Source organism: Tamandua tetradactyla, chromosome 14 (genome assembly GCF_023851605.1).
Source record: "Tamandua tetradactyla isolate mTamTet1 chromosome 14, mTamTet1.pri, whole genome shotgun sequence".
Taxonomy (NCBI): domain Eukaryota; kingdom Metazoa; phylum Chordata; class Mammalia; order Pilosa; family Myrmecophagidae; genus Tamandua; species Tamandua tetradactyla.
This window is the reverse complement of record NC_135340.1, coordinates 13,717,554-13,861,732: the sequence shown is the minus strand read 5'-3', so window position 1 is coordinate 13,861,732 and position 144,179 is coordinate 13,717,554. Positions and strand designations below refer to the sequence as shown.

The 144,179-nt window shown below is 37.8% G+C and overlaps 1 long non-coding RNA gene, 1 other non-coding gene and 1 pseudogene across 2 annotated transcripts; 1 reads left to right on the top strand and 2 right to left on the bottom strand.

The window, feature by feature from the left end:
* Window positions 1-66,159: 66,159 nt before the first annotated feature.
* On the top strand, window positions 66,160-140,613 carry LOC143655606 (uncharacterized). Its single transcript, XR_013162179.1, has 3 exons — window positions 66,160-66,262; window positions 97,676-97,828; window positions 140,527-140,613. It is a non-coding gene; the product is annotated as an uncharacterized LOC143655606 (long non-coding RNA).
* LOC143656712 (U6 spliceosomal RNA) lies at window positions 124,453-124,559 on the bottom strand. Its single transcript, XR_013162614.1, has one exon. It is a non-coding gene; the product is annotated as a U6 spliceosomal RNA (small nuclear RNA).
* LOC143656457 (nascent polypeptide-associated complex subunit alpha pseudogene) lies at window positions 135,819-138,993 on the bottom strand (annotated as a pseudogene).
* Window positions 140,614-144,179: the final 3,566 nt, after the last annotated feature.

Below are 144,179 nucleotides of genomic sequence, written 5' to 3'. Positions count from 1 at the left end.
GATAGGTCAAGTCTACTTAAAATTTAGGCCTAAGAGTCACCCCCAAGAGAGCCTCTTTTGTGGCTCAGATATGGCCTCTCTCTCCAGCCAACACAACGAGCAATCTCACCACCCTACCCCTCTCTGCGTGGGACATGACTCCCAGGGGTGTGAACCTTCCTGGCAACGTGGGACAGAGATCCTGGAATGAGCTGAGACTCAGCATCAAAGGACTGAGAAAAACCCCAGAATGAGCTGAGAATTAACATCAAGGGATTGAGAGAACCTTCTCGACCAAAGGGGGAAGAGTGAAATGAGACTAAGTGTCAATGGCTGAGAGATTCCAAACAGAGTCGAGAGGTTATCCTGGAGGTTACTCTTATGCATTAAATAGATATCACCTTGTTGTTCGAGATGTAGCGGAGAGGCTGGAGGGAACTGCCTGAAAATGTAGAGCTGTGTTCCAGTAGTCATGTTTCTTGATGATGATTGAACAATGATATAACTTTCACAATGAGACTCTGTGAATGTGAAAACCTTATGTCTGATGCTCCTTTTAGCTACTATATCAATAGAAGAGTAGAACATATGGAATAAAAATAAATAATAGGGGAACTAATGTTAAAATAAATTCAGTTTGAAGTAGTGGTAAATAAGGGTGAGGGGTAAGGGGTATGGTACGTATAGTTTTTTTTCTCTATTATCATTTTATTTCTTTTTCTGTTGTCTTTTTATTTCTTTTTCTAAAGCGATGCAAATGTACTAAGAAATGATGTATATGCAACTACGTGATGATATTAAGAATTACTGATTGTATATGTAGAATGGAATGTTATCTAAATGTTTTGTTTGTTAATTTTTTTAATTAATAAAAAAAAGTTAAAAAAATACATGATAGGGAGATCTTGGGTTCAAATTTATTCTTTCCCAAAATCATGCTGGTGATTGATAGTAAAAATGTGAAATCTCCGTGGAAATATTATAATTTTTATTTTCTATCAATGTTTTCCTTTTTTTAAAAACAGAGACCATAACATTTTAGATGTTATAATTTCCTTTTCTTAAGAGACAGGAGAAAATATACACAGGGATACAAATAAATAGGTCAAGGTCTTTGTCCTTTGGAAATTCACAGCCACGTAGTAATGATGGGAGATATTCATGGATATTTATAATATAGGATAAAATGTTCTAATGCCTTGAGGCAGGCTTCAAGCAGAGTTGTAAAGTTTAGAGAAGAGATCATTTTAATTTGCAAGGGTCAGGGAAGCATTTGTGAAGTAGAGGACATTTGACCTGAAACTGAGATAGATGAGTACATTTTGACAGATAGATTTCAGGGTAAGGAACTCCAGACAGAGAAAACAGATTGAGGATAGTCACGGAGGCAGAAATGTCAAAGAAATGATAATTAGCTCAATCTGGAGTATAGGATATGTTAAAGGTAGTAAACAAAAGGTAAGATAGGAAAGGGTTGTTGGGATAGAGTTTGTGGGACTTGGCACAATATAATATTTAAATTGCTTTTTGATAATTTTATGATCCCGTAATTCTCCTGAATGCCATTGCTAGGCACTGGGATTTTAAGTAAACAATTGTGACTCTCAAAAATATCTTGAATTGTGACATTTTATCTTCATTTGTTTTTCTTACAGGTGCCATGGAGTGATACAATCAGAACTGTGCTTGGTAAGCACAGATTTAAGATTATTTTGACAGCTGCATATAGAATTGAATGATGTAGAAAGCTACTGCAAGTTAGAAGTTAGGAGGCTGTTGCAATAGGATAGATTAGGGAATAAAACGAAGACCTAAACTCTTATGGCATAAATGTGAATGACAAGCTAGAGATACATTTAAGATGAATTTTGGAATTATATTTGATAGGGCTGGGCAATCAATGGAATGCATGAGTATGTATTGGGAATAGTGTTAGAAAGGGAGAGTTCAAAGAGTTTCAGAGTGTGGAGGCTGGGGGATTGTTAAAAGCATGATAGAACTTGTTAGTAAAACCTATTTAAGGAAGAGGAGAAAATCCATTTTGGTTGGGTTAAATTGATAGTAAGGAATTCAAGGCAATATTTTAGGTTGGAAATTGGGGATGAATTAAATCAAAAGATTAATATTATTACTATAAATGCAAAGCTTTGGTGAGGAAAGTTTAGGACAAAGTGCTGATGGGAATATTACCTAGTATTCAACATATTTATTAGTCATAGAATCTGAAAGACATTGTGATTAATAGACCCTCTAATAACGAACAGACATATAGACACAGAAACATACACTCACACACACAGACATTCTTGTACAGGTAACTAAGTTGCTATAATGAATTTTGGGTGGCCAGCTCTGGTAAAAATAAAAAATGAGGCAGCTTTAACCTCAGAATTGATTTGGGTAAAATGACCCTAAGAGGTTCCATTGTAGTGCTTCTTTTAGTTAAAACCAAGACCCTTCCTCAGGCCTTTTGGTTGCTTAAATTCCTTTTCCTAATTGATCTGTATAATACATGACTGGACCAGGATTTGTGCTATTTTATTAACTACCATTTGATGGGGAGGGGGTGGTTTGGTTTTTGTGAGGCAAAGTTTCATTTTATTAGTTGATGTCCAGCAACTCCAGAATTTGTTTAATTTGGATGGGGTAAAGTTGTTAGGCTAATAACTCTTCAGCTACATTTGTCTTCCCGTAACCAAACTGAAATTCAGTTTCTAAGATAGGTCTTGCAAACCTATGTACCCTCCATTCCTTTCTTTCTTTTCTTTTTTTTTTTTTTTTATATATTTATTAAATGCCCGACTCATGCCAAACCTGCTGCCTGTTCTCGAGATAGATTGATGAATGAGTTCCTGTCTTTAGAGATCTCACAAATCTAGTAGAGCGTGGAATCAAACATGATTTGATAGAGGAGCATGGAGAAGGGAATTAAATCAGATTAGGATGGAGAGGGCTAAATTAGAAATGGTTTTCTGGAGGAGGTGACAGCTGAGCAGAGTTTTTAGAATGAGTAGAAAGTAACCAGATACAAGAAAGGAGTTGTGGGATAGGTGAGTGCATTCTAGGTAGAAAGTGAAAGAACATTCAAAGATTACAAATAGTCTGTATAGCTGGAGAGGGGGCCTATTTGAGGAATTCCAGGAGATAGGTTTAGAATGGAAGATAATTATGAGTCTTGGTTTAAATAAGGCCTTTCAACCATTTCTTGAAAGCCATATAGTACTATTTTAGGATTTTATGCAGGGACTTACCTGATAAAATTTGTGTTTTATGAAGATTACTCTGCTGAAAGGTTGGAAACTGGATTTGAGGAAGGCAATATTGAAGGCAGGGAAACCTGCTAGAGTCTACTGCTGACATCTGTGAAGAAGTAAGAGAATGAAAGTCTAAACAAGGTCGCTGAGAAATGAAGAAGAAGGGACAGATTCAGGAATCATAGTGGTAGGTAGTTTGGGAGTTCAAGCCTGATTTGATGGGGCAAGTAACAGCCAAGGACAAACTCTCAAATATTTTATTTAAATGACTGAATTTTTAGTGGAATCATTCACTGAAATTATAGAAGTAAGAACTGGTTTTGGGTAAAAGAAATTTCAGATTTTGGCATGTGGCTGTTGTGGTATTCATTGGTTATACAAGTAGAAATGTCCATTTGGTAACTCTGCTGAATGCATTGAGCAAGAGTTGTAGATTTGGGAGTTACTCTGCAAGCTGATATCATAGGCATGGATGCACACCCACAAGGGTATATGATGGGAGAGAGCAGGGGACTTCAGTTAGCGCTCCTGAGAAGATGTTTGATTGGTAATCAGAGGAACACGTGTGGAAGTCAGGTGAGCAGGAGGAATAAGAGGTAGAAGAAAAGCCAGAGGAGAGGAACGCAATGGAAAATGAAAGAGAGATGAAAGAAGGAAGACGTGTCATTAGTGTCAAACCTGCAAACAGATATACTAACAAGTACAGAAGTTTTTTTTTTTACTGTATTTCAATGCAGATATAATCAGTGTCCTTTAACCTGTTGTGTTAGTTTTTCTGGCTGCTCAAGCAAATTGAATGCAATGGGTTGGCTTAAACAATGGGAATTTATTGGTTTACAGTATTGAGGTTCTACGAAAAATAGAAATCAAGGAATCATCACAGTGATGCTTTGTCTTTAAAGACTTTGGCATTTCATGGATGACTGCTGACGATGCTGTTCCGTTAGTATCTCTGTTACATGGCATTGCGCATAAAACATAATAGCTGCTCCTAGCTTTTCCCTTCTCTTACAGGTTCTAATGATCTCAGCTTCTGGTGCTCCTTCTGTGGCTTTTTCTCTGTGTTTGAACTTCATTCTCCTTATAAAGAACTCCTGTAACAAAATTAAGACTTGTTGTGATTGAGTTGTACCAGACCTTAACAGAAATAACCTCATCAAACGTTCCTACTTAGAATGGGTTCATGCGCACAGGGATGCATTAAGTTTAAGAACATGTTTTTCTGGGGTACGTAACTCCAAATTACCAAAACTGAATAGTTTCAGTATAGGGGTATGAGCGGGGTTGAGCATGGGATGGAATCAGTCCCAGATTCTAAGAAAAACAGCTGTGTTAGGAACCAACAATGAAATAGTAGAGTGAGAACAGATAAAGTGCCTGGGTTTGGGGCCAGAAAGAGAGCAAATTGATCATAGACAGGAGCATGGAGGGAACACACATGAGGCTCAGGGAGATTCTATTGAATTATGATGTGGTTTTGGCTGCTATAGCTCTAGCCAGGATACTTTAAAGGCAATATACAGTTTCTGATCCCAAATTCTAAGACATGTTTCTACTAAGCACCCATTTCACATCAGGAGACAAATCATAGCTTCTGCCCACGCACGTGCAGCTGCTCATCTGGAATCAAGCTGCTGAGAATGGTTCTAATGGAATAAGACGGTGTCAGTGGGACAAAACAGTGGTTTGAGTTCTTCATCACACACTACAGATTCAGAAATCAATATGTACTTGACAATCTGGTAAGCATCCTTTTGATGATGGATCCAGTGCCACAGGAAGTACTTAAGTGGCTCAGCAGCATTTTTCTGTTGTGAAAGAAAAACATAGTTATAAGCTGGATGCTCTGAGAATGCTTGAAGCTCTGGCTTTGTTTTTGGAATGGGCATGCTGAAGATAACATGTATTTATTTTGAGCGGTATTGAATCTGCAGCATTGATGAGGTGGCTAAAGAAGGTGTCCCTAGAAATTCTAATTTGTCGAGGGAAGGGAAGGAGACAAGATCCCTGCAAGTGGATGTCCTGCTAGGCAGGTTGTTCTCTGATCAAGCTGGTAAATGGAGCTCTGGAGCAAAGGCAGGCAGGCTGACTCCATACATGGTTTTCACTTGAGTCTGCTTCCCACTTCACCTGCTCTCTTAGTCATCCATTTTCTCTGCTTTCTGATCAACTCCTGCTCAGGGCTATAACCCTGAATCCTCTGCTACCCGAGTTTATTTCTTTTTCCCAATGAATTACTGATAGCTGGCTCTTGCTCCTCTTCTTGGATTATATCATATCGTATAAAATATAGCCACCTGGACAGAAATATATCTTGGTAAGACAGACCTGAGTAAAGGATTTCCCTCACTCTGATCATAGAATAATTGACTGTAAGAGCCTTATAGAATCTGTTCAACTCAGTTTTTTTTCTAACTCAGGGCTTTATTAAGCAACAAAAGAATTCGTAGACAATGTTTGAATCCCCAGTCTGGAAAGAGAACTCCTTCAGTTCATATAGTTCAATACCACAAAGTATAAAACTGGATTGCAGCTTTTGATAAATTTTCAGTTTCTTGGTAAAAACCCTTAGCCAGAAGAATAGTGTTCTGGTCTAGTTTGAATTTTCTTATGCTGGCCAAGTTTAGCCGAATCTCTCTAATATTCTCTGTGTGTTGCATGCTATTTTTGCCCTCTGTCATCTGCCCAAGGATATAACTTCCTTGCTTAAGTATAATTTTTAGAATGACTTTTTTTTTACACTCATACAGTAAAGAATATTGACTTCATATTTTTTTTTCCTGTAAAATGCCAGTACCTGCTTTTCTCTTACTCTGGAAGTGGCTGGTTGTGGCGGCTGTGGCTGCCTTTCTCTCGCCCCATCGATCTGTCCTTGTCACCTGTGCTCGCCTTCCACATGCAGCACCTGGTCCTGATCTGCGTTCTCCTTACTGTAGTGATGGGTCAGAGCCAGAACTTGAGAATGAAACAGGCTGGAGTTTAATTCCAGTACCAGCTGTTACGTGCTGTGTGGCCTTGGAGAAATCGCTTGATTTTGATAGGCTTCAGTTTCCCCATTTCTGAAATCGGGTCATAATGGGGCCTATCTTATAGGTGGCTTTGAGGATTAAATGAGACAATGTATATAGAGTGTTTAGCATCATTAATGTTTACTGGTTGGGCTCTGAACTAACCAAAATGTATTTACTCCCCTACTGAGCAGTGTTCTAGTTTGCTAGCTGCTGAATGCCATATACCAGAAACAGAATGGCTTTTAAAAAGGAGAATTTAGTATGCTAGATTACAGTTCTAAGGCTGAGAAAATGTCCCAATTAAAACAAGTCTATAGAAATGTTCAATCTAAGGCATGCAGGGAAAGATACCTTGGTTCAAGAAGGCCGATAAATTCAGGGTTTCTCTTTTAATTGGAAGGGCACATGGCGAACACGGTCAGAGTTTCTTTCTCAGCTGGAAGGGCACATGGTTTCATGAAGCTCCCCAGTAGATGTTTTCCTTCTTCTTCTCCAAAGGCACGACTTCTTTTGCTCAGTGTCTCACAAGGCTACAGTCAAGGTATCGACCAGGTTACATTCTCATCTGGAGAATCAAGTGGGGCAAATTTTGCTTCCAAGTTCATTCAGGTCATTGGCAGAATTCATTTCTTTGAGGCTGTATGATGGAGGGGCCCTGGCTTCATACCAGCTCTCGGCTGAAGGCTGTCATACAGTCCCTTACCATGTGGGCTTCCCTAACACGGCTGCTTACTTCACCAAGGCAGCGAAGAAAATCTCTCTTTCTAGTCTGCTAAGATGGTGTCTTATATGATATAACACGAACTTGTGATACCATCATCTTTGCTATATTCTATTTCAGTAGAAGCAAGACACAGTTCTCTCCTGTACTCCAGGGGAAGGCTTACAGGGAGGGATGAGTATGAGAAGTGGGCAGTCTTTTGAGGTCACGTTAGGATATATCTGCCATGTCCACATGCTTGATGTGTTGTAATATCATAAGACATTTGGAACATTTCCATGACCTTAATTTCGTTAGTTCTACATACAAGATATCAAAATATGGTACCACATCTGGAATTCTTAGAAAAATCTTACTGCAATAGAAAGTATGAACTGAAAATACTACCTTCAAAACTCCCCTTGAAACTAAGACACTTGGAAAGGTCAACACATTTTGCAAAGGTCCTCCAGGGAATGAGATAAGGGTGTAGGGCTCTGAGAAAAGTAGAAAGGGCTTAAGATACACAAGTGGTTAACGTGATTAATAGTTGCTAAAAGTGGAAGGGAAGAGTGAATTTCCAGGAAACAGACTTTATTTGAGACAGGTTGGGAAAACTTTGTAATGGAAGCAACTAGTATTTTCATGGCTTTGGGCAGCAATGCTAGGAAGTCTGGAAGCAGTACTAGAAAAAAAGAAAAGTTTAAACAGGGATGAGGATTGGCAAAGCAAGAAAAGTGGAAATTTAGAGGGTGGAAAATTCTAAATCTTATTACTATTGTATTTTGGCTTGATTATGTGAATACAGCTATTTTTTTTTTCAATTTTAAGTCATGAGCTATTTCAAGCATTCAGAAAAGAACAGAAAATAGTGTAATAGACAATCTTCTATTCCCAATCACATTTAATAGATGTTAGAATTCCTTATTTTTCCTTCAAATAACCTTGTCCCTTTCTAAACAGCTAAAAGCACATCTCCTATCCTGTCCCTCTCCCCTTTTCCCCTTCATGAGGCTTTGGGGTTTGCATTTATTATCATATCTGTTTAATTGGGTCATTATACGTAATCTTAGAGGGCCATTGTAAAAGAAGGAAATTCTTTCACATGCTCATTAGCAAGTAATAGGTATAAAGAAAGGAGAGAAGAATTGGAACAACCTTTGAAGATAAGGACTAAAATGCTCAGATGTTTTCTTGCGACATTAATGTGCTTCATCTCAGAGCAAGCATGAAAAGGCTTTAATATCCATTTGGCTTGAATGGTTAGGGGCAGAAAAACGAATGTGCTTTTCTGTGGAGGAGTTAAACTGGAGGGCAAAGGGAGCTCGTGTCTGCTATAGACTCTGAGGTGTAATCGTTCATTAGGGACTGGGAAATCTGTAGTAAGTAGACATAGCTACATTCGTTAGCCAGTCCCCTATTTCCTGTCTGTAATGGGCATTAGGTGTCTCTGTGTTCAATTAGAATGAATTTTGACTTTTGTGCTGTAGATGCTTTACTGGATCTTTTCTTATGTTCTGGTTTTTGGCCTTTTTTTCACTTTGCAATTTCATTGAATAGGTATAACCTCAATGCAGAGTACAAATTGTTTCTTAAGTAATATACTTTAAATGTGTGACAAGTTTTTAGAGAATCTAGAATACATAAAAATCAAACAGAAACACCCAAACATAAAATATGAATATAAAAACATACCTAAAATGTGATTGACACATATTTGCTAGTAAGCAGTGAGTAAGATAAAAGTCAGAATTTCAGGATGTCAACACAATTTGCATTTTGGAGACATGTCTCTCTACTTACCTTACCTAAAGGTCACAGCAATTTGACAGGTAAAGTCTCTGTGTCTCTAGATATCAGGGTCACCTCCAAATTTAACTGTAGGCTCTGCCCAGCCCAAACCGCATGGTTTGGATTTGTTTTCTGGGGTAAGAAATAGTGTAATCCTTCCCTCTCTTTTATAGCTGACAGGTATCTGAATGTCGCTAACATAAGCAACTTAACCATATAAAAGGGCACACGTAGGAAAGAATGTGAGTGTATGGATTTGGGGGGTAGTTGGGAGTTAGGAAGTGAAAAAGGATTGCAGTGTCCTTACAGCATTACATAATGGAGCTTCAAAAGTCATTCAAGTTAAACTACATATATACTGAGTGGCTACTTTGTGTCAGAGATCGTGTACTCAAAAAAGAGAAATGCAGATATATGAAAATTGCTAGTTTTATGGTATTACTGCAGATTGATTAAATCATTCTTGATGATAAGGGGATTCATTCTTGTGGTAGAGTGGTGAGTTTGATTCACTGATTGATAGGCTGTATATGTTGGTGAAAAATTATGCCATTGAGAGACCCATGTCACCTCTTGGTAATTAGTTAGGTACAAAGGGCACAGGAAACTTAAATAACGTATTTAAATACTTTGTCCTCACTCATTAGAGATTTCTCTGGAGGTTGACCCTGTGTCAGCTACATAACATTGAATAGCAAATACTACAACCTCAGAGAATTTTCATGACCCTGGAAATGTGACAGGAAAATTCTATGTAAAGATTTTTGGATGACTGCAGAATCTGATATACTCACATTGTACTATTGTATGTTTAACAGGTGGGGAAGGCAAAGGTCCTTGACCTTAGTTTTTCCCTAGTATATATAAGATTCAACTTTGGGAGTCTCTAGCATGTGATTCTTGAAAACTGAATGAGGGTGACACTGGACTTGCTAGAAGTTCTCATACTTCTGAAATGTGCCTGAAGAATCAGGCAATGAATGTAAGGAAAATCACTAAAGACAAGACCTGTAGGATTTAGCGCCATCTAAGACTAAAATGAGGATTCCAGACTGAAACCACACATAAAATATATAGACAAGCAGGGACAAGGAAGAGAATTATATAGGAACTTTACATCATTCTATTCTCAAAACATTCATTAAGCTCTTATTATGGTTCTGGGCATTGGAAATGCAAAGATTACTAAACCATAATTCCCTCCACACTGAGAACAGTTACAACAAAGTGATTAGGGCTTCAATAGAGGAATAAACAAGATGCAGAGGAAGCGCTTAACTTTTCCTGGAGTGGCTAGAAAAGGTTTCTTAAAAAGTGTAACAGTTGAGTAGGTTGTTAAAGAATTATTAATTTTCCGGGACAAGAAGAAGAAACATAACAGTTTGAGAAGACAGCATAAGAGAAAAGACAGAAAGGTGTGAGGTATCTGGGAAACCAGGGCAATGTGCAGATACTTTTAAAGGCAGGGAGGATGAGAAATCCAGAAAAGCTTGTATGCCCTATTCTGGATTTTGAACTTCAACCTGTGGACATTAGAGGCCTTTGAAGGATCTGACTTCAAAAGGATGGCGAATGGAATGTGGAGGGGTTGCACAATGCCAGAGTTAAAATTACCATAGCCATTTTATGATAAATGATGGGCTTGAGACTGAGACACAGAGACAGTATGGGCTTAGTCTCAGCTTTCTGACTTTGTTGATCACTGTTTCATTAATCAAAAGAGCAGAGCCAGCGTTGGGGAAAAGAACAATGGGTTTAGTTTTGGACACCTTCCCTTTGAAGTTTTAGGGAACATCTGGGCAGAGTTGAACTTGAAATAGTTGGTACAGTAGGCTTGAGGTTCAGAAGAGATCTGAGTTGGGGATTACAGATTTTGGAGTCATTAGTGTATAGACATTTTTGGAGTCATGAATGTGAATTATACTTTTTTAAAAGAATGGTAGAAACTTGATATTTAGGAGAGTCCAATAGGTTCAAATTGGATGCAAGCTGATTAAACTTTATATGGTACATTAACTAAAGTCTTAGTGAGATAGGTGAAAATGGAAAAGTTTCCAAGAACCTGGTCTGGTGACTACTGAGCTTAAACAAAAGCATTTCCTTACTTATGGATGTAGGTATAAAAGTGTTTTAAAACTGGGTTGACATTGAAGTGTCTAAACCTGCCTAGAAGTGCCTTGAGAAACATTTGAGACGAAGGACAATTTAGGAAGGACACCGATGTCTGCAGCATACCGGGGGTGGCTTGATACCTAGGATGATCAGGTTTAAATAATAGAAAAGAAAGTAAAAAAGTCTTTCTGCATATTTACTAATCTCCAAAAGTAAAACAATCTGCCCCCTGGCAAACACATTTCCCCTTCTGAAATTCTGTCGAATAAATTCAGAGGGTCATGAAAAAAATGGAAATATATCTTGTAACATGTGCGGATATGGCCGCACAGCCCCTATTTCACAGATTGTGCATGATGAATTTCAACACTATATCTGATTTCTCTGGCATGTATATTGTATAAAAGAGCTTGTAGAGGTATAACTTGAAAATCATTCTAGGGAACTTGAGAAGGCATTGCACAAAAATGAGACTGCAGATACTATATAAGCAAGAAGAAATCTTTCCTTCACAAAATGAAGGCACTCTATAATAACATCCAAGGAAAATTGCACCCTTCGAGGCACTCTATGCATTCGTTGTACAGATGACAAGAAATGCAGCCTCGGTGTAGTATTTCATTTGGAGCATCTCAGCCCTAGCCAGCTTTGAATGGGCTTATTTTTCAAGAACTGAAGTGGCAGCTCATCACACATCTCCCGGCTTCTGAGATGATCGGTATTCCTTTGCTGTGGAGCAGCTGTTGGAGGGTTTTTTATTTAACCAGCAAAGCATTCCGAAATGGAAGTGTTGTCCTGGATGTATTTTAAAAACACACATTTCAGGCCTTTCCACTTTAACTTGAAGTAGTGGATGAAAAAACCTCAAGTGAAAATGACAAAATACCATTGTGCCATTCGCTCACAAAGGCATATGGAATCTATTGATGCCCCCACATGTTGGATCCCAAGGCAAACACTGCAATTGTCATACCTAGCACCTAACTGGTATCCAATACTAAGTGGATTTATTAAAAACCTTGATTTGCTGCAATGCTTATATAGAATTTGTTGTTCTGGGTAACTACATTTCCTAATTTTCAGACAACTAAATAGAATAGCTCTTTTATTTGAAATGTTGCTGCTATAGAGCTTTGGAAATGTATTGGCATATTTTGTTAATTTAGGAGTTTCCTGTTGGTGTGAAGGATGAGCTTGTTTGTGGACTCTGTTCCTGCCGAAGGAGGGGAAAGAGTTGCGCTCTTTAAACTCTCCTTGGGGTCTGTGCCAAGACCTGGTGGAGGCTGGCTATGTCCTGTTCTAGTCTGTTTATTTTGTTTTCAGGCATCCCCCTCCCCATTGAGTTTATATAATTTTTTTGATCCATTATTTAATCCTCAAGTATTTTATACATGTTGGGTGTTGCAGTTGCAAAACAATACAGAATTTGATTGCAAATAACCTGCAACCTAATAGGAGAAAAGAAACATGTACTGTGGAAAGGTTAAACTGGTTGGGGATTGAATCTCTGCTACTTGCAAGCTGTATAACCTTGAGTTAGAACTAAATCTGTTTGTGTCTCAATTTCCTCCCCTGTGAAACAGGGATAATGTTAATACTTTCCTCACAGGCTTACTCAGTCTTCCTAAAGTGCTTAGATAAGGGCCTGGTACAGAGTAAATGCCACACAAGTGTCAGGGTGATTATCACCCTATATCCCTCCTCTCGGTTAGACCAGAGTGTACCTGCGGGCATGGCTGTCTCACCAGGTGCCATGGGAGGTCATGGAGATTTCCCTCGGAGAGCAGATCCTCAATCCCTGGGGGCCAGAAGGAGCCACTTCCCTGAGTGTATCATCAAATGTTTGGCATTTTATGGTATGCATATTCTTAAATTGGCTTTATACATTCTATTGTAGGAGATAATGTGCTAAATAGAAAAGAAAGGGAGGGAGGAAGGAATGGAGGGACAGAGGGGAGGGATGGGGCCGGGGTGGTGGGGGGAGGAAGAACCCCCAGGACAAACTCCGAAGTAGCTTACGCTGGTATTCGCCTCTCTGTAGCCTAAACATTTAGAAAACAATCGCTGGTTACTAAATTATGGTAAACCAATGGTTTCAGTGGATTAATCCAAGGAGTTGAATAATGTGCTGTGAGAGAAGACAGTGAGTAATTACATAAATTGCAAACATAAAAGTAAACCAAAATATAATGAAAAAAGGCAATTTATTAGTGCCTTTTCCATGCCGTAGTGACTAGCTTCGTATATGCTGAGAATAATAATCAAATTGGCTTCCCCTCCTCCAGGGGTAGGAAGTAACTAGAGGATTCTTTTGATCATTTTATTCATTTTGTGTTAAAACTATAGCACTTCTAATTTATAGACATCTTGTGAATGTCAAGGAAATGTCACCCAAATCATTGAAATACAGTAAAATTCATCCATTATATTTAAGTAACAGGCTGCCCTGGGCTCCCAGGGAAACAAGTTTAAATGAAACTGGGATTTTGACTGTTCAATTTCAGTACTTTAAAGGCACAGGATAATCAAGGTGAATTTCTTAAAGGAAGAGACTCTGAGGACAGAAAGGTTACAGTGAAGTATATCTGAATAAGCCATTAAGTGGGAGATCGGCATGTGGCTGCATTTCAGACCCCAATTTGTTTGGTTTAATGTGGATCACCCTTTCCTCCCTTAAAATTGAAGCCCAAATCCTATAATAGAGATAACTTAAATGAATCCTCTGGGTCACTTAGGCATCTCTTTCAGCATCCTTCTGAGAAATTCAACAATCTGTTAGAAAAATGGACTTTTATATGTTTCTGTTAATGCTTAAGGAGAAATTTGATTATCCTCCATATTTTTCCCAATCCTTTAACTAAATTGGATTATTTGCTGATTTACCCTTTACCTTCCAGTGCTTTGAAAGTGCTTCAGTTGCAAACTTTATAGTATAAGCTGGCAGGATTATAAAATGTTTATCTTCTCAGAGAGGCAATATAGTAAGCTTTGCTTTTGGACTTGTGTGATCCACATTCCAACCCTTCTTTAGTTGCTTATTAACCTGGTGACCTTAACCAGGTTACATGATTTCTATGGGTTTCAGTTCCTTCTTATGTGTAGGGGGGAATACTAGTGGTGAGCTTTTCATGGTTTTTGGGTAAGACAATGCATGTGGATATACTGGTCACTGGGTAGGCCCTCAACAAATGTTGCTCACCTCTCCTTCCTTGCATCCTTTCATAGAAGGCATTTTTCATTTAACAGGGAAATGCATATCCAAGGGTATGTTTAAAACCGGGATCTTTATGATGGGCCTCCAAGATAATACACCTTAAATCCATCTATGTCAGTCAGAGTTCAATCAAAGAAGCAGAACCAGAAGGAGGTATGTATTAAGAGATTCATTATAAGGAATTGTTTAAATGATTGTGGGTCAAGTCCAAAATCCATAGGGCCATTGTAGCTCTCAGCAGAGGCTGAAGCTGCTGTACGTACAAATTTCTTCTTCAGCTCTGCTTCTAAAGCCACTCAACTGAGGGAACCAGGTCCACACTGATCATCTAGGATAATCTCTCTGATTTAGTCACCTAATATAGATTTTAATCTCACCTACAAAATACGTTCCTGGCAACACCCAGATAAGAATTTGAATGACTGAGGACTGTGGTGTAGCCATAGTGGCACATCAAAAGACCATCATAGCATCCATTTGGCCCCTCTGCATTCTTCGGTTCATAGGAACTAGAAGTTTTAAAGAAAAGTTTCTTTTATTATGGCAAAGTTGACACTCAGGAATTAAGAAAGTATCAATTATTTGATACATAAAAGACTACATGTAAATTATGAAGTATAAGAACAATATGAATACTCATGGAGACACCAACCAAGAAGAAATAGAGCTTCGCCAATACTGTTAAAATTTTTGCTTTGTTCAACCCTCTGCCATCACCCTGTCACCCTCCAGAAATCCCTAGTTTTCTGAATTTTGTATTTATCATTTCTTTGCATTCTTTGTGGTTTTACCAGCTGTGTATGCATCCCTAAACAACTTTATATACATAACTTTATATAAAGGGTGTCACAATATGTATTTTGTTCACTGATTTGCTTTTCTCATTTGATAATATACTTCTAAGATCCATTCATGTGGACATGCATAATAAATAAAATAAAGTTCATTTACTTTATTGCCATAGAATATTTCACTGGGTAATTCATACAGCAATTTATGTATCCATTTTCCTGTCAGTGGTCATTCTTTCTGTGTCTGCTTTTTGTATTCTAAACAGTTTTACTATGTATACGCTTATACACATAACCTGATGCATTTGTGTGGGAAATGGATTTTAGAGTTACCTGATTGAAATCCTTCATTTTGTGGGTAAATAAACTGAGGCCCATATCAGGAGGCTGATAGTAAGACTAGAAATGAGGTCACTGAATCTTATCCATTTATTTTAGAATGCTTCCATCATTCTGTGATGTCTGCCACTTATGAATATTTTGAAGCTTATTTTCACGACAAAAGCTAGTTTAGTTTTATAATAGTTAGTAAAAATTTGGCTTGGTAAGCATAGTCTCTTTTTTTGTTTGTTTTGTTTTGTTTATTTGTTTTGATAACTTTAAGAGGAAAGGAAAGCAGGTTCAAAAATTTCCTGTGCTTGTGAGAAAAAGTAAAGGTGGGCTCAGGGAGCTGGCCTGGGCAAGGGGCAAACCTGGGGCTCTTGGTCAGTCTACCTCCCTCCACTCCCCCATTGTCTTACTGCTTATTTTACTATGACATAAATACAGAGAAGTGCGCATACCATATATATACAGCTTGATGAAGTTTTACGAACTAACATACCCAGGTAACTAGCACACAGGCCAAGGCAGAGAATACCGTCTGCATCCAAGAAACCCCCTCCCTGCATGCCCCTTTCCAATCAGTACAGGCACTCCCTACTCTTCTCCCCAATCCACCCTCCCCTCACCCCGAGACCAGGACCTATTGAATTTCCTGACATTTTGGAGTGACACTACATGGTACTCTGGGTATAATATTGCTTGGAGAGGTGGAAGGCCACGGTTAAATCTCAGTTGTAATATTTCTTCACCATCTGACTTTGGGCCCCTTTAGCTCCCTGAGCCTCGGTTACTTTATCTGTAGCATGGAGGTGAGGGTATTATTGATTCATAGGAAGGTTAAATGAGCTAGGACAAGTGGAACCTTCTGACAAAGATTCTGGCACTGATTCGGTACTCAGTAAATGCTGGGCCCTGGAAGCTAGGGGGCCTATTTATTGATGGTTGTGGGTCATGAATCATGGGACATCACATCTAGACCGTACCATCTTTTTTGGGGGTGTATGTGTGCATGGTCCAAGAATCGAACCAGGTCTCCTGCATGGAAGGCGGGCATTCTACCACTGAACCAACTGTACCCCTAGGCCATACCATCTTTTGACCTGAACCTTTACACATGCATTTTCTTCTGCCTCTGTCACATGGTCCCTTTTTCTCAGTCATTTTGTATTCTAGTGACAAGTTTTCCCAGCCTTCCTTTACCCCGAATGAAGTGAAACTAGAATTCCAATATGCAGTCTCATCTTACCTTGCCAGCCCTGGTTTGCTGACCCCATTGTTAGTTGGAAATGAACTTTGATGAAACTTTTATTGTGGAGAAGAAAGCAGCAGTGTAGCTCAATGACTTATCTCATATTTATGCTCTGGGCTTGAAGCGGGTTTCAAATGACAGCAATTGACGCCATCCAAATGCAGTGTCACTCCGAGTGACTCCTGTTCTGGGCCTGTTCGTCAGGACTAAACCAAGGCCGATATTTCTATCTTTATTAAGTGCTAATGGCAGGTTCTCAATGGGGAATAAATATACTCACTTCTGAATGTAGATACAGGTGGTAAAATCGTCATGTTTTCTACCTCATTCCCTTCTTTAGAAAAACGGACTATCTATTTAATATATTCTTATCATAGAATTTTTTCCTCTCTATTTGCTGAAGTGATTAGATGGCTAGGTGTGCATCAAATGTACATTTTATGTTTTATTATTTTTTCTGAGAAGAGGAAGAAGCATGTTTTGTCCTGCTATGTTTTATTTTCTAGGCAATATAGGCACGTTTTAAAGTTGTGTCAGTGTCCCATGTTTGTGACTTTCTTGAGGGTATGAAAACTTCATCAGTTGTTTAAATTTGCCTTTAAATAAAGTTCAGAAATTTAGAGGGAAAGATAAAACTTACTTTGTCTGCTGTGTGTTTGTGTGTTTCTGTGCTTTTATCTTTATTTTCTCATTTACTATCTCCATGCCAAGGTAAAGGCCTCATGAAAATTAGACACCTGCATGGTGTTGTCAAGATAATGATATCTTTTTATCGGGTATCTTTGAAGTATCCAGGCACCAAATTTAGGACCCTTTAAGGGAACAGGTTGATTGATCATATTTCTTTTAAATATTTTAATTGAGATATTATCATGCACCATACAGTTCACTCAAAGTATACAATTATTGGCTCACAAGATCATCACATAGTTGTGTATTCATCATCCTGATCATTTTTAGAACATTTGTTTCACTCCAGAAAAATAAATAAAAAGACAAAAGAAAAAACCCATACATCCCATACCCCTTGTCGCCTTCTTTTCATTAACAACTAGTATTGCAATCTACTCATTTTTTTTAACCCAGTCATATCTCTTGATGTTACCCTACACGTGTGTGAGGTCCATATTGCAGGAGAGGAACTACACAATTATGAATCTGGGAGTTTATATGGGCTATATGTTGTCCAATCTCTTCTTGAGAGAGGGAGAGAAACCTTTACTCTATAGTATTTTCTAAAATGTAATTTTATTGAGATATAGTCACACACTATACAGTCCATCCAAAATATACAGTCAGTGGTTCACAGTAGCATCATATAATTGTTCATTCATCACCATGATCAAGTTTAGAATATTTGCATTATTCCAGAAAAAAATGAGAAAAAAGAAAATTCTGAACATCCTATACCCACTATCCCCTACTCTTATTGACCAGCAGTATCATACTCTGCTCTATATTAAGATTTAGAATAAAGGTAGGTTAATTTAGACAATATTGTCAGAGATGGATATATAGATCAGTGAAATGGAATAAAATATCCAGAAGTAGATCCATATAAACAAGGGCAACTGACTTTTTTATTTTTGCCATACATAATTATTATCAAATATCAGGGCTACTGGACTACAATTCAACAATTTCTGGTATTTCCTTCTTGCTATTCTAATATACTAGAAACTAAAAAGAAATATCTTTATAATGAATCAGTAATCATAAGCATTTGTTAAGTCCTAATTTCTTAGTTATACCTCTTCACTCTCATTTCATCATTCTCTCTTATCTGGCATAGGAACGATCTTGAGACCTTATGTTTCTGAAAAACTAAATCTACTCAGAAAAACTTTTATAGAGTCTTAGATAGAGCCCAGGGTATACTTTAGGGTTTTCAGGAATAGTGTTGGTTGGGGCTTGGTGTCCTGTGGCAATTTGCAATATCTGACTGAAGTTTGTATGAGAGTAACCTCCAGAATGACCTCTTAACTCTATTTGAAATCTCTTAGCCACTGAAACTGTATTTTGTTCCATTTCTTTCCCTGCTTTTGGTCAAGAAGGCATTGTCAATTCCACAATGCCAGGGCCAGGTTCATCCCTGGGGGTCATGTCCTATGTTGCCAGGGAGAGTTACAGTCCTGGGAGTCATGTTGGTGATTTTATTTGCACAGTTGGATTAGACAGAGAACTACATCTGAGCAACAAAAGAGGGTCTCTGAGGTGACTTTTAGGCATAATTATAAATAGGCTTAGCTTTGCCATCATAGGAATAAGTTTCATAAGGGTAAACGTCAAGATCAAGGCCTTGGCTTATTAAATTGGGAATCCCTAATGCTTGAGAAAATGTCAGGAATTCCTCAGGTGGGGAAGTTTAATAGTTCCACATTATCCTCCAGTACCTCAAGGGGACTTGACAAATACTTTTTTAAATTTTCTGTCCCAAATACTCTGGAATGTATTGGGGGTATTATATTAACTTGTACAGACTAACAAGATCTCATTCCCTATTCTAGGTTCTGTATAATTATGTTGTTTAAATAAATTTACCAGATAGGTTAAATTGGATAAAGTATGCTACAGAAAATTTAAATTTTGGACCAAAGAAACATCTCTTCCTTTGGTCTCACGCAAAAGTTGAAGTTTTAAAATATAGAAAATATCATCCTGTACTCTGTATTCTGATTTACCTTAGTTATAACAAGGTCCATTTTAATCACATCTCTAGTTGAAGTCTGATCTCTTTCTCAGCTTCTTTAATAGTTGCTGTATGGAGTAATGCTAACTTTCAGAGCCTCAGGTTTGAAATTCCCCAAATTCCAGGAAATTACCAAGTATACACAAAGAGCAAGAATTTATCACCATTGATTAGTTGTGCCTGTTCTGTACTTCATGCTTCATATAAATTGAAACATAAAGTATGTACTCTTTTGTGTATGGCTTCTTTAGTGTAACATAATGTTTTAAAAATTTATCTATCTCACTGAGTGAATCAGTGGTTTATTCTTTCTATCGTGTAGTTTCCATTGTATGATTATGCGTTGTAAGTCTGTCTCATTCTTCTGTGATGGACATTGGGTTATTCTCAGCTTTTGACTGTTAGGAATAAAGCCACTATAAATATTCTTAGACAAGTCTTTTGGTGAGCCTATCTTTTCATTTAACTCGGGTAAATATGTAGGAATAGAATTGGCTGGGTAAGATGAAGTGTATGTTTGACATATAAAAAACTGCCAAACAGCTTTCCAAAGTGGTCATGCCAACAGGCTTTGTGATTTTTGATCATACTGTTTTCTCTGCCTGGAATGTCCTTCTGACCCCATCTGTTTGGTGAACTCCTGTTCTTCTAATCTTTCAGGTCATATTCTAAGCATCATCTCCTCTCAGAAAGCTACAGGTGAGTTGATTACACTCCTTTAGGCCACCATTTGATCTCATTTATTCCTCAACATTTCTGCTTCTCCCTCTAATCTTTGGAAATCAGGAGAATCCAAGAAAAGCTGGTGGAAATTACAATGGTGTTGAACTAAAGTTTTGTTGTTGTCCCTATAAAGCAAGAATATTTAAATAAGAAGAATGTATATGGATTATTTAATACTTAAGGTTAAAACACATCATTATCCCTGAATTCAAATGTAAGAAGAAGGTACAGCTTTTACTATAGTCTTGTATTTCTTTTATCCACTTTTTGGCTTGTAAAATATTTTATCATTATTTCATCAAAGGATCATGACTTTTCTATCTCCTGTGGATCTGATCTAACCACAGACCTTCTCTGATCATCCAGTGGACACTGCAGGTTATGGAGCAAAGTGAGAAGCATCTCCCATGGCATATGCTGAGCAGCAGAAAATGGAAAATGAATTTATTCCAGTCTCTCTTTCTGCTCTTTTCTATAAAGGACTCACAACAAGAAAATATTTTAATAATTTTGTTGTTCAAACTGTATAGAAGAGGTTTCTTCCCTTCTTACACAATTCCCAGGTAGAGGAAAAGAATTATCATCACTTAGTAGTCAGCAGGGTTGATATTTAATGAGAAATCAGTTCTGAAAAATGGATGGGTTTTAAAGATCTCAGCATGAAGAAGTTGCAATATTAAAGGTAACAGCTGTCTGTTAGGGATTGCTGTTAGCTGCAATTTACATATTAAAGAGCAGAAAACTTCTAAGATGTCTTCATTCTTAGCATTTTAATGATCAAACTTTAAGACAATGCAATACTTTAAGTTGGTGACTTTTAAGTTTTATTTTCCAAGAATGCACTAAAGGCAGATGAATAAGCTCATGTGTCTACCAAAATCACCACAGGAAAATATTTATGCAGCACCGTTCTTAGCTAATGTACCAGTTTTCTCAGAATACATAATCAGATGCTATTTTGATGAATTCCACTGTCTCTAACAGAGGTTGTTTAAAGGGCCCATGTAACACAGTGAATATGAGGACTAGGTATTCTTTCAAGGTACTAGAGGAAAATAATCACTTGAGCTGAACTTACCAATACAGTATAGGTGGTATGCATTCATGGAGTGTTTGCTATTTTTAAAATGCTGCAGAGGATAAAAATTGGTAAGATGTGCAGTCTACCCACTGGCTTCAAGCAATTTTAGATCTAGATTATGCTTTGGAACAATTGAGTGGTACATTTCTGTATCACCATAAATAAATGCAAATTTCCATAAAGCATACTGAATGAATCCAGAAATAACTTGAAAGTCTTAAAATATTATTTTTTAATTATGATATTAATCTACTTTGAAACTAAAACCCAGTAGAAAGTGAAACCTTTTTCAGATCTCAGAATTTTATTTTAGGTTACTCTTAAGTTTATATACATACACACACATACACACACACATTTGTGTGCTAATGTATATGGATATGCACTCATTCAAACACACACAATTTATTAATTTATAAAATGGGATTACACACTTTTGTGACCTGTTTTTTTTCCCACATTACAATTGTCAATTTTATTTGTTCAAGGGCTCCTATTGTAAGCATTAAACCAAACATTTGCTTTGATTCTATGGGCCCAAATTCACATATGTAGGAAGATAAAAGCAAACTGGTCCAGTACATGGATGATAACTAATGGCTCAAGGTTAATCACATTGAAGTTTTTAAATTTCTACAGCATAGAACTCAGAATTCAAAGGTCTTTAGGTCCTTCTGGATGTCCCCGAGGGTATCTGCACTCTTCTTGAGTTGAGTAACTTCACCATCTTTCAGCTTCTGATTGATAACACTGGTTAATCCCTGAGCACTCAGGGTAAGTGGAAGGCATAAGAAGACGTCGCATTCAATGCCATACCTCTCCTTCAACATTGTTGACACTGGATGAATCCTGGATAGATGTTTTTTTTCACATGAACAGGCACAGGGAATCGAACCCAGGTCTCCAGTATGGCGGGTGAGAAGTTTGCCTGCTGAGCCAGTGTGGCCCGCCCCTGGGTAGATTTTTGAACATGGATTCAATCAGATTGGCTACACTTAATCCAGTGGCCCAGTTGCTATATCCTTTTGTACTTTCAGCAATCATCTTATGCACTTCCTTCCAATTTTCACTGCCATTATCTGTTCCCATTTCTGGATTCAGTTCCTGTAGAGAAACTCCTGCTACATTCACTTCACTCCACACAGCCATGCTAGAGTCTCCATGTTCTCCCAAAATCTATCATGACAGCTGCTCAGATGAATGCCAATATTTCAGCCATAAGATAAAGAAATCTAGCAGAATCCAGATGGCACCCACTTCAATCATGTGGTGCTTGGGTAATCCACTTAGTTTCCAAGTAACACATGTTAGAATATCCACTGAGTTGGCAACCACAATTATGATGCAATTGGGACTATACTTGACAATCTGAGGAATAATGAATTTGAAGACATTAATGCTCCTCAGAACCAGGTTGAGGCAACTCTCCCCCTCTTGCTGATGGCTCCTGCAGTTACCACCACAATCTTAGAGTTAGCAATCACAGAGTAATTATCTTTATCAGTTTCGGGTGTTTGAAGGAACAAACTTGTATGTGGCATCATTTCTCCTTTGAGGTTATCTTCCAAAGCATTCACAAGGGCAGGTTCATCAGCCAGAGACTACTTTCCAAGAATGTTGAAGGCACATGCATACCAGCTTGTCCAATACCCACTACAGTGATCTTATTGTTTGGGACTATTGCCTCTATTTCTGCACTGGTACAATCAGTTTTTCCTTAACAGTGGCCACTGCACACAGGAGAGGGTTCTCAGGACAGCTATACAAGTCTGGTGGTGAAGACAAAGTCAGCTGCATGCATCTCGGTGGATACAGGATCAGCAAGGCTGTAATCTAGTTTTTTTTAAAAAAAATTTGCAGTATATCATAAGTATATTTCTATGTCACAAAATAAAATTCACACCATTTAAAATGGCCAAATGAAAACATAGACTCATTGTGTGGTTCTTCTCTAATGTATATAGCTAATTCCTTTTTGTTGGAATTTAGATTGTTTTCAGTGCTCTGTTGGACATTCTTGCGCCTGTGGTGCTCCCTTAAGACAGACTATAGACATAGCCTTCTTAGGTCAAATGATATCTCCTTTATGATTTTTTGCATGTGCTGCCAAAATACCATTTCTAAAGCTTGTACAATTTATACCCACCAGTTCTCATCCCCTATAAAATAAAGGAATAACTATTTCCATGAAACCTTGATGTTGTCAAAAATCATTGGTTTGCTGTCTGATGTGTGCTGAAATAAATATACTGATGCTGGTGCTTTAGAGAGAGAAAGGGCTTTATTTCATGGCTGTCAAGAAAGGAGACAGAACTAAGAAAAGTCTCAAATCTGTCTTTCAGAGACTAGAGTTTAGGGTTTTTATGGATTCAAACTAGGAGAGATGGAGTGGTTTATCATTATAATACTGGTAACTAAGCTAAAATAGTTATTATAATACCAAGTACATACAACCATAGTATTATGTAAAGAAGTGGAACTAAGCTAAAATAACCATTACAATAACAAGTATAAACAGTGTAGTCAGCAAATAGAATCTCCCTTGTTTTGATTTGCTAAAGATGCTGACATGCAATATACTGGAAATGGATTGGGTTTTCTAAAGGGAATTTACAGTTCTATGGCCAAGTATTAGTTTGCAAGCTGCTGGAATGTGATATACAAGAACTGGAGTGGCTTTTAAAAAGAGGAATTAAATAAGTTATAAGTTCACCATTCTAAGCTTATCTGTCCAGGGAAAGATACCTTAATTCAAGGAAGGTTGATGGGTCAGGAACACATCTATCAGCTGTGTAGTTATGTGACTGGCATCTGCTGGTCCCTTGTTCCTGGGCTCCACTGCTTTCAGCCTCTGTTCTTGTGAGGGCCCTTTACATTGTTTCTTTGGGGCTGGGTTTCATCTCTTGGCTTGCGTTGGCTTTCTCCAGGTTCTGATTTGCTTAACATCTCATGGTGACATCTGCTGGGCTCCAAGCATCGCCAAATATCCATGTCTCTCTTCTTCAAGTGTGAGCATCTGTGTCAGCTCTGCTCTGAAGTTTCTGTTGGCGTGATCATTTCTGAGGTTTCTCCAAATTATTTTGTCTTTCGAAGACAGCAGTAAACTAATCAAGACCGACCTGGAATGGGTGGAGTCACTTCTCCATCTAATCAAAAGGTCACACCCACAACTGGGCATGCCACATCTCCCTGGAGATCATCTAATCAAAAGTTTCCACATTCAATATTGAATCAGGATCAAAAGAAATGGCTGCCTCCACAAAATTGAATCAAGATTAAAACATGGCTTTTCTGGGATACATAATACTTTCAAACTAGCACATTCCACCATCTGGACCAAAAAAAAAGACATGCTTTTGCCATACACAAAATACCTTCATTCCATCACAATATCATAAAGCCTTAAAACATTTCAGTAACAATACAAATATAATATAAAGTTAGAACAGTACAAAATCTCGTCAAAGTCTGCTATAGGCATGGTCTGTTCTAAGGCAAAAATTCTCCTCTGGCTCTGGACGTGTAAAACTTAGATGAAGTTACTTGCTGCCGATGTACAAAGGAGGGAAGGCCATAGGATACCTGTTTCAATTTCCACTTGTCTGGTCAGGCAAACACCGGCCTGAACATTGATGCAAGGATTATTTTGTGGCTGGTTGATAGACTGGAAGGCTGGTGTAGTAAACCATCAGTCAATTGATTGCATCTGTGGCTGATCACATCTGCAATCAACTAAAGTGTGTCTCCCACAAATGAGATGATCCAATCTGTTAAAGATGTTTAAGGAAGAAGAGAGACTCTTTCAGTGCTTCTTTAGTCAGTAAGACTCTCCTTTGGAGTTCACTGAGACCCTTCATTGGAGCTGCCAGCTTCACAGCCTGCCCTGTGGATTTTGAACTCTTCCATTCCTACCGTTGTATGAGACACCTATATAAATCTCATATTTCAGATATCTCCAGTGGGTTCTGTTTCTCTAGAGAACCCTAGCCAATACAGGACATGAAAATGTCTGAATTTAAGGCATTAACTCAGAAGAAGAGGCTTCTGGCATCTGGAATACCTCTGTTAGTTGGGAAGGCACATGGCTGGAATTTTCTGGTCTTTTGTATCCAGTTTGCACTGCTTTCAGCTTCTGATTCTAGTGGCTTTCTCTCTGAGCTTCTGTGGATCCTTGCTTGGCATCTCCTGGGGCTTTTCTGTCTGAGCCCTCCCCTAAATTCCCTCTTTTAGAGGCAGAATAAGGCCCTTGAATAGCCGGGGTCACATCTCCATGGAAAGAATTTAATGAAGATTCCGCCCAACAATAAGTATGCTCCCAGAAGATTAGATTAGAAGAACATGGCTTTTCTGGTGGTATATAACAGTTTCAAACTAGCACAGCCCTTATTTTCATTCATTTTTCAATCTTTAGGGATTTTTTTTAGGTGATGAAACTCTGGCTTCTTCCAGCTGAAAAGGGATGGTGTTATTAGGGGGTAGAAGAATGAAGCTTTTTGCCTGCAGTTGAAGATATTCGTGAGTTTCTGGTCGTTGCTCTTGGAGTAAATAGTACCCCTGGGTTTCAGAGCTTAACTGGCATAGGGACAGTCCTGACACTTCACATCTCTGAGAAACAAACTTAAGTATATTGAAAGTTATAGATTTCAAAAGGAGTGGAAGGATGATGATTAGGGGACTTGCAAATAAATATAACCACATCACATTGGGGAAATAGCTTTTCATAAATTCCCAGATAGAGCCTGGGGTGTTAATTTTGCGTAGCCATCTGGCTTGTTTGTGGTGCCCAGATGTCCCTAGGGTTTTCAGGAACGCTGTTGCTTGGGGCTTTGCGTACTGGGGCTATTTGCAATATCTAGTTGAGACCTGTGTGAGAGTAACCTCCAGGATGACCTCCTGACTCTGAAATCTCTTAGCCATGGAAACTTGATTGTTTTATTTATTTTCTCCCTTTCAATAGAGATCTTTCTTTGAAAGCATTGCTGATCAACGTTTGGTATTAGTCCCTCAGCACCAGAGTATCTTCTCTGGGAGTCATATCCCATCTAGGGAGGAAGAAAGTGATTTTATTTGTAGAGTTTGCTTAGAGAGGCCACACCTGAGCAACAAGGAGATTTTTCAGGAGATGAATTTTAGGCATAAATTATAATTATGCTGTTTTGTTATTACAGAAATTTTCCTAAGTGCAAGCCTCAAGATCAAGGGCTTGGTGTATTAGCATATTTCTTTCTATTAGGCACTGCTCATCAATTCCAGAGTTTATTTTCATAGATCTCCCTGATATAAGTTCTAATAGGGATAATTTATGTTTTCCAAAAGGAATGGATCTTCGATTTATTCCTTGCAAAGTTCTTTGATTAAAATTTCAGTAAATTGGGAATGCCTATTGCTTGAAAGACAAGCAAAGAATTTCCCAGGTGGGGAAGTATACAATTCCATGCTTTCCTTCCCCAGCCCCTTAAGGAACCTTATAATTTTTTTTTTTTTATTTCATGCTCAAAACACTCTGAAAAGCCTCAGGGTATTGCATTAACCTGTATAGAATAACAGGATCTTATTCCTTTTTCTCATTTCATGTCAAGTAAAGCTGAGTTAGCTTGTCTATGACCAGACAGGTTAAATCAGATATTATACCACAGAAAGTTTAACATTTTGGACAAAATAAATCTTTCCTCTTTTGGTCTGACACAGAAAGTAAAGTCCCCCAAATACAAACCCTTTACCCTTTATTCTGATTTGCCTTAGTCCCAGCCAGGTCAGCCCCATTCATATCCCTGTTTGAACTCTGATTCCTTCTTCGGCTTCTTCAAGATTTGCTGCATGAAGTCATCTTTTAGAATTAATCTTGCTTCTACAGTCCTTATGAGCTGAGGAATTCCAACTCTGAGTCTCACTCTGACACTCAGAATTCCAGGGAGCTAACAGGCTACACACAAAGAGCAAAGATCTCAGAATTTAGATATAACAACTAAAGCCCAGAAACAAACGCATCTGCTGCCAGAGTTTACAATCTGGTCCCTAATTCTCTTGTGCACATTCTCCAACTGAAGCCATTTCCAGAAATAAGAACATTTGCCAATTATTGGGCTCATTGACCACAGACCATAGCAGGCTTTTCCTATCTCACCTTTATACTGTTACCCACTATTATGTTAATTAACAGATAGAACATAATTTATATACTTGCTTTGCTTCTCTTTTGAAATCCCTTTTAGTTGAAGATGAAATTCTGACCTGTAGCTGATCACATGCATTTTCCAAGAAGCATCAGAGTAAAATGGTATAACTGATAAGGAAATTTAGTTGTTTTTGTGACATGTATTTTAAAATAATTAAAACCATGAATAACAACAGTTATGTAGTTATCTAATATCATGCAAATCAGTATCAGGGATATAACATGGATGGTGAGAACATTTTCAAGTCTTTAGGAATTTTATACAATCTAAATATTTATATGAACATTTCATCTATACGAATCTAACTAACGGAAGGATAGAAAATCCTTTTTAATTTTTATAAAACCTTCTAAATATTTTCCATGCAACTCGTGACATACTAGATGAACCTAACTATTTTTAGCACCTCACTTTTTACAAGGTGAAAGAACAAATTCTCGGTAACAGTTTGAAATAAAAAGAGATGCTTTAGGGTTTGATTTTGGGAAGGCAAAATGTCAAAAGTTGTCAGGTTTGAACATTATGTTAAATGGAAAAATAAATCACCATGAAACAGTATTTCTTTCCCTATTTAACTAAAGTGACAATTAAAAAGCAAAATAGGATAGTAAGAAAAAGAGTTAGATCCTTTATAAGTGAGAAGACCTATCTTTGAAAAAAATGAAGGATGATAAGGTCAATCTAAACTTCAGTGAGGATATTATTCTGATATGACATAGAATATTTGTCTTTTTGGCAGAATACTTGGATAGTTAAACTTTTTATAACCTCCTATTAACAGCACACCAATAATCTGAGAAAGTTTAATTATTTTAGCAGAGAGAAAACCAAACTCCAGTTTTGAGTAAATTTTCAGTTTGACACAAAAGCTCTTAAAAAATATAAAGAAGCTTATCAAATCCTGAGATCATGGCAAATAAAATTCATTTCCACAAACCCTACAGAACTTTCCATATTCCCCCAGTCTTTGTCCTACATGTTCTTGCTTTTCATTCTATGAAAAAAACTAGTCATTTTACTTTAGGACAAAACTACACTCTTTTCCTTAACAAAGTACATCCTGTATGTTTTACATACCTGCATACCTTAAGTAAACAAAAATATCTTTGAAACTGTGTTTGTACATCCTACAAAACTTAATTATTCTTAAAATAATTTGTCAAGATAATACTTAATTTTATTAAACACAAGCTTACATTCTTCATCATTTTAAAGCTCTAATAGATATAATACTAGCTTATTTTATCAGTATCTGTATAAATTAGGGAGAACATACCAAAGTAGGATAAAATTGTATGCATGTATTGCACTAAATAATGATAGTTCAGATGATATAGGTATTTTTAGGGCATGGGTTCCCAAAGCTATTGCTTTCTTCAGTTGCCATTTTATAAGTATTCCAGTGAGATATATGATGAATAATTTCTGAATAGCTTTCTGGAGGCAAGTAGAGGGCTGATTTAAAGCCATGATTTAATTGCAGGCTTATAAAAGCAGCCATCATTTTCCCATTCTTTTCTTTTCTTTTTTATCCCTACAGAGTTGTGTTCTAGTTTGCTAGCTGCCGGAATGCAACACACCAGAGACGGATTGGCTTTTAATAAGAGGGGATTTATTTTGTTGGTTCTTCAGAGGAAAGGCAGCTAACTTTCCACTGAGGTTCTTTCTTACGTGGAAGGCACAGGATGGTCTCTGCTGGTCTTCTCTCCAGGCCCCTGGGTTCCAACAACTTTCCCCGGGGTGACTTCTTTCTGCATCTCCAAGGGCCTGGGCTGAGCTGCGAGTGCTGAGATGAGGAATGCCGAGCTGCTTAGGCTGTGCTACTTGGCGATCTCTCATTTAAGCACCAGCCAATTAAGTCAAATGTCACTCATTGCAGCAGACAGGCCTCCTAGCCGACTGCAGATGTAATTAGCAACAGATGAGAATCACATACCGTTGGCTTATGTCTGTCTGCAGCAACAAGACTAGGTATGCTCACCTGGCCAAGTTGACAACTGAATCTAACACAAGTTGTTTGGTTCATAAGTCATCGTGGGAATAGGAATGGGGCTAGAATGTGTCACCACTTTTTGCAGCTGTGTTTGCCTCATGGTTTTCAGTGCTTTCCTTCATGTTTGCCTAAGAATGACTAGGAATTTTATTTATAGCCAAAACCTTTGGTCATCCAGCAATTTCTTAATGCAAGAAATGATTTTTTTTTATTCCATTGGAATTTAAAACTCATTTTAGTTTTATAATATCCTAATATTATGAACAATCTCAAGAGCATACAGACTATCAAGCTCTAGGAAATATACTACAATTGTTTAATTTGTCCCAAGCGTAGTCCAGAAAACTTTTTCCATAGTTCTCAAGGACATTTTTCTTTACCTACTGAACGTTTGAAATTTGGTAATTAGATTTTATTCAGTTACACCTAGTCCAAGGCTATAAATATTTTAAGAATGATTTGTCTACTGCAGGTATTACTGCAAAGATATTATTTGGAAAAAAATAATTTTTAAATTGGGGAGTTCCCTCTTTTAGTTTGTTAAATGCGATATACCAGAAATGGAACAGCTTTTAAAAAAGAACTTTATTTAAAGCTACAGGTTTACAGGTGTAAGGCCATAAAAATGTCCTAACTAAGGTATCCAGAGAAAGATACCTTAAGAAAGTCGGCTATCTGCCACATGGGGGAGGTATGTGGCTGGTATCTGCTGGCTGTATGGGTTACAGGTCCACAATTGCAGATTTTTCCTTCTAGCTGCTCTAAGACACTGGAGGCTAGAAGAAATATCAATATAATGATTCAGCAATCATATGCATTTGTTAAATCCTATCTTCTCTGTTGTAACTCCCCCTTCTTCTTTGATCCTTCTCCCAATCTTTAGGGGTATTTGGGCTATGCCCATTCCAACTTTTTCATGTTGGAAAGGTGTGCCAAAATTATTCAAGAGGAGGATGGACTTAGTTCTTGGAGAGGTTAACCCCTCTGGGTTCAGGACTTATCTGGCCTAGAAACCAGTTGGAGTTTGTAGCTTCTGCAAAGTCACCTTAGTGCATGGAACCTTTGTAGAATCTCGGTAGAGCCCTGGGTATACCTTAGGGTTGACAGGAATGGTGTTGGTTGGTGTATTAGTTAGGGTTCTCTAGAGAAAAGGAAACAACAGGGAACACTTGCAAATATAAAATTTATGAAAGTGTCTCATGTGACCGTAGGAATGCAGAGTCCAAAATCCACAGGGCAGGCTCCGAAGCTGATGACTCCAATGGATGGTCTGGATGAACTCCACAGGAGAGGCTCAGCAGCCAAAGCAGGAATGCAACCTGTCTCCTCTGAGTCCTCCTTAAAAGGCTTCCCATGATTGCATTTAGCATCACTAATTGCAGAAGACACTCCCCTTTGGCTGATTACAAATGGAATCAGCTGTGGATGTAGCTGACGTGATCATGACCTAATCCTATGAAATGTTCTCATTGCAACAGACAGGCCAGCGCTTGCCCAATCAGATGAACAGGTACCACAACTTGGCCAAGTTGACAACTGTCCCTAACCATGACAGTCCACCCCTTGTCAACTTGGCACCTATATATATATATCACCTTAGACCATACTTAATTTCCAAATGAAAACAAATAAGCACACATTTTTTCTTTTACCTGACAATACTCAACTGTCCTGCATATAACTGGAAACACAGTAAATCTCTCCAGAATAGGGTGCAAATCCTTGGGCAACATTCATTCTTAATCTTGATAACTTACAACTTAAATAGTATAACACAAACAAAACAGCATTACAGTCCTCGTTTCTGTAACTGATCACATGGTCGAAGTTCATATTTATCACTACCTTCTTCCACTACCCATTCCATGTTCCCTTTCCCCTCAGCAAGCACTTCAGCTGGCCGTGGTTCTTTGCCTGGTGGGGTGACCCAAACCTTCATTCCTGAAGTCTCAGAGCCATTAGTGGTCCTGCCTGGATTGTGTTGTTGCAGTTTTCCATTGATTTTAATCACAGGGCATGGTAGTACTAATAGACGCCCCAGGGGATCTCCTATATTCTAAGAAAACTCCTGCCTGGATTGTGTTGTTGCAGTTTTCCATTGATTTTAATCACAGGGCATGGTAGTACTAATAGACGCCCCAGGGGATCTCCTATATTCCAAGAAAACTCTTCTTTACCTCCATTATGTAGTTGCAGTCCTACTTCCTTCTGATAGTCAGGGTCAATTACCCCAGACAATAATGTAATCCCCTTCTTGGTGTGTTGATCCAGAGGCATAAGTAGCCCAAAGTGGCCAGGTGGCAATCTTAACTTCCAGTTAGGTGGTATCACTGTTGTTTCTCCTGGAGAAAGCACACCCCGTTTTGGAACTAAAACCTGTAGACCAGCAGAACTCAGGGTAGCAGGGACAGGAAGCAAAAATTTTCCCAGTGGCTCACTAGGAGTAATAGTGAGTGGCACCACACCCATTTCCACCCCTTGGTTCCTGGACCCATGGATCCTGGCTATGGGAGAAACAGCACCATACAGTGGACGCTGATTCAGAGCATACACAGCTTCCTGGAGAACATTACCCCAGCCTTTCAAGTTTTTGCCACCTAGTTGGCACCGTAATTGAGTTTTCAAAAGGCCATTCCACCGTTCTATCAATCCAGCTGCTTCTGGATGATGGGGAACATGGTAAGACCAGAGAATTCCATGAGCATGTGCCCATTCCCGCATTTCATTTGCTGTGAAGTGTGTTCCTTGATCCGAAGCAATGCTATGTGGAATACCATGATGATGGATAAGGCATTCTGTAAGCCCACGGATAGTAGTTTTGGCAGAAGCATTGCGTGCAGGGAAAGCAAACCCATATCCAGAGTATGTGTCTATTCCAGTTAGAACAAATCACTGCCCCTTCCATGAAGGGAGTGGTCCAATGTAATCAACCTGCCACCATGTAGCTGGCTGGTCACCTCGGGGAATGGTGCCATATCGGGGGCTGAGTGTGGGTTTCTGCTGCTGGCAGATTGGGCACTCAGCAGTGGCTGTAGCCAGGTCAGCCTTGGTGAGTGGAAGTCCATGTTGCTGAGCCCATGCATAACCTCCATCCCTACCACCATGACCACTTTGTTCATGAGCCCATTGGGCAATAACAGGAGTTGCTGGGGAAACAGGCTGACTGGTATCCATAGAACGGGTCATCTTATCCACTTGATTATTAAAATCTTCCTCTGCTGAAGTCACCCTCTGGTGTGCATTCACATGGGACACAAATATCTTCATGTTTTTAGCCCACTCAGAAAGGTCTATCCACATACTTCTTCCCCAGACCTCTTTGTCACCAATTTTCCAATTATGGTCTTTCCAAGTCCCTGACCATCCAGCCAAACCATTAGCAACAGCCCATGAGTCAGTATACAAATGCACCTCTGGCCAGTTTTCCTTCCAAGCAAAATGAACAACCAGGTGCACTGCTCGAAGTTCTGCCCACTGGGAGGATTTCCCCTCACCACTGTCCTTCAAGGACACCCCAGAAAGGGGTTGTAATGCTGCAGCTGTCCACTTTCGGGTGGTACCTGCATATCATGCTGAACCATCTGTAAACCAGGCCCGAGTTTTCTCTTCCTCAGTCAATTCACTGTAAGGAACTCCCCAAGAGGCCATAGCTCTGGTCTGGGAAAGAGAAGGTAATGTGGCAGCAGGAGTGGAAACCATGGGCATCTGTGCCACTTCTTCATGTAACTTACTTGTGCTTTCAGGACCTGCTCTAACTCTATCTCGTATATACCATTTCCACTTTACAATAGAGTGCTGCTGTGCACGCCCAACTTTATGGCTTGGTGGGTCAGACAACACCCAACTCATGATAGGCAACTCAGGTCTCATGGTAACTTGGTGGCCCATGGTTAAGCGTTCAGTCTCTACTAAGGCCCAGTAGCAGGCCAAAAGCTGTTTCTCAAAAGGAGAGTAGTTATCTGCAGCAGATGGTAAGGCTTTGCTCCAAAATCCTAAGGGTCTGTGTTGTGATTCTCCTATTGGGGCCTGCCAAAGGCTCCAGACAGCATCTCTATTTGCCACTGACACTTCCAGCACCATTGGATCTGCTGGATCATACGGCCCAAGTGGCAGAGCAGCTTGCACAGCAGCCTGGACCTGTCGCAGAGCCTCCTCTTGTTCAGGTCCCCACTCAAAATTAGCAGCTTTTCTGGTCACTCGATAAATGAGCCGGAGTAGCACACCCAAATGAGGAATATGTTGTCGCCAAAATCCAAAAAGAACAACTAGGCGTTGTGCCTCTTTTTTGGTTGTGGGAGGGGCCAGATGCAGCAATTTATCCTTCACCTTAGAAGGGATATCTCAACATGCCCCACACCACTGGACACCTAGAAATTTTACTGAGGTGGAAGGCCCCTGTATTTTTGTTGGATTTATCTCCCATCCTCTGACACGCAAATGCCTTACCAGTAAATCTAGGGTAGTTGCTACTTCTTGCTCACTAGGTCCAATCAACATGATATCATCAATATAATGGACCAGTGTGATGTCTTGTGGGAGGCAGAAACGATCAAGGTCTCTGTGAACAAGATTATGACATAGGGCTGGAGAGTTGATATACCCCTGAGGTAGGACAGTGAAAGTATATTGCTGACCTTGCCAGCTGAAAGCAAACTGTTTCTGGTGGTCCTTACTAATAGCTATTGAGAAAAAAGCATTTGCCAGATCAATAGCTGCATACCAGGTACCAGGGGATGTATTGATTTGCTCAAGCAATGATACTACATCTGGAACAGCAGCTGCAATTGGAGTTACCACCTGGTTGAGTTTACGATAATCCACTGTCATTCTCCAAGACCCATCTGTTTTCTGCACAGGCCAAATAGGAGAGTTGAATGGGGATGTGGTGGGAATCACCACCCCTGCATCTTTCAAGTCCTTAAGAGTGGCAGTAATCTCTGCAATCCCTCCAGGAATACGGTATTGCTTTTGATTTACTATTTTGCTTGGTAGGGGCAGTTCTAGTGGCTTCCACTTGGCCTTTCCCACCATAATAGCCCTCACTACACGAGTTAGAGAACCAACGTGGGGATTCTGCCAGTTGCTCAGTATGTCTATGCCAATTATACATTCCGGAACTGGGGAAATAACTACAGGATGGGTCCGGGGGCCCACTGGACCCACTGTGAGACAGACCTGAGCTAAAACTCCATTGATCACCTGGCCTCCATAAGCCCCCACTCTGACTGGTGGTCCAGAGTGACGTTTTGGGTCCCCTGGAATTAATGTCACTTCTGAACCAGTGTCTAATAATCCCCGAAATATCTGATCATTTCCTTTTCCCCAATGCACAGTTACCCTGGTAAAAGGCCGTCGGTCTCCTTGGGGAAGACTTAGAGGAAGGTCAACAGTATAAATTTGTGGCAGTGTAACAGGTTTCTTCCCCATAGGGACCTGGCCTCCCCTTCATTCAAGGGGCTCAGGGTCTGTAAACTGTTTCAAGTCTGGAAATTGATTAAGGGGCCATGACTCTGTGTTTTTGTAATTTAGGTTAGACTTCTGTTCCCTTGATCTAGAACTCTTTTGTTTATACAGCTCCAACAAGAATTTAGTAGGCTGCCCTTCTATTGTATTTCTAGGCACCCCATGATTTACTAGCCAATGCCACAAATCTCTGCGTGTCATATAATTTTGATGCCTCCTTTGAGTTTGTTGTCTATTATAATACCCGCGTCTACCCTGTCTTTGGTGATTAAGTGCTGCCACCTGGCTTCTGCCAACTCGGGATCCTGTCATCCCCATTGTGTTTAAGGATTCCAGCTCAGTGACAGCAGTTCCTACAGTAATATCTGACCTACAGAGAAGTGTAACCACAGAGCTCTTGAGGGATGATGGTGCTAGTCTCACAAACTTATTTCTCACTGTTCTGGTAAAAGGTGCATCTTCTGGACATTCCTGGGGTGTAAGAGCAGGCTTTGCATGATAAATCCACTCTAACATCCCAATCTCTCTAAGCCTCTGGATCCCCTCATCTACATTATACCAGGGCAGTTCTGTTCTGGCATTTCAACCTCAGGTAATGTTGGCCACCTTTTGATCCATGTTTCAACCAACAACCCAAACAAGCTGTTAACACCTTTTCTAACTGCTCTAGCTATAACATTGAATGCAGAATCTCTGCTTAGTGGGCCCATATCAATAAATTCAGCCTGATCCAGCCTTATATTCCTCCCACCATTATCCCACACTCTTAAAATCCATTGCCACACATATTCCCCTGATTTCTGTCTATATAAATTGGAAAACTCACACAGTTCTTTTGGAGTATAACGTACCTCCTCATGTGTGATACTTTGTACCTCACCTTTAGGGTCCTATTGGGACTTTAGTCTAGTTATAGGTCTAGAAGAAATGAGGGGTGGTGGGGGTGGGTCATGAAAAGAATTAGAAATATCTTCCAAGCCATTTGCTTCAGGGCTTTCATTTGCAGTTTCATCTGGTGAAACAGGATTAATAACTCTAGGGCTAATCCCTTCAGGAGGAGGTTGGGTGGCCAATTCCTCAAGGCAGGCTGGAGGTGGGGCGGCTATGACCTCAGGGCAGACTATTACAGGGTTATCTAAAGAAGGCTCAGCATGGTCTAGGGTTTCAAACTCACCCCCAACATCATTATCAATCCATATGTCACCATCCCATTTTTCAGGGTCCCACTCCTTTCCAATCAATGCCCTCACTTTAACGGCAGACACCATGCAAGACTGAGATTTCAGTTTACGTTGTAAAGTTGCTACTCTAACAATAAGATTCTGAGTCTGATTTTCAAAGATCTCAAGTCTACGGCTACAGGAAATAAAATTTTCCTTCAGGATACTCATAGAAACCTCTACATCTTTCAGACGGCACTTAAGCTTCTTGTTTGAAGCCTTAAGCCCATCCCTTTCACCCTTTAATATAGACAGTGTATCTAACAACAACCAACCAACATCTCTATAACTCTTATTTCTACAAAACTCTGTAAAGGTGTCAAAAACATTATCCCCCAGAGTCTGGCTTCATACAAGCGAAGCATTAGGAGAATCGAATGATGATATTTTGACTATCTCCTTTGCCAACTCAGTCCATGGATTGGGAGTGTCATTCTGATTACGGGAATCAGAGTCCTTAGTGTCTCTGAGCCCAGTCAGAGTAGAAAACCATTCATAAAAACCCATTTTTAAGATTCTTTTCCTTAAGAACCACTCCTGGTACCAAGATGTATTAGTTAGGGTTCTCTAGAGAAACAGAATCAACAGGGAACACTTGCAAATATAAAATTTATGAAAGTGTCTCATGTGACCATAGGAATGCAGATTCCAAAATCCACAGGGCAGGCTCCAAAGCCGATGACTCCAATGGATGGTCTGGATGAACTCCACAGGAGAGGCTCACCAGCCAAAGCAGGAATGCAACCTGTCTCCTCTGAGTCCTCCTTAAAAGGCTTCCCATGACTGCATTTAGCATCACTAATTGCAGAAGACACTCCCCTTTGGCTGATTACAAATGGAATCAGCTGTGGATGTAGCTGACATGATCATGACCTAATCCTATGAAATGTCCTCATTGCAACAGACAGGCCAGCGCTTGCCCAATCAGATGAACAGGTACCACAACTTGGCCAAGTTGACACCTGTCCCTAACCATGACAGTTGGGTTTGGCAAACCATGGCAGTTAAAAATAGCTAGCTGAAGCTTGCTAGGAGTAGTCTTCAGAATAGCTTCTCCATTCTATTTGAACTATCTTAGCCACTGATATCTTATTTTGATATATTTCTTTTCCCCCTTTTGGTCAGGAAGGCATTGTTGATCCCACAGTGCCAGTAGCCCCAGATTTGATCAGGGTTTATATGCCCATGTTTTAATTTCTTCCAATTATCAAATCTACTTTCCCTAAAGATATGACCTGGACAATTGGAAAAGTCTCTGGTCCTTCCCACAGTAGCCCTAGCAGTTACATTGAAAGGCACTTCTCTTTCTTAGAGGGCAGAGAGCATCAGAGGGGAGTGCTGCTGCCTTCTGTAAGTCCAGATCGTTCCTTTCCAATGCCCAGGTTGTTTACAGTAATTCCAAGTACTGATATCCTGAATCTTGGTGTCTATATGTATTTTTTCTTATTATTATTCAGATGCTTGTTTTAGCTGGGGAGAATTTCACTTTTCTCAATTTATTTCCCAAATAATTTCATCTATTCAAGTTTCTGTGTGACCTTCACCATCAGTCCTATAAATTAATTGGTAAAGATCTAAGTATCCAGGCTCATAATTATGAATTGATAAGACTGATTTTTTGTAAAACCCACTGAGTCTTCAGTGGGATTTGGGAAATCTTATAATTATAGAAGGGGAGCTAAGCTAAGTCAGGATACAGAGGGAGAAGACAGGAGGAGTTCAAAGCTTGGCTTCCCCAGTTTCTGACACTCCAGGAGTATGTATGTATATAGATACATATAAATGTTTATTTATTTTAAGCAGTTTTAAGCAGAGCTCGCCTAGGAATTTTTATTTGTTAATTTGGCATTACCATCTGGAGGTAGAAAGATATACATCAAACAGAGAGACACAAATAGAAAGACACAAAAACACAGAAACATAAATATATAAAATTCACTACTTTGAACTATAATTTTGCACCTTTCTGCAAATTCTTATTCTGATACAAAGACATGAAAGATTTTACATATGGGATTTCATCCACTCTTCCTTTTACAATACAAGTTTAATTGTAATTAAGAGGCATGTTCTCTGGCCACTGTCCCCCAGACTCTAATTTATATTGGGTTCAGGCTGGTTTACAAAAGAATATCATCTTTCTCTTTTTATGGGTTCATAGCTGAACATTGACCAATGATTTAAAATACATCCTAAAGGACTACAACCAGGTATACTATTTACATTTCCTATGATTATCTAATTCAACAGTTAATTTGGTAATATTTACAAGTATTACTGCAAACACAGTACTAGTACTTTACAGAGATCCATATAATTCATAAACCAGAAATGGAGAGGTTAGAGCAAGGATAATGATTCTGGTTGGGGGACCTCAGGCCATGACCTTGGTCTAGAGAACTTGAACCCCTCCACAACCAACTTCTGCCTCAGCGACCTGCTCACCCTGTCCAGGAGCCAGGTCCAGATGTCCCTTCTCCCTCCTGGAGTCTTGCTGTGCTCCAATGGCTCTTCAGCACTGGGAGGGTTAAGAGAACCAACTGTTGAGTCTCCAAATAAAAGAGGTCTGGGTGGCCACACAGACTGGGTTCAGATACTCACCACCTTGTCAGAATCCCAGTGTCCTCAGCAGTGGCTCCCTAAGGATGACATGGTCCAACTAGAGTCACCAAAATTTGTTTCCAAAAACCATTGGTTTGCTGCCTGATGCACACTGTACTCAATGTCGTGATACCAATGCTTCAAAGAGAGAAAGGGCTTTATTTCATGGCTGCCAAGAAAGGAGACAGGAGTAAGAAAAATCTCATATCTGTCGTCCTGGCTCTAAGGAGTCTGTTACTATTACAATAACAGATAACTAAGCTAAAATAGCCATTGCAATAACAAGTATAAACAACGATAGTGTCCTGAAAGGAGTGGAACTAAGCTAAAATAATCATTACAATAACAAGTATAAACACTGCAGTCAGCCATTATGACATCATAGAAAAAATTGCCATTGTAAAGTGCACAAAAATTTCTAGAGTATTTGATGTAAAATGATTATCTTATTATTTTAATTTTTACTTCCTTGATTAGTTAGGAGTTTCAAGTGTATTGTATATTTTTGGCCAGTTGTATTTCATTTTGGGTAATGTCCATTCACATCATTTGCCCATTTTCCTATGTTGTATTCATTTTTTCTTATTGAATTGTAAGAACATTTACTATACTAATTATAATAGCCCTATTATGTATGCACTCAGACAAAGAAGTAATGAGGTCTCCACCATATTTTGCATTGTGTTATTTTTACTTAACATTGTTTCACATATGCGTTTCCATAAACTTGTATAAATCATAAATTTGTACTCTAAAAAGTTGAACAACTTTCCATCTGTGCTGGTGTGAAACAGTTATGTACTTCAGAAAAGCCATGTTCCTTTAATCCAATCTTGTGGTTGCAGACTTAATGTGGGTGGGTTTTTTGAACAGATTGTTTCCATGTTGCTGTGACCTACCCAGCTGTGATCAGGACCTTTGATTAGATTAGTTCCATGGAGATGTGACCCTGCCCATTCAATGTGGGTCTTAATTTGTTTACTGGAGTCCTTAAAAGAGCTTTCATAGATACAGACATTTGGAGATGCAGAAGGAAACACCCCAGGAGATGCCAGAAGCTGAGAGCTGTTTGAAACCTGAAGCAGGGAGAGAAGGACAGCAGATATCGCCATGTGCCTTTCCATGTGACAGCGAAACCCTAGATGTGATCGGTGTTTCTTGAGTGAAGGTATCCTCTTGTTGATGCCTTAATCTGGGCATTTTAATGGCCTTAGAAATGTAAATTTGTAACCAATAAATTCCCTTTGTAAAAACCAATCCATTTCTGGTATATTGAATTCTGGCAGCTTTAGCAAACTGAGACACCATCTCACATATGTATTTTGTGATTTGCCAAGTCAAGCAATGTACACACACTTTTCAAAATTTCATGAACACTGTTAGTGTTGAAATAATATTTTTATTCAGAATGTAGTCACATATATATACTAGATTTGTACTTTATTTATTAGGCTTAGGCAACTATAAAACCAGCATAAATTAACAAGTTAAAAAACAAAAAAATAACAAGACTTAATTTGTACTTTGTTTATAGGGCTTAGGCAAGTATAAAACCAGAATAAAGTAATAACCTAAAAAACAAAAGAACTACAAAACTGATGATCATTCATGTTAATGATCAATGGTGATTCTTTGATATAGCTAAATCATTTAAACACTTTCAAGTGTACGATTCGCTGGTATTAATTGCATTCAAAATGTTGTGCTATCTTCACCCCCAATCTGTTACCAAAACTTTTCCATCACCCTAAACAGAAACTCTGTAAAAATGAAGGATTACTTTCCTATTCCCTACCCACACACTGCACCAGTTTACATTCCCAACAAAAATATATGAGGGTTTCTATTTCTCCACGTCATTTCCAACACACGTATATTTTTGGTGCAACCACTGTAGAAAACAGTTTGGGGGTTCCTCAGAGTGACCTGGCAATTCCTCTACTAAGTATATACTCCAAAGAATTAAAGGCCAGACTAGAACAGATATTTGCACAGCAATGTTCATAGTGATGTTATTCAATGTTTCCAAAAAAGTAGAAGCAACTGAAGTGTGTATCAAGGGAAGCATGAATAAGTAAATGTGGTATATACCTACAATGGAGTATTATTCAGTCATCTAAAGAAATGAAGTATTAATATGTGCTGCAACATGGATGGGCTTTGAAGACATCATATTGAGTGACATAAGCCAGACCCAAAATAATTAGATATATAAATGCTTAGAAAAAAATTCGAATATAGTTTTAGGGGCATGGGTGTGAGTAGGGAATATTATATTAATCTCAATCAATGGGAATCCATGGATCCTATGTAAGGGATACTTTCTCCTGGAGAGGTTTTGTATTTTCTTCTTTTCAGAGCTAGGTTGGATCCCTGGTAGCCACCCTCTTAGGTTGCTTCTCAATGTAGACATTTCAGGTTCAGTTCTTGATGTCCAGGGTTTATTTGTGTGCTGTAGTGCTAATATTGTCATCTTTCCTTAGGGGTTTCTGGTCTGGCTCATTTTATAGTTTCTACCTCATTTTTTTTTTTTTTAATAATTAAAGGAGTGGCCTTCGGAGAGCTTCTTTATTTACTGGGGGTCTTGAAATGCATTAAAATGCTGTTTTCCTGAGATTTAGCTATTTTTATTGGAAGTCCCTTTGGAATATCTTGTCCACTTTAATGCTAAAAGTAGAAGTCTTAAATTACTTGTTTTTGTAGTCACTGAGTTTTGAATAGAGGCTGATGAAAATTCGTAATTCTTTTAAAACTTTAAATAAAACTTTACATTTGAAAAAGCTATATTTTGGATGTTTTGCAATTTTTCAAGTTTGTACATGAGCTAATATTTTTTACATTTAGATTAGCATATTAAGAAAAAAATATTGTCTGTTTAGTATAGTTACTTCATGGCAATTGATTAGTTTGATAACCACTGTGTGCTTTAGATGTAGTGATCAATCTTAAAAGGTTGCGATGCAGATTTCTGAACTTTTTCCTTATGTGTGTGTGTTTGTATCTGAAAGTGTGTGTTTGTGAGATGTTTGCATGACTACCAGTTGCATAGGGTGTTGGGTGAAAGGTGATGTGTTCTCACCTCTGGGGTGTTTGTGGACTTCAGATTTGGGCAGTGGTGGGCATTAGTGGAGTTGAGAACACAATAGTTGCTGATATTTCTAAGCAGTAAAGTAACAACTTATAGCAGTCAATGTTTTTGAGTTGAAAAAGAATCGTGCAATACATGTTTATTACACCTATATAAGTGCCTTCATATCAGGCACTGAGCTAAGGGCATTGCTTTCCTGATTTCAACTTATCTTTTTAAGAACCTAGTTAAACTGGTACTGGTATTATCTCATTTTAAAGATGAAGAAACTGAGACACAGGTTGGCTGGCCATCCTTGTCCCAGTTCATATGATTGTTAAGTGGCAGAGCCAAGACTGAAGCCCAGACTTGCCAACCCCAAAGGCTGCGCTCTTTTTCTAATTCCGGACTGCTAAAGAAATGCATTATCAGCCCGTGTGTAATCTTTAGCACCATCGATGGAGTTTTCTCATTCTTTTTCAGATTGACTAGTATAGAAATAAAATCTTTCATCCAGTGGTATTTTAAAATAAATTTCTTTTAAGTTTTATTCTGTGTTTAGGAAAGTGCTTTGGCCAAAAGGATTTATTTATATTTTTCCTATCTAATATTGAACAGAAATATTGATGTGTTGGTATAACTCAGGAGCAAGAAGAAAAAAAGTTCATGAATTTTGAAGATCACATGCTACTTTTACAAAAATTTCTGGGAAAATCTTTTGATATACTTGAATATCTTTCATTTAAAAATGATAACATATGGTCTCTTATTTTTACTCAGAAAAATTTATTTATAAAAAGTATTAATAAATTAATTTATCAAGTCAGTGTTAGCTTTTTGTGGGTAATGTTTTAATAGCTAAATTATTGCTTAAATATTGATATTTTGACCTTATTTTTAAGTTGGTAAAATGCTTGCTAATTTTTTTTACAAAAATAATATAATAATACTTTCAAAGGCTGGTTATTTCTAAAAAGTTTTCTATAATACTTTATATTAAAAATAACTCAATTTCCATTTAATTGCTGATGAAGCATTTGAGGAAATTGACATTTTGTTAGATAGAATTTATGTTTTTTTTGAATTTTTGTTTTTCCTTTTATTTGGAGAGAGTTGTTACAAAAAAGTTCTGACAAAGGAGATCTGAAAATAATAGGTTGATTTTGAGGCATTGTTCTAGTTTGCTGCCTGCCGGAATGCAATATACCAGAAACACAATGGCTTTTCAAAAGGGGAATTTAATAAGTTGCTATTTTACAGTTCTAAGGCTGAGAAAATGTCCCAATTAAAACAAGTCTATAAAAATGTTCAATTTAAGGTATCCAGGGAAAGATACCTTGGTTCAAGAAGGCTGATGACATTCAATGTTTCTCTCCCAACTGAAAGGGCACATGGCGAACGTGGCGGTGTCTGCTGGCTTTCTCCTCCCTGTCCCAAAAATGACTCTCTCCAAAATGTTGCCTCTTTTAAAGGATTCCAGTAAACAACTCCACCTTCACTGGGTGGAGACACACCTCCATGGAAATCATCTAATCAAAAGTTACCACCCACAATTGGGTGGGTCACATCTCCATGGAAACAAAATGCTCCCACCCAGCTATCTGGCATAGTAAAACAGTGAACTCCATGCCAAGAGACACTAATACATGTTTGCTTTCTTTTAAGCTATTTTAAAGAATGTGCTTAGTGTTTACTTGAGTTTTTGAAAATAGAATTGATGGAGTAAGGAGTCCTTGAGGGATGCTCTATGAAGATCGTCACTGATACTTTATGAAGGGTTAGAAAGTTTGGAATTTGATTCTGGCTCTTTGTAAGCCTAAAGTTTAAAAATAATATAAGAATTAAAGAAAAGTCTCTACAGGGACCTTTTAGCTTGTATGTTTATCAATAACATTTTGAAAAATCCCTTATTAAGTACTGCAGTTTTCATCAGATTTTGATAACACTTTCCTCTCTTTGTCTCTCTGATACTTTGTAAGTAAGGAGACTACAATTGGAATGTAACGCTTTACTGTTGCTTGGTATTGTCTTTCTTGGCACAGCCAACTGGCATTTAAAACAATGTTCAAAGAATCTTAACATAAAGAGCAGCCTTTTCAGTCATGTAGAAAATGATTTTGAAGTGACATTAACTTTCAAATAAAATTCTGTTGGGGAACTTTATAGTGGCTCTCTCTCTCTCTCTCTTTTTAAGAAAAAACTTCCAAGCTATAACTTTTGCCATTCTTTAGATGCATTTAGGCATTAGATTGCTCCATATAAGTCAAAATAGCTTGGAATTTTAGAACTTTACATTTTCAAATTTTAATTTTTAATAGTCTTTTTCCTGCAAAATGTCTTGGACATTTCTACTATTTTTATTGTTATATACCTTGAAGCAGTCTCTTAGAGAGACTTTCTTATAAGTCCCAACTTCTTAAATTCATTTTAATGCCTTGCACCAGTACTTGATTGTACTTTTAACTGCATTCAAATTCAAATTGTATTTAAAAAATCTTCATGTTGAGAGAAGTTTATTGTTTTAGATAGTTTTTAAAGTAATTTTGAGTTGTCATATTAAATGTCATATTAAACAGATTATTGGAAAATTTTCCTCTGGATCCCCCCACTGCCCTTTACATTTGGACTCCAGAAAATGAAAATATCAATGAAAGTTAGTCATTTCTTTAGGAATCTCCCATGGCTTTCTCTTTTAGAACTTCTCCCAAACTCCAACTGGGTGGTGTACTCATCTGATTTTATTTTCTTACTGGTAGAAACTTGCTACCATTTAATTTAAGCTAATTTAATTTATTTGATTAAAAGCAACATTTATTACAGCACCACTTCCGCCACAGTCCATTGGCCAAAGCAAGTCACCCAGTGTCAAGGTGAGGAAAATAGCCTCCCACTTTTGATGAGAGGAGCAGCAAGTGCATGGAGGAAGGAAGGCATTGTTGGTGGCCAATTTACAGGAAATCTATCACTGATACTATGCTATGATCTTTTTTCCTATTAACAGTAAACTCAACTTTTACAGTTTACTGAATGGTATCATCTCTACTGACATACCTATAATATTTGGCATCAAACAGAGGGACTTAAAACCCATGAGGCCCTGGTAAAAGTCACCATCTTGGATTAAGTGAAAATATTTTGTGCCTGAGTTCACTTCCAGGAATCATAAATCTCCCTTTTCTCTTCTCTTCCCTGTCCTTCTTTCTTGCTCTTTATCTTCTTCACCATTATTATTTTACCTGGAGAAACAGCCCTTTAAAAGCCTATCACTCTACTTTTCCAAGTTAAAATTGTAAATGTCTTAGAGCAGATCTTTGTTTTGCTGAGAATCACTTAGATGCAGAGGCAATTTGGGGGAGAGTTGAACACATTTAAATAGAGGCTGAGGAGTTTTCTGGGATGAAAGGAATTTCTACCATCACCACCCCCTTTTTGATAATAGCTTTTCTTTTTTATATATAATTCATACAGTTCACCCACTTAAACTATATAGTTCAGTGGTTTTTAGTATATTCACGAGTTGTGCAACCATCACCACAATTTTAGAACATTAAATCACCACAGAAAGAAATCTCTATACTCACTTCCCCCTATTTCCCTTTTTTTTTTTTTTATTTTTTTAATTTTTTATTTTTTTTTAAAGGAAAGACAGAGAGAAGGAAGGAAGGATAGAAGGAAGGAAGAGAGGAAGAAAGGGAAACATCTTTTAAACATTTTCTTGTTTTTTTTTTTATTGTATTTTGTTTCTCCGTTTTCGTTACATGGGCTGGGGCCGGGAATCGAACCGAGGTCCTCCGGCATAGCAGGCAAGCACTTTGCCCGCTGAGCCACCGCGGCCCGCCCCCCCCCCTATTTCCCTTTAACCCTTCCAATCCTAGGCAATCACTAACCAAAATTTAAAGCTTTTGTGCGTCAAAGCACACGAACAAGCATGAATAAGACAATCCACAGAATTAGGAAAATAATTTGCAAATAATATATCTAATAAAGGACTCATCTAGAATATACCAAATCTTTATATATACATAAATTAGTCCTGTAACAATAATAAAAATACATATAACAGAATTTCAATATAGGCAAAGGATCTGAATTTACATTTCTTCCATGAAGATATACAAATGGCCCATAAGCAAAGGAAAAGATGATAAATATCATTAGTTTTTAGGGAAATACAAATCAAAACTACAATGATCTGCCACTTCGTATCCATTAGGATGGTGATAATAAAAAGTGAAGAAAATAACTGGGATTTGTGGAGATGTGAGAAATTTGAAACACTGTTGTTAGTTGTGTAACATAGTGCAGACACTTTGGCAAACAGCCTGGAAGTTACTCAGAAGGTTGAACGTAGAGTTACCATATGACCAAGAAATTCTATTCCTCAGTATGTATACAAGGGAAATGAAAATATGGGTCTTCACAAAAACTTGTGCAAGGATATTTGTAGCAGTATTGTTCATAATAACCAAAACTAGTGGAAACAAATGACCACTAGCTGATACAGGGCTGTGTAAAATGTGGCATATTCCTATGATAGAGTATTATCAAGCAATAAAAAGAAATGAAGTACTGGTATAGTCTATAAGATGGGTGAAACATGAAAGCATGATGTTAAATTGGAAGAAAACAGTCACAAAGACCACACACTGTATGATTCCAGTTATATGAAATATACAGAATAGGCAAATCCATATAGACAGAAAGTTTATTGTAAAACTGTAGAAATATAATTGATTTTTGCATATTGATCTTGTATCCTCCAAACTTGCTGACCTTACTTATTAGTTCTAATTGGTTTATAATGGATTCTTTAGGATTTTCTCTATATAATGTCATGTCATCTACAAATAAGATAAATTTACTTGTTCCTTTCCAATATGGATGACTTTTGTTTCATTTCTTGCTCGAATTCCCCTGACTAGAACCTTCAGCACAAAGTTGAATGGAAATAGCAAAAAAGGACATGCTGTCTTGTTCATGATCTTAGAGGGAGAGCATTCAGTCTTTCACCATTAGGTATGATATTAGCTGTGGAATTTTTAGATGGCCTTTATCAGGTTGAGAATGTTCCCTTCTGTGATTGTTAAGTTCTTGCATCAACTTGACTACGTTTTGGTGTCTGGTTGTTTGGTCAAGCAAGCATTGACCTGATTGTTGCTGTGAGGGTATTTTCTGAAGTCCTGGAGAATGCTCCATGGGCGTTTGAGAAGGTGTGTTCTATTGTTGTTGGATGGAGTATTATATAGGTGTTCTTTGTGTCTAACTAGTTCATGGTGTCAACTCTTTTATTTCTTGTTGATTTTTTGTCTAGTTTTTTTGTCCATTATTGAAAATGGCGGCATTTCAGTCTCCAAGTATTATTGTTGAATTATCTATATCTTCTTTCAATTCTCTCAATTTGTTCCATGTTTACTGGGACTCTGTTGTTAGGTGTATATATTTTCATGACTTTTATATCTTTCTGATAGATTGACCTTTTTTTCATTATGAAACACCTCTCTTTATCTCTAATGACATATTTTGTTTCAAAGTCTCCTTTTTTTGTGTGCATGGCTCGGGAATTGAACTTGAGTCTTCTGCATGAAAGGTGGGCATTCTAATCAAAGTCTATCTTTAAGTGATGTTAATATAGCGCTCTAGTTTTTTTATGGTTGCTTTGTTTGCATGATAATTCTCGTCCATCCTTTACTTTCAATACATTTGTATCTTTGTATCTAAAGCATATCTTCTATGGACATCACATAGTTACATATTGTCTTTTTTTATCCAGTCTGACAATTTCTGTTTTTTTAATTGGATATGTGTAATTCATTCACATTTTTTTTATTAATTAAAAAAAATTAACTAACACAACATTAGAAATCAATCCATTCTACATATGCAATCAGTAATTCTTAATATCATCACATAGGTGTATGGTCATCATTTCTCAGTACATATGCATCGATTTAGAGAAAGAAATAGCACGACAACAGAAAAAGAAATAAAGTGATAACAAAGAGAAAACACAAATAAAAATAAAAAGTACAAAAATATATAAGAGAAAGAAAAAAAACAAACAAAAAAAACTATAGATCAGATGCAGCTTCATTCAGCGTTCCAACATAATTACATTACAGTTAGGCAGTATTGTGCTGAACATTTTTTTTTTTTTTTTTTTTAGACATCATACCATTCTACATATGCACTCAGTAATTCTTAACATCATCACATAGATGCATGATCATCGTTTCTTAGTACATTTGCATCGGTTTAGAAGAACTAGCAGTATAACAGAAAAAAATATAGAATGTTAAATAGAGAAAAAAAATAAAATAAAAGTAATAATAATAAGATCAAAACAAACAAAACAAAACAAAACAAGAACCTATCGCTCGGATGCAGCTTCGTTCAGTATTTTAACATGATTACTTTACAATTAGGTATTATTGTGCTGTCCATTTTTGAGTTTTTGTATCTAGTCCTATTGCACAGTCTGTATTCCATCAGCTCCAATTACCCATTATCTTACCCTGTTTTAACTCCTGCTGAACTCTGTTACCAATGACATATTCCAAGTTTATTCTCGAATGTCGGTTCACATCATTAGGACCATACAGTATTTGTCTTTTAGTTTTTGGCTAGACTCACTCAGCATAATGTTCTCTAGGTCCATCCATGTTATTACATGCTTCATAAGTTTATCCTGCCTTAAAGCTGCATAATATTCCATCGTATGTATATACCACAGTTTGTTTAGCCACTCGTCTGTTGATGGACATTTTGGCTGTTTCCATCTCTTTGCAATTGTAAATAACGCTGCCATAAACATTGGTGTGCAAATGTCTGTTTGAGTTTTTGCCCTTAATTCCTTTGAGTAGATTCCCAGCAATGGTATTGCTGGGTCGTATGGCAATTCTATATTCAGCTTTTTGAGGAACTGCCAAACTGTTTTCCACAGTGGTTGCACCATTTGGCATTCCCACCAACAGTGGATAAGTGTGCCTCTTTCACCGCATCCTCTCCAGCACTTGTCATTTTCTGTTTTGTTGATAATGGCCATTCTGGTGGGTGTGAGATGATATCTCATTGTGGTTTTGATTTGCATTTCTCTAATGGCCAGGGACATTGAGCATCTCTTCATGTGTCTTTTGGCCATTTGTATTTCCTCCTCTGAGAGGTGTCTATTCAAGTCTTTTTCCCATTTTGTAATTGGGTTGGCTATCTTTTTGTTGTTGAGTTGAACAATCTCATTATAAATTCTGGATACTAGACCTTTATCTGATATGTCGTTTCCAAATATTGATTCCCATTGTGTAGGCTGTCTTTCTACTTTCTTGATGAAGTTCTTTGATGCACAAAAGTGTTTAATTTTGAGGAGCTCCCATTTATTTATTTCCTTCTTCAGTGCTCTTGCTTTAGGTGTAAGGTCCATAAAACCGCCTCCAATTGTAAGATTCATAAGATATCTCCCTACATTTTCCTCTAACTGTTCTATGGTCTTAGACCTAATGTTTAGATCTTTGATCCATTTTGAGTTAACTTTTGTGTAGGGTGTGAGATATGGGTCTTCTTTCATTCTTTTGCATATGGATATCCAGTTCTCTAGGCACCATTTATTGAAGAGACTGTTCTGTCCCAGGTGAGTTGGCTTGACTGCCTTATCAAAGATCAAATGTCCATAGATGAGAGGGTCTATATCTGAGCACTCTATTCGATTCCATTGGTCGATATATCTATCTTTATGCCAATACCATGCTGTTTTGACCACTGTGGCTTCATAATATGCCTTAAAGTCAGGCAGCGCGAGACCTCCAGCTTCGTTTTTTTTCCTCAAGATGTTTTTAGCAATTCGGGGCACCCTGCCCTTCCAGATAAATTTGCTTATTGGTTTTTCTATTTCTGAAAAATAAGTTGTTGGGATTTTGATTGGTACTGCATTGAATCTGTAAATCAATTTAGGTAGGATTGACATCTTAACTATATTTAGTCTTCCAATCCATGAACACGGTATGCCCTTCCATCTGTTTAGGTCTTCTGTGATTTCTTTTAGCAGTTTTTTGTAGTTTTCTTTATATAGGTTTTTTGTCTCTTTAGTTAAATTTATTCCTAGGTATTTTATTCTTTTAGTTGCAATTGTAAATGGGATTCGTTTCTTGATTTCCCCCTCAGCTTGTTCATTGCTAGTGTATAGAAATGCTACAGATTTTTGAATGTTGATCTTGTAACCTGCTACTTTGCTGTACTCATTTATTAGCTCTAGTAGTTTTGTTGTGGATTTTTCCGGGTTTTCGATGTATATTATCATATCATCTGCAAACAGTGATAGTTTTACTTCTTCCTTTCCAATTTTGATGCCTTGTATTTCTTTTTCTTGTCTAATTGCTCTGGCTAGAACCTCCAACACAATGTTGAATAATAGTGGTGATAGTGGACATCCTTGTCTTGTTCCTGATCTTAGGGGGAAAGTTTTCAATTTTTCCCCATTAAGGATGATATTAGCTGTGGGTTTTTCATATATTCCCTCTATCATTTTAAGGAAGTTCCCTTGTATTCCTATCTTTTGAAGTGTTTTCAACAGGAAAGGATGTTGAATCTTGTCAAATGCGTTCTCTGCATCAATTGAGATGATCATGTGATTTTTCTGCTTTGATTTGTTGATATGGTGTATTACATTAATTGATTTTCTTATGTTGAACCATCCTTGCATACCTGGGATGAATCCTACTTGGTCATGATGAATAATTCTTTTAATGTGTTGTTGGATACGATTTGCTAGAATTTTATTGAGGATTTTTGCATCTATATTCATTAGAGAGATCGGCCTGTAGTTTTCTTTTCTTGTAATATCTTTGCCTGGTTTTGGTATGAGGGTAATGTTGGCGTCATAGAATGAATTAGGTAGTTTTCCCTCCAATTCGATTTTTTTGAAGAGTTTGAGGAGAGTTGGTACTAATTCTTTCTGGAATGTTTGATAGAATTCACATGTGAAGCCGTCTGGTCCTGGACTTTTCTTTTTAGGAAGCTTTTGAATGACTGCTTCAATTCCTTTACTTGTGATTGGTTTGTTGAGGTCATCTATGTCTTCTTGAGTCAAAGTTGGTTGTTCATGTCTTTCCAAGAACCCGTCCATTTCCTCTAAATTGTTGTATTTATTAGCATAAAGTTGTTCATAGTATCCTGTTATTACCTCCTTTATTTCTGTGAGGTCAGTAGTTATGTCTCCTCTTCCATTTCTGATCTTATTTATTTGCATCCTCTCTCTTCTTCTTTTTGTCAATCTTGCTAAGGGCCCATCAATCTTATTGATTTTCTCATAGAACCAACTTCTGGTCTTATTGATTTTCTCTATTGTTTTCATGTTTTCAATTTCATTTATTTGTGCTCTAATCTTTGTTATTTCTTTCCTTTTGCTTGCTTTGGGGTTAGCTTGCTGTTCTTTCTCCAGTTCTTCCAAATGGATAGTTAATTCCTGAATTTTTGCCTTTTCTTCTTTTCTGATATAGGCATTTAGAGCAATAAATTTCCCTCTTAGCACTGCCTTTGCTGCATCCCATAAGTTTTGATATGTTGTGTTTTCATTTTCATTCGCCTCGAGGTATTTGCTAATTTCTCTAGCAATTTCTTCTTTGACCCAGTCGTTGTTTAGGAGTGTGTTGTTGAGCCTCCACGTATTTGTGAATTTTCTGGCACTCTGCCTATTATTGATTTCCAACATCATTCCTTTATGGTCCGAGAAAGTGTTGTGTAAGATTTCAATCTTTTTAAATTTGTTAAGACTTGCTTTGTGACCCAGCATATGGTCTATCTTTGAGAATGATCCATGTGCACTTGAGAAAAAGGTGTATCCTGCTGTTGTGGGATGTAATGTCCTATAAATGTCTATTAAGTCTAGTTCATTTATAGTAATATTCAGATTCTCTATTTCTTTGTTGATCCTCTGTCTAGATGTTCTGTCCATTGATGAGAGTGGTGAGTTGAAGTCTCCAACTATTATGGTATATGAGTCTATTTCCCTTTTCAGTGTTTGCAGTATATTCCTCACGTATTTTGGGGCATTCTGATTCGGTGCGTAAATATTCATGATTGTTATGTATTCTTGTTTAATTGTTCCTTTTATTAATATATAGTGTCCTTCTTTGTCTCTTTTAACTGTTTTACATTTGAAGTCTAATTTGTTGGATATTAGTATAGCCACTCCTGCTCTTTTCTGGTTGTTATTTGCATGAAATATCTTTTCCCGACCTTTCACTTTCAACCTATGTTTATCTTTGGGTCTAAGATGTGTTTCCTGTAGACAGCATATAGAAGGATCCTGTTTTTTAATCCATTCTGCCAATCTATGTCTTTTGATTGGGGAATTCAGTCCATTGACATTTAGTGTTATTACTGTTTGGATAATATTTTCCTCTAACATTTTGCCTTTTGTATTATATATATCATATCTGATTTTCCTTCTTTCTACACTCTTTTCCATATCTCTCTCTTCTGTCTTTTTGTATCTGACTCTAGTGCTCCCTTTAGTATTTCTTGCAGAGCTGGTCTCTTGGTCACAAATTCTTTCAGTGACTTTTTGTCTGAGAATGTTTTAATTTCTCCCTCATTTTTGAAGGATAATTTTGCTGGATATAGGAGTCTTGGTTGGCAGTTTTTCTCTTTTAGTATTTTAAATATATCATCCCACTGTCTTCTAGCTTCCATGGTTTCTGCTGAGAAATCTACACAAAGTCTTATTGGATTTCCCTTGTATGTAATGGATTGTTTTTCTCTTGCTGCTTTCAAGATCTTCTCTTTCTCTTTGACCTCTGACATTCTAACTAGTAAGTGTCTTGGAGAACGCCTATTTGGGTCTAATCTCTTTGGGGTGCGCTGTACTTCTTGGATCTGTAATTTTAGGTCTTTCATAAGAGTTGGGAAATTTTCAGTGATAATTTCTTCCATTAGTTTTTCTCCTCCTTTTCCCTTCTCTTCTCCTTCTGGGACACCCACAACACATATATTTGTGCGGTTCATATTGTCCTTGAGTTCCCTGATACCCTGTTCAAATTTTTCCATTCTTTTCCCTATAGTTTCTGTTTCTTTTTGGAATTCAGATGTTCCATCCTCCAAATCACTAATTCTATCTTCTGTCTCTTTAAATCTATCATTGTAGCTATCCATTATTTTTTCTATGTTTGCTACTTTATCCTTCACTTCCATAAGTTCTGCGATTTGTTTTTTCAGTTTTTCTATTTCTTCTTTATGTTCAGCCCATGTCCTCTTCATGTCCTCCCTCAATTTATCGATTTCATTTTTGAAGAGGTTTTCCATTTCTGTTCGTATATTCAGCATTAGTTGTCTCAGCTCTTGTGTCTCATTTGAGCTATTGGTTTGTTCCTTTGACTGAGCCATATTCTCAATCTTTTGAGCGTGGACAGTTATCTTCTGCTGCTGGCGTCTGGGCATTTATTCAGATTTCTCTTGGTGTTGGACCCAGCAAGGTTGTAATATTTTTCTGTGAAATCTCTGGGATCTGTTTTTCTTATCTTGCCCAGTATGTGGCGCACGTGGCACACGTTTGTCTCAAGTGTATGGAATGGGTCTCCCCCAGTCACCGATCTCCGTGGCCTGGGGATTTCGGATCCAATTCTCTCCGTTGGTTCAGGGGCCGCGCGTGGTGGGGGCGTCAGCTGCCGTGGCTTGAGGGGACCCTGTGGCTGGTTGCTGGCTGCAGCGGGCCTGGGGGATTCCCCACCGGTCCAGGAAGCCTCCCGTGGGGGGGGGGGCTACCGCGGCTTGGATAGCCCTCCTATCGGAGACTCGTATCCGCGGACTCGAAGCAGAGACTCGAAGCCGCCCGCAAAAGAGGGGTGGCACCTGCCTCGGCTTGGGAAACTTGCTTCTCCAATACTCTCAGCCGGCCCAGAAAGGAGGGAGGGAGTATCTCGGACCACCGCAGCTGCCGCTGATCGGGAAATCACGCGCCGCTCGGGGGTCTCACTGCAGCCGAGTCTCGCAGTCAGTCTAGCCAGCCCAGACTTTGGATAGCCCTCTGATCTGAGATTCGTAGCCGCAGACTCAAAGCCGAGACTCGAAGCCGCCCGCAGAAGAAGGGCGCCGCCTGCCTCGGCTTGGGAAACTTGCTTCTCTGATACTCTCAGCTGGCCCGGGAAGGAGGGAGGGATTAGCTCGGACCGCCGCAGCTGCGGCTGCTCGCCAAATCGCGCGCTGCTCGGGGGTCTCGCCGCAGCCAAGAGTCGCAGTCAGACTTGCCAGCCCAGACTTTGGATAGCCCTCTGATCCGAGACTCGTAGCTGCGGACTCGAAGCCGAGACTCGAAGCCGCCCGCAAAAGTGTGGCGCCGACCGCCTTGGCTGGGAAGCTTGTGTCTCCGAGTCTCTCAGCCAGCCCGGGAAGGAGGGAGGGATTAGCTCGGACCGCCGCAGCTGCGGCCGCTCGGGGGTCTCGCCGCAGCCAAGTCTCGCAGTCAGACTTGCCAGCCCAGACTTTGGATAACTCTCTGATGCGAGACTCGTAGTCGCGGACTCGAAGCCGAGACTCGAAGCCGCCCGCAAAAGTGTGGCACCGGCCGCCTTGGCTGGGAAGCTTGTCTCTCCGCGTCCCTCAGCCAGCCCGGGAAGGAGGGAGGGATTAGCTCGGACCGCCGCACCTGCGGCTGCTCGGGAAATCGCCCGCCGCTCGGGGATCTCACTCACCACAGCCGAGTTTTGCAGTCAGACTAACCAGCCCAGACTGGGTTACGCTGTGTGTCCATTCCCTGCTGTAGCCCCGGGAGCTGTTCTGTACTGTTTCTGTTCACCTATTAGTTGATTTGGAGTCGGAGGAACTAAGACGCATGTACCTTACTAAGACGCCATCTTGGATCAATTCATTCACATTTAATGTTATTATTGACATGGTTGGATTTATGTCTATTTTAATTTTTATTCCTCTATTTCTATCTATTCTTCCTTTACTACTTTTTTTTTATTAAATGCAATTTTATGGAGATATATTCACATATATATTCACATACCATATAATCATCCAAATTGTGTAATCAGTGGTTTGCAGTATCATCAAATAGCTGATCATCATCACAATCGATTTTTGAACATTTTCATTGCTCCCCCCAAAAAATAAATGTAAAAATAAAAGAGAACACCCCAAACCTCCCGTACCTCTTTTCTCCCCTATCATTTATTTATTTTTTTTGCCTCTTTCTTTTTTTTTTCTTACTCATTTGCCTATACACTGGATGAAAGGAGAGTCAGTCACAAGGTTTTCATAATCACATGGTCACGGCTTAAAAGGTCTGTAGTTATTCAATCATCTTCGAGAATCAAGGCTATTGGATTACAGTTCACAGTTTCAAGGTATTTCCCTCTAGCTACTCCAATATCAAAAGCTGAAAGGGGATTTCTATATACTGGATAAGCATAACCTCATTTATCGTCTCCTTTTTGGTCAAGAAGTCTTTCTCAGTCGTGATGCTAGGGCCAGGTTCATTACCGTGAGTCATGTCTAACATAGTGGGGAGGGCAGTGAGCTCACGTGCTATGTTGGCTTAGAGAGAGAGGCCACATCCGAACAACAAAAGAGGTTCTCTGGGGGTGACTCTAAGGCAAGTCATAAGTAGGCTTAGCTTCACTTTCGCAGGAATAAATTTCATACAGGCAAGTCCCAAGGTCAAGGGCCTGGCCCATCAAATTGGCAGTCCTCAATGATTATGGAAATATCAGGCCTCCTCCAGGTGGCGAAGTTTAATATTTCCACCTTTTCCTCCATTCCTTCAAGGGGACTTTGCTATTAATTTTTACTTTTCTGCCTTGATTAGTCTGGGTTGTATCAGGGCATCAACAAGATCTAACTCCCTATTCAAGGTTCCATGCCTCACTACTTTATTTTGCAAAGTGAATATTTTCTTCTGTAATATTTTTATTCCTTTAATTTTATTTTGCTCTATTTTTTTTTGGTTACTTTCTTAGTGGTGTTATAGTGCTGAGATATAAGAACATTTTATCCATACTCCTCTACTTTTAAGGTGCATTGATATCACAGCTTCTCTGAGGCATTGAGAGAAGCTTAAATGAGGTCCACTGGCAAGTAAGGACTGAGGCTCCATGAAAGAATGACCAGGATGGAAGAGGGGAATTAGACCAGTAACCGAGGCTTAACACAGAGATCTAGATCTGTGGACAGGACATGCTTTCAACATGGTCGTGGTTGTAGTTTTGAACTTCTAATCTAAATTCTCTGGTATTCTAGTTGTAATTTCAGAGAACTGGCTGAGCTCTTAAAGTCATGTTGAAGTGTAATAATTTTGGAAAGTTGAACGTGGAACCCCCTTGGCTGAGTGAAACATTGAGGAAGTATAATTCTTTTCCTTGAAGAAACACTGCAACCCATGATGTGGCCTACACTAGTGCCATTTATTGAAGAACTTTAACTTCTGGATTTTAGGCCCAAGTAATGTACGGTGACTTGCAGAAAATGGCTGGAAAGACACACTTCACCAAACTTGAAAATATTAACACAGCCATTTGGAAGGTATGGTTTCTGTGAATTGTGTAACTACCCAAGGTTCTTAGGCGATTCTGTGGGATTGGAAAGTCTTTGAGAGAGATGCTGCATTTTCTCATAGCTTAGACCTGTGGGCTATTTAAGTAGTTAATTTGAACATTAAAAAGAAATGTGATAAGCTGTTTTCTTTTATTGTAGTATAAAGCAAATAAGTATGTTAACATTTCTGGAAATAACAATTGTAGTGTAGAGATAAAAGATAAAATTACAAAATAAAAAGTTAAGTAAATAAATTGTAATAGTAAAATCAAATTAGAAGTATCTATATGAACTAATTTATCAAAAAATATGCATATATTTAGCTCTTTATACTGAAATGACTTCAAAAACTGTTACCTTAGTAGGATAAGTACTATTAATATTTATTGATAACATAATAACTTATTTTATTAAGTACCAATTCTCTACCTCTGAATGTATCCATGTGCTCTGCTATGTGATTTTTGCATCCTTTCTCACAGAAGAGGGTGTGCCTTTGTCTTCCCTTTGATTCTAGGTTTGGCTATGTGACTTGCTGGGATAATGTCATATTACCAAATGTAAAAACATATAATTGGGCTTATTTGCTCTTTTTGTTTTACCACTGCCCTGAGAATATACCCAGGCTAGGTGCTGGGGCATGAGACATGTGGAGCAAGCCTGTTGTCCATGCCAAGGCTGTTCTAGGTCAGCCAGTGACCAGCCAACCTGAAGCATGTGGGCAAGTCTGGCACGACCAGCAAAACCACCTAGATTATCTCCAACTGACTCTACACCCATGAAAAATAAACATTTAATATCACATGCTGCAGAGGTTTTGTGGTTTTTTGTGGGGCACTATTACTGTAACAAAAGGTAACTAATGCAGAAATTGGTTCCAGGACTGGGATGCTGCTGTAACAAAAATCTAAGACAAATGGCATGGGTTTAGGACTTGGCAGTAAGTAGCAAAGAAACTGATATAGGAGGTTGGATACACTGTGAGGAAATTGTAGTAGAAAACTGGGAAAATATCATTCCATGTTATGTAGTTGTAAGAATGTGGTAGAACTGTCACTTGTGGCTACTTGGAATATAGAAAATATACCTGGAAAACTTTTGGAATTGGGCAGAGATCTTCAGACAAAATGTTGAAAGCTTAGCTGATCATTTGTTTCAGTATATTATACCATTTTATGAGAAAGAGATGAGCTATCAAGCAGAATAGTAGAGGGAATACAGGGGTATCAGAACTTGCTAGGTTGTAAAATAAAGCAACATTTCATTTCTAGCCCCTCTAGCTGACAAATCATATTGAAAATAAGACATAGTCTCAGAGTAAATATCAAATCAAGAGTGTGAGTTTAGCAAAGTGGGACCCTTTGTTTTGAACAAAGGGTTCAAAACTTTGTGCCTAACAGATTTTTTTCAGGTGGACAAAAAGGCTTGTAAGAATCTTAAGGGCATTATTCAATAGCTGCCTGAAACATGGAAGTAGCATTGATTACAGTTATAGAGAGTCAGGTCTTAAAAAGAGTTGTGGGAATGTCTTTTGACCTATGGTCTATTCTCAAATTAGATACATAAGAAGACCACAAAATGATTAAAGGAACTTTATTGGCCAGTGCACACTGGGTTAGATAAAGGGACTGAGATTATTTAAAATATAAAAAGGTCTTTGGCACCCCAAAGGTAGAGAGAGCTAATAGTTGGAGAAACTTTCTCAGTTGCCAACAGGGGCCATGTTTTCAGAAACAACCAAGGAAAGTGATGGAAAAGAAAGGATATTTCAAGAGCTATAGAGACAGTGGTCTGGGGACCTACCCTCAGGGACCAGAATGGGGCCAAATTAAAGAGTATTGCACTACCCCTAGAATAGAAAGTCCTGGCAACATTTTTCCAGTGTGATTTCAGAATTTCTATTGGCCAATAACTGCTTTCTGCTTCTCATTCTTTCCTTTTTCAAGTGGGACTATTTCAAGTGAGACATGTCCTTGTTTTAGCATTGTAATTTGGTGGTGGTGTGCTTTTAGTTTATAAGTTTCAAGTTCAAAAGAAGCCATAGTCATACCTAATGTAGATCATGAAACCCCGAACTTGGATCCTGACGTGTAGATTGGATGGGACTTTGGAGGTGTATTAGTTAGGGTTCTCTAGAGAAACAGAATCAACAGGGAACACTCGCAAATCCAAAATTTATAAAAGTGTCTCATGTGACCATGGGAATGCAGAGCCCAAAATCCACAGGGCAGGCTATGAAGTCAACGATTCCAATGGAGGGTCTGGACAACTCCACAGGAGAGGCTCACCAGCCGAAGCAGGAAGAGAGCCTGTCTCTTCTGAATCCTCCTTAGAAGGCTTCCAGTGATTAGATTAAACATCACTTATTGCAGAAGACACTCCCCTTTGGCTGATTACAAATGGAATCAGCTGTGGATGCAGCGGACATGATCATGATTTAATTCGATGAAATGTCCTCATTGCAGCAGACAGGCCAGCACTTGCCCAACCAGACAAACAGGTACCACCACTTGGCCAAGTTGACACATGAACCTGACCATGACAGGGGTCTTAGGAGAGTATCACTATGTTTTGTATCTGTGAGGGTTGTAAATGATTGTTGCTACAAGGTGGATCAGCGTAGGTTGGTTGTATAATGGTTTTGATTCTTATCTTTTGCCCTATTTAGTTTTTCTGACTAAAAGTGATTATGCTCTTGATTCTGCATTCAGACATGACTTTGGCCAGTGGGAGGTTAACAAATGTGAGGCAAACAGAAGTTACAAAAGTAATTGCACAATTATTTTTTGCTTGCTCTTGTGCCTTAGTTATGTTCAGGCTAGCCAGATGGAAGACAAGAAAAATGGGGCATAATTGAGTCATTCCAATTGTTGCAGCCAAAGCAATTCTAAATCAACAGACAGCCGTCCAGCCCTCCAATGTTGCAGGAAGCTGGGAAAATCAACAGAGCCACCTACCGTACCCCTAGCCGACCCCAAATATTCTTGCAATAAATACTTATTATTTTATGCTTCTGAAGATTTGGGACAATAGATGACTGATATAGGGTCTAACATATTTTCTCACTGAAAGAAATTAGGACTTCTTGGATAAATTGCTGATTTCAAATCCACAGCAAAGAAGGTAACAGATGAACCTTGGACATCTCATATCAGAAAGCAAAGAAGCTTTCGTGGAATAGAATGATGCAGGAACCATCTTGAAGGGACTTTCACTGGTCAAAGTTATATCAAACTGGGCATTCAACTTGATTGTCCATGATTATACTATAAAGTGATTATAGTATATTAAAACACACAAAACAGGTGAAAATCTTGAGTCAATAAAGGCATTAGAAATAAAAAACAAAAACAAACTAAAGTCATAAAAATCCATTTATTACCAATTAAGGGGACTATAACTAACCAATATGGGTGACTATAACCAACATAAGGACTGAATCTTAAAGGACACACAACAGGGCAGGTTCCTGGATTAGATATTTGTTTAGTCAAACAAGTTGTAAATGTCATTTCTGGAACAGTTGGAGAATTCGAGGGGGAGGAAAGATGTGACCTATGGTAGAGACTGTTAATACTACTAATTATGTGCTGGTAGTAATTCTCTCTTTCTCTAATTAGAAATAGAACTCCATGGGTTTTAGCTACAATTGAACAACCTAACTAGTGGCTACATTTTCCATTCTTCTTGAAGATTGGAATGATCTTGTGATTAAGTTATGGCCAATGGACTGTGAGTCAAAGTAATTTGTGCCCTGTCTTGTTGAACCACTGTATTTTGGGGTGTCTGTTTAGCCACTACTCAGCGTGTTTCCTAACAGATGCAGATATTGTTTGACATGTAAGTAATTGAAGCATGTACCCAGAAGTAATAAGAGTAATAAGAAAGTAAATAAATTAACGAATAAGATGATTAAGAAAGACTAAAAAGACAAAGTAACATAGTAAAGGACAGCTAAAGGGAAATTATAATTATTTTATTGAAAACAGTTAAGACTTAGAAAAGCTAAAGCAACTATGTGTTAAAATGTTTCTGGTAAGAGTTGAAGGAATATACTAGTTTATACAGAAGGATAGACTTTTTGCTGTCCTACCTTGAAGAGCAATCCTTCATTATTATGAGGATTTTTGTGAGCTGTTTTGAATTTCTATATAAAAAATATCTACATCAAAGTAATATCTTTAACATAAGTTTTATAAAGTGTATTTCATATATAGTGTTCCTTATGTTATCTTTTGGTTAATTTGACAAGTAGAAAGTTAAACTTATTTATGTAAATTAAGTTATGTTCCTAGTTTATGAGAGCAGTTATGTAGAATAGTTATGTAGTTATGTAGAACAAACTTCAATTGTGTTCTACAAATGATATGATCCAGATGTATAGCTTTCTCATGGACTGGACTGAGACAGGGTAACCACAAGCTAAGAAAATTGCCAGGAGATTTTTATGACTCTTAAATCAGTGTTTCAAAGTGGGTTCTGTAGATCCCAGAGTAGAGTTGGGGCATGCTACAAATGTTAATATACATATATTTAAACCAAATACAAATAAATTTTAAATGCTTTAACTACTAAAAAAACTACTAATAAAAATGTTTTCCTGCCATCTCTGTCTTACTGAAGAGAATTCCAGGGGTCCAAGCTCAGCTGTTACAAAACTGCTGCCATTTGTGATTAATTTCCTGTGTGATTTAGGGTTGTTTCAATTTGGGCAACCAAAACAAAATGCAAAACAAATTGGATGTTGAGACAGGTGTAGCTACAACTGACCACCAGAACCACCAATTTGAAATTTCAGGGGGTTCATTGGAACAACTTCATTTGCTAAAAATTTGAATTAAACTGAAGTTATACAAATACCACTTTACAAATTAGAGTTGCATGCAGAATTTCTTTTTTTTTTTTTGTATGTTGTATGGCGGGGGTCACATTTCATTATTTTCCCACTCGAGTATCCTGTTATTGCAGCAGTATTTGTTGAATTTTTGTTTGTTTGTTTTGGAAAGTGCAAGGACTGGGGATCGAAGCAATGCAGGTGAGAATTCTATCATTGAACTCCTCTTGCACCCCCCTGCAGAATTTTATTTGACAAAAAATATTTGAAATCACCTTAGTTAGATTTTCCATCTAGAATATAAATGTCCTCCACTGGGCTTTCAACAAGAACTGTTGGACAGAAAACACCCCTTTGAGATGAGTAGCTAGGGTCTGGGGAGAAGGCGCTCACTCTCCAGTGCTGACTGAAGAAAGATCAGTATATTCTGGATACCTGGGGCATAGGCAGCAAAGATGCTGATTGGAGTGTCCCTTGTTTTCGAAGGTCAGTTGAGAGCCACCAGCTTTGCCTAACCTTGGGCACAGGATACAAGACCAGACTTTTCTTGTTGGAGTGTCCTTTGTTTTCGAAGGTCAGTTGAGAGCCACCAGCTTTGCCTAACCTTGGGCACAGGATACAAGACCAGACTTTTCTTGTTGGAGTGTCCTTTGTTTTCGAAGGTCAGTTGAGAGCCACCAGCTTTGCCTAACCTTGGGCACAGGATACAAGACCAGACTTTTCTTGTTGGAGTGTCCTTTGTTTTCGAAGGTCAGTTGAGAGCCACCAGCTTTGCCTAACCTTGGGCACAGGATACAAGACCAGACTTTTCTTGTTGGAGTGTCCTTTGTTTTCGAAGGTCAGTTGAGAGCCACCAGCTTTGCCTAACCTTGGGCACAGGATACAAGACCAGACTTTTCTTGTTGGAGTGTCCTTTGTTTTCGAAGGTCAGTTGAGAGCCACCAGCTTTGCCTAACCTTGGGCACAGGATACAAGACAAGACTTTTCTTGGACCAATTAAGTAATAAGTAATTACTTAATTGGTCTGCATCTATTCAAGTGCTGAGGGTTGAAGGCGGAGAGTTTTATGCCTTAAAGATGGAAGGATATCCTTATCCACATATTATTGAGGGTACAAATGATTACACATCCAAATTTACCACTGTAAAACCTTAGAGTGGATCAATAAATATCATTTTTTGGGTAGGATTTCATCTTGATGATCTTTCTGCTATGAGCAGTATTAGCATTAGCTGGGAACTTGGTAGAAATGCAGAATATTAGGCATCATCCCAGACCTAATGAATCTGAATCTGCATTTTTTAAAGATCTACAAATGATTCATAGGCACATTAAAATTTGAGAAGCATTGCATTAGATGATAGTTGCAAAAGAAATTCTCAGGCAATTCAGTGAATTAATTGGTTGAGTAGAAATTTTTTTAATATTATTCATTTGGATGACCCAAATGGATAAATTTTGATTTCATTGTCAATATTTAAATATTTTATGTCAATATCTGCTTAAGGATGAGTTGCTTAAGAAAGTGCCACCACTACAGAAAATTTTGGAGATCACCTTCAATTTTCCAAGGTTTCCATGAGTCTCATTCAGAGTCATGCTAAGTCTGTTTCTACTAATTTGCTTTTAAGTTTTCTTTTGTTTTTCTATTTCAATTTTTTATTTGGGTGCCAACTTATTAATTTGCTTACAATTTTTAAAAAATTTTCATTTCATATTCAGGTGCTAATTTTTATAAGAAGTCATGGACCTTCATAAAATATTTGAAAGACCTATTTTGTGACATGGAAAGGAAGCAGAGATATGGAATGACTTTAAAATGTAGAAAAGAGAAGCTTAAAATTTTTGACATAATTTTGACCAATATATCAGAAAACTACTCCAAAACCTTCATTATCTACAAGTCACTATGACAAAGATGGAGGTGACAGTTTTCTGAAAATGTGCATTTAAAAAGTTTCCAACACATTTTAAAACCATGAATTATAATTTACAAAATGAATTTTTGAAAATTATAGGTATTTATTAAGACTGCTTTTTTTTTTTTCCAGTTGGCTTCAGAAGCCAACAAGCATTTCTAGTATCCTTACTTTTCTGTAGCCAAGTAAACAAACTTACCAAATTTGGTTATTGAAAATCTCAGAATTTTAGTAGCGTTTAGTGTAGCTTGCTCTGAGTTGTATGTAGTTTGGAATGTCAGCAATCTATTTTTTTTTGAAGATGGACAGGCACCAGGAACTGAACCCGGGTCTCAGGCATGGCAGGTGAGAATTCTGCCTGCTGAGCCACCGTGGCCAGAGTGTCAGCAATCTTGATATCCTTGGCTATTGGATTAACTATCATGACATATTTTTTTAGTGTTCAGCTTGCTAGTAATTTTTTTTTTTTTTAAGAGAGAGGGAGGAAGGGAAGGAAAGACAGAGAAGGAAGGAAGGATAGAAGGAAGGAAGGGAAACATCTTTAAACATTTTCTTGTTTTATTATATTTTGTTTGTTTGTTTGTTTTTTACATGGGCTGGGGCCGGGAATCGAACCGGGGTCCTCCGGCATAGCAGGCAAGCACTCTTGCCCGCTGAGCCACCGCGGCCCGCCCAGCTTGCTAGTAATTTGAATGATTAATTGCTTACATCTTACATCATCAAAATGAGAAAATTTCAAAACACTTTTATAGGTGATATCTTATTTAGGCTTCACTGTAACTCTGATAGCTTTGATTTTTCCAATATGGAATAAAGGGTATGACCAAGGATAATTAATTCTACTGATCACGGAAGGTAAATATAAGAGAGAAGAGGCTTGAATTTAGGTTACCTGATGTTGAATTCAATGCTTTCTCCACCACACAACTTTTCTTTCCTTTCTGTTGATTGTCTATCTCAAAATTTCCTTAAAGACCATATTACCCAGTACATAGGGTCAATGGCATATAATTAAAATAAATTAATCTTTTAATATAAACTGCATCCAAGTTCTGCTCTAAGTCAAACCAAGAGGTAAATTTACTGTTAAAAGTTTTCACTTCTCAATTCAATTACAACCTGCCCTTCAATTTAATGATTCTGGGATCTTAAACTAAAGCAGAATATGGAAATCTTTCTTTACGATTTTTTATGGATTCCTATTTGAAGAAGAATGAGGTAGCACTCATTTCAGATTTATTACCATTTTAAATAATAAGTTTCCTTCTAGTTACAGGGAAATTCAGGAAAATAGATAATAAATAATGGCTATTTGTAGTGCTTGAAAGCCTTTATTAATAAATTATGTCATACCATCTAATGCTTTTTCCTTAGAGTTATTATTCATCAACACTTTATGGATTTCTATTTGTTATATTCCTTCTAAAATGTGGGTAAGTTTCTAATATTCACGGAAATATTCCTTGGTTTATTTTTAGAGTTTATTTTGAGGGTAAACTTAGTTTAGGTGTCATTTGTATTTTTCTTAAAATAATAATATGGTTTCATAACTGCCCCTTTTATTTTATGGTATTTCTCATTTCATTTCTTTTTTTTATAAACTTAATCATGTACCATTTGGAATCTTAGGGTAATTTTTTAAAATTCTAAATTTATTAGGTTTCTTCGCCAATGATATTTGTGTGCAATTGAAGTATGAACTATTTTCTAAGGGTCAAATACTTTTTTCCTCTTCTTGGGGAGTTACTGAACTTTGAGAGTTTTGATTAGTTCTAAGCTAAGTATCCTCCAAATATATCCCGTTTCAGCCTAGACTTTGCATCCTTTCTCCATTTGCCTTCAGGATCTCTCTAGTTATATGTCTTTTTTCCAGTTGAGGTTTCATTGGTTGAAAATGGAGTTCTTCCTTACTAAATAGGAACATCTATTTAACTGCCCAGAATCCCTATTTTTCTAGGGTCTTGGAATTTCCATGTTGGCATAATTATGTACTTCTTTTCCCTTTACATCCTGCATTTAATTCATTACTTGGTAAGTCTCTGAAAATTTTGACCAGGTGAAGAGTACCTTGTGTAAAGTGTACTATCACTTAATTTTTATTTTGTATTCAGCATTACATTTTCTATACTTTGTGTAAGTTAGAGGAGTTTTAATTAAATTGAAATTGAAAAAATCCTATTTGTCTTTCAGTTCTCAACTTGAAGTAAGAAGAAGAAATACAGTCTATTAGAAGTAGGGACTAAAGATATGAACAAGCAGATCATACACACACGCCTGTGCCACACACATACAAATGGCTAATGAACATATGAAAAATGGCTAACTCATAGTGTGATGAAGGCGGGGTGATGGGCACACGTGTACTGTTGTTGGAGTGGAGATGGTACAACTCTTTGAGAGTAATGTCTTGGCATGTCTTTTTAAAATTTTAAATGTTTTTACACTTTGACCCAGCCATCCCATTTCTTGGAATCGATTCCCTAGAAAGATTCCCCTAGGAATGCTCACTGCAGCACTGTTTGTAAAAGCAAAAAATTAGAAGTGATTTAATAATTTAAATGACTGCTGGTAAAGGGAAGGTATATTCCTAAAATGGAATAATATGCATATATTAAAAGAATGAGGAAATAATGAAAACCATAACTAAGAATTTATTGAGTGCTTACTATGTCCCAAGCATGATCACAAGTGTTCTTTTAAAGGTAGTTTTATAAATATGAACAAGGTAAGATATTCAAGATTGGTTTCAGACCAATATAAAAATAAATATGAGGAAATAGATGTCAGAATAAATGTGTTGTAAAAATCCAGATACTTGTATTTTTCCATATATCTATATATAGATATATAGATATAGATCTGCCTATATCTGTGTATAGATATATAGATATGGACTTCTCTGAATAAGTACAGGAAAAGTTGGGAAGGCTGTACTCTAAAGTATTAGCAGTCGCTAGCTTTAAGGGTTGGATTAGATGGAGAAGCCTTTTATTTCTCTTTTGCTTAGTAAAGTATGGAACTGTGAACAATTTTTACTCTTCTTGGCTTTCAAATAAAAAGTTAAATAAAAACAGGTGGTAGTGATGGTGCAGGAGTGGTTGTATTCAGATCTGCCCTAGTAAACCCAGCTTGATCTGTGAATGTAGTTACTGGTAGAAAATCTGGGAAGGAGAAGGACACTAAGCCTGGTGTGGTCATCGAGTACTGCATGTTCCCTAACTGGAAATTCTTTGACTTAAGAAGAATCTTAATTCTATGAGTAATTTATACCTAAGGATTCATTTGAAAGGGAGTTAATAATTTGCCCTCACTGAGATCAACGTTCATCAGGGAAAGGGAAATTTTGGTGGGTGAAGGATGGAGAGGACCTTTTGTAGAAGCAGGTGTGGAAGGGGTGGCAGTTTTATTGTGTCACATAAGACTCGGGATGCCCAGGGAACAGGATGAAGCAGGCAAGGAGTCTCCATACTTACCTTTGCTTCTGCTATTTGTTGTTTTGCCACGAAAATAATTTCCAAACTAACAATGCCTGAGTTTGAGTATGAGATCAGGTTTGTAGGAGGCAAACCTTTATTATCAGTGGTTCCTCTGCTCCTAGATCAGCTTTTTTAATCCAGCTCTCCAGTTCAGTTCAGCACCTCCTTAACTCTCCTATCCTTTATATTTTTTCCCAGTGCTATGGAAAAGGGAACAAAGAGAAAGAAGGGGAAATAAGAAAAGGATTGTGGTGGCTTGAAGTTGTGTATCCTAGAAAAAAACAAACAAAAAAACATGTTCTTAATCTTAATCCATTCCTATGAGTGTGAGCCCATTGTGTATAGGACCTTTGCTGAGGTTACTTCAGTTAAGATGTGGACCAACCGATGCAGGGTAGCTCTTAATCCTGTCATTGGAGACCTTCTAGACACTGCCACGGACAGAAAAGCCACAGGGAGCAGCCAGAAGCTGGAAGTCACTGGACCAAGAAGAGAAAGAAGGAAATGCCGCCATATGCATTGCCATGTGATGGAAAAACCAAAGACCATGGATCACTGGCAGACAGGTCCTGAACTCCTCAATCACTGGGGAGAAAGCAGCGCTTTGCTGGTACCTCAGTTTTGGACTTTTCCTAGTCTCTAAACTGTTAGCTAGTAAATTTCTATTGTTAAGCCAACCCATTGAACGGTATTTGTTTTAGTAGCTTAGAAACTAAAACAAGGACCAAGAATATTTTAGAATCACTCACTGCTGGAAAAGTAGTTTTAGTAGAATGACCAGTTGCTTTCAGGACCCTGTTCTTGACCATATCCCTCTTATTACATGGATGCTGCACTCCTCTCCAGAGAGAATTGTTTGTGCTGTGACTTTACTTTTCTGATGGGTTCATGATAAGTCACTAATTTGCTGTCTGTTCAGCTTTTTTTCTTGTTGCAAGGATGGGAGCTATGGTTCTGAGCTAAAACCACAAGTAAGTGATATGATATCAGATAATTAAATTACTAGAGTGATACAGGTAAATTAAATTAAATTGAAGAAAACATCTAAAAATCTAAAGGATATAGGTTGAGAAAGGATGTGTAAGGAATATAATTTAAAAAATAGCATCGGCCAACACACACACACCAGTTTTCTAAAACTCTTTTCTAATTATTTGTAAATATTTGCTGATTATTTACTAAGTGCTATATATCTTAGTACATATGGTAGGTTGAAACATGTACCTCAGTAAACGTGAGTAAACACATGTTCTTAATCTGCGTTCTTGTGATACTAACCCATTGTAAAAAGGCCCTTTTGAAGTTGTTATTTTTAGTTAGGGTGTGGTGAATTGAGCCAGAGTGGGCCGTAATCTGGTTTACCAGAGACTTTATAAAGAGAACCAGCATGTCACAGAAGCCAGAAAACAGACAACATTGCCAGGTGGCAGGAATCAGAGATACAAGCCAAGAAATACCTAGGATTGCCAGAAGCCAGCACCAGAACAGTTAAGACTCTGGGGCAAAGAGAGTCTTGCTGATATCTTGATTTTCGACTTCCTCTGGCCTCAACACCATGAGCCAATGCCCCATTGCTTAAGCCAACCCATTGCATGGTGTTTGTCACAGCAGCCTGGAAAAGTGAGACAGTATGTGTTTTGCCTACCTTATCTAATTGAATTTTCTCAGCAAACCTCTGAGTTAGTTTTTCTTATTACTCCCATTTTAGAGATGAGGAAACTGAGGCACAAAGAATTTGAGTAACTTGCCCATGGTCATACAACTAATAAATGTTGGAACTTAGAGTCCTGTGCAGGTTGTCTGATTCCAGAATCTGTTTTAGTAATATAAATAAAATGAAGCTATCACTTTTTCAAATAATAAAAAGAATCCATTTGGTCAAAGAAAAAACATGCTGTAAGAAATCATTCAATAGAAGAAGACTATAATAGAATATGAAAGAAGAAATATTCTCACACTGATGAAAGGAATAAAAAAACACGACAACCTGTGAAGATTTCAGAGAAGCCTGACCACCTGACCTGGATATACACTTCTAAGGGCTACATGGAACTTGATTTAAGGTTGACAGGAATAAAATTGTCCATCTTGTCTTACTTCTCTTATATGTACCTTCAGACTCCTCTCTATTATTCATTGGCAGCTCCAGGTGTTGAACTCTGAAAAGTCCACTGATAACATTTGAGCACTGAAAAGAGATACTTATTATTCCCACTCTTTGCAGATATGATGTGCATTGCCTTGCTAAAGAATCATTCCTTTTGCCTGAGGAATGAGACAGGTTAAAAATCACTTGTGTTGTGATTAGAAACATCTTTGGATAAAGATTCCTGAAAGAGAATGTGCACAGGCACCTGTGTGACACATGATGGGCGGCAGTTTTCAACTGTGCTTGGGGGAAAACAGTTTTTTTTTTTGTAAAGAATTAAAGTGTAGATAAAAAAAACAAAAAGGGATGTGTTAACACCAGGCTTATTTGAAATTTATTTAAACATATTTCTTGCTAAAAATAGGAATAAATCCCCTATATATAAATTAGATAAACGTTAGGGGATGCAGTTGGCCATATGTCCTCCTTCTTGACCTGTTAGTGGGGGAAAGGGGAGGTGTAGGGGACCAGGTGACACAGTATTTTCCACTAGAAGAAGGATTTTGACCCTAAAGCATCAGAAAATATTTTACTTGCTGTCGATATTAGTTATGCTTCATACAGTCAAGGGTTGGATATAGGAAGTTCATCCTAAATGCTGCTTTGTAAGAGTGGGCGCCTACAGTAAATCCAGTAAGGGGGTGTGTGTGGAAACCTTACCGAGTCCAGTAATTGCAGGGAATCCAGAATGTTTTTCAGAACTGTTCTTTATTCCAAAGTCACCCTAGACTTCTAAAATATTTAAGTATTATTCTATTCTAACAAAATGAAAAATTGAAGAAAACAACCCCTGGCCATCTAACCTGAAATGGATTGAGGCTGTATTAACTTTAGTCCAAGTCTGAAACAAAAGAAGCTTCACTGTACTTTTCAGTAGACGAGAAGGCTGCATTGTCAGAAAATGGGAGGTTGGAAAGTCTAGTTGATAGTTTTAACTTTAAAAATTTTCTTAATATGAGGAGGAAATGGGTTTTCCAGTGACTTTGTGCCCTGGCCATATGAGAAAGGACATGCAGTGCTGCCCCAGCGGGGGGAGCCAAGGTTACCGGGTGCCTTTTATTTCAACATTAAAACACTATAGAGAAAAGGCCTGCCTTTCCACCATTTATTATTGCTCAATCATTTCTTTATGCTTCTTGCTTCAGTGAGTACAGTATGTGGTGTGCTAGTGAATCTATTAAAAAGAAAATCCTTCACTGTTTTTTGGGTGGATATAGGAGAAATCTGCAGTCAATTCTTGTGTGTCTCAATTCTTTCACAACTACTCTAATTCTCTAAATCTTGATGAAGGCATGCTAAAAATTGGCTCCTAATTTACAATTTAACAAGTGACGGAAGATTTTGACATTAGCAAATGAAGGGAAATATTTCGCATAACATCAGTGACTCAAACCACTCGCATGGCTTTCTATTTTGGCTAGTTGTTCCCAGCAGATTGTGGTAACCAAGTAGATAGGCAATCTTGTTGAAAACTTCTGGGCTACTGAGATCATTTGGGCTCAGCTCTGCATATAGATTAGAGTGGTTAGCTGTTCTCTGTCTTAAGAATGTGTTCTTTATTTTGTTTCGCCAAAGTTACATAAAAATCCTTTTTGCATATGTATTTATAATTTGTAGTCTATATTCATCTCTGGATTTTAACTTCTTACTTTCCATTTCTTAAGGGCCACTCTCAGTATCTTGCCAATATCTCTTAAACCATAGCGAGTAAAGGGTAGCAAGAAATAAGCAAGAGAAGGAGTTGGTAATTCAGGCGAAGGTCCGGCCCAGAGAATACTGTCTGTAGTAAATACAGAAACCACTCTCTTGGTAATTGTATTTGTCATCCATTTGGATTCCCTCCTCCATACATTCTGATATAGGTCACATGGTGACATCTTTCAGCTGGCTTAAAAAAGGATTACACCTTGAAAATGAGACATCCTTGAAAATGAATTTATATTAATCCAGGTGGTTCTCGAAATCAAAAACTTAAACCTGTAACAGTGTGTGCAACAAGCATAAATAAGTGAAGGAAACTATTGGAAACTAACATTGCTTTTTTTTTTGACATTGCTTTTTAAATCTCTGTGTGAGCATAAGAATATACCCACAAATAAGTCCCATGAGCTGGCTGGGTGTCACTCTTGTTTTGCACTCATTCTCTTGAAATAAGAATGTTTAACTGGACCATACAGCCCTCTCTCCTCTGGTCTCTGAGAAACCAACCTCTCAGCTACGGGTCTCACTTTCAGCTAAGACAAATCTCTTCTCATTTAACCAACCTTTGAGTAAGTGGCTGAACTGAGGAAGTTCTTGCTCTCTCTGGTTTTGATTGCATAATAGAAAGCTATTTTACCTAAATCCTAGGTCCCCTGTGGGAGACGCCCAGTTGGTTGCTGTGCCTGCTGACTGACTAAATAAGATGCTGACGGGCTCCTCCTCACAAACAGAAATAGTTTTAAGAAGTTCTTCACTCCAATAACCTTAATTAAACTTGAATTTTTTCTATTTCTTTTTTTTTAACCAGAAATGCAACTCAATTCTGTTGTTTCTAAATATTACTAGAAAGGATGTGACTTTGGATACAATTTGATTCCTGAATAGGATTGTTGACAGGATATTTGACTGAGTATGTCCCAAACATATACTGATCTAAAGATATATTATGAAAAACTAATTATTTGGAAAGTGTTCTGAAATTCTGGGATATCTATCACATACTGTTACTCTGTAAAAATTCAGAATCCGTTAATCACTGTGATTTTGCTGATCTTGTTCAGCAAAATAATATTGGAGACTTCTGCAATTCAGGCATGGAAGGGTGTCCAAAGAACCTGCAAAAGTCCATGTATGTAAGTGAATAATGATTTTCTTTCCACTTGTGTAGGAGATTTTACAAATAACTCACTCTTAGGCATTTATTAAGGCAATTATATAAACACTCTGCTTCTATAGCTATAAATAAGCCTTTCCTATTTCTCACAAAATAACTTATTTGTATCACCCTTATGTGAAAGAGTAAATGAAGGTAAAAATTGAGTATTGTTTGTGGATCTGTTTTCTGCCTGGCTGATTAGTATGTGGATAAGGGATTAATATCTATGAATAGATCACAATTTTGATATTGATGACTCATCTCCAAGGATTTGAAATTCTTTACCATTTTAATAGAACCGAATAGTTACATAAAAAATATACCCTCTCTCATAGCTTTAAAACATGACCGTTGGTCTCTGACACTGCTTCATTGGTAGGCAGGGTCACTGTTCCGTTTTGCCGAATCAAGTCTATGACTGCTCAGCTAAAAGAATAGGATGGAAGTTACACCATGCCGGCTCTTGCCCAGGCTTTAAGACGCTGCCAGCTTCTACTTCCTGTCTCTTGGGCTGCCTGTTCTTGGAAGGCAGCCACCAACCATGCAGGTGTGCACTGTAGAACTCTAACAGAACTTCCAGATGGGAGCCGGCTCCAGCCTTCCAGCTCTGTAGGTGAGCGGACCCCAGCTGAGCTGTCCTAAATGACAGTGTGAAACACACATAATCTACCCTTGTTGATCCCTGCCTATTTTAAGCCACTAAGTTTGACTTGGTTTGTTATGAATTATAGGTAACTGGAAGATGCACTCAGAAATTGGAACTGTTCCCAGATCCCTTATTTTCTGGGCATGAAAAGCTGGGTGCTACATTATAGCCTAACCCTTGATGCTGCTTGACTTCAAAGAAAGAAAGTAAATATATTGGTTTTCCAGAGGAGAATCTTTGCTGTCATGAATGTTGGTGAAACTGTACTCATTCTAGGTTAATGTATCAGAGTTAATCTATTTACTGAGCATCTACGCAGAGATGGGTACAGTTGCATCACTAATGGAGGCAGCTTTGCTCTTTCTAATACTGCTTGAGTTACTGATGCCCAATAAATTATTGGGATGCCCAATAAATTATTCTGTAATTACCCTATTTCCCTGCTTATAAAATGAAGGATGTGGACAAATGTTCTCTCAGGTTCTAGTGCCAACAAATTAAACAAATTTAATTGGATTCTAAAAATTTAGCTTTTTAATTTGAAATTCTAAATTTTTATTGCCCAGAAAAAGGATACCCCTTCATTATCTGAATGTTCTTCCCTTTGTAGAGAGTATTTTATTCCTTAGAAGGATTGAAATTAAAGCTCACCCATCTGAACCTGGTGCTCTCCAAATGACAATTCTCCAATCTAAATTTAAAAACACAAACAAAAAAGAACCTTAGAAGCTGAGTTGAGGAAGTGAAAAAAGGTAAAAAATTATTACACAGGGTTGTTAAAAGAGATAGGGTAGATAAAGCTCAGAGGTCAGGGGCTGGCAACGAAGGTTGCTCTTTTTCTTTTTCTGTCTTGAGAAGTGACTCAGACTAATTTTTTTGAATCACCTTTTATAGCTTGTGGTAAGTATAATAAAAAATATTGCTATGACAGTTATGGGGTTTGTGGTAGGAGAGAACGGTAGCTACTTTGGATGTGGTGGACAAAAAATAACTCTTTGAAAAAGTGACATTTAAGTTGAAACTTGAAGAATAAGATATGAAAAGAAACTGTTCCAGGCAATGAGAACAGCAATCGTGGAGGCCCAGAAGCCAGGGAGAGCATAGGAAGATGTAGAAACTGTCAGAACCCTGCGGCTGGTGCATGTGAGCGAGAGCATGGCAAGGAGTAGGATGGTAAGAGGGGCAGAGACTAAACCACTCAGGGCCTCACAATCTGGGTAAGGCCTTTCGAGCACAGTGGGGAGAGATGGGTATTAAGCAGGGTCCAGACGTCTAGGTATATATAATGTAACCAGCCCATCAGTCTGTCCTTTCCCACCCCAAATTGCTAGTTCTCCAGTGTTTCCTGTATCACCACCTGGCAGCATCATCCACCAGGTGTTCAGAGTGCAGAGGCTTTGGGCATTAGCCAAGCCGTGTTTGAATCTGGGCCCTACCACTAACTGGTAAAGAGATTTTGGAAGCAATATTCATCCTGTCTGATCTCTAGTTTCCTTACCTGTAAAATGGATATTGTGGCGAGGATTAAGTTTTCTGGCACATGGTAGTGTTTGATATGTGGCAGCTATGATGACTTTTCTCTGAACGGTGACACAGGGACTTCTGATACATTCCCAGTCCTTATTCCATATTTTACTTCTGAAATGAGCTATCCAAATCTTATTTTCATGGCTAGCAGTTTAGAAAACAGAAGCTGGCACACTGCAGGGCTCTTACTATAGGGTAAAATACTTTACTAGCTGAGTCACATGCTAAAACAGGGTTTAATACAAGAGGATAGCTTTTGAGATTCATTTTACTGTCCTATCTTCACAAATTGACTTGAAACCCTTTTATTTCTAGTCTTTAGAAAAGCTAAATAAACTTTAGCTAGTTTAATTATGACTAGGATCTCAGTATAAGTACAAAGTCCAAACTTTCTCTAACCATCAGATACTAAGTCAAGATACTAGTTTTCTTTCTCATTCTTCAGAAGCCTAATTCCAAAAGATGCTCCATTGTCATGGTCAGGTTCATGTGTCAACTTGGCCAAGTGGTGGTACCTGTTTGTCTGGTTGGGCAAGTGCTGGCCTGTCTGTTGCAACGAGGACATTTCATAAAATTAAATCGTGATCACGTCAGCTGCATCCACAGCTGATTCCATTTGTAATCAGCCAAGGGGCGTGTCTTCTGCAATGAGTGATGCTCAGTCTAATCACTGGAAGCCTTTTAAGGAGGATTCAGAAGAGACCAGCTCTCTTCCTGCTTCAGCTGGTGAACATCTCCTGTGGAGTTCGTCCAGAACCTCCATTGGAATTGTTGGCTTCATAGCCTGCCCTGCGGATTTTGGACTCTGCATTACCGTGGTCATGTGAGCCACTTTTATAAATTTTGTATTTGTGAGTGTTCCCTATTGATTCTGTTTTTCTAGAGAACCCTAACTAATACATCCATGAAAAACTGATTTAGTGGAGATGCTGCATATTGTCTTCCTCTGTTGGAGATTTAGAATTGTGATTAACATCTAAAGCTCTATGTTTCTGTGGTGATCTATTCAATGGGGTTTAATTCAGTGTTTCCAAACATATTTAACCAAAGAACTTTTTACCCTACCATGAAATACCTATTAATACTGCTCCTCCCCTCATCCCCTGCCATTGGGAAACTCCATTTCAGACTGATTTTGCATGCTCCTGCATTGCGTATCACTTATGCCTTTATTCCTAAATTGGTCAAGTAGCGCCAATTTTCCCATTTTAGCTTTTTCATAATTCTGCCTGATTATCTTATTTCCAGAGTTTCTGTTTACTTTCCCTTCTGTGCCACCATGTCTTGTCTTTGTTTGTGTCCTTTCTGGCTTACAGGTTTATTGGTAACATTTAATTTTTTTCATTAGTCACCCTCTAAGTTATTTTCTGAGTTATTATATTAATGGCTTGCAAGTTCTCTTTCTGTATGGCTCCAAAAGAAATGTATCTAGAAAATTGGAGAGGTTTAGAGTTAAATTTAGTTTTAGCTTTTGGAACAAACTCTTTCCTCATCTCCTAATCAGGCATCCTCTCTGTATTACACTTAACTGAACATTCGAGTATCAAGGAATTCATCAGCTCAGAGGGCAGCCCTTCTCATTTAGACCCAGATGTGCTTCACTATAACTGGTGGGCTTATTTCTGTCCTTTTGCATTAAGTTGTGGTCAGGTTCTTTCTATAGCTTCTCTTTTTCAGAACAGCTCCACATACAACATGATTTCCTGACATTTCAATATTCTATTCACCTCTTTTAAATTAAGTATCTACAATGACAAGGCTCTCCTCTTAGTGATTGTGGAAGTTAGATTCAGTTGTCAACTTGGCCAGGTGAAGGCACCTAGTTCTGTTGCTGTGGACATGATCCAATGGTATGTGAACCTCATCTGTTGCTGATGACATCTGCAGTTGGCTAGGAAGCGTGCCTGCTGCAGTGAATGACGTTTGAATTAATTGGCTGGTGCTTAAATGAGAGAGCTCAACAAAGCACAGCCTAAGCAGCTCAGCATACCTCATCTCAGCACTCGCAGCTCAGCCCAGGCCTTTGGAGATGCAGAAAGGAATCACCCTGGGGAAAGTTGTTAGAACCCAGAGGCCTGGAGAGGCCAGCAGAGATTACTCTGAGCCTTCCCACATAAGAAAGAACCTCAGATGAAAGTTAGCTGCCTTTCCTCTGAAGAACTAGTGAAATAAATCCCGTGTTATTAAAAGTCAGTCCATCTCTGGTGTGTTGCATTCTGGCAGCTAGCAAACTAGAACAGTGATGTATCCCAACAATAGTCATAATCACAACTTTAGTCCTTTTTCACCAAAATAGTATGAAATTTGGTTTAGATTGTATCTGTATGTGGCCAACTGGAATAGCTTAGACTCTTTACATCGTGATATGTCGAAGGTCTAGGAGGGAAAAAGTTCAAAGGATAGATCAGGAAATGAAAGTTGACCTATCATTGCCACTCTAGGGTGAATTTTGAAGAAGGTGAAGCTTATTTTTTAATGCCTAGCTTACTCTTTCTGTGCTCCTTTTCCTAGTGCATGGATTTCCTTCTTGTTATTCTCTACTTGATGCACCCAGAACTAACTTCTTTTTCTCTCTACCTCAGTTGAAACTTGCTTTCAGGAAGCTATTTTATTTCAGTTACTCAATTTCAATAATTACAATTATTTATTTCAACCCTCTTGGTTGAGAATGTAATTTAATGTGTTATCAGTCTCAAGTGTCTGTATACTTAAAGCATTATCGCTTACTGTGGATTGAAAGGCTTTGTTCTCTTGCATGGAAGGAATTTTAGGCTTCAATGACTGGGTGAAAAAGGTTTTGGAGGACTGGACAAGGGATAAATACATATATATATATTTGCCTAAAAAATAGTAAAAATATTTTGGCTCCCTGTTTCCTTGCATTTGAGTTGGTTCCTGAAATTTCCCTCAGACGTTCTGTTTCCCTAAATAGACAAATTCTGTACTGCATCCTACCTAAGAATTTCTCCATGTAGTATTTCTCAAACATTACAGCAGTATGTCTTTTGTATGAAAGGAGGATGAGTGCCTACAGCACTGGCATCTGAAGTTGTGGTGTTGAGGAACAGGGCTCAGGCTGATTACCTTGGGAAGTTGTTTTCTCTTTTTTTTTGTAGACTAAAAATCAGTTTAATCCAAAAGACCAATGAAAATGGAAAATCACTGTGAAAGTCTTATCCATACAGGGCACTGCTGATAGCATGGCACTAATCTAGAGAATAGTGAATCCCTTTTGATGAATGGCACATGCATAACTGCATTTGAAACAGACCTTCTAAATGTACTATATGTCTATCCTTTTTTTGTTTCAAAGTAATTTCAATACTTTTTACGCTTTATAAATGAAGCTGTCTTATACAAAGTAGACACACAGAGAGAGGACAGTGACTCTAAATTCATCACTGAAATCAACTCAAAAAAATATCCTTTTAACTAGGCATTCTTTGACTACACAACTTAATATTTCATTTTGATATACAGTCAAGAATTCCAAACAGAGATTAATGTAATTTCTACAAAGTCACCTTCATATAAATGGCAGTTTTGGATGAAAGTGAGAACGCCTTTTTTCTAATCATCGTTTCTTCATATTTTTCTGGTAGTTCTAGGAATTCTGACGTAGGATGCTGATGGTAAAAATTAATAGAGGATGATAATGAATATATTCTTGTGAGGAGTCATTTTCCTTTGCAATTGCTCTTTGAGCTTTTTATAATTGTGACTACTGCAAAACGACCCTTAAAGTTATTTCAATCTGCATTATCTAGGCAAGTGGATTGGTACTGTTTTACTGGGCCTATCCGAGTTATGATAATTATCTTAAAAGCTTTAACTTTGTTATTAATGTATAACTTAATAATATAATTAACAAACAATTGCTAGAGAAGTGAGTGCTTTCAATCTTTTCCTAATATTTATATATTGAGAGTCTATGTTGGTCAGCATATGGGACCTAAGGACTTAAAAATTACTATGACGTGAAGTTTAAAAAATACAGTTTAAAATTTATATAATTAAAATGTGTGACTTCTGTCTAAAAGGAAATTGTTTATGTTTGCAAACTAAAATCTATATATTGTTTCTACTATGCTGTATGATGATGATTAGCCAACCATTTCAGGAATCAACAACTTATTTTGGAGTACCAGGTTTGGAATCCACATTTAGGAAGCACTGGTTGTATTTGCCGCACCATGGGGACAGGTGATTGGATTATTACTCTCAGCTATTTGCGTCTGCCTGGCAAGTGGCACATTCTCTATTGACTGTGGTCATAGACGTGACATGTGGCTACATGACTTGCTTTCATAATGGAATATGGGTGGAAATGAAAGTATGCTAGTGAGTTGAGGCTTTTAAGAACTTCGTGTGTTTTCACTTGCTCTCTTCTTCCAGTCCCTGAAAGCAGCATGTCTCAGACACTGGCTAATACTTCATCCCAGGTGCTGGAGTAATAAAGCACATGGAACCCAGTGAATGCAGGAGAGCAAAAAATACATATTTGTTCTTGGAAGCCATTGAGAAATTGAGGTAATTTGATGCAATATAAACTTAGGGAAGTTTTATATATATTTAATAGAATTTATATAGAATTAATATATGTACTATATAATATATTGTTGGGAAATTACATCTCTAACCCTGAAGGTCAAAATACTTACAGTGTTCCCTGCTTTTTGGGGTACAAGTATGGAATAACAGCAAGAGCCCTGCCTGAATGTAAGAAAACCCAGGTTCTAGTCTTAGGGAAATCAGAGTCTTTTACTCTAGAAAGGGCTTATAGACTGAAATCGCTATTGGTGTCATAATTCCTTTTCAGGGCTCCTCTTGTCTCTGATTTGCAGACTGTGCGTATAATTGACATTTACTGAGGAGTGCTCTGAGTAAGGTTGTCCACAGTAAATAGTCACTGTGGGCCCCTAATTTCTTTTGGAGGCAATACTAGTACTTTCTAATAGAATGGTCAAAGTAAAGAAAGCATTGACTCCCAATTCTCAAAAGAGTGATATAATTTGTGAGTAGTAGGCTATGAGTAATTAGATGTTCAGACACATGTAAGGAAGCTCCAGGATAATGTCAGCTTCTACTCTATAGTGGTAGTTAACACACTTCCTTTGCAGAATGAGCTGAACAGTCAGTGAGTGTGCTGGTCTGGAAGGATGTATGTCTTCTAGAAAAGCCGTGTTTTAATCTAAATCCCATTTCATAAAAGCAGTATAATCCTTATTCAGTACTGTATGTTTGAAACTGTAGTCATATCATCTCCCTGGAGATGAGATTTAATCAGGAGTGGTTGTTAAACTGGATTAAGTGACCCACCATTTGGGTGGGTCTTGATAAGTTTCTGGAGTCCTATAAAAGAGAATGAAAGAGATTCAGAGAGAGCAGAGAGTGCTGCAGCACCACAAAGCAGAGAGTCCACGAGCCAGCGACCTTTGGAGATGAGGAAGGAAAATGCCTCCTGGGGAGATTCATGAAACCGGAAGCCAGGAGAGAAAGCTAGCAGATGATGCCATGTTCGCCATATGCCCTTCCACTTGAGAAAGAAACTGTGAACTTCATCGGCCTTCTTGAACCAAGGTATCTTTCCCTGGATGCCTTTAATTGGACATTTCTATAGACTTGTTTTCATTGGGACATTTTCTCGACCTTAGAACTGTAAAGTAGCAAGTTACTAAATTCCCCTTTTAAAAAAGCCATTCTGTCTCTGGTATATTGCATTCTGGCAGCTAGCAAACTAGAACAATGAGCTTATCTGAGTAATTTAGGTAAAAATTGTGGGTTTTAAAACATGCCTAATTTTAAAGGATAATTACACCAACTCCCATTTCACCTGAGACTTATAAAACAACCCTCTAGTCATAAGTTAACTATAACTAACAAACTTTTAGAAAAATGTTTATCCATCCATATAATTGAGAATATGGAGTAAGTGAAATTTCCTTTGGGTTATGATTCACCTTTTCTGTCTTCCCCTTTCCACATGAATCTTTCTTTTTTTAAAACGAATTATGGTACATTCACAGCAAAGAATGCATTACAAAATCATCAGTGCCATCTAGTCTTATTCTCAATACACTGCAGTCAGCCTGTTTTCTTACCTCAGTTTCACTTATCATTTCCCACAGAGACAAGTAATAGCCTTTCTCATAAAATATCTCTCTTCTGCATAGTAGTAGAAAGACCTCTCTATATTGCTAAGAAAATGTTGATACCTTAGAACTGCCTCTGAAACAACTTTCTTTGGCTTCCCTTAATTTTTGGTCTGTCACATCTGAAACCTTTGCTTTTTATATGAAAATTCCTTTTTTCTTTTAAAGTTACTCATGGGCAGTGCAAAATTGGTTTCTTAAGGGTTAACCATGCCCATTTTTCTGGAAACATCTACTTGTGTGTAGTGGGTTGAATAATGTCCCCCCAAATTCATATCTACTCAGAACCTCAGATTATGACTTTATTTGGTATAGGGCTTTGCAGATGTAATGAGTAAAGCTCTTGAGATGAAATCATCCTGAATTTAAGGTGGTCCCTAAATCCAATGACTGGTGTCCTTATACAAAGAGGAAAGGACTCAGAGAGGAAGGCCTTTTGAAAATGGAGACAGAGATTATTGTGATACAACTACAAGCCAAAGAATGCCAAGGATTATTTGGGTCACCAGAAGTAGGGAAGAGGCAAGGAAGGATTCTTCTTTAAAGCCTTTATAGGATCACAATCCCAAAACCTTGATTACAGACTTCTGGTATCCAAAGTTGCAAGGCAATAAATGTCTGTGGTTTTAAGCTACCAGATTTCTGGTAATTTGTTCTGGCAGTCTAGGAAACCAATACAGTGTCCAATAGGACACCTAGGCGTCAACATTTTTATTCACTTGCTGCCTCGCTAGAAATTCTATTTTCTTTTTTTTTGGTTTAAAATATGGTGTCTCTAAACATTTCCTTTCGGTGTCTGCTTAAGGATGTGGGAACATATTAAAATACCATTAGCTATTAAAATTCATTGTGAATGAGCTTATTGGATGGTGTTCAATCATGCTGCTACAACATTGAAGGAATATCCATTCTGGAAATAAGAAGAAAGGCAGTCGCTTACTTTGCATCCATTAAGAGCCAGGAACTGTGGTAGATATTTGAAGTATATTGTCACCTCTAAACTTCTCAGTGGTTTCAGATGCCAAGATTTGGCAAGGATGGAATTTTCCTATGCTCATAGGGTGCCAGGATTCATACCTACGTTACCTGACTCGAAAGCCCATTCTTGTCCTACTGCGCCATGTCTCTAGGAGATGTTCTAAAGGAAAGTGCAGTGTTTCCAGGTTAAATGCATGGCTGACACGGGAGTACAACAAACTGTCTGAGGACCTGGGGACTGAGAAGGAGACGGTGATGAAAGAGAACCAGGGAGGGTGGGGGATGAGCATTGGACGGAGGGATAAGTATGGCAGGAAGGGGATGAGAAAGCAGTGAGGATTTGTGTGTGTGTGTGTGTGTGTGTGTGTGTGTGTGTGTGTGTGTGTGTGTGTGTCTGCACCACAGTTTTGCCTAGGACAAGTACTGACTAGATGAATATTTTAACTGCAACTTTAAACTTTATGACATATTTGTTCGCATGGTGAAAGTTCTTGTTTGTGATAATAGGGTTTACTTTTCATGAGATAGTCAAAAAAAATTTGAGACATTGATACTTTGAGATAACATAGCTCAATATGTGAAACTGTTCTTGACGTTTCACAAATTTCCGTTTTGGAGTCTTCCTTCTTGCACTGGAAGTCTCTACTCCTAATTATCAAGAAAATTTATCAGCTTTGTTAAGCACCCAGTATGAGGAGAGTGTTCTTGGGCTTGACCGCCCTGACTTGCCCTCCATATGGCGCTCCTCTCTTTAGATAGTTCTCTGTGGTCCTGGCTTCTTCATTTCCCCACTTTCCAACAAAATCTACCAGTCGGATGTTCTATTTCCTTAGGCCCTAAAAAAATCTATACGAATATTTTGTTTGTGATAATGGCTAAATATTTTACTCTGTGTTGATAACATAGCTGTTTTTGGCCAGAGGCCTTCTAGATAAAATAAAATGTCCTTAAATTTGATGAAAACAGCTTATGACCTATTGATATCATAGCATTGTAAAGCTAAAAGCAAACTGAAAGGACTTTTTTTGGTACAATTTCATCAGTTTTCAAAGGGGAAAATGAAGCCAAGTGAGTTCCTAGAATTTAATTCTTAAGTCTCACATTCAAGATAGTGAGATGGCAATTATTACTTCAGAAATGGGGAAAAAGAAGCATAGAAAGAAATGATTTGATTGATGTTACAGAGAATCAAAGGCACACCTGGAATGGGTTTCTTTTCACCCACATTCCTTCTGATTTTCAAAGTGGTGTTTGTAATGTGTATGAGATCTTTCCCTGAAGATGATAAACGCCTTGCTGTAGGCCTTCTTAATTTTTATTACCAGACTTTACTCTGTGTTTTGAAATTACATGAATGCCTGAACCCCAGAGGTAGTAGTGATTGGGCCGGAAGGTGAGAAGAATTAGGGAGAACTTGCCCTTCGGTTTCAGTTGCTTTTGCTTAGAATGGTCATCTGTTCCCCCTTTTTGGCAGTATACTGGCAATGATATGACTTGACTAATATGAATAGAAAATTATGAGCCAATTACTGTATGTGTCAAATTAATCACTTTTATAAATAATGGAAGCTTGTCAATAAGGAGCTTGACAGGCTATTCGGATTTCATAGTTTGCTTAAACAAAAATAAATACTACTGTAAACAAATCATCTGTAAATTAACTGTAGAAACAAAATATGCCACTCATAATACTTCCCATTTGCTGGCAGGATAAGATGATTAAATATATATGGTGTCATGCCTTTTCTATACTGAATAAGATTCCTGACATCTAAAAGGATGGGTGACCAATTTATAATCAGCAGATAAAGGAATTCATCTGAGTAGTCCTCTGATGGAGTTTTGATTGGAAACTCACCATTTATTTTTAAACAAAAGTGAAGATTCTTACTATTATGAAAAGTAAATCAGGCAGGCCACAGTGTCTCAGCAGGCAGAGTTCTTATCTGCCATGTGGGAGACTCGGGTTTGATTCCCAGTGCCTGCCCATGAAAAAAAAAAAGTAAATCAGTGAGATCCAATTGCTTCAGTTAACTGATTTTCTCTTCTTTTAGAGTAGTCCCAAATGATACCCTTCACCAATTGCAATGGGATGAAATTCTATCTTTTGGCTTAATGTAGTATTTAATACCTACCTTCTTACAACATTCCAGACTAGAAATATGAGTGTATTTTATGATACAATAAATATGGAAGCTCTGTCATGTGAGTTTCTTGTATTTGTGGGTTTCAAAGTTAAAGATTCAGTACATTATTTTGTTAATTTTTTTCTATAAAACAGTAACAGCTAATATGGAGCATTTACTCATAGCCAGATGGTGTGCCAAAAGCTTTACGTGTATTATCTATTTAATTTTCACACAAATTAGCTCTGTAGATACTATCATCGCTTACATGTAAAGATGAAAGAACTGAGATTTGGAGGTTTATGTAATTTGCCCACGGTTATGCAGGAGGAGTGGAAATGCAAATCCAGGTATGCTGACATCAAAGCAGCACTCTAATGCGCCAGCTATACTGCTTAATGAGTAAAAAAAATGAAGAAACTAGGTGAGGTCTAATATATTAAAGCCAGGCAGAGAAGAAATCTGAAGTAGTGTCTAAGTCTCACTTTCATTACCATCCTAGCTCAAAACAGCACCCTTCTCCCTCTTACAAATACTCTTACTGGATGGAAAGTACATAAACCTATGGTTGGTTGGAAGTAAAATGAAATACTTTTTCTCATCATTCATATCCAATAATTGACAAGTTCTAGAAATTCTTTTTTTAAAATTTTAATTAATTTTATATACACACATTCTATATCCACCAAATATATACTCCCTCTTACCCTTCCCCTCCTCCCTTGGTAATCTTTAAGCTACTTTCTGTCTGTGTAGATTTGCTATTTCTAGACATCTCTTGTAAGTGACATCATATAATATTTATCTTTACGTACCTTGCTTGTTTCACTTTGCATATTTTCAAAGTTCTTGTATGTTGCAATATATCTTAGAATTTCATACATTTTTATGGCCAAATAATATTCCATTTTGAAGGTATCACATTTTTTTAATCCATTCATTTGTTAGTGGACATTGAGTTGTTTTCATCTTTTGGCTATTGTGTATGTTGATTCTTCTGAACTTTTCTGAAATTCCTTTCTTTCTTATATCCTCACTCATACTGATTTAGTTTAAAATTCGCTCTTCAAAGGTCCCATCTAGTATCCTCTTACTAATATCTTTGTCTGCCAATTCTCCCTATCCATTCTACAAGTTCTTTCAGTATTAGGAAAAATTAAATACGGTTTGTCATCAAGGAGTTTATGGACTTGTATGAGAGACAGACATATAGATAAACAGTTTCAGAGCAATATGATAAATCTTTGATCTAATAGGTTCTATGGGAGCATGGAGAAGTCTGCATTACAGGGAGAGTCAAGGCAAAATGTGACATTTAATAGAAATGCTAATTAGGTTAATATTGAAAATTATAAAATAAAGCATTCTACTGATAATTTCACTACTCCTGATAGTTATTTACTGTTAGTGACTGTTTTAAGTCTTTTATGTATACTGTATCATTGAATACACACAATAACACTCTGTATTAAGCATGATAATTAATCCCACTTTACACGCAAGGAAACAAAAGCTTAGAGGGTTTAAGTAACTTCCCCAAGAATACATAAAAAATAAAAGTGGCACTAGGATTTTAACTTAGGCAGTCTGTGTCCATCACTACTTTTCTAGAGAAAAGAGTTATTCAGTTTTATACATATTGCATCTGGGGAGTTAGAGTTGTTCTAAATGCAATTTGTATGCAGATCTCAGGTTTAGATGATACATTGAAGCGAAGAACATAGATGAAAATGCAGGAGAGTGCAAATTATAAAAAATGAAGTCCAAGGAAATAAACTTGGAGGCTCTTACCATTTAAGAGGAAAGTAGAGATTGAATAGTTACCAAAGTCATGTCAAGGGACAATGGGAAAAGATTGTCATTTGAAGGTAGACACAGCTTGGCTGATTTGGAACATTGGGGTTCGAAGAGTTTATTAATTGTCCTAAAGACCCTGCCTTAGCTCTCTCTTTGTTCAAAGAAACTTAGTTCTCCATTTAAAAAAAAAAAACAACAACAAAACTACATTTCAGCTACATGGTGTCTTTGTGATTCAGATTCTGCTACCATGTAGAGCCAGGAATGGCAAACTTTTTACATAAAGGGCTGGATAGGACGCGTTTGGGCTTTGTGGGCCATATGGTCTTTATGGCAACCACTCAACTCTGTCATTTGTTGTACTGCAAAGTCAGTCATAGATAATGGGTAAGCAAGTGCCATAGCAGTGTTGCAATAAAACATTACTACCAAAGGCAGTTAACATCAAACTTGCTGTAATTAAGATGGTGGGATGAAATGCTTCAGTACTCCATACCCCTACAGAAACTTTGAACATTGACAAGAATTGGAAGAAATATCTTTCTCAGGGATCCAGAAAGTAGATAAAGGAGTATAGTAACAGAGTGAGTGCCAGATCAAGAAAGATGCTTCTAGAAACAGTAGAATCTCCTGGTGCTTTGGCTGGCCCCTCCCCTGTCCCATCACCAGATCAGCATAGAGCTGACCAATGGTCCTAGTGTGGCTCCCTGGTACTGGTTCCAGAGAGAGTGGAGTTGCCCTCATGTACATGATGATGGGAGCATGTATGTCAGGCCCAATTTGGTGGCACACAGAACTTTCCTACAAAATGGTATGGGAAAACAGTCAAATCGTGTTGCCTGGAGCAAGGGGTTTCTGGGTGTAGGACACAGAGTGTAGCACCTGGGAACATGAAGAGGTGGTTTCCCTGGGAAGAGGGAATATTTGTAACTGTTTAAATTGGGGAATTCTTAGGGCTACATGCCCCAGACGACTCATTCTCAGAAAGGATCAGGAGGTCCCTAAGCTTTGGCCCACAGCTATTCTCAGATAGTCCATTGAATTGTACAACTCAATCTATAAAGACTGGGAAAGGCATTTTCTGTTATTTTGCACCCACTAGAATGACTACTATTGAAAAAAAAAAAGACAAATTACAATTGCTGGAAAGATATGGAGAGATAGTAATGCTCCTTCATTGCTGGTAGGAATGTGTAATGGTGCAGCCACTGTGAAAACCAGTTTGGTGGTTCCTGTGGAAGCTAAATATAGAATTACCATATAACCCAACACTCTGTTACTAGGTATATACTCAGAAGAATAGAAAGGAGGGACACGAACAGATATTTTCACATTGATGTCCATAGTGCAATCATTTGCAGTTGTCAAAAGATGGAAGCAGCCCAAGTGTCCATTAACTGAGAAATGGATAAACAAAATATGCTATATATGATGGAATATTATTCAATTGTAAAAAGGAATGAAGTCCTGATGCATACAGCAATGTGGATGAAACTTGAAGACTGAATACTGAGTTAAATAAGTCACAAGAGGACAAATATTGTCTGATCCCACTGATATGATCTAATTATAATTAGCAAATTCAGGGTTAGAATCTAGAATCTAGATTACCAAGGGGTACATTGGTGATGGAGAATGGAGAGCTGTGCTTAATTTGTACAGAATTTCTATTTAGGTGGATAGTAAAGGTTTGGAAATGGATGGTGGTGATGATAGTACATTTCTGTGATTATAATGATAATCACTGAATTATGTATGTGAATGTGATTGAAAGGGAAGCTTGAGTTGTCTATGTTACTCAAATGAGAGTCAGAAGATAAAACATGGGATTGTATAACAAAGTGAATCATATTGTTGATGGATTGTGCTTATTAGTACAAAATAAGAATGCCATTTCATGAATTATAACAACTATATGACCTTAAAACAGTGTTAATAATAGCATGGTATATGGGAAAAATACCCCTAATTTAGACTATGGACCATAGTTAATGGTTATATTTTATTATTCTTTCAGCAATTGTAAGCAAGCTACCACACTCATGTAAAGTGTCAACAATAGGGTGGTTTATGGGAATGCTGTATTTTTTACATGAGTTTTCTGTAAATCCACCACTTCTTTAATTATAATAATAATAATTAAAAAACATAATGCTTTGTGTATGATTTCATTTATAGAAATGTAAATATGAATAAATATATAGAGAAGGAAATAGACTAGTGGTTACATAGGGCTTGGGAAGCATAGAGGAATTGAGAGGTGACTGAGTAGAGGTGTGGGTTTTTTCTTTTTGGAGTAATGAAAATGTTTTAAAATTGATTGTGGTGATGAACATATAACTCTCCAAATATAAAAGCCACCGATTGTACACTTTGGATAGATTGTCAGGTGTGTGAATATATCTCAATAAAATGGAAAAAAATGGTCCTAAGTATGCTCAAAAAGCTAAAGGAAAACATGGACAATGAACTAAAGGAAGCCAAGAAAATGATAGAGGAACACAAAGAGAAGATCAACAGAGAGCTGGAAATTATGAAAAGGAATCAAACAGAGCTGAGGACCACAATAAAATAAATTAAAAATTCCCTAGGGGGTATCAATAGCAGATTAGAGTTGGCAGAAGAAAGAATCAGAGAAGTTGATAAGACAATTGAAATCATTCAGTCTGGAGAGCAGAAAGGAAAAAGAATGAAGAAAAGTTCTTCTCACTTGTTAGTTGAGGAACCTGTGGTCACTGTGAGACATCATGATACATACATTGTGGGAGTCCCAGAGGAACAGAAAGAGAGAAAAGGACAGAAAGAATACTTAAGGAAATAATAGCTGAAAATGTGCCAAATTTAATGAAAGACATTAATATATGCATCCAAGATACTTAACAAACTCTAAACAGCATAACCCCCCCAAAGACATATACCGTGGCAGGTTTTAATCAAACCATTGAATGCCAGAGATAGAGATTTTGAATATTGCAAGAGAGAAGCAATGTGGCACATAGAAAGGAGCTTCGATCAGATTAATCGATTTCTCATTGAAACCATGGAGGCAGGAGGGCAGTGGGATAACATATTTAAAATTCTAAAAGCAAAAAATCACCAACTGTTTTAGTTTGCTAAAGCTGCCAGAAAGCAATATACCAGAAATGGGTTGTCTTTTATAAAGGGAATTTATTAAGTTACAAGTTTACAGTTCTGAGGACTTAAAAATGTCCAAACTAAGGCATCCAGAGAAAGATACCGTAATTCAAGAAAGGTCCATGTGTGTCACATGGGAAGGCATGTGTCTGGAGTCGGCTGGTCCTTGTTCCTGTTTCTGTGGCTTCAAGCTTCTGATTCCAGTGGCTTCTCGCTAAGCATCTGGGCCTAAGTAGTTAGCTAAGTCATTAGCTTCTCCAGGGCAGACCTCTGGGTCCTGGATTGCTTAGCATCACACAGGAAGGCACATGGCAGTGTTTGCTGGAGCTGCATCTCCAAACGTCTGTGTCTAGGTGTCTACTTTCTCTGTCAGACTCCAAGCATCTCCAATTGCCTGCATCTGTGTTGGCTCTGAAGCAACTCCAAAATGTTTCCCCTTTTAATGGACTCCAGTAAACTAATCAAGACCACCTTGAATGGGCAGTCACATGATCATCTAATCAAAGACCACAACCACAATTGACCTCATCACATCTCCATGGAAGTGATCTAATCTAAAAGTCACAGCCACAATCGAGTGGGTCAGTCTCCATGGAAACAATCTAATCAAGGTTTTCCCACCCTAAATGATAGGTCTACCCCCACAAGGTTGGATTAGAAAAAGAACATGGCTTTTCTAGGGTACATAACAGTTTCAAACTAGCACACCAACCAAGAAATCTGTATTTGGTATAACTATCTTTCAAAATTGAGAGAAAGATTAAAACATTCCCTGATAAACAAAAGCTGAGAGGCTTCATCACCACTAGACTGGCTATACAAGAGATGCTTCAGGTTGTAGGGAAAGAAAAACAGACAACAGATTGAAACTGCATAAAGAAATAAAGATCTCTAGTGAGTAATGACATGGTAAATATAAATGTCAGAACTGTTGTATTTTTTATTTGTAACTCTACTTTTTGCTTCCTATAGGATTTAAAAGGCAAATACAAAAAATGTATTAGTCAGTGATTAATCAATGATTTTTGGACTCATAATGTATAAACATGTAACTTGTGATGAGAACTACATACAGGTGGGGCAGTGGAAGCGTATAAAAGCATAGTTTGTACATATTGAAGTTAAATTGACATCACAGCAAAAAAGATTATTATAGATTTTGGATATTATATTTAAGCCCATGGTAACTGTTCTAGTTTGCTAGCTGCCGGAATGCAATATACCAAAAACAGAATGGCTTTTAAAAAGGGGAATTTAATAAGTCGCTAGTTTATAGTTCAAGGCTGAGAAAGTATCCTGATTAAAACAAGGCTAAAAAATGTCCAATCTAAGGCATCCAGGGAATGATACCTTGATTCAAGAAGGCTGATAAAGTTCAGGGTTTCTCTCATAAGTGAGAAGGCCCTGCAAACACAGTCAGGGTTTTTCTCTCATCCGGAAGGGCACATGGTGAACACAGCATCATCTGCTAGCTTTCTCTCCTGCCTTCCTGTTTCATGAAGCTCCTCGGGAAGCATTTTCCTTCTTCATCTCCAAAGGCTGCTGGCTGGTGGACTCTGCTTCTCATGGCTACATCGTTCTACTCTCTCAGAATCTCCTCCTTTCTGCAAAATGTTTCCTCTTTTATAGGATTCCAGTAAAGTAATCAAGACCCACCTGGAATGGGTGGAGACACATTTCCACCTAATCCAGGTTAACAACCACTTAATTGAGTCACATCTCCAGGGAGATGATCTAGTTACAGTATCAAACATATAATACCGAATAGGGATTAGAAGAAATGGCTGCCTTTACAAAATGGGATTAGGATTAAAACATGGCTTTTCTAGAGTATACACATCCTTTCAAACTGGCACAGTAACTATACTTAAAATGTCAGACAATATGTAATCTCCTAGAGACAGATTCTTTACTGCGGGTGGGGACAGGGAGAATGAGAAGTTAATACATAACAAATACAGATTTTCTGTTTGGAGAAATGGGAAATTTTAGTAATGTTAGGTGGTGAGGGTGTGGCAGTATTGTCAGTGTGATTAATCTGACTGGATACTATGATTGGGAGTGACTGAGATAGGAAAAATTTAGTTTATATGTTCTCACAATTTTAAAAAAAGTAGCTAAAGAGATAATGGAAATTAAATGCAATACATGATCCTCAATGGGATTTAGCAAGGGAGAGGAGAAAAGGCTCAAAAGGACATATGAAAAAATTGGAATGCAGATTATAAGCCTTATATCAATGTTAAATTTCTTGAACTTGATAACCATAATAAGGTGAATATCTTTGGTCTTAGGAAATCTATATAGAAGTGTTAAGTGTTCAAGGAGCATGATGTATACAACCTACACTCAAAGAAGTGTTCAGAATTGACAGACAGATAGGTAGATAGGGCGATTGACAGATTATAGTGACACAGCAAATATGTCAAAATGGTAAAATTGGTGGATTGTAAATTTGAATGCATTTCAAAGCAAAAAGTCAAAAATAAAAAAAAAGAGCAGGTGTTGGGTTGGATTTGGTCCCCTGCCATAATTTGTTGACTCTTGATCTAGAGTTATCTTTCTTGGTTTGATGTCCTTTCAGAAATTCTCAGCTCTGGTCGTCTTTTCATATAACACTTAGCTCCAGACATTCTGAGGCTCTTGTGCATCTTATTCTCCTCCTTCTATTACTTCCTCTGCTAAAGTTTTCTTGGAAAGGAGAATTTAAAAATTTTATTATAAAAGCAGATCTATCGGGAGGCCAAGATGGAAGCTGGCAGTTCACTGAAAAATGTCAATGTGAAATTCATAGTGTTTTAGTGTCACTGTCTCTGATCAATTTCTACGCTAATATCTTAAATGCTTCCCCTCAAAAAAATTAAAATGCTCTATCACAGTGAGCTCAATCTGCATTTTAGGCTGTGGTGGAATTGTATTTAATAATATAACAAATTAAGTTTTATTTGTTAAGTAAGGAGTGATTTTTATTCTTGTGCAGCAAAACTCTTTCTGAGTGTTTTGCTTCTTGTGGAATTTGGCAGTTTTGTGAAATATAGAAGGGTGCTTAGCATGTCATAGGTGAAATCCCCTTGGAAGAACATACACAGTGATTGCAAGATTACCCTGAGAGCTGGGAAAATTCAGTTTATCACTGAACCTTTTAAATAGAGAAAGCATCCATTGCACCTTGGTAGAGCTGAAAATTGGAAAATAAGTACTAAAACAATTTGCTTCCTGGTTAGGCAAGATTTAGAAAATATTGGAAATCTGCGAAAGCATCATTTTCCTCTGCAGCCCTTATCTTTAGGGTTCTTAGCATTGATTATGAAATGTATTCACACATTTTTTAAACTGAAAAATCCTTATTTATATACACTGATCTTTATACCAAGATGGCTAATATAATAAGCCTTACTTTCCAATCTTCCTTATCTTAATTGAGTTGTTTATATAACATTTTAAGTCTACTATCAATTAAGTATCCATACTGTGATTGTGTGAGTTAGGGAGTGAAATACTGTGACTTTTGTATGGACTCCATTTGTGGTAAGAAATTAGTGGATGAACAGCAGAGCCAAGGAAAACATTGAAATCCTGTTTTAGTTTGTCATTACTTTCTATGGCCATGGGGTAGCCACGTGTTGCTCAGATCGCTCTTCAAGGACAGTCTTGCTGCCCAGCTTTGGGGAGTGCAGCCCATAGACAGCTTGAAGCTGTCAGCATCTCCTAGTCTGCTTCACCTGAGGTCACACCCTTCCAGAACTGCCCATAATTTGTGACTGCATGAGATGAGGGTGGGATGTAAGGGCCAGGCCACTTTACTCTGATGCAGACACTGTTTGGCAATGCTTGATCCAGAGCTCCCTGCTGGTTGTGTGGCACCTGCATTGCAATTTCACTTCTTCTGCCCACTCATCCTTTCACAGGTGTTTATCCCTCATTAATATCATTGCATCTAAAGCTCCATCTAGCATCTGCTTTTAGAGAACCTGGCCTGCAGTAGCAATCCTCTGGCTTCCCCATTGAAAGGATGGAGCTATCAGGAGGCTTGCACTTGCAGTGTTTGGCCCATAGTGATGATGGGTTATCCCAAGTCATTTGCAGCTTCTCAATGGGTACTCTGGAAGGAATGGTTTGAGGACTAAAACAAAGGACAAAACCACTTTTTGCCAAGCAGACAGTAGAAACTACCAGAAGCCTGAATAGTTTACTCTCTTTTCTAAAAATAGCTTTGTTTAGAGTCCTTCTGGCATATGAGATCTTAGTGGAAAATCTGTTTCTTCCATTTTCCTGATGGCTCATTCACACACACCGTTTTTTCATTTCTCCAATTCTTCCTGTATGATCCATCTGCTAGCTGCCACATTCTATGTGAGCCCAGTCGTCAGGCCTGTGGCGGCTTCCGAGGCACAGGCTGGAGAGGAAGTATAGCACAGGAAAGACGAGGAAGTTGGTGTTGGTCCAGACTCCAGGAGACCTCACCTGGTGTGGGGTTGGTCACTGAGGGAGGGACAGTTGTCCACATTATAGGCCCCAGGAGTTTGGTGGCTTTAGTTCAATCTGGGCTCCTTTCCATATATGGAAGGAGGCTAATATTTACTGAGACTCTACAGCTTTTAGGCCTTTACACGTATCATCTCATTTAAGTTTTCAAACAGACTTACAGGGTAGGTATTTTAAAGTTGAAGAAATTGAAGTTCAGAGAGGTTTAAGTGACTTTCTAAGGCCATTTAATATCTTTGATAGGGCAGAGATAGTGGTGAGGAGTAAGTGCTATGGAAGGAATCCCTAGTTTTCTTATAAATATCCATTCTCCCTTCTCCATGAGTAAGAGAAATTGAGGTTTTAGATGGGTTTCTTGTAACCTTGAATAATAACTATTTATTTGTTTCCAGTGCAGCTAATTGTGGCCACATGACCAAGTTCTCACCAGTGAAATGAAGGGGAAGTGTTGCATGAGATTTCGTGTAAGCCTCTTTAAAGGGGAGGTGGTGAGCTTTTCTTCCTTGTTTCCTGCTTTCTGCTACCTGGAATGTAGATGTAATTACTGGAGCTCTAGCAGCCACTTGGAACCATAAAATGACCTTGAAAATAAAAACCTTTACCAGGATGGGGGAAGAAAGATGAAACCTTGAGTATTAGATGATGCTGTGGCCAATTATTCCAGCCCTCAATTTCTTATGCCAGATTTCTTATGTGGAAGAGCCATAACTTCTTTTTCTCCCTTAAAAATTTAAGAAGTAATGCTGGATTTTTTTTTTCTATTGTTGTTAAATGCTATTGAAGCTAGTCTTAACTGATACAAATACTAATCTCTCTTAGCAGGAAAAGTCATTTCCTATTTGGAATAGGAGATTAAAATGGATCCCTCATTGCACATAAATATGAATGTAAAGTAGTTATTTTTAATAAGACACTTAAATGTCACTGCTTTGTCCTTCTAGCAGCAGTACCTAGAAAATATTCAGGGACTTTATGTTTAATTACTTCATTCTCATATTGTGTGACATACATTTATACACATTTAACTGACGTCCCTTTGATTGACAAGAATGAGAGTTACTGTCAGGGATGCAAATCTTTAGTTTCTAGTTCCCTGTACTGTCTGTTTGCTGTATCTTCATGAAAAATGGCAGCTTCCACCAAGTTATATTTTAAAAGGAAATCCAACCTTCTTTTACTCATGTTTTAGGGAAAATTAGGGACTTATTCTCTGACTGAGAGAAAGATTGTAACTCAACTGGGATGAATGACTGGAATCCTAACCCATGTCATTTTTGTTCTGAGGATATTTCACAACCAAAATGAACACTGCAGTAGAGAAAATAGAGATTAGAGCCAGAGTATTATCAGAATGAATGTTTGCATCTGACTCTTTGATTAAAATCAGCAATGCAGCCTAGGTTCAAAATGCTGTATTTTCACATTGACAGACCAAGCAGACCGCAGCAATCAGCAAAGGGCAGCTTATTTGAAGCAAAAATATCCATCAGACTGTGATGAGAAAAGTAGAGCTGAAATCAGTGGCAGGTTTTTCAAAGAGCTGTTGATGAAAAATGGACTTGACTTGTATCAAGTGGAGTAGGAATTGCTTGCTATGTCTTTTGCTAAAACTCTATTTGCAAATATGTAGCACAGCACCAAGAAACATTTTTAAATAATTTTTTTTATCAGAGAAGCTGTAGGTTTACAGAAAATTGATGCAATAAATACAGAGTTCTTATATACCCCCTATTATCAACATTTTACATTTAGTATGATACCTTAGTTACCACTGATGAAATATTATTATAATTGGACTACAAACTTCAGTTTATAGTTTACAGTAGGGTTTACGTGTTTATGCTGTATAGTCCTGTTTTTAAAAAGTTTTATTCTCCCAATATATATTTAACCTAAAACTTCTTTCAAATATATAATTCAGTGGTGTTAATTACATGCACATTATTGTTCTACCCTCCACAATCCATTACCAAAATTTTTTCCATCATCCCAAACAGAGACTCTCAACCAACTAAGCATTAACTCCCCATTCCCATCCCCCATCCTGGCCTCTGATAATCTGTATTCTAGTTTCTGACTCTATGAATTTTCTTATTTTTGTTATTTTGTGTCAGTGAGATTATATAATACTGTCCTTTTGTGTCTGCCTTATTTCACTCAACATGATGTCTTCAAGGTACACCCATGATGTTGCCTGTGTCAGAACTTCATTATTTTTTATAGCTGAATAATACTCTATTGGATAAATAGCACATTTTGTTTATCTGTTCATCAGTTGATGGGCACTTGGGTCACTCCCATGTTTTGGCAATTGTGAATAATCCACCATGAAAATCAGTATGCAAATATCACTTTGAATCCCTGCTTTGAATTCCTTTTGGTAAATGCTTAGAATAGGATTGCCAGGTCGCATGGTAATTCTATATTTAAGTGTCTGAGGAACTGCCAGACTGTTTTCCACAGCAGCCGTACCATTTTCATTCCCACTAACATTAAATGAGTGTTCCTATTTATCTACATCCTCCCCAATAACTCATATTTTCTGTTTTTTTTCTAAATTATAGCTATTCTAGTATTGTGAAATGGTATCTCATTGTAGTTTTGATTTGCATTTCCCTAATGGCTAATGGTGTTGGTGTATTTTCATATTTTTTTTGCCATTTGTGTATTTTCTTTGGAGAAATATTTGTACAAGCATTTTGCTCATTTTCAAATTGGGTTGTTTGTCTTTTTGTTGTTGAATTTTAGGATTTCCTTATATATCCTGAATATTAAATCCTTATAGGATATGTAGTTCCCAAATATTTTGTCCCATTTTATAGGTTTTCATTTTACTTTCACGACAAAGTCCTCTGCGATGCAAAAGTTTTTAATTTTGATGAGATCTCATTTATCTGTTTTTTCTTTTATTATTGTGCTTTGGTTATGAGGTCTAAGAAACCACTGTCTAATATAAGGTCCTGAAGATACTTTCCTTTTTCTTCTAGGAGTTCTATGGTTCTGGATCTTATAGTTAAGTCTTTGATCATTTTTTAAAAAATTTATTTTATTTAATAAATGTATCAACGTGCAAACACAAACATTCTTACCATATGATCATTCCATTCTACATATATAATCAGTAATTCACAATATCATCACATAGTTGTATATTCATCATCATGATCATTTCTTAGAACATTTACATCAACTCAGAAGAAGAAATAAAAAGAAAACAGAAAAAAATTCATACATACCATACCCCTTGCCCCACCCTTTCATTGATCACCAGCATTTTAATCTACTAAATTTATTTTAACATTTGTTTTCCCATTATTTATTTATGTTTAATCCACATATTTTACTCATTTGTCCATAAGGTAGATAGAAGAAGCATCAGACACAAGGTCTTCACAATCACACAGTCACATTATGAAAGCTATACTTTGACCCATTTTGAGCTGATTTTTGTATATGGTATAAAGTAGGGGTTTACCTTTATTTTTTTGAATATGGATATTTAGTTTTCTCAGCCCCATTTTCTGAAGAGACTTTTCTTTCCCAGTTGAGTTGAGGTGAGGCAAGATAGCAGCATGTGAAGGTTTTGAATTTAGTTAGTCCTCTAGAGCAGCTCATAAACAGTCAGGAACTGTCTGTAACACAGCTGTTTGGGGGGACATCCGTGACTGAATGCACGTTGAACACTGCAATAGGTGGAAAGACCACTACCACAGCACAGAATGTAAACAAAGGCTCAAAACTGCAGAGGCTGGTGCCCCTCCTCCACTGGCACAGCAGGCTCTGTTGGAGACAATTTCCCATGGGAAAAAGAAGCTATTTCTACTAGGAGCAAGGGAAAGTAGCTCAACCAAACTCCAATTTTGGTTTTAATTAACAAATTTGGACTGCTGAATGCAAGCTCTGAGCAGATAACCCGGAGCCAACAGGAAATGAACCCTGATGTCTCTCCCCTCAGAGAGGAGGCGGGTCTGATGAAACAAAATGAAACAAAAAATGGAGGCTTTTGGAGTTTGCTGAGCTCAGAATACTGGAAAGGGGCTGTGCCCCCCAAAAAGGAGCATATAGAGCCAGGTACCAACTCAGGCTCTTGACTTGTGAAACTTGGGGGCTGGGAACTGCTCAAAAAAGAGATGTTTTTTCTTTTTTAAAAACTTTTAAGTAACTCATTAGAAAAAGCCTAAGGCATTTTCAATTGTCAGCTTTGATCTAGGCAAGTGCAGAGTCAAGACAGGTCTGAAAGACAAAGTAAGGAGTCAAGTGAAGGAGATAATTCCCTAAAGAGCATATCTTCCCCAAGAAAGGGGGAGGGCAGGGCCCAGCTCAAGTGGTGGCCCTCATTTAGAGAATTCAGACCCTAGGGGCTGGAAAACAGGAAAAGTTCAAGCCCACTTCCTAACTCAGCCTCTGTTTAGACCCCACCCTTGGCAGGAACAGGGTCTGCTGAGAATTGAAGGCACTGGACCATTCTATGCCAGTGGGTTGCTGCAGACTGATAAGCACCACCTTGTCAGGAAAAGCGGACAGTCTAGAGGCCTCACAGGACACTCTGACAACCTGCTGGGTCTCATCCTTAGGGAAACTTGATACTGATTATACACTTCTCCTGAGACCTGGGCCTGTCTAGTCTTGGAAAATGTGATTGGGGTCAATCATATCTGGGAAGACTTTCCTCAAGAAAAGATTCCATTTAGGCAGGGCAAGAACCAGAAAAACAAGAGCTGAAAAATTCTGAGCAGTTAAACCTAGAGACCTAGAATAGGTTAAGTTGAATGCCAAAGAATAAGTAGTGAACATAGCCAGCCAACAAGAGGACCCTAGGTAAAAGTGAAAATGACCTCCGGAATAAACTAATCAAGGAAATCAGATACTTAGATGCCAGCAAAAATCACAAGTTGTGCTAAGAAAAATGAAGATATGGCTCAAAGGAACAAAATAACACTTTAAGGGAGATATGGGAGTTGAAACAATTAATTAAATATGCACAACTGACTGGAGCTAACACTCAAAAGTCTTTTATTCTATACATGTGAGGGTTTATTTATGAACTCTAAATTTGATTCCATTGGTCAGTATGTCTGTTCTTGTGCCAGTATCACACTGTGATAACTGTAGCTTTGTGGTAATTTAAAAATTTGGAAGTGTGAGTCCTCCGAATTCTGTGAAGAAGGCTGATGGAATTTTGATTGGTGTTGCATTGAATCTGTAAATCCCTGTGGGTAAAATTGACATCTTAACAATATTTAGTTTTCCAATCCATAAACATGGAATGTCCTTCCATATATTTAGGTATTCTTTTTTTTTTTTTAGCATTTTTTTTTGTTTTGTTTTGCACGTATAAATCTATTACAGCTATAGAATTTTTTTTGTGTGTGTTGCCTCAGTATCCATCTAACTATGGCTAAGCCACTTCCCTCAACATTGACTTTTGGCCAAGTTAATATACAGCTTTCAAGCCCTGGGGCATATATTTTCTCCAGACCCTAAACCCACATCTGCAGCCACCACCCACACAATCTCACCCTAGCCCACAGGTGGTCCCAAATGATAAGCTCACCACCCCTACTGCCCTCCACCCCCAGGCTCTTTCCCTTTCCAGGTGTGTTTTCTTTAAACTAACCAATTATTACCTCCTGTAGGAAATCGACTGTCTTCAACCTCTGCACCACAATAAAGGCCCAAGCCTGTGGATCCCTCTACTCTGCGTGTTTGCTCCCCACCACTGTTTGAGCCATCTGAGCTGATCACGCTTCCTATCAACCCCTCATGGCACTCCTCATTCTCTGGGACCTGTGAGTATCAAAGTATCTTTCCTTATGCAATATGGCCCTGGTTTCCCATTCTATCCAGGTGAATTCCTTCCACATCCAAATTTAAAATCCAGTTTAACTAATTCAAAACAGTTCTTCACATCCTTGGTTAAATCTATTATTAGATATTTCATTCTTTTAGTTGGTATTGTAAGTGTATTTTTCCCTTGATTTCCCCTTCAGATTGTTGCTAGGGTATCGAAGTCCTGCTGACGTGGTGCATTGCTCTTGTACCTCACCAGTTTGCTGAATTCATTTATTAGCTCTAGTAGCTTTGTTGTGGATTCTTCAGGATTTCCTACAGATATGATCATGTCATCTGCAAATAGAAACATTTTACTTCTCCCTTACTAATTTGGATGCTTTTTGTTTCTTTCCTTGCTTAATTGCTCTAGCTAGAAGTTCCAGTAAATGTTGAATAATGGTGAATACAGTGGGCATCCTTGTCTTCTTTCTCATCTTAGAGGGAAAGATTTCAGTGTTTCACCATTGTAAATGACGTTAGTTTTGGGTTTTTCATAAATGCCCTTTAGCATGTTTAGGAAGTTTCCTTCTATTCCTAGTTTTCTGAGTGTTTTTATTAAGAAGATGTGCTTGATTTTTGTGAAGTGCTTTTTCTGTGTCAATTGAGATGATCATGTGTTTTTTTTCTTTATTGTGTTAATGAGGTGTATTACATTAATTGAATTTCTTATGTTAAACCACGTTTGCATACCTGGAATAAATTCCACTGATCGTGGTGTATATTTTTTTCATGTATTGTTGTATTTGGTTTTCCTGTATTCTTTCAAGGATTTTTGCATCTATATTCATAAAGGATATTGGTCTGTAATTTATTTTTCTTGTGGCATCTTTATCAGGCTTTGGTATTAGGGTGATGCTGGCCTTCTATAATGAGTTAGAGAGAGCAGGATTGGTGTTAATTCTTCTTGGAGTGTTTGGTAAAATTCATCAGTGAAGCCTTAAGGTCCTGGATTTTTCTTTATTGGGAGGTTTTTTTTTTTTTTTTTCCACATGGGTGGGCACCAGGAATCGAACCTGGGTCTCTGGCATGGCAGGTGAGGACTCTGCCTGCTGAGCCAACATGGCCTGCCCTGTTGGGAGTTTTTTGATTAGTGACTAAATATCTTTACATGGTATTTGTCTTTCAAGAGCTTCTATTTCTTCTTTAGTAGATATAGGGAATTTTTGTGTTTCTAGGAATTTGTCCATTTCATCTAGGTTATCTAATTTTTTGGTATACAGCTGATTATAGTATCTTCTTATAATCCTTTTGATTTCTGTATGGTTGATAGTAATGTCCCCACATTTGTTTCTGATTTTTAAAAATTTGTCTTCTTTCTCTTTTTCTTTGTCAGTATAGCTAAAGTTTTGTTGATTTTATTGCTCCAAGTTTTGGTTTTATTTATTCATTCTATTTCTTTTTGATTCTTGATTTCATTTGTCTTTGCTCTAATCTTTGTCATTTCCTTCCTTTTGCTTACTTTGGATTTAGGTTTTTCTTCTTTTTCTAGATCCTCCTGTTGTGTGGTTTGGTCTTTGATTTGAGGTCTTTCTATTTTTTTAATGCAGGCATTTAAAAAGGATTATAAATTTCCTTCTCATTACTGCCTTTGCTGCATCCTGTAAGTTTCAGTATGCTGTGCTTTCATTTTCATTGTCCTGAAGATATTTCCTAATGTCCTTTAAGATTTTTTCTTTCACCCACTGGTTGAGAGTGCATTATTTTATGTCCACAAGTTTATGAAGTTTCCAGTTCTCCCTCTGTTATTGATTTCTACCTTCATTCTATTGTGATCAGAAAAGATATATGATTTCAGTATTTTCAAATTTGTTGAGGCTTGTTTTGTGACCTAACATGTGGTCAATGTCAGGGAATGATCCACACGCACTAGAGAAGAATGTGTATTGTATATTTACTCCTGTTGGCTGAAGTGTTTTTTATATGCCTATATGGTTTATAGTGCCATTCAATCTTCTATATCTTTACTGATTTTTTTGTTTATATATTAATTATTGAAAGTTGTGTGTTGAAGTCTTCTATTAATGTAGAACTCTCCATTTCTCCCATCAAATCTATCAATTTATTTTGGGGCTCTGCCCTTATGGTCATATATATATTTGTGATTATTGTGTCTTCAAGTTGAATTGACCCTTTATATTGATATAATGGCTTTTTTTGGTCCCTCATAAAACTAACTTATCTGATATTAGTATAAGTGCCTAGCTGTCTTTTGGTTACTTTTTGCATGGCATATTTCTTCCCATCCTTTCACTCTCAACCTACTTGTGTCTTTGAACTTAAAATGAATCTGTTGTTTACAGTCTATAGTTGGGTCATGCTATTTTATCAATTCTTCCAATCTCTGTTTTTTGATTGGAGCATATAACCCATTTACATTTTGTCAAAAGAAACTGAATCACAAGTAATAATCAATATGATTTGTTTACTGAAAGAGAAGCTGCTTAAGCAGAGAGAGCTCAAACAAAGCAAGAGTCTCAAAACAGTTATCAAATTACATAAGCTTATGAAGGTAATTAGGGAAAGTTGCAATAATTGGTTAACATCTAGATTCCTTATTATAAAGGAGGGTTTTACAAAGTGGAGAATGCTCTTAGATTGGTTATTTAATATATTTGTCTATTTTTTTTTTTTTTTTAAACATTTTCTTGTTTTATTATATTTTGTTTGTTTGTTTGTTTTTTACATGGGCTGGGGCCGGGAATCGAACCGAGGTCCTCCGGCACGGCAGGCAAGCACTCTTGCCCGCTGAGCCACCGCGGCCCGCCCTATTTGTCTATTTTTGATTGGCTATTTCTACTGGACCAAATCAGCTTATTTCCAATTATTGCTTAAACTTCAATGTTTGCAGCATACATTGTTTGTTTGTTTTGAAAAGCCCTCATTTTTGTTTTACTCTTTAGAAAATCCCTATTACTTCTTGGAAAAAGCATCACTCCCAACAATGCCAAAATATGCAGCCAATTTATCTTACTTAATAATTCAAAGTAAATATTGATAATGCAGAACTTTCTTCTGCCATTTTCTTCTTTGTTATTTGTAAATCTTTTACTTTCCTTGTCCCCAAATTCTTCCATTAATGTTTACTTTCGTATTTATTTATTTTTTATTGTATCAGTTTGAATCCTTTTGAATCCATATAGAAAGAAATATATATATATTTATTTTATATATATATATATTTCTTTCTATATATATTTTTTGTATATTTTCTTTGTGGTTTCATGTGACTAACATTCAATATTCTATATCTACAACAATCTTGATATTGGTATAATCTTATATCAATAAAACAATCTTTGACTTAATATCAATTTAGCCTTCAATAGCATACATATACACTGTTCCTTTCCCTTCCACCCCCACCTTTTTGTGTTACTTGTTACAAATGATAGACATTGTAAGTCTAAACCATTGATTTGTCATTACCTTTTATACATTTTCATTTTAGAACCTGTAAGAAATATAAATGAAGTTACATCCCCCCAAAATACAGTATCATAATACTGGTATTTATAATTATTCATATGGTAGATTAGTTTATAAGCTGCTAGAACTGGGATGATTTTTAAAAAGGGAAATTTAATAAGTTACAAGTTCACAGTTCTAAGACTTTAAAAATGCCCAAACTAAGGCATCCAGGGAGAGATACCTTAATTCAAGGAAGGTCGATGGGTTGGGTCCCTTGTTCCTGGGCTCCATTGCTTTCAGCCTCTGTTCCTGTGGGGATTCCTGGCTCTCTCCAAGGTTCTGGCTTGCTTAACATCTCATGGAAACATTTGCTGGGCTCCAAGCATCTGCAAACATCTGTGTCTCTGTTCTCCTAGTGTTAGTATCTGTGTCAGCTCTGTTCTGAAGTTTCTGTGGGCTCTGTCATTTCTAACTCCCTCCAAAATGTTTCCTCTTTTAAAGAATCCCAGTAAACTAATCAAGGCTCACCTGGAATGGGTGGAACCACATCTCTGAGGAAATAATCGAATCAAAAGTTTCTGCCCTATGTATTTAATTAGAGTTAAAAGAAATGGCTGCCTCCCCAAGATTAAATCAGGATTAAAACATGGCTGTTTAGGATACATAATATTTTTGAACTGGCATATATGGTTACCCTTACTTGGGGTTTTTATTTCTTTATGCTACTTTGTCTTGTGCCCTTTCTTTAATCTAAAGAACTTCCTTTAGCATTGCTTGTCAGTCAGGTCTAGTGGTGATGAACTCCCTCATTTTTTTGTTTATCTGGGAATGATCCCTCATTTTTGAAAGACTGTCTCACTACGTATAACATTCTTGGTTAGCAAATGTTTTCTTACAGCACTTTAAATAATTCCTATCACTGTCCTCTGGCCACCATGTTTTCTGATGAGAAATTTACATTTAATCGTATGGGATCTCCCTTATAAACAACACATTGCCTTTCTTTTGTGATTTTCAGAACTGTATCCTTGTTCTTAGCATTCAGCAGTTTGAACACTATGTATCTGGCATGGTTCTCTTCAAGTTTGTTTTTTTGAGTTTTCTTGGGCTTCTAATGGAAATTATTTCATTTTCTTTCATTATCATCTTTCATTAAATTTGGGATGATTTCTGCCATTATTTATTTGAATATTTCTTCTACTCCTTTCTTTCTTCTCTTTTTGGGACTCACGAAGTGGTTATATTGGTAGGCTTGATGGTGTCCACAGGTTTCTTAGGCTCTGTTTGCTTTTTTACAACTCTTTTCTCTTTCTGTTCCTCAGTCTGAATCATTTAATTTTTTAAAAATTCTTTTTCAAGTTCATTGATTCTTTATTCTTTGCAGGTCTAATCTGGTCTTGAAACCATCTAGGGAACTTTTCATTTCAGTTATTGTGGTCCTCAACTATAGTATATCTGTTTAGTTTCTTTTGAAACATTTCTCATCATTGAGACCCTTGTATTGTTCATTCATTGTTTTTCCTGAGTGTCTTTAGTTCTTTCTCTGTGTTTTTGTTTATCTCTTTTAGCATAATGAGGATCAATTTTTACTTTTAAGTCTTTTCTGTATATCCAAAGTCTTGTCTTCTTCGTTAATGGTTTCTTGATTTTTATCTTGATCCTTTGGATTGGCTATCATCTCCTGTTTCTTTGTTTGCTTATAATATTTTGTTTCACACTTTACATTTTAATATTGTAAAGTGTTGTCTTTGGGATTTAGTCTCTGTGCTCTCTGCTGCTTAAATTTGTATCCAGGTAGTGATTTGACAAAGATTTCCTGGAGGTGAGGATCTAACAAAAACAATGCAAAAAATCCATTTCGTGATCTTTACAGTTTGGCTCTACTTTGGCTGGTGCTATCCTTCAGAGTTAAGCCTTCTCATCTAAAAGTTTAACCTTCTCACCCCATGGAAAATGCGAAGTTCAGGGTTCTCCCTATGTTTTGTGAGCATGCATCTTGTCCAGGGCTTGGTTTTGCTTGTGGTTTTAGGGATTCTCTCATTTACAGACTTTGAATGCCCTCTTTACTCACTATAGAATAGACTTTTTCCTCCTGCCAGGTGTTTTATTGCATGAATTAATGCAGGTTATCCTTTACCTCCAGTTATCCTTTGACTTAGTTGTTTCTTACACTACTTGAGCTGTCTGCAAGGTGCTTCTACCTGTAAGGCATGTTGTTGGCACTCAGGATGAATTTCCTAGTTCAGTCATTCAATCTGTTACCTGATAGATTGGCATGGGCATGTAGGGACCCTGGTATGTGTATAGGGATTCCTCTGCTCCCTCCAAAACAGGACCCCCATCATGAGACCACACCCTGGCTCCACACTGTGCCATGTAGGGGTGGAGGAGTAGCCAATGGCACCACAAGCTCTGTTTCCTTGATTAGGAGGTCATCCAGTTACTACTACCCTTTACCTATTTTCTGAAGTTCTGAGGAAGATGACTTTCCCAGTTTTTGTTAGTTGTTAAAGATTCTGCTTTGGAATGATACCCTGAAATATCTTATGCTGCCATCTTGGTTGACTGGAAGCCCATTAGAAACATTTTTTAATATGAAAGAGAGTGATACAATAGTTGTATAGTCAGATTTTTCTGTTCTTGCCATAAAAGTAATGGTACACCTAATATGTGGAAGGACTAATCTGGGGTATAGGAAAGCAACATAAGAAGTAATTTAAAGAAAGATCTAATACTTCATCCCAAATGTCTTAGACAGATGTATTAATTTCATTGATATTATGATGGAAGAATTGCTCATTGATGTGAATGAGAGAATGGAGATTTTTAAATAAGATTCCCAGTCTCATCTATAGTAGTTCTGTTCCATATGTGTATTGAATGACAGTATCAGTTCTGTGAATACTTCCACTGAATGATATATTGTGAAATCTCTGTAGGTTCAGTCAGAGTGTGATCTGAAGTGAAGAAAAAGGTTGCTCAAGTAGGAATATTCAGCTTTTTTAGAGCGCATCAATTGTAGTTATGATGTTTTTGGTTTTCATAGATGCAAGAATATTGGAAGTCTTGCCTAAGTGACAGAAAGAGATGCTAAAGATATAAAATAATCTTTATTTTTAATCATTAAATTGCTCTCTCTGTAAGACTCAGTAACCACGTGAGGAGATATTTAGAACAGGGGCTTGGTCGTAAGCCTTGTGTATTGTTCTGTTTGGGTTTGTTTTGCTTGTTGCAGAATTAGCTGTGGAAGGAAAGCTGAGATAATATATTGGCTTAGGTTTATGTCACTCAAAATCCCTGTTCAATAGCATGCACTTACTCTCCTCTCTTCACTCTGTAAATTACTGGTTTAGGTCTTGTTTTCTTTATTTAATCAATTTCCTCTATTTCAGTCCATTATTGTTTTTTTTTTCATAGATTTGTTGAAATGTAAATTAAGCAATCCCAACTGCCTGTCTTTTCAAACAAGAGAAAAATTATGACTTTGACCTGAAAGGACACTGATTACAAAAAAGAGTACAATGCATATTAAGCCAAGATAAGGTCCCATCTGCCTCAGGCATAATAGGCTATCAGGCTTTCCTTTTATGTCTTGTACAATTTTTGGGGAATCTAACATATGGGCTCTGGAGCTCAGGCAATAAAAGCTATGTAGAAGTTGCTATTCTGAAGTTGAGATTATTGCACTTGATTATTCTTACCAGGTTTTGTTCATATCATATTCAGAGTTGGAAAGATGCTATGCAAAATGCTTGTGACCATTTACTCATTTTATCCAAATGCTCCTCTGATTAAGTAGCAACCAAGAAAGGAGTGCTGTAGTCAGCACTGACTGAACTGTAAGCAATTTCAAAGAAATTTTCAGAGAGAATATGGGAATAATTTCTAATATATCATTCAAAGAGTAGGTGTCTGGAAAAAAATACATTCTGTTGTTTATTCATTTGTTCATTCATTCACTCCTTATTGATTAACTCTCCATTATCTCTGTGTATAAACCCACCTCAATGGAGCAAAGAGCGTGGTAGATATACCACCTGACGCAATGAAAATGGTAAATGCCAGACTTTGCAAAGTGTGGTAAAAACATGCCTTACCACAGGGAGAGGGTGATAAGCTCAATATTCAGGTCCAAGCTCCCTGAGTTTCCTTGTAGGGTTGAATGTGAGTTTAAAGCCTTCCCCATTAGTGACATTGTCCCTCTATCGTATAGAAGATAGAACAGAAGTTGTGCTCCTCTCAGTGGCATGTTATATGATAGCATGAGAAAAATATGCCTGCAAGTTTCACTTCATATTCCTTATTCTCTGATGTGTATTGAATGACAGTATCAGTGAAACTCCAAAGTGTTCATTTGGATAAGGGCAGCCATTGCGTGCCTCGTTAGGACTATTCCTTTCATTAAATCTCCTGTTTTACGGTACCTCTCTTTTAAAACTCTCAAAGCAATTTCAGCTATACAATACTTGTGTCAGTTGAGTAAGTAGAAATGCACTCCATTTGAGGTTGAGATACAACAGATACATAATCGATAACTGAGTCTCATTGAACAGAACAGAGCACGGTGGTGCTGGACACAGTTTTCCCAATGCTGGTTTCCCTGGAAGCCTCAAAGAGAAGGCTAGGAAAGAACGCATTTGATTCTGGGGTCCAGCCACCCTGGGCAAAGGGTCTATTGATAGGCTTTAGGGCTTCTGTGAACACCCTGAGAGAATGCACAAAGTGTAGTCCTGTGTATTTCCTTGAACTGAGGTTTTGTAGTTTTCATCAGATTCTTATAAGATTTGAGGATCATTGCCTGGAGAAGTGTGCTCCAACCTTTATGTAGATCAGTATCAATATGTCCTTCATATAAAAAAAAATAAGAGCTGCTGGCAGGAAACAAATACTCGATCAAGTCATTAAATACCTAGTAGCTGGAAATTTCAATCCTGTCATTAATTAGAACTCCAGGGATAACAGAAACAAAGAAAAATATTTTGCTGCATTGGTTGGGGAAATGAGTTAGTTGAACAAAGGTCTGTTCTAAAGCAGCATAGTATTTTGGGATTCACCATCTTTATAAACCTGCGGAAGTATAGCATGAAGAGACGGTTTTATTCTGTGGAAGGGAACACTTCTGGTTCCTTCCTGCAAGGACAGTGTATTTGACAAGAAGTCCTATGAAACTTATCCTAAGTACAATCAGACCTGAACTGGGACATCATCCAGATTCAGTATGAACTTAGGGGTTGACCAGCTGAAGAAAAATAATTTGTCCCATCCCCTACAAAACCTTCATACCGTTCTGAAAGTGTGACTCTTGTCAAGGACTGACCAAGGGCTCTTGTTACTCTGTCATCTTCCATGCTGCCAAGAAGCTGGATGTGTGTGGCACTACACTTAAGGAAAATTGCTTCATGAACTTTTATTTATAGCTATAATAATGCTAGTTTTATACCTCTTTGCTTGTTACTTTGTCATTTAGCTAGGTTGCAAGAATATGATGTGGTAGTGAGTCAATTGTACTGAAACCTCACAGCAATCTGTAAAGTACTATATTTGTAAAGTACCTCTTGGGAAGTACGTAGTGTCCTTTCAAAGAGATCCTTTTAAAATTTAACACAGCATTTTTCTGTAAATGTATTGACAAATACTTAGAGTACAGAATGCTGGCACGCCACAAGATCTGTTGACAATACATGTGTAGCTGATGAAATACCATGATTTGTTTGGAAAAAACTTTTTGAAAATTGAATTGCATTAAAAGAGAAGTCAGCTTGCTTTTGCATGCATAATGTATCCTAATGTAAAGTTGTTACAAATTATCTTGAAGGAAGACTGGGAAAAACAAAGAGGGTACTGGCTTTGAGGATCTCTATCATTTGGGCTGTTTGTCAACTGAAAGCACTCTTCCAGCGGCCCTTCCCTGGTCCAGTTCTTTTGCGATCCTGCCACTCCTTCTCCACCCTGCACCATCTTACCTTCCGCCACACATGTGAAGTCCTAATCAGAGTTGCAGGCACTTTGAGACTGGCACACGCTCTGCCTGAATAGATATTTTTTAAATGACTTGAAGCATGCATAACAGCTTACAGTTAGCCTCAGGATAGAAGCCAAAGTGTTTACAGTGACTTACGAAGCCCAGGCTGGCCTGGCTTCTGTCATTGCTCTGACCGTCCCTTTGTGCTCTGTCCCGTGCTCACTCTGTCCAGCTGTACTGGCCTCCTCGTAGTTCCTCAAGTGCGCCAGGCCCTCTTCCACTTCAAGGCCTCTGCACTTGCTATTCCCTCGGCCTGGTTCGCATTTTCTACAGATATCTACATGGCGGCCTCTTTCTCACTTCCTAAAGATCTTCCCAGTGAAGTTTTCCTTAAAAATTGATGCTAACTCTCATTTAAGGAAGTAAGCATTACAAATATAACTGACCCTTTCCCTAGTGCATGCCCCACCTTTCCCCTAAAGGAATTACTAGTCTGAACATGGTTTTTATTCTCAGACATACCTTTATCACTGTGATGTATATCCATGTAATCCCTAACAAAATCAGGTTTGTCTGCATATTTTAAAGCTTTTCCAAAGTGAGGGAAGCATTAAAATTCAGTGTTAACTTTGGCTTTTGGGGGGTCAAATAGCCAAAAGTCTACTTGAGTATCCCTCCTGGTAGCTGGTTCAGGGTTTGCACGTCATCAATGATCAGGCGATAGCATAGGCAGCATCACAGCTAATCAGTTCAGCAACCGTTACACCAACAAGGCATGCCATTTGGATTTATTGTTGATAGCTGGAAATTCATTTTCAAAATAGGTTAGCATTCTAGGAGTCACTTGGAGTGAAAATCTGTGCACCCCTTTGTGTGCTGAAATTCTGTCAGTCAGTTGAAGTACAAATGTATGCTTATTATTGCAAGAGAAATATGATTGTGAAAGTGGTTAATTTTATGTACAAAAATTAAGTACTTTTCAAAAGTTAAATAAATATGGAAATAGTTATCCAATTAATACAAATATTGAGGGCATTACCTAGATACTTTAAGGAAGAACAGTAGAAATTTTTATTGTCAATAAGTTTTTATAAAAATGTAGATGTCAGAATAATAGAGATTAGATTATATCATAATCATTGTGCAATTGTTTGTGTACTAGTAGCCAATACATTAAATAAAATTATCTTTAAGAACTCTAAAAACTAAAAAAATTTGATGCTAGCATCCCCCATGTCTGATGTCTATCTGTTATTGTGTAACAAGCCACCCTAAAAGTGACTGGCTTAAATAGCAGTGATATGTGATTTACCATGATTCTGCGGGCAGAGTGAGTACTTCTCCTACAAAGGGCAGCTGTGTTCAGTGAGGAGCTTGGCTGGATCTCTTGATTTTCTGCCAGTTGGCCTCTCTTTCTAAATAGGGTCTTATCTCTCAAGGATTCTCCTCACAGCTCCTCTCCAGAAGAATAGCCAAGAGGCCTTGCTTAAATCCTAGAAATTCCAAGTGAGAGTGTTACCAGGGCAAGGCCAAAGTAACTTCTTTATCAAGCGGCTGCTTGTATCATTTGTTGGTGCCCCATTGGCCAAAGCCAGACACATGATCAAGTCCACTGTCAGTGTGGGAGGATATTAACACAGGGTGTGAACCAGGAGGTGTGGTTCATTGGAGGCTATGGACATATCAGTTTACCCCAGTCTGCCCTCTGGCTCCAAGTGATTCTGGTGCCTCTTGCCAGAAAGTTGCATTTAATGCCTATCATGGTCAGGTTCATGTGTCAACTTGGCCAGGTGGTATTACCTGTTTGTCTGGTTGAGCAAGTGCTGGCCTGTGTTTTTGCTATGAGGACATTTCATAGAATAAAAGCATGATCATGTCGGTTACATCCACAGCTGATTCCATTTGTAATCAGCCAAGGGGAGTGTTTTCTTTAATGAGTGATGCTTAATCTAATCACTGGAAACCTTTTAAGGAGGAGTCAGAAGAGAAAGGCTCTCTTCCTGCTTTGGCTGACTAGTCTCTCCTGTGGAGTTCATCCAGACCCTCCATCAGAATTGTCAGCTTCACATCCTGCCTTACAGATTTTGGACTCTGCGTTTCCATGGTTACATGAGATGTTTTTATAAATTTTATATTTATGAATCTTTCCTGTTGATTCTGTTTCTCTAGAGAACCCTAACTAATACAATGCCCTTCCCCAATTTCCTTATCATAAAGTTTTAGGCTTAAGGTACAGGCTGTCATTTAAGTTCAGGACCAGGTATGGCTGAGGAATGTGGACATAGTTCCTCAGGTGCTGCTCCTTAGATGTGACTCAGGTACAGGTGCAGAGGACTGGACCTGAGTCAGCAAGATCATTCTTTGCCTCCTCCCCCTACTTTAGAAATGCAGCATATGTGTTCCTTTTTAATGGTCTACAGAATTTACTATGTGTTTTGGTTTGCTAAAGGTGCCAGAATGAAATATTCCACAAATCAATTGGATTTTTCAAAGGGGATTTATTATGTTACAAATTTCCACTCTTAAGACTATGAAAATGTCTGAATTAAACCTTCCAGAGAAAGATACCCTGACTCGGAATAAAGACCAATGATGTCCAGGGTTTCTTTGTCAGCTGGGAAGGCACGTGGTGATATCTGCCATCCTTCTCTCCCAGCTTCTGGTTTCAAATAGCTCTCTCAATTCCTGTTTACCCTGGCTTTCTCTCTATGCATTTGTGGGTCCTCACTCAACTTCTCTGGTGTAGAGTCTGGATTTCATCACTTAGCATCTCCAGATGTCACTTGGTTTCATCTCTCTGCTCACATTGTTGACTCTCAAGCATCTGTGTGCTCACTCCAAAATGTCTCCCTCCAGTAAAGGATCCAGTAAAAGGATCAAGACCTGCCTTGAATTGGACAGGTCACATCTCCATGGAAATAACCTAAACAAAAGGTCCTACCCAGATATTTCTGTCCCCCACAGACTGGATTAAAAGAACATGGCTTTTTGTGAGGTACATAACAGTTTCAAAACAGCACATTCCACCCTCTGAACCCCAAAGACTTGTTCTTTCCATATATAAAATATATTAATTCCAATCCAATATCACAAAAGCTTTAAATAATTTCAGTAACAATACAAATATAGTACAAAGTCATAAAAAATATAAAGTTTCATCAAAATTAGCTACAGGTGTGGTCTGTCCTAAGGCAAAATGCTCCTCTGGCTGTGGACCTGTGAACTGGTTCCTATATAGGAAGGAGGGACAGTCATAGGATAAACATTCCCACTGCCATAGGGAGAAAGGTAAGGAAAACAGGGGTCACCAGACCCAAGCAGTTCCTAAAACCTGCAGGGCAAGCCCCATTTGATTTCAAGGTCTGAGTGTCATTTATAGAATGATGGTTTAAATTTGGGCCTTGAGAGAGCAGCAGTCCCACCCTTTCCAAGGGCTTATGCATTGGCACTGTTCTCTCCAAACACTGTGATGAGGGTTGCAACATTGGGGGGCATTGGGGAGCCTACTTTGTTCTTGGATCCATCCTCTTCAAGCATATAGTTGGAACCAGACTTTCTGCCATCCCTGGGGCACATGCTCAACCCCTATGGAACAATGGGGTAGTGGCCAGGTTCTCTCCAACCCCCAGGGAATGTGTCCCACCCTTTCTGAGGCCTTAGGTGGCAAAACTTCCTAAACATCCAGGAGGAAAACCCATCCTCTGCCCCTGAGGCAAATTTCACGTGAATGGGTGGGTCTGCTCCTCTTGGCCTGAGATTTCCTGACTCCAGACCTTAGTTTCCATGGTTCTGCCTTTGAAGTAATTTTTCCTTTGATCTATACCTTTTAGTCTAGATTGGCAGTGTTTCTGTTCATACAGGTCACAGAAAAATTGTTGGTTTTCCATGCAGCACATAGTGATCACAATCATCAGCCAATAAGGCTTTCCATAAATCCTTTTCGGATAACTCCACCTCCGATCCTGCTTGTGCTGTAATGGCTGACTTGTTCCATGTTTGTTTACATCCTCATGTGGGGAACTGTCCTCTGGGGTCTCACTTTCTGAAAGCCCAGGATTTTGCAGACCTTTGATTTCTGTTTTTTTTTTTTTTTTTTTTTTTTTGTACCCAAGAGTTCAGCTCTCAGCTTATCCCTTTCCTGTTGCATTTTACTATAAGCTGCAAGGAGAAGCCAGACTGCATTTTCCACATTTAATTTTGAAGTCTTTTCTGCTAAGAATCCCAGTTTGTCACTTTCAAATTCTTTCTTTCATCCAATACCAGTCCTCAATTTTGCCAAATTCTCTGCCATTTTAAAACAAAGATTGCCTTTCTACGTTGGCAATACCTGTAACATTTATCATTTCTGACTAAAGCCTTATCAGAGGTATCTTTAGACTCTGCATTTCTATGAAGAGTCCGTTTATTGCAATTCAGACCTTTTCTATCAAGCATGTCACAATTCTTCCAGAATCTTTACCTTATCCATTTATAAAACTGTTCCAGTAATTTTGGTATTTGCAAACTGTGGCACCCCACTTCTCTGGTACCAAAACCTGTTTTGGTTTGCTAAAGCTTCCAGAATGTAATATGCCAGAAATGGATTGGCTTTTTCAAAGGTGATTTATGAAATGAAAAGTTTCCAGTCCTAAGGCTATGAAAATGTCTGAATTAAGGCTTCTAGAGAAAGTAACTTGACTCTGAAAAAAGGCCACTGATGTCTGAGTTTTCTCTGCAGGTGGGAAGGGACATGGTGATATCTACTGTCCTTCTTTCCTGGCTTCCAGTTTGAAACAGCTCTTTCAGCTCCCATTTTCCATGGATTTCTCTCTAAGCATTTGTGGGTCCTCACATGACTTTCCCCTGGAATGCTCTGGGTTTCATCTCTCAGCTTAGCATCCCCAAACATATGTCACTTGGGTTCATCTCTCTCCAAGCATCTGTTTGCTCTCTCCAAAATGCCCCTCTCTTAAAGGGTTCCAGTAAAAGGATCAAAACCTTCCTTGAATTGGGCAGTCATATCCCCATGGGAAACCACCTAATAAAAAGGTCCTGCTCAAATATTTCTGCCCTCGCAAGACTGGATTAAAGGAACATATTTTTTCTGGAGTACATAACAGTTTCAAACCTGCACACTATGTTTACCTTAACTGCTTCTCTTCTCACATAATTTAAGTATTCCCTTTTTGCCCTATCCTTAGAAAAGACTTCGAAAATCTCATTGCCATATTGCAGTTATTTCCTTTTATAATGACCAATTACCTTTTCCTCCGAGATGTTTCAGTTATCTATTACAATATAGCCAACTACTCCAAAATGTAATGGCTTCGAAGAAAAATGATGTATTATTTGTTGTAATTCTCTGGATAGGCTGGGCTTTTATTCTCTTCTACATGTTGTCAGCAGGGGTCTCTCATGTGGCTGCATGCAGTTGGAGCTTGGTGGGTTCTCCTCCTTCTTGACACCCTCTCCACCTGATCTCATCATCTGGGCCTCTCCATGTGGTCTCTTTTGCAGAAGGATAGCCTGAACTTCCTTACAGCATGGTAGCTGGGTTCCAAGAAAGGAAAAACAGAAGCTGTCAGGCCTTTTAAGGACTAGGTCTACTGTTGGCACTTTATCATTCTATTAGTAAAACAAGTCATGACTCCACCCAGGATTCAAGGGGAGGGAAAATAGACTGTCCGTCTTAGGGGGAGGAGTGGTATGTGTATACAGGGAGAGGAGATTGACGGTGCTCATCCCTTCTTCCTTTATTTTTTTCCTGTTTATCACTCTATATTTATCTTGTTCATAATCTGTCTCCTCACACTAGATGTACATTCCATAAAGTCAGAGATTTTTCTCCATTTTATTCACTGCTATATTTCCTAGAATTATTCCTGCCACATAACAGAAGCTCACCTATATTTTGAAGGAATGTTCCGCACACTAGCTGCTGGGGTACTTCTCTTGGTCTCTCAACCCGAGCATTTACTATTCGGATCATTCCTCAGGGCTGATTTGAAGGCAGGGTGCTAATATCTGTTTATATTATCTGACTTGAGTTTTGGAAGTCAGTTCTGGCATCTTTGGCTTCTTTACCTAGTCTGACACTTTTCTTCTGACACTGAATAACAATGCAGAATTTGATTCCAACGTGACTGGCCAACCAGCGCTCACTTCAGAGTGCTTTTGGTCCTTCCTTGTTCTCATATATTCTTGGGTGTCTACTCAAAAGCTTGATCTTTCCAAAAAGTCAGTGTACCGGGAAATTGACAATTTTTTTCTCCATGTTGGGAAAATAGCTCTTTGAGACATGGGAAAGAAAATACTTACCGGGAGTAAAGGAGAAATATTCCACACTCAGGGGTTCAGAAGAAAGCCAAGGGCAGGTGTCTAATAATATTTATCAAATGAAAAATAAGGCTTAAAATATTTCAAGTATTTTTAGGGTTTTTGAAAACCAAAGGTTGGTGCAAAACTTTCTGCAGTATCCCTTCCATATCACAGTGGTTAGGGCTGCACCCCTGTGATCTGGAAAATCCATGTACAAATTTTTTCAGGGTTTCAGGAAACTCCCTAGCTATGTCTTGATTGGTAGATGCTACCTCTCCTAATATTTTTACATCGCCTAGGCTAAACCTCTTTAAAAAAATTTTCAAAGCAGCCTTTGCTGGCCTGAAAATCTGTAGGGGTAGACCCTATAAAGACCCCTCACCCTATAAAGACATATAAGTCTTTATATGATTCCCTATTTTCCTTTAAGGAATCACATAAAGACTTAGCCTTTTGTCACATGATGCCAGATGCTACTGGATTGCCTTTTTCATAGCAATCCTGCACCAAAAAAGAATATTGCACTTTCTACACAAGAGAGATGTGGAGCTTGTGGTTTATGCAAATGCCTTGCAGTTGCTGGTGTAGCTGCAGCAAGGGCTTCATGGGTTTCCATTTTTCTTGTTGTGCCTTACAGTCAGCTCATTAATGCCATAATAGTGGCCAACTGCAGCAGCTATTTTGCCTGAGTGAAGCATGTCTAACAATTCTACTTTTTTTTTTTCAAGCTCATTACTTTCCTCTGTTTCTTGGGAGCACTTTCTGGACCTATAGGAACTCAACATCAGGATCAATGATTTTAATAGTTTATGGCATTTAAACTGCATGAAATACAAGAAACTCAAGATGCAGAGATCACTGTGAGAGCACGGCAAGCTGTCACATGAGAGGGTGCCATAAACACATTTGGCATCACCAAACCAGTGCCACGAACCTGTTCTTTTGCTACAAATTTAATTGTAAGAAAAAAATTACATACCTCTTCATTTGTGTTATTAAACAGATATAATATTATATATAACAATGCATACATTTTATGCATTTATGAGTTACTAAACTTTTTAAGGTATCTCTACATTTCTAGACTTTGTATGTCATCTGCTGACCTTTGCATATCATCTGCAGCTTTAGAACTCCCCCCAAATTCCCATTTAATTTTTTATGCTGACTCACGACATATCAAATCCACTGTGGGGAAAATCACAATGTGGAAGAGATAACTATATCTTTATTGATTTGTGCTTTTTTTTTCTTATTCCAGTTTCGTTTCTTCTAATTCTTTTTCTTTTTCTCTGTGCCTTTCCTCCAGGTTACAAAAGTTTCTTATTGAAAAGCACAACGTTTTCTCTAAATGTCTATCTCTAAGTCTCAAATCTCCAGTGATACTCAATTTTGTGGTATATAATTTTTTTAATTAATTAAAGAAAATTAACAACAAACAAAACAATAAGATATCATTCCATTCTACATATATAATCAGTAATTCTTAATATCATCACATAGTTGCATATTCATCATTTCTTAGAACATTTGCATCGATTTAGAAAAAGAAATAAAAAGAAAACAAAAAGAAATAAAATGATAATAGAGGAAAAAAAAGTTATACATACCATACCCCTTACCCCTCACTTTCATTTACCACTAGCATTTCAAACTAAATTTATTTTAACATTTGTTCCCCCTATTATATATTTTTATTCCATATGTTCTACTCTTTTGTTGATATGGTAGATAAAAGGAGCATCAGATACAAGATTTTCACATTCACAGAGTCACATTGTGAAAGCTATATCATTGTTCAATCATCATCAAGAAACATGGCTACTGGAACACAGCACTACATTTTCAGGCAGTTCCCTCCAGCCTCTCCACTACATCTTGAACAACAAGGTGATATCTACTTAATGCGTAAGAATAACCTCCAGGATAACCTCTCGACTCTGTTTGGAATCTCTCAGCCATTGACACTTAGTCTCATTTCATTTTTCCCCCTTTTGGTCGAGAAGGTTCTCTCAATCCCTTGAAGTTAATTCTCAGCTCATTCTAGGGTTTTTCTCAGTCCCTTGATGCTGAGTCTCAGCTCATTCCAGGATCTCTGTCCAACGTTGCCAGGAAGGTCCACACCCCTGTGAGTCATGTCCCACACAGAGAGGGGGAGGGTGGTGAGACTGCTCATCATGTTGGCTGGTGGGAGAGGCCACATCTGAGCAACAAAAGAGGCTCTCTTGGGGGTGACTCTTAGGCCTAAATTTTAAGTAGACTTGACCTATCCTTTGTGGGGTTAAGTTTCATATGAACAAACCCCAAGACTGGGGGCTCAGTCTATAACTTTGGTTGTCCACACTACTTGTGAGAATATCAAGAATTCGACGTGGGGAGGTTGAATTTCTCCCTGCTCTTACCATTCCCTGAAAGGGGCCTTGCAAATACTTTTCCAGTCACTGATCAAATCACTCTGGGATTCATCGGGGCATCACTCTGGACAAACCAACAAAATCTCATGTCCTACCTGAGAGTCCAAGTACTTATGACATTCAATCAAACTATCTACATAAGTTATATTAGGAAATGCTCTAGTCAAAATATAAATTTTGTAACAAATAAAAATTTTTTGCTTTAGTCTCACACATAAGGTGACATTTTTTTTTTTTTTTTTTTTTTTTTTTAAAGACAGAGAGAAGGAAGGAAGGAAGGAAGAAAGGGAAACATCTTTAAACATTTTCTTGTTTTTATTGTATTCTGCTTCTCCGTTTTTTGTTACATGGGCTGGGGCCGGGAATCGAACCGAGGTCCTCCGGCATAGCAGGCAAGCACTTTGCCCGCTGAGCCACCGCGGCCCGCCCCATAAGGTGACATTTTAAAATATTAATTACCGTCTATTTTCAGCACCCTGCAATAATGACATTCCTTTATTCTTCCTCATGCAAAAACATTTTTAAAATTTGTACATTGTACATTTCACTATTGTTATACACTCTAGGCATTCCTAGATTTGTAGTATATAATTTTTTAAACCTTGATTTTATTTGGTTTAGAGCTGCCTGGTAAAGTCTTTGCAGCAGGAGATCACCCATTGCTTTTCTAATGTTACTGTGTTAGAGGTAGAATTAGGCACCTGATAAACTCATAACAAGATGCCACTGATTCCAGAAACCATACGCTCAGATCACTCTAATATTTTAACAGTTACACCTCATGTAGTAAATGAAAATCATTAGGATGACATATGGAAATCCTGTTAGTAGATGATTTCATCTAGTTTGCTGGAAATTACAAATGAATTTAGTGACTACTATGTGATTAGTTGCAAAGAATGAAAACTGCTTGTGTTGGTTTGCAAGCTGCTGGAATGCCATAAACCAGAATTAGAGTGGCTTTTAAAAAGAGAAATTTAATAAGTTACAAGTTCACAGTTCTGAGGAAGTGAAAGTGTCTAAACAAAGGCACCAAAAAGAGGTTACCTTCACTCAAGAAAGGCCGATTGGTCTGGAACAGCTCTGTCAACTGGGAAATCACGTGGCTGGCATCTGCTGGTCCCTTGTTCCTGGGCTCTATTGCATTCAGCCTCTGTCCATGTGGGCCCTCCTCACTTTGCTTCTCAGGGACTGGCTTTCATGTCTTGGCTTCCCTTGGCTCTCTCCAGGTTCCGGCTTGCTTAACATCTCTTGGCGACATCTGTGGGCCGCAAGCATCTCCAAACAGCCATGTCTCTGTTCTCCAAGTATTGGCATCTGTGTTAGCTCCACTCTGTTTCTGTCATCTGTCTCTATTGGCACTGTTGCTTGTGACTCTCTCCACAGTGTTTCCTTTTTTAAAGGATTCCAGTAAACTAATCAAAACTCACCTGGAATGGGTGGAGTCAAATCTCCATCTAATCAAAAGATCCCAATCTACAGTATTGAATCAGTATTAAAAGAAATGGCTGCCCCCACAAGATTGAATCAGGATTAAAACATGGCTTTTCTGGGGTACATAATGCATTCAAACTGGTACACAGCTATTATATATTTATTTATGTGGTTTCTCTTTAGACAAATGAAATACCACTCCCATAGGATAATTGCTGGCAGAATTTTCTGGGTGAACTGTAAAATAAGTAAAGAGAAGGAGAAAGGTAAAACATTTAAAGAGAAATATTTAACTAGTATACTCAAAGTAAATGCTGGGAAAGAAGACAGAAGCGTACTGAAACATATCGTGAGACTTTTATAAATTATTAAAAAGTAAACTGTAAAATAATCCTTTTCTGTCAAAGATAATAAAATAATAGTATGAATTGAGAGCATCTATAAACATTTGGAGGATAGTGGAAGCAGAATATGATCATAAAGTTTATTGCTTTTCTAAAATAAAATTAGTTTTATTTCAGTGTATATCAGCATTTAATCATATTTTCCTTGCTAAATATGCTTGTCACTGCCAGTTTATTTCTAGAAAGATAATGGAAAACGTTACTTACAAGTTGAAGTGAGAGGAACCACAGAGTAACCTCCATCAATTAAGCAATTCCAAACCTTCTTGTTTCCTATCCACCATGTCAGATTGAAAGAATCTAACCATGGGAAAAGAAACCTGGAGTTTAATTGTATTTTTAAAGCAATTTTATTGATATACATTCACATAGCATGTAATCATCCAACATATACAATCAATGAATCATACTTGTACATTCATCACCACAATCAATTTTAGAACATTTTTATCACTCCAAGAAAATAAAAATAAAAAAGAATAACCCAAATATCCCATACTCCTTATCTCATCCTATTTATATACTTATTTATTTATTTATTGGCCTTTATTTTCTTACTCATATGCCCATACAAGGATAAAGGGTGTGTCAATCAGAAGGTTTTGACAATCACACAGTCACATAGTAAAAGTTATACAGTTATATAATCATCTTCAAGTATCAAGGCCACTGGATTACACTTCTGCAGTTTCAGGTATTTCCTTCTAACTATTCTAATCCATAAGAAACTAAAAAGGAATATCTATATAATGCATAAGAATAACCTCCAGAATGACCTCCTGACTCTACTTGAAATCTCGTAGTCACTGAAGCTTTATTTTTTTTCATATCTTTCTCCACTTTTGGTTAAGATGGTTTTATTGCCCCCATGATGCCAAGGCTAGGCCCATCCCTGGGAGTCCTGTCCCACATTGCCACAGAGACTCACACCCCTGGGATTCAGGTCCCACCTAGCTGGGAGGGTAGTGAGTTTATTTGCAGAGTTGGTTTAGAAAGAGAGGCCACATCTGAGCAATGAAAGGGGCTCTGGGAGTGACTCTTAGGCATAATTGAAAATAGGCTTAGCTTCTGCTTTGCAGAAATAAGTTTATAAGGGCAAGGCTCCAAGCTCAAGGACTTGGCTTATTAAATTGTTAGTTCCTAATGCTTGTGAGAATGTCAGGAATTCCCCAGGTGGGGAAGATTGATATTTACATGTTTTCCCCCAGTTCAAGGTGACTTTGCAAATACTTTTTTATTTTATGCCCAAATTACTGGGATGTATTACGGTATTATATTACAAAATAACAAGATTATTCCCTATTCAAGGTTCTCTGTAATTATGCTATTTGAATAAAACTGATTATGCAGGTTAAATTAGGTAGTGTGACACAGAAAAATAAATTTTTTACCAAATAAACATCTCTTCCTTTGGTCTCACACAGAAGTTGAAGTTGGAAAACAATCGATATCATCCTTCTCCCTGTATTATGGTTTTCCTTATTCCTAACCAGAGCAGCATCATTCATATCTCTAATTCAAGTCTTCCCATTTTTCAGCTCACTTAACAGCTGCTTTATGAGATAATGCTGTCTTTCCTACCTTTGGAACCCTAATTCTGAGTCTCAGGTGTCACACAAATACCCACAGTTCTAGGGAACAACCAAGTTATACACAAAGAGCTCCGCAATCAGAATTTAGAAATAGCAGTTAAAACTCAGGAATAGATGTGACTACTGTAAGAGTTTGCAGTCTAGTAACTTTTACAGTAAGCTTATTCAACATGTTCAATGCAATTCACCTTACCTGAAAATGCAAGATTATACAATTTTAACGCTCAGTTTCTAGAATGAGAACCTCCTCTCTTATATTCTAGTGGTGAAAATGGCTCTGTGGTTGCTGTCAATACTTTTGGCCTAGACACACCTCATGTCTGCTCGTAAGGACCTACTGAAGGGGAGGCGTCAATTCTGTGTTCTTTCTGAGACATAGTTTCAATTTGAGCAATTTTTGATAATGGCAAAAAGTGGTCCATGTTTGGGGGACTTAGGAGAAAAGGAACGTTGCGCTAAGAAGCCTGGCTGCAGAAAACTGGGCTTACACAGTCACAGAGTTCAGAGAGCAAACAGAGTCATCCAGAATCATTTGTCAATTTCCAGCTCTCTATATATGGCACTCTTGAGGGGGAAATGCTACCCCCCCAAATTACGATATAAGCAGAAATGGATTATGCCATTTTTTTCTGAGAAAGATAGACTTAAATGTAAATAAAATTCTTTGTTGACAATAGTGAATGATGTTTTTCATTCTAGGGCAATTCATTTTTTTTTTTTTTTGCCGTGGAAATACTGATTTTTTTTACATGGTTGGGCACTGAGGATTGAACCTGGGTTTCCAGCATGGCAGGTGAGAACTCTGCCTGGTGAGCCACTGTGGCCTGCCCAGAAATACTGATTTAAGCCCAAGATTTATTTTATTTCTAATACAAACAGATTGAATTCTGACATTGTCAGCAATTTATAAAACATAGCAAACAGAAAGAAAAAAATAATCATCTTTAAGCAGTAAATCTAGAGATACCAGTTGTTAATATTTTTTCCAATGTTTTCAAATATAATATATAGTTTTCATAGTTGAGCTCATATTGTTTACATATTTCTACAACTTGTATGTTTTTATTCATTTAATATTATTAATACCTTTTTATATGTTTAAATACACATTATAAGATTATAAGTTACATAAAACTTATCATTGAATATTACATGAAATGTTTCTAGGTAATGTTATAATAAATTTTTGTGCATAATTGTATTTTTAAACAATTTTCTTCTAATTCTCTTTCAAAAGTGGAAATAGTGGCCAAAAAGATTAAATATTTTCAAAGTTCTTGTTATCTATTGTGACGTTGCTTTCTGTGAAGATTATAGCATTGTAAATTGACCAGTACTAATGAGTATTCATTTCATCACATCTCTACCAACAGTAAACATCATTAAGGCTAAACAATCTCGTGTTTTAGTATTTTTCATTGAACATTTTTGCATTTATCAGCCACTTAATTTCTATTTTGTGAACTATTTATTCCTGTTCCATTTTTTCCATTCATTTATTGAAAATTTAGTGTTTTTTTAAAATTAGGAATGCTAATTTTTAAAGCAAGTATTAGCTTATGAAAAAATTTGTGTTTATAGACCAACTTCTAGTAATGCATCTACTCTGTCAGTCAATTAAATAGCTTGAACAATTTTTACCATCTTTATAATTATTATGATGGAAAAGTACAGGTTGCAATGATCATGTGACTCTGTTTGTCAAAAGTCTTTAGTAGTTCTCTAGCACACAGAATAAAATGCAAAGCTCTCTAAAATATAAATGCAGTGTGCCTTTCTATCTTTTCTCTCAAAACATGCTTCCCCCTTTTTGTTAGTGTCCTTCACCCCTTCCTGAGCTTTCCCCACCCCCATTAAACTTAAACGACACTCAAATTGGAAGAGTATTTTTTGCTTTAAACTTACCCCAGACTTTCTCTGCACTGTCAAGTCTATATGTTAAATATATCCCAAGCTTGCATATCTAAATTCTTGAGGTTTGCAGTTTCTTGTCTGGGCCTTTCCAGATGTCCTTCTGCCTCCCCTCCTCGGCCATGCACCCTCCCAGTCATTATTTCACTGAACTTGGCAAATCTGTAGAATACTCTGCCTTGGGAATGGCAATAGAGACCTTGGATGTTGGAGGGCTGGTTCCAGTATCAGGCTCACTTTGAAATCCTCTGTTTCCTGTCTCCCCCAGCCCTGCTGTTCTTCACCCCTCTCCCTACCCCATTGGATTCAATACGCAGTGTTTGTATCTCATTACCACATAAAGTCTTCTCTTCCAATGCCCTAATGACCTGGCAAGATCCCAGTCCTGCTTGAATCCAACCTTTTCCTCAGCTGTGTACTCAGGCTCCTGACCACATCTGGGAGAATCTTACTACTGGCTGTAGTAGGGTTACTCTTGACCTCAGTTGGCCTTCAACATTTCCTACATTTTTTGTAATGATTATTTAACAACTTCTTTCCACTTTTCTCAAATCTCTCCACCCTCTTTCTCCCCACCACTGTACTTTCTCTTAGAAAATCACATTGTTTTCTGTTCTATAGAGAGTATGGAAGTCTGGACAAGAAATTCCTCAAATTCTCATTATGAAATATCAAACTTGCCATCATCTACCAAGTCTCTGCTTCCATTTTTCATTCCTTTTATGGAAGAAAAGACATCTCTTTTTGTAGATTCGGCCTCCCCCATACTTTCCCAAGCCCTCCTGCTGTAGAACAACCTTGCCCTAGTGTGGTGCTTCTAAATTTCAAGTGTGCACCAGACTCACTTGGAGCACTAGTGAAATCATAGATCTCTGGGTCCTTCCTGGATTTTCTGATTCTGTTGGTCTGGGGTGAGGCCTTAGAATTTGCATTTCTAACAAATTTCCTAGTGAGAATTATACCGCTGGTCCTGTGACTGCACTTTGAGAATCACTTCCCTATGGTTTATCCCCGCATTATACTGTATTCTTTGTCCTTGACTATCAGCTCTTTCCATTCAGTAATTAAAGATTCTGAAGCATTTCTGCCTATATAAAGTGCGACCAATCAAACCCAAAACTCCTTGCTTTAAATATGTATCATCTTTCAGTGATTATCCTACATCTCTCCTTCCCTTTACATGCAATATTCTTAAAAGCGGTTATCTATAATTGTCGTTTCCTCATTCTCATTTCTTCTTCACTGCTGAATCCACTGCAATGCACTCCAGTTTCTGGATCCCTACTATACCAAAACTGAATTTAACCAAGTTTTCCTGTGTTACTAATGGAGCTGGAAAACATCAGTCAGAATTTCATTAATGCAAAAAAGACTCTTAACTTTGTTAATGAAATCTTCTTTTCTGAAACACTCTCTTCCTTGATTTCTAGTAGAACAATCTATGGATTTTCCTCCTCATTGATCACTGTCCTTAGATCTTTCTCCTCTTCGTGACCATTAAATTCTGGTGTTTTCTAGAGCTGTCTGCCGGGCACTTTGGTGCTCTTACACTACCAGGGTCTTAGGGAATCTCATTGATTTCCACTGCTTCAATGGCCATTTATATCCTCTTTCCTCTCAAATGTGTATCTTGCCTGAGCTTCCTACCCATATATCCATATCCCTTCTTGACATTTCCTCTTAGATACTTCTTGTAAGAGCATCAACATCAGCATGCCCATAACTGACATCTTCCTCATCCTATGGAGCTGCCTCTGTTGCATGCTTCCCTGGCTCATTAGGAGCATCTAGTTTCTAAGGTTGGAGGTTTTGGCATTATCCAACTCTCCTCGCTCCCTAATTTCCTACATCCAGCCTATAACAAAGTTTTATACATGATGGCTTTTCCATATCTCTCAAATGCATCCATTTCTCCCCACTGTCCAGTGCCACCATCCCGATTTAGGCCATCATCATCTTTTTCTTGGATTAAAACAATCATCTCCCTGCCTTCATTCTTAATACTCTCTGGTTCATTTAGTTTCCTAGGGCTGCTTTAACAAATTACTGCAGGCTTGGTAATTTATTCTCCTACAGTTCTGGAGGTTGGAAGTCCACAGTCAAGCTGTTGGCAGGGCCATGCTCCCTCTGGAGGCTGTGAGGTAGACTCTGCTCTGTGTCTCTCTCCCAGTAGCTGGTGGCTTCCAGCAGTCCTTGACATCACTTGGCTTGGAACTGCATTACTCCAGTCTCTTTATTCTCCATCTTCTGATGGCCTTCTTTCCTGTGTGTGTCAAGTGTCTTTTTTGTAAGGACACCAGTGAATGGATTTATAGCCACCCTAATCCAGTATGACTTCCTCTTAATTAATTATATCTGCAAACATCCTCTCTCCAATTAAGATTGCATTCTGAGATTCTGGATGAACAAAAATTTGAGGGGGATACTGTTCAACCCATAGCAGTCTCATAAGCTAGAATGATCCTTTAGACATCACATTTTCTCATCTTACTCTCATGCTTAAAACTGTTCAGTGGTTTCCATTTGCTCTTAAGTTAATTGCCCAAAATGCTCACTAAATAGAAGCTATTTTCTCCAACTTAAATATATCACTTCTATTGGTGTCAATGTCAATGTATTCTTTTAGATTGGGAATTCCCAAAATGCTTTTATTCTCCCACAAGTCCCAGCACCATACTTTTAAAAGTAGTAGCTACAACACTGAATTTTTCATTGGAATATTGATATAAAGAGGAGTTGTCACTTTTTTTTTTTTTAACATGGGCAGGCACCAGGAATCGAACCCGGGTCCTCTGGCATTGCAGGAAAGCATTCCTGCCTGCTGAGCCAACATGGCCCACCCAGGAGTTGTCACTTTTGAAGTGGTCTTCAGATTTTTTTTTTGGCTTAAGTATTTCTTGGATTTATTGACCCAGATTTCTGAAATATATAGCAATTAATTCTCACTGGCTAAGACATTAAGTCATTAAAAAACGTCATATTTTCTCACCCAAAACACACAGTGGACAAAAGCTTGAATATTATATCATCTCACTGATATGAAATAATTAAAATATGTAAATTCACAGGTTACCAGAGGTTAGGGTGGGTGTAGGGAATGAATAGTTAAGTCTTAATTTGTACAGAGTTGCTGTTTGGGGTGATGGAAAGCTTTTCTTTTTAAATATGGAATGCTTCACGAATTTGTGTGTCATCCTCACACAGCGGCCATGCTAATCTTCTCTGTATCGTTCCAATTTTAGTATATGTGCTGCCGAAGCGAGCACTGATGGAAAGCTTTTGATAATGTGTGATGGTGATGGTAGCACAACATTTTGACTGTAATTAATACCACTGAATTGCATGTCTGAATGTGGTTTAAAAGGGGGAATATATATATTTTAGGTCATATGTATGTTGCTAGAATAAAATTTAAAAAACCCATAGAACTGTGTAACACAAACTGAACTGTAATTTAAACTATGAACTATAGTTAATACTGCAATTATAACAGCATTCTCACAGGTTGTTACAAAGGTACCACACCAATGCAAAATGTTAAAAACGGGTTAGGTGTATGGGAACTATGCCTTTTCTGCATGGTCTCTGTAAATCTACACCTTCTCTAAAAAAATAAGGCACATTAGAAAAATTAAATGTGTTTACCACATAAAAGTTGGTTCTGTTTCACAGATCTAAAAAATAGACAAATGCATAACTTTAAAGCAGATACTGTGATCAAGCAATAGGTAACTGTCATTTGAGATTAATAATTGCATTCAGTTTATATGTATGCATGAGTTATCAGAGGGACCTGCATTAAGAAAGACATGTAAAATATTATTTTATTGGTCTCATACAAGAGTAAAAAAGATTTTAATAATAAAATTACTATTGTGTAAATACTCAATTTTAGGTAAAATGATGTATGCCATTCACATACATAATTCAAATCCCATAGCTGTCGAAACAAAATTCTCAACAACAAAAAAGCTTGAGCTTTTTCTCTAGGCTGTGATAAAGCCCCAAGTTGAAAGTAAAAATCATAGTAAAATTATGTATTAGTCATATCCTAGAACAAAAAAAATGGGTTGACTAAATTTACCTTTAATCAATTCGATTTTATTAACTGATGGGCACGGGGAGGGATGCAGGTATGTGGGCTGACAGGAAGTATCTCTGTGAAGTACCTATGCACTCTAAAATCTCCTGGGAGGAACAAGCCTAGAATTTCTCTTGTAAAACTGCAAATATAGGGACATAGGAAACATATAAGATGAAGAAATAATTAAAATTGTAAAGGGGAAAAAAATCTCGTCACAAATTTTAAGCAATTGTAGACCAGGTGAAGTGGGACTACCAGTATGTAATTTTTAAAAATTTATAGTCCTATGCTTTATCATTTAAGTTTTATTCTAGTATCATATATCTAACTTAAAATCCCCCCTTTTAACAATATTCACATACATAATTCAGTCTGTTAATCGCACTCACAATGTTGTTTCATCACCACCGTCCATTTCCAAAACTTTACAATCATTCCAAGTAGAAATTCTGTACAATTTAAGCATTAATTCCCCATTCCCTACCCACAATGCAGCCTGTGATAACCTGTATTTTAGATTCTAATTCTATGAGTTTGCTCATCCTAGTTATTTAATATGAGTGAGATCATGCAGTTTTTATCCTTTTTTGTATGGCTTATTTCTTTTAACATAATGTCTTCAACATTCACCTATGATGTCACATGTATCAGAACTTTATTTCTTTTCAATGCTGAATAATATTCAATTGCATGTATACCACATTTTGTTTAACCATTCATCAGTTGACGAACACTTGTGTTGCTTCGTCTTTTGGAAAATGTGAAGCTGCTATGAACTTTGGTGTGCAAATATCTGTTTGAGTGGGGATATGCCCGGTTGAGGGACTGGTGATCATGTGGTAAATCTATACTTACTGTTCTGAGGAATTGCCATGTTGTCCTCCACAGTGGTTGCACTATTTTACCTTCTCACCAGCAATGAATGAGTGTTCCTATCTCATCACATCCTCTCCAACGCTTGTAATTTTCTGCTTTTTGAAAAAATAGCAGCTATGCTAGTGAGTGTGAATGATATCTCATTGCGGTTTTAATTTGCAGTTCCCTAATAGCTAATAAGGTTGAACATCTTTCATGTGCTTTTTAGCCACTTGTACAGCTTCTTTGGAAAAAAGCCTATTCAAGACTTTCGCCCATTTTTCAGGGGCTGCACCTCTCAGAGCTTCCCTACAAACAGCGAACAGGTACATCTCTTTCTCCATATTTTCTCTAGCACTTGTTTCTCTCTGCTCGTTGTTACACAGTTTTATTCACACAGTTTTATTCATACAATCCAACCTAAGTGAATAGACATGCCTTCACTACCATAATCTATATGAAGACATTTCCTTTTCTTCCACAAAGAATCCATACCCTTTCCCCAGATCCCGCACTTGTTGGCATTAAATATTAAGGAATTAAGCTCCCTAATCAAAAGACATCGACTGGCAGAATGGATTACAAAACATGACCCATCTATATGTATTCTCTAGGAGAGTCACTTTAGACCCAAAGAAAAAATAGGATGAAAGTGGAAGGTGGTGAAAAGATATGTCATGCAAGCAACCACCAGAAAAGAGCTGAGGTAGTTATACTAATATTCATTAAATTAGATTTCTAATGTAAAATAATTAAAAGAGACAAAGAAGATCACTATGTATTAATAAAAGGAACAATTCAACAAGAAGAAATACAATCATAAATATTTATGCACTGAGCCAGAATGCTCCAAAATGCATGAAGCAAACACTGACAACATTTGAGGGAAAAGTGGGCACCTCTACCATAATAGCTGGAGACTTTAATTGCCCACTCTCATCAATGGATAAAACATCTAGACAGAGGATCAATAAGGAAACAGAAATTTTGAATACTACAATAAATGAACTAGACTTAACAGATATTACAGAACATTACACCTCACAACATTTTTCTCAAGTGCTCATGGATCATTCTCAAGATAGACCATATGCTGGGTCACAAAGCAAGTCTCAATAAATTTAAAAAGATCGAAATTATACAAAACACTTTCTTGGATCATAATGGAATGAAGTTGAAAATCAGTAACAGGGAGAGGGCCAGAAAATTCACAAATATATGGATGCTACACAACACACTCTTAAACAACCAGTGGGTCAAGGAAGAAATTACAAGAGAAATCAGTAAATATCTCAAGGCAAATGCAAATGAAAACACAACATATCAAAAATATATGGGTGGCTGCAGAGCCAGTTGAGAGGGAGATGTATTGCCGTACATGCCCTTATTAAAAAAGGAAAAATAGAAATCGAGGAATTAAGTGTACACCTGAAGAACTAGAGAAAGATCAGCAGACTAACCCCAAAGTAAACAAAGGAGAAGAAACAATGAAGACTTGAGAAGAAGTAAATGAGAATATGAGAACAATAGAGAAAATCAACAAAATCAAATTTGGTTCTTTGAGAAAATCAATAAAATTGATAGACCATTAGCTAGGCTGATGAGAGAGGGAGAGAGAGAGAAAAAAAATTAAATAATTAAATAATTAAATAATTATCTAATTTTTGAGACATGAGAATGTAGTTCACATTGCTCTTGGGATTTTGAATTTGATCTGTCTTTAGTGATAGGACAATAATATTCATTCAGTAAATGTAAAATCTAAGATGCTGCCTTTTCTGTGTTCTCTAGATGGCAGTTTAGCTCTACATTTAAAATCTCCCTTTTAGCATTTTTCTCACTGGCATGTCATTTAAAAACTGGTACTATAATGCACAACAACATGTAAAATGAAAACGGCCAAACATGATCTGTCTGCCTCTCATGTTTTAACAAGATTTAATCATGTCGCATTGCCACACTGCTGATTTTAATGGAAGGCCTTAGATACTGAAGCACTCCAAAAAGGGTTCTTATTCACCATTTTTCTCATATGAAGATCAATAACTAGATCATTTATGATTAAACTTTATATATTACACCAACATTGTTTTAGGATTTGCACTTTTTTCACATGTGTTTTGAGCTATTTAGTTATGTCTGAAATGTAATGACTTTTCTCTCTCTGTTAAAGCTTCATACTCAGCGGGGTCCGAATGTCACGATACCTTCATTCCGTTGGTTGTATCTCAAGTACTTTACTGAGAATTTTGAAAATAGTAGTTTAACCCCTAAATAAGAAATCAGATTATCTTGTAGAGCAGCAGCTTTAAACTGGGAGTGATTGTATCCTTCAGAGGATATTTGACAATGTATGAAGACATTTTTGATTGTTGCAACTAGGGGGAGGGGAATGCTACTAAGTGGGCAGAGGTCAGGGATGCTGCTAAATATTCCCCAATGCACAGGATGATTCCTCACAATAAATATTTCTCTGCCCCAACATGTCAAATGATGAGAAGTCTGTTGTAGGGTAAGAGAGCTATAGTGATATAATATCAAAACCGATGCAAAATATTTCAATCAATATCATGAATTATTACAAGATTGGTTTACTGAAGGTCATAAACTTTTTTTTTTTAGCAAAAAATGATCTTTGATTAACTTAGTAACAGATTTCTCATGAATCTATTCCTTTTCCTTATTGAGCAAACCACTTTTTCTCAAATGAGTTTACGCATAAGAAGTTCTTGTGTTAAATTTTCTGAATTCAAAATTACCTCTTAAGTCTTATTTTACATGTTTAAAACTCATCAAATCTATGAAAAATTGTGCTTACTAAGTATATGAAGAGTTAGCCTGCAGAGTTGTCAGGATTTATATGCAATTTTTTCCCCTATTTTGTGAGTCAATTTTATTAAAATGGATCTGAGATGTCTCGTTTATCTACCCATTGAAGATACCATGCTAATTAAAATGATTGAAAATCAAGGTTTGAGTATACTGAAGTTACTGAGGAATTTAGTGTAAGAGAAGGTACTTAATTTGTCACTACCAAGCGGTTGTGAAACAATGACACACTTGTTTAGCATCCTGAAACTGTGCTAGAGGTACAATGGAGCATCATGTTTTGCCTAAGGATCTATTATATGACATAATTGAGAATACATCCCCTATATGGATCTATCAGGGATTCTGTCATCTAATAAGCTGATATAATGATATGTTTTGAGTACTCTGTGTTCTCCTTAGATCAATGATTTTTCAAATGCCATCTTATTCTAGATCTCCCTAGGTAAAATGGAATAAACTTGGGTTACTTTTGTTGCTGAGCTGGAGTCTACCTTGCCTCTTGCAGCAGCTTTGAGGCACCAGCCCAGATTTCCAGCCTCTGCTGAAAACATTTTGAAAACCACTGGCCTCAAGCAGAGGACTGCCAGGCTTGCTTCACTCACTAAATTTTAGTTTTTATGACGTCTAAATATCTGTCTTGAGAATAAAAGAGACAAAATCTTTTCCCGACTCCACATTACCTATCTTTGCTCCCTTTCCCAGCAAAACTTCTCAATATGTTTTCTACATATTTTGCTTCCACTTTCTCACCTTCAGTGTTCTCTCAAGCCTGTTTTAATCTGCTTCTGGTTCCATATTCCACTGATACTGTCTTTCTCAAGATCCCCAGCCATCTCTTGGTAACCTGATGGCTCCTTTGCTCTCATCTTTTTCCGTTTATCAAAAATCACTGATGCATGGCAGTGCAATGGTGGCTCAGTGGCAAGAATTCTCTCCTGCCAAGCTGGAGACCTGGATTTAATTCCCAGAGCCTGCCCATGAAAAGAAAACATCACTGATGCAGCTGACCCATCCTTGTACAAACACTCACTGGCTTCTTCTTTTTAATCCTACCCTACTCTAAATGTTGGAGTACTTCAGGACTAAGTGTTGCGCCCTCCTATCCTCTCTAAACTCTTTTCTTAGGCGAGCTTATCCATTTCTATGACTTTAAATATTATCCATGTCTTCATAACTCCCTTACTTTACACCCTTAGGCCAAATCTTCCCTTGACCTCCAGATCTGCACACTTGAAACCTACTTGAAACCTCCTCCTAAATGTGTCATGTTCTCATCTGCTCTTTGCTGACTCAGAAAACAGCTCTACCATCTGGAGAGTCACTCCAACTAGATACCCAGGAATCATACTCTATTCCCCAAAAACTCCTGCCTGGTCACTCTCCAAAAATACATGACTGCATGGATTTTGTTTCCTTAAGTCCACCTTATTGGATGTTCTTTTAAAACTCACTCTTTCTCAGTTACAATGTAGAAACTAAAGACTATTTTTGGAGGAAAAGGTTAAAACAATAAAGCAGAAATATATAGAAAATATGTTCATAGCTTAATTTTTAACAAATATATAAAAGACAAATCAATATGTATTTCAGGCTTTAATTTCAAAACCATTTCATAAATTTATGTAAACATAAAAAGCAGAGTTGATAGGAACACACATGGATTTATTCCTTGTCCTTAAAAGTTACCATCATGACTGGAGCTAGAGATAGGAGGGCAGTCTGAAAACAACTCCACATATTATGTTCTGAACTTCACTTTAAACAGCATCATAAACTTGCCATCATATCATTTAATATTTCCTCTGGAATTTCTTATTTATCTCCAGTCAACAGCCAACATGTTTGATATGAGAAGTAAAGAGGAATAACAGCCTAGAATTCTCCAAACATTAATTGACTGACTTCTGAAAAGTATAAAATACCATAGGCTAAATCTTTTCACTGAACGCAGCACTAGGAGTGGTTCAAAAGTCACATCCCCAGAAGTCATTTATATTTTCTCAACAACAACTCACATGCAACTTTTCATTTTGTCATATAGTAGTATGTGACTTTGCAGAGACAAAGTACAAGAAAACCTATATGTAGTCATTTGGCATTTGTGATTTCTCATTAAGGTCATTTTCAGAATGCTATTCTAGATGGTATGGATATGATTAGACCTTTTAATGATACTCTGATCAAATCTATACCCTGTCAAAATCTGCTTTTCTTTTGCTTTCTGGATTTCTTTATGCTATCAGTTTCTAGTTTAACTTCTTATGTAGTCCTCGGTTTCTTTTGGATCTTAGATGTCCAAGAGTGATACATCAATAAACATTTTTAAAGCCTGCCACGTGAAGGATATTGTACAGTATCTTCTACTTTCTTTCTTTACCCCATAGACTTGGCCTCAGTACGGTGGCCTGCCCTCCTTTTAATTGTTATTATTTCTGTTGCAGGTAGAAGTTTAGTTTGTTGATGCTCATAAATTCCTTTGCTTTTGCTCTCTTCCCATTACATCCAAAGCTTGTCTTTGTCTCCTTTATGTTCAACAATGGCATTTTGAATTCACCCCTCTTTACTTGGGGACCCTTCCTATTCATAGTTTCTATTGTCAAGTATTGTATTAGTTTTCTGTTGCTGCTATACCAAATTACCACAGGCTCAGTGGCACAGAACAATGCGAATTTATCTTCTAGTTTTGTAGGTCAGAAGTCTGAAAGATATCTTATTGGGCTAAAATTAAGGTGTCAGCAGGACTGCACTCCTTTCTGGAGGCTCTAGGGAGAAAGTCCATTTCCTTGCCTTTTCCAGCTTCTACAAGCTGCCTGCATTCCTTGACTTGTGGTTCCATGCCCAATGCCACCAAACTGTGAGTTGAGATTCACACTGAGTCACTCTGACCTGGCTTCTCTTCTGCTTCCCTTTTCCACATTGAAGGACCGTTGTGCTTACATTGGGCCCACCCAGGTAATCTTGGATAATCTCCCTATTTGCTGACCAGCAACCTTAATCCAATCTGCCAACCATTGCCACATAACCTAATATATTTAAAGGTTCTGGGAATGAGGACACGGACATCTCTGGAGGGCCTTTATTCTCTCTACCACAAGTACCGACCTCTCTTTCTTTGAACTTTGTGATTTCCCCTGGCTCTTCCTAGCAAGCTCTTTTCACTCAGAGGAGGAAGCTTTCCTATTCCACTTGGGTTGCCTCCACGCTCTTCTCCACTTGCCTAGCTGCTGACTGAATGATTATATAAGATATAACTGTGCCTTCACTTTTTTGCATTCGAAACACATTTAAATGATGATTAAATTGGTTTGATATCTAAGTAAGATAGGAAAAAAATAGGTAAATATTGGAGGCCACCTTATCTCTCTTTATTTAAATGGTTTGTATTGGATCTGGTTTCTTTCTGTTTGCTCTGTGTAATATATGACTATTTTGATGCTATTATAGACATATAGAACAATATAAAAATCAGAAGCACTAGGAGAAATCATTTTGATTATTAATGGTTTCAGTTTTAGTCACTACACATTATCTGCTATTTTTGTGATATACTATAAAATTTACAAATGATTCATACCTACTTCCTTCTCATTTAAGTTTTGATATGAATCTAGAGAATTGTATTTTTGCCTGAGTCTTCCTTTGTGTGCTGGTTTGTGTATGTACCCTAAAAAAGCCATACTTTAATTGAAATCCCATTTCATAATGGTAGAATAATCCCTATTCAGTACTGTATGTTTGAAACTCTAATTAGATCATCTTCCTGGAGATGTGATTTAATCAAGAGTGGTTGAAAAGCTGGATTAGGTAACGACATGTCTCCACCCATTTGGGTGAGTCTTGATAAGTTTCTGGAATCCTATAAAAGAGGAAACATTTTGGAGAATGAGAGTGATTCAGAGAGACCAGAGCAGAACAACACAGCCATGAGAAGCAGAGTCCACCAGCCAGCGACCTTTGGAGATGAAGAAGGAAAATGCTTCCCAGGGAGCTTCATGAAACAGGAAGCCAGGAGAAGAAGTTAGCAGATGACACCGTGTTTACCATGTGCCCTTCCAGATGAGAGAGAAACCCTGAACTTCATCGGCCTTCTTGAATCAAAGTATCTTTCCCTGGATGCCTGTGATTGAACATTTCTATAGGCTTGTTTTAATTGTGACTTTTTCTTGGCCTTAGAACTATAAGTTAGCAACTCATTAAATTCCCCTTTTTAAAAAGCCATTCTGGCATACGGTGACTCTATGTTTAACCGTTTGGGGAAGGGACTACCTTTATTTCCAACAGCAATGTATGAGGGTCTGATTTCTCCCCATCCTCACAATACTTGTCATCCTCTCACTTTTTGATCACAGCCATCCTCGTGGGTGTGAAGTGTTATCATTGTGGTCTTGATTTGCATTTCCCTGGTGACTGAAGATGTGAGCATCTTTTCATGTACTTATTGGCCATTCGCGTATCTTTTTTTTTTTTTGAGAAATATCTATTCGGATCCTTTGCTAATTTTAAAATGGTCTTTTTATTATTGAGTTGTAAGAACTCTTTAAGAAAAAAAAAGCCATTCTGTCTCTGGTATATTGCATTCTGACAGCTAGCAAACTAGAACACTTTGTTTTAAAGTATGTTCCTCCTATTTATTTATTTTTATTATATATAAATTAAGCATTTAATCCTACCAACTTCTTTTTGAGACAAAAGCTTTTGATCTGTTGGCAGTCTTCAGTAATTAAAACTGTATAGTTGCTAAATCTTCTACATACTTTCTTGCATGTAAAATATGTCTAGGTGCTAAACTTATTATTTATATGCTATTTGTTAGTGCTTACCTGACTTCTCTTAATCACAAAAAAGACAAATGTGATGGGCTTAATCTTATCCATATTTTGATTTTTTTTGGATATTCTTTCTTATAAAGAGAACAGTACCTTTTCTGACTCCTCTGAAGTAAATCAAGACCAAACCTACATGAAGTGCTGTTTTGGGGAGGGTGGGGAGAGTGGCTACATGGTCCGGGAATTGAACCCGGGTCTCCCAGCTGGAAGGTGAGCATTCTACCACTGAACCACCCGTGCACGCTCTACATGAAGTTTTGAACCATAATAAGAAGAAAGAATCTTGGGAAGTCTTCTAAAGAAAGTCATTTTCTCACAATCTAAATTTACTTTCCACCAGAAGAAAGATATTCATTTGCTTCAGGACTACTTCAATTCATTGCACTCTACCTGCTCAGGATGAAGAGGTGCTTTCATGCAATCAATGAAACCAGGCAAAGTGCTACAGTTTCCGAGTTCAGTACAAATTAAGTATTTCCCCCATTATAAAGGATCCCTGTCATTAAGAAATAGGTTTTCTATTCATAGCAATGATGAGAAGATGCCATATTGCTTTTCTGCGGTTATATGCATATATTCTCTTTAAGACCTAACATGTTAGCATTGCTGACTCTGTTCAGACTAGCTTCTTGAATTAGGGTCAAATCAAGGAAATTAGGTGCATATGTGCAAATACTGAGACTAAACTGTGGTAACAGTTCAGGCCACTTTGCTCTAGCAAAAGCAGAGGCTTAGGGCTTCCATAAATCAAATTGAAGTAGTTGACTTTTTTTCATGGATCTTAAAACTTTTCTGAATATATTTTTTGTACCCAATAAAAGAACTTCTTCAGCATGACTTCTGACTGGTAATATCATACAGCAATCATTATTAAAAAAAAAAAAAAGAAAGCATATGATATACTGGAGGCTGTACTAGGAAATGCCAAGAAGATACTATTAGTTGGTATTTTGCAGCTGGTTCATATGACAAATGTTGTAGGGCTGAGGTCTATAACAACTGTGAACACCAGAGCCTCCATTTTTTAGTTTCTGATGCTTTTATGGCAAGCAAATATGAGCTGGTGGGTTCAGACATTTATCTTGAAATAATGAGAGAAGTTTCACTTTTCTGAATTAGTTAGAAAGTTGGTACTAAAAATGCCCCAAGGTATGGACTGTGAATCCAAGTATATCCATACCAAGTCATCTTTCATTTAAGTCTGTTTAATAAATCATCTTCCTAACTGGAGCTTGGGGGGTTGGGGGGGCGGGTAAAAAAGTTCCTGCCTCTGGCCAGCTGAAAAGGAGAAAAAGATCAGGAGCATGGAAGTTCAAGGAAAGTAATTTTATTTTCAACTTGGGTTTTTGAAATACAAGGAAAAATGCTATTTTAAAAATATTGTTACTTGGATAAAAGTGGCTGATCATAAATGGTTCAAAATAATGAAAAAACTTGTGAAGTTGGAAATGGTTCAATGGACTTCATGGATCACACACTAGACTGAAGCTTTATGAGGGAAGGACTAGGTAGGTGACCACTGATTGTTACATGAATTAAAATAGGAGTCGGGCGGGCCATGGTGGCTCAGCAGGTAAGAGTGCTTGCCTGCCATGCCCGAGGACCCGGGTTCGATTCCCGGTGCCTGCCCATGTGAAAAAATAAATAAATAAAAAAAGAAAGTAAGACCTTGTTGGCCATTTAAAAAAAAAAAAATAGGAGTAAACATTTCAGTTACTTTGAATATTTCAGGTCTCAGATAAGTTATTTTGATCTGGATAACTGGACAAGTTATTTCATTCTAGATGCCACTGCTACAGAGATTGGGCAGGACTTTTTTTTATCATCCAACAAGAAATCATAATTTTATTTTTGTGGAAACACTATAAATTTGAAACTAAGCTGCAGTTACTCTTTTGAAACACCAAAAAGAAAAAGATTTCTCATTTTTAGATGGCTGCATTGTTAATTGTTAGTTCTAAAAGGACATTTAGAAATACCCTCATTGTCGTGCTTGGCCTGCCTTTGCTGTCTATGCATTTGCGTATGCTATGACAGTTCACGTCCATAACGTCCACATTTGTTTCATCATCCTTTTCCTTTTCCTCTCCTTGTACAGTGTGAGTTTTCTCTAATGTGAGAGACAGTTTCACCTTGGACTTTGGATATCTCAGTAGCTGTTAGCTGTGCTTGCTGAGATAAATCATCCATCTTGGTTTTTCCAAAAGCTATGTAGGTATCCGAAGCTGGGCTCTTGCAGACTGCTGGCTTTGCGACGATGGAGATATTTTTAGGTTTCCAGATAGTGATTCTAATAACTCTAGTAACCTGTCAAAAATTCAGTGTGGATATAGATTTCTATGTTTTTTCACTCCAACACTGTTTTGCTTTACTGACTGGTTTTTCACCAGGTTTAGCGGCTGCCACCAGCTGGCCTGTTGCGTTGTTCCTGTGTGGAGTCCTGTTCCTCAGGCTTTGACACTGATTCATCATTGTCCAATTCTGTTCCAGACCCTCTCACCCAGGGGCCATGGCAACTCCTGCTCTGTTGCAGGGACAGTTTCGTGGCTTCACTGAGCATTTTGTGCAAGGCATGCAGAAACAAGTGGCATCAGAAAGAGAGTGAAAGTGTAACCCACACCTGTTGCAGAATATGGGAATGACATTTTTCCCATCAAGCTTCTGGATTCTTTCTCATCAACAATTTTATAGAACATGATGAAAATTTATATTTGGTCACTAAACAGGTCTTTAATCCATTCATAGAAGTAATGGGATTTGTTTTGGGAGCAAAGGTCTGGTAGCTTGATGTAGTCATTCAATCAGTAAATGTTTGTTGAATGCCCACCGTGTGCCCAGCAGTCGCTGGTACACTGAGGATATAACGGTAAATATACTTACACGTATCTTGCTCTTGTCATGCAAACAGTTAAAAATCAACCTAGAATAAGTGCTATCGTGAACTAAAAGCACAGCATTACAGAAGCATGTAAGGGAAGTATCAAATCTAGAGTTAAGGGGTCAGAAAAAGCTTTCTATAGCAAGTAACACCTCAGCTCAAACCTTAAAGTTGAAGAGCAGGGAGCTAGGCGAGGGAGGCAGAAAGAATATTCTGAGAAGAGCTTGGTGACTTTTAGGAACTGAAAGCGCTTCAGAAGCAGAGTAAACTTGGGGAGGCTGATGTGGTGCCAAGGAGGTTAGAATATTAGTGCACATTTGGGACTTTTGTTTCAGGCTAGTGCAGTGGAGAGAGAATGTGCTTTGGAGCCAAACACATCTGGGTTTGAATCTTTGCTCTTCCACTTACTCAATGTGGCTACTGATGAGCCAGTGACCCTTTCTGTGCTTCAGTTTTCTCATTTCTCATCTATAAAATTAGAACAGTATCTACTTTTCAGGTCGTGATAAGAGTTAGAAATAAGTGATTCTTTTATTAACCAAATATTTATGAAATGCCTACTATATGCTAAACACCGTTATAAGAATTAAGAAGTGCAAAATGTTTCATATGGTACTCAGAATATAAGAATAAATCAATCGATAGAAACTAAAAAGGGATACATTTGGGGGTGGAATAACTGTTATATTCTTATGGGACCCAAGAACAGTAATTATTGGGTCAAAACTGAGGATACTTTTAAATGCTCAGCTTTTATTTCTCCTGAAGCTCATAAGGCTCTCAGACTTAAGCTTACCAATTTCCCCCCCCCCACTTTTACGCAAATATAATTTCTAACAAGTTAAAAGCATAACTCTCATACAAATATGAATGAATGCTTGTCAGAGATTTTATACAATTCATGAAATAATGAGAGAAGCAAGAGCATTTGAAGGGCAAGCCTATATGTATTAAAAATTACTTTTTAAGAAAAGAATAACAGAATAAGATAGCTGGAGTTAGACATAAAATTGGGCAGTGGCCCACCTTTAGGGTTGGTTATTATACTCAACAGAAATCTACAACTTTTAAATAATTTCACAGTCTCCAGGCCCTAATCAAATAGGAAATAGCAAACTCAAATTTGCAGAATTAGGTAATTAAATAGTCCTTGGGTGAGCTTTTTCAACAATATGTCTGTAAGATATTGAAAGAACTGTCATTATCCAGCTACTGTACATAGTGTGGCAAAAACTATTTTTTTCATAATTTTTTTCTTATACAAATTCTAAGACTTCCTAAAATGTGTGGATATATATGCATGTTATATAATCAATTAACACTCAAATTTAGGCAGACTTAGGGTACTGCCAAATTCTAAAAATAACGTATTATGTAGGTTAAGAGAGACAAAGGGACATTTTTGCTAAGAAACTATCAGCACAGGGGAGAAAAGGAGCTTATCATGATACTTTTGGGAAATCCTATTAATCTCAGAAACTACATTCTTATAGCCAATTACATGTGTTGTGCATTACATCCTAATGTATAATATGGAAAGATAGTTCACATGCAGGTATTGCCAATATTGTGTGTAACATATTTGCTAAGAAAGAACCATGCCTATTGTCTCAACAACCTTGGAGTTTGAACACACACATTATGCTTCTTATTTTAAGAATAAAGAACTTGAATTAGGAAGTAGTTCAGAAACATGGCCAAGACTGTAAATCAGTGCTGTTATTTTCATCCTAATCTATTTGATCTGACAGGCCAGAGATGGCTGTAATTGCGGTCCCCAGTTACCAGACTAGTTATGTCCCTGAGAATCATTTGTAGGCCATTTGAATGTGACACATTTTTTTCCATAGAAACAGTTCCGGACATCATGATTATGGGTGTAACATAGGGGTTATGTCTCCAGTCCAGCCTGCCACAATCCTTTAGCCCTCAGTGTGCTCATACTTCGGCAATACAAAGCCTTGCCACTGTTCATTTCTACCAGAGAATGAGTTCAGGACTCTGATTTGGAATGCAGGGGACACACTTTCCTGTCCCCTACCTTCTTCTACTTCAGCGCCTGCACTGAGGGTGGAGAACCTTTCCAGCTTTAAACAGAAGACGGTGGCTCTGGCAGTGACTGGGTGGGGAGAGCCCTTCCCCACAGGTAGCCGAGGGTGTTGTATGAAGAACTGGTCTAGAAATTCCTGCTGAAAGTGTCTGCACAGGATCGATCCTGGAACCATAAGGGGAAGAGTTGAGGAGGGGATGCTGAACGACTAGGTTGGGGCCTATGCTGATAATGTTAGCTAGTTCTTAAAGTAGTAACCTCTGGCAGTGGCAGGATGGTCCCTACCTCTTAGTTTGTGCAACAGCTCATGGAACAAGACCCATAGAGAAAACCTGTAGGTACAATGGTGAGAAAGAACCAAGGTGCTCTCTGTTTCTGTTTTTTTTTTTCCCACCGAGTTCAGCTTATTCAATAAACCAGTTGCATTTGTTTAAATCTCCTTGTTGACTTTGTAAAATGTGTTATCACTGAAATGGAAAATTAAACAATATTGAAAAGTACAAAGAAAAATGTAAAAATCACACAAATCCCTTCATCCAGAGATAAGTGTTCTTAGCTTAGAGGTTTCAAACAGAATTGGGAAAACTATTTCAGAAATGACCTAGAAACTATCCTAGAAACTCCTTATTCAGAGAGCCTGGAGTCTAAACCTTAATGGCTAATAATTTTAATATTTCTTCCCTGTTATTTTCTCAAAATAGGTAATGTTACAAACTTTCTCCAATGTTCACTTCCTTATCAAGTTGAATCACATAGTTTTTTCCTGTGCTTTGTTTTCTTGTCCCCTTTCTCCAAATTGATATGTAAGAACTATGGAGACAGGAGGAAAATTCAAGGTCAGAAAGTCTAAGCCAAATGACATAAAATGCTGAACTGTGAATAAGGGCATGTGCCCTTTTCTCCATGTCTAGGATAATCTCTACGGCATCTTCTAGAGCTACAGTTCTAGAGCCATGATGTGAAAATGTAAATTTGTCCTTATTTGATCTCTAGTTTAAGGGAAAATTGAGGACACAGCAGATTTTAAATGAGCAAAATTGCTCTCAATTTAAGCAATATCTGCAGGAAAATGGACCCAGGAGACTGTAATATATATAATGTAGCTTTTAAGATGTGGAGCTTCTTCTTCAAAGATAAAACCAAGCAGCAGAATACAGCTGACAATATTTAAATCCACCTATTTAGCTTAGATTGTGCTTTTACTGAGGAAGATGGAAAAAATAGCTGAAAACCTTATCAAGCAAATTCTATAGAACATGAAGAACGGTTATCAACAGTTATTCATTTCAGTCTCCACCAAAAACCAACAGCTGTTATGTAGAAGTCAAATGTAAATATTTGCAGCAATGTTTGAAAAAAATGAAACATGTCAAGCTTGTCAGTGTTGGAGCTGTTGACCTGTCAATATTTAGCTCTTCCAAGCCAAATCTTTGTAAGCTTAGTTCAGTACATTCAAATATTGAGCATAGTGATTTTCCTACTTTGGGGGATTTAAGCACTCCAGAGTTACTTATTTGTCTCTGGGAGCAAAACCCCCTGGTCTTAAAGGACCTGCCTGGCATAAATTGAGAATCATGAAATTCTAGAGTTTAAAGGTGCTTAGGGATAAAAATCCTAATGGTAATATGGTCACTACTTAAATTTTACTGAAAGTTATGGTAGAGCTGACAAACGCTCACCATAATTTCTGATATCCTTCTCCTTCCAGGCTCTTGAGAAGATGATATGCCCCCACATCCTTCAAATTAGACATGGTCGTGGGCTTGCTTTGATCAAGAAAATGGATGTGAATCACTTCCAGTCAGAAGCATTTAAGAACCAGTATGTGATTCAAACTCTGTTTCCTTGCTGTTATGATCTTTGGAGGCATAGGTTTGGATGGCAGTGTCTTTGGATAGTGGAACCTCTATCTTCTTGGGTTTCTGAGTGCTACAATGAACAGAATTTCCCTAGTGATCTGTGTTGGACAGGAGGTATAAATAAGAAATAATGTTTTGTGTGATATGCATTGAAATTTGGGGGATCTTGGTTGCTGCAGCACAAGCTAGACTAAGTTGACTGATTCTTTACAAAACTTTGTTTTTATGAAAGCCCTTTTTATAGCTGGATAGAAAAAAATATTTTGGTGCTGCGTCTCATATTGCACGAAGATCTGACTTCAAATAATAGCAAATATTTAACCATTTTCTGCCCTGTGGAGCAGCAGAGAATTGACACTTTCCTTCCACATGACAATCCTTAAAATATCAGTACATAAATATCATGTTCCTCCTAAATCCTTTCCCAGCAGAGAAACCTTGTTTTTCTATTGACACATGGTTTCTTAACTATTGACCAAACTCATTACTCTCTGGAAAACCTTTACTTTGCCTATGTCCCATTTAAAACATAATGTCTACAACTGAACACAATTCTCACAGAATTTGATACTGTAGGGAGAACTCATTACTTAGATTTTATGAGATTTGAGTTGATGGTGGATTATATGTATTTTTTAGAAGTATGTTATTTAGAACATGTTTAGAGCTGGCATTTTTAAATGGGTCCCAACATTGTTTTTGGTCAGAGAGAATTTGGTTCCCTCAATTCCCATTGGAAGACGGTAACCTTTAGAGAGCGGTAATATCAGAAATAGCTTGAGCCATAATAGGTCCAACTTTGTACAAAACGGGGTTGAAGTATCTTTTGGCTCAGGGAGCTTAGTTATTTTTCTGAGTAAATATGACATACTAATATGTAGGTTACACAAGCACTGGCTAAAGGACTCTGGGGATAAGATAATTTAATTTTATCTCATTTGTATTAGAGTTGTACTGAAAAGGCATTTTGTTAGACTGTCAAAGGATTTACGTGTGAGTATACTTTGGGGATAGGAAAAACACCCAATACCAAACCACGGAGGAAGGAAGCAGCAGAATATGTTCAGGCAACAGTAAATATTCAATTTCTGGAGCCTAGGACTTAAGCTTTGGTGGCATATGAGTTTAGATAGTCAGGAAGCAGATTTCAGAAGACACACATGTCTTTATAAGGATAATGGATTTAGTCATTAGGTCACTGTTTTCTCAAACTCCAGCCAGAAAATGAACCGTGATTCTGGTTTTTTTTTTGCATTCTATAACCAACCAAGAAAATGTTACTAAGGTAGAGTGAATATGATTTTTCTTAATCACCAAGGCCCTTTTTTGGACATCAAGGCATCCGTGCCCTTTCCCACCTCTGCTTTGCTAAGAGATAGGGAGCCGGTAAGGATTTTTATCAGGAAAGTGATAAGGCCACGTTGGCATTATAGAAAAATAACTGGAAAAAATAAAAAGATAATGCATACCTGGGAAGGGATGAGACTAAAGGTAATGAGTATGTCCTACCTGCATATTGATTTTGAACTTTTGGATCCCAGAACTGTGAGAGAATGAATTTCTGTTGTTTTAAGCCATCAAGTTTTGGGTAACTTGTTACAATAGCCACAGGAAACTAATACAATGGTCAATGTAATTGCTGTTTTGATCAGACTTTGAGGTATAAATGAACAAACTGAAAGGACAGGAGGTTAATGTCTGAGGGCAGAATTTTGGAAGTAGCGGTTTGAAAAGGAGCAGTTTTCAGTAATGACAGAATGTGAATGGGTGGGTGAATGAGACAGTGGAATAGAAGTTTACTGAAGAGAGAAGATGCTCAGAAAACAGAAATAAGAGGGTGGATAGTGTTACCCTTCCAGACTACTCAGAAATTAGCAAGTTTAGAGGAAAGAAAGGAGATTCGATGTCAAGTCATCAGTGGGTAAGGGGATTAACCAGAAAGTCAGGACAGTTTCAGTTGACTGGAGCAGTAAACCAATCTCAAATAAATTTTAAAAACAAAGAAGTCTAGAAGTATGGTTGCTTAAGGAGCTGCTCAGTCAGGACTTCACTCCACATTAAAAAAAATTTCTTTGGCTTTTATCTTCTTTAAATGTTAGTTTTCCCTTAAGGCTGACTTTCCTCCTGGTAGCAAGATAGCTACGAGCAGTCACGAAGAATCCATACTACTTTGTTTGTCTCTAGGGGGAGAGAAAGTGCTGTTTTCTACAATGACTGAACAGAAGTTCTGAGCTTTGCTTTGGTAGGATTACTGCTGACTCAGTCACTGTGGCCAGGTAAATACATGCACTAATTCGGAGGTGGAGCTGATGTCAGTTTATCAGAAAGTATGTGGGATAAGTAGGGGATGGATAGCTAAATTGAACAAAACTTGGGGTTGAGTCAGCAAGGGGAAAAAGAGTAATGAATACAGTTTAGGTAGCTCACAAATGACCACTATAGGATATACAGAAAAAATGGGATGAGACTCAGAAAGGTGAAGATTTTTTTTTTTTTTTTACAAACAAATGGGATGGTAATAGTTGGGAAGTCGCTTTGGGGAATAAAGAAGACATTGACATGAAATTTGTTATTCTGAAATATATGAGGTTGAAGAAAATGGTCAACCTCTCTCTAAATATAAGCTACAAGGGAAGCAGTTCAGGAGAGAAGGCGTTTTTTTTTTTTTTTCTGGTGAAAGGAAAAAGTGGAGGTACAATCAGTAACAGTGAGTTTAGGGAATCCTAGGGAGAACCTTCTGGTTTAAATATGGCAGCAGAGAAGCAGCAGCGCAATTAACTCACACGTGGAATGTAGCAGAAGGAGCTGGTCTGGTTAGACCTTTCACCCTCTCCACTTGCAGATGGAGTTTTTGCCTTTGGTACGCAGTTCAGAAGAGAGTGGAAGTGTGTGAGGACATTTCTATTTTGGAGAAAATGAGAAAAGGGAGCAATTTAATGGGAGGGAGAAAATGGGAGGTGCGAGGAGAGGAGACTCCTTTGTGAAGTCTTTTCTAGTTTTATTTGAATGTGCTTTCTCTATTGCATAAATAGTATTTTCCAAGTTGAAAATAGCTGAATAAGAGTGAGCCTTAATTCGGATTACTGGGAGTCCTGTATAAACAAGAGGAATTCAGGCACAGTCAGAGAAGATTACAGCTAAGAGCTACAAGCTGGAGGTCAGCGGAAACCGACGAGGAGATAGCCAGGTGATAGGAGGTAGCAGACAAGCTCAGGAATCCCGAGGATTGCTGGCAGCCAACAGCAGAATGTTACAGACTCTGGGGAGAGCACATTGCTTTGTAAACACCTTGATTTTGGACTTCTAGCCTCAAAACTGTGAGCCAATAAATTCCTGTTGTTTAAGCTAACCTAGTATGTGGTATTTGTCATACCAACCTAGCAGGCTAAGGTAGTCCTTTTCCACAGTGTGTCCTCTCAGAATCTCGTTCTTATGTTGAGTAAATTAATTTAACCATTATGTCTGAATGGTATTCTCAAGTTTTCTAATCCAAACTCCTATT